Source organism: Argentina silus (genome assembly GCF_951799395.1).
Source record: "Argentina silus genome assembly, chromosome: 2".
Taxonomy (NCBI): Eukaryota; Metazoa; Chordata; class Actinopteri; order Argentiniformes; family Argentinidae; genus Argentina; species Argentina silus.
In genome coordinates, this window is record NC_139656.1 from 13044524 (window position 1) to 13163413 (window position 118890).

Genomic DNA, 118890 nt, shown 5'->3' on the forward strand with positions numbered 1-118890 from the left:
ATAAACTTCATCACAGTGACCCAGGCTTATAGCACACTATTTAAATAATAACATGCATGTAGAAGTTAAACCTGTAATTAGCATCAGTTATGAAATAGTTCCACAGAAACATACCGAAAACTGTGTTGGTGGGGTTCATGGCAACCTGATTCTTGGCTGCATCCCCAATGAGCCTCTCAGAATCTGTGAAGGCAACATAGCTTGGAGTGGTCCTGTTGCCCTGGTCGTTGGCAATGATCTCCACTTTGCCATGCTGGAACACACCCACACAGGAGTAGGTGGTCCCGAGATCGATGCCAACTGCTGGTCCCTTAGACATTTTTGCCTGAGCAAAAGAAAGCAGAAATCCAAACCGCTAAGTGTTTTAATTTTCAAATATTGAAATTCTCACTTAAAGTTTATTAGCAACGCTATGAAAGCACAATTGCATTTACACTACAATTGACCGATCTTGTCCTTAGATTCCGTCGCACCACGTGGGGTGCAGCGCGGCCTAGAACATTCTACAGCAAGGCCGAGTCCACAACGCGCGTCAACGCGCGCAAGAGCGTAGGTAATCGGCACTTGATGTTTCCGTTCCATTGTTTCAAACATAATGTACAAAGACAGTAGATGTGGTGAAAGTAACACTGTGCCACTAATATACAGCATGAAAAGTTTAACTACCATCTTACTAAATTTACAGTCGTGTATATTTAGGCCAAAATGGCAACCAAGCTGCCCTTCAAACCAAAGGGACAGTTTGGCGGCGATTGAAAATTATTTTAACTGACATTTAGTTTAATTACCTAGGTATTTAACGTGCTAGATGTTTTGGTACAGTGATATATAATTACAAGTTAATCAACTTCGCAGGCCATCATATACAGGGTAACGTTAGTTAGCCACCCCATTAGCTAACGTTTGCTAAATGAACGTGATTACAGTAATTGTTGATTTCCAACACATCAGATGTCGATAAATGTATGCGTTTTATTGTGTTTATCGATAGACTATACAGTTCAAATAGATTTTTCACTTACCGAATGATATGACCGAAGATGATGCTGGTTTGCAAGTTGGACAATGGCGAAGCTTCCCTTTCTTCGCCTTGTGAGAGAAAGAAAGAAAGAGAGTTCTAGAACATTTATATCCCTAGTAATACAACCAATCATACGTCGAGAATTTCACTGCCACCCCAAAACACCAATTAAAACTTGGAACTGCATTTACGTTACCTCCCACTTCCGTTCCCTCTATCTGTTTCTCTGCACGAGCAAAGATATTCGTATAGTTGAAGATGAGTGGCTCGAAATAGAATGGTAGTCGTTGTCCACCCCGGAAACTTGCAACGTAGCCACTTGCAGGCATGCGCAGCAAGAGGTTTGTGAGTGATCGTTTTTATAGTTCGTAATATAAATGTGTGAAAGTAGTTGGACAACGAAATGCAAGTGGGAAGATATTTAAATGGTGTCACAAATGTTTTTATATATGAGTATCGACAATTACTCACGAGGGCATAGTCAGACTGCGCATGTGCGTAGCGGTCACTCTCCCCCCCAACCTTTTTTTTTAAACATATATATATAACATGTTTCGTCCTGTACGGCGAAGAGATCGTAAGACCCTAGATATTACACACGTTAAGCTAAAACAACAAGGACAATGTGCAAACATGAGTAAAACATGGATGTTCACAGCCTTCCTATTGTTTTCCAGCATTGAAAAAACGTCCCAGTGCTTATTTTTCCACAGACTGCGGAGGGAAATGGATACTGAGTGAACCCACTGGCTCCTCCTATTTCTGTGGCATGAGTCTGGTTCCAAACAAGATAAACCGGTTCTGCCCACGTACTTCCTTGGTCTCCTTTAACATTTCTCATGCACTTCGATTGGCGATTTATACAATTTGAAAGCAAGAACCCACCCATTCAACAACTTCAGAGATTAATTTGAATAACTCGCATTCTTGAAGAGCAACGTACCGTTGTGACTTTTAAAATGGCCAATTTATGAAACATGTTCGAAATGGGTTCTATATTATGTTTTTCAGTTCGCACAGTTTGAAGAAAATTCCTGTAAGCAATCTTTGAACACTGAATTTATAATAATTTAAAAAAAAAATCCAGATGGAGAAAGTGAATGGACACATTGAAGTCTGATGTCACCCGATTCATTTAAATAGTTGTAGTTTGTGTCGCTAATCCACTGTCGGGATATATCCGATTTGGGGTGCACAGATGGCTCGGGTAGCGTTCGGGGTGCTCAAATGCTCGGCGCGTCTATTGTGCAAGAATCTGAATTATGAGTGCATGTGTATTTAATGGATTTTTTCGGTTGCAATTTAGCTAATATGCGGTTGTATTTATGGATCGTAAATTAGGTGTAATTTGAGAAAGGGAGGCAATAATTGTCACGGTAGATTGAGAGTTGACCACCAGTGGCTCTATACACCTTAGCCAAGGCTGATGGTCACCAGGCAAAACCCCAAAAATGCAGAGTCAGAGGCAGTAGGGAGGTCCAAGGCTTTTACTCGAAAACTTACGGATCTTAACAATAGGCAGCAAAACTGTCTCAGGCATAAACGTTCATAACTCGACAAGGAGGCACTGCTAACAGAGGTCTTAAAATACTACAACTAATAAGGGCTAACGAGTAAAACACAGGTGAGAAACAAACACAAAACACAATCACTCCTGTCATAGGTAGCAGGTGAGTCCCTAGGGCAGGAAGGACCAAATATGGGCATCTCCTAGTTACATCCTCTTGGTCCCCCTGGAAGTGCTCTCTGTCGCCATCTGCTGGTTGGACAGCCTCGTGACAATGATAAGGTGTATATGATGATATATTAGGTTTAATTTAGCCAATATGTTGATAGATAGTTTTATGGATCGTAAATCATCATACTTATTGGCAGAAAACTATAACACTCCACGAAAAAAATGATAACTAGCATAGTTATATGGATAATCCAGTCAGAGCTTGCTTTTTCCCTTGCTGCGTTTTGCTAAATAGTCATATTTGTCATACTCATGCCCATAACTACTGTAGGTTGGCTCAATAAGTTCAACAAAACAATCCAGATTCATTGAACCCTAATACATGCTAAGATATATTCCACTTTAACCACTACAGTATTTATCCAATTAAACATTAGGCAGCCATAAGTGTCGATTCAACTCAATTATTAAAATGAAATCACTTACCGTCGCTTCTGCACCAAACATTTCGAGTTCTGATGACTGTTGAAAAGCATCTAACCATGCCAAATTCGTGTCTGAACTCCAAATAGTGAGCGAGAAAGAGACAGTTACAGTCAGAGTAGGCCTATTACTGAACACTGATCTGGGGAAATCCGCTATCGCATTCCACTCGCAGCACCGCGGACACTCGCACCGCAGCTCAAATTAAGACTTTTTGTCTGACATAAAGCAAATCACATAGCTAGCTAGCTAACTGGCTGCGTTCACAGTTCAGCTAATGGTTTTGTCAGCTTAACTAGCTAAACTGTAATGCAAGACAGCCAGTTAACTAGCCAGTGAGTTTACAGTTGGTGCAGTTGTAAGGAGCTAGCAACTCATCTCGAACTGAAAGCTCTATCCACCTTATGATTTAAGGCATGAAAAGTATATAAACAGTATGATTTAGCCTTTAAAACGAATTGAAATGGATAGAAAACATATTGTTCAAGTGAAATCTGTTAAAATCCCAAAACAGCCCATTGACGGGTTTTTGAAGAAAATTGTCATTATATGGTAATTAGTGGCGGCGACATGCGACTGGAAATGATAGAACACAAATGTGTGGCAGCCTGGGAAAACCCATTGTGTTTACTTTGTATGATGTTTATGTGTCTGAAAACTAGTTGTTGATTGAAAAATGATGATCCATTTTATTAAACTAATACAATAATTTGTTTATACAACGAGCCACTTCGCAATCCTGTTTGGCTGGCATCATTATCACTGACCTGTCAACTTCGCGAGGATGTTTTGAAAACTGGACGCGGGAACGGGGCATGACAGAAGTCCAATTTCTATTCGCTCTACTCCAGAACCTGCTTTGCACCTGTTCAAACCTCTTCAAAGATTTAAAAAGCACCTAATTGGTGTAAGTATGGTTGGGGGCACTTCATCTATACCTATCAGATGTGTTTATGTCTTTGCTTTGGATAATGGCGAGTGGGTCAAGAGGAAGGAAGAAATCGAATAGAGGAGCAACGTGAGAATGCGTCAGTGAAGTAATTTTAATGGCATATAAACATTGTTTAGTACATTGTTGAGCACAGAACAATGCATAATATATCTCACAGTTTTCAAGTTTTAGACATAGTAAGGCAATATAACATTCAATATATACATTCATATGAGAGTAAAATAAATAGCCGCGTATGATCTGGTATTACAGACACGTTATGAAATAATAATAATAATAATAATAATGGATTGGAATTTGTTCTGCTAAAACAGTTGATCTATATCTATACACCCAACGTAAACCTTACAGTTCTGTCTCCTTGATCTGAGGGTTGTTGTTTGCTCCGTTTGTCTGTGAAATTACTTGAATTTCCGGAGCCTCCTCTGTTTTAACCCTCGTTGTTGTTTCTGTGGGCTCTTCAACAACGTACTTTGTAAATCCGATATTGAAAAGTCCTAGAAAAAGTCAATAATTAGATAATTTTACCCCAATTGTTCATGTATATGGTTATGCATATTCATTGTGTTTCTGTATGGTTGATTTTTCCATTTCATCTTTAAGATGGCATGTGACACAATCACTCATGATGTCAAAAAGATTACCTCTGCGCCTTCGGGATTGCTTCTCTTCATGGCTTGATTTTGATTTGCTGCTCTCCACAGATTGATCCGAGTCTTCATTTTCTGTAATAATCAATACTGTCTTAATTTGTGAACACACAATGTTTAGTGCCAGACATAGACCATAAACTATGGGTGCACAACTCCGGTCCTCAAGTGCCACAGCGTACAGTATGGTGATTTCCGTTCGTGCCTGTATCGACTGATTAAGACCTGGGAAGCCTTATGTGGTTGCACTCTCTAAGGAAATCAGTGATATTAATTGATGTATTACTGAGCTAAACAAAGAAGAGCAATAGTACACAGACACATAAGAAGATCCCAAACGGTCAGTGAATGGTTTAGTACGAGTCTATATTAACCTTTTCTCCAGTGGATGTGTGCTTTTCTCAGCTTCATCACAAAGAATATGACGACAACTAGTAAAGCGAGGATGAGGCAGGTCACAAGAAAAACTAGCATCGGCGCACGTTCCCCATTGCCTCTCTGCTCCTCTATCTCGTCCAAGCTCCCTGTGATAAACAATATCAGCTTTAGCCTAATACAAACTACATATTCATGACAATGTTGCTCTAAACAGTGCTCATAGCCATGATATAGAAACATAACCAGAACAATTTGCATCAATCGTATTTATAAGTCACCCTGGATAAGTGCATTTACTGAATTACAAAAATGTGAATGCAAACAATCTTACCACCAGTACTGTTTCCTGTACTATTGTGAGGTGTGTTCTCTGTTGTCTCTGACACTGATAGCCAATCTGTAGGAAATTAATGGACATTAATACATTTTACCACTTAATAATGTATTGTATAGGCTGCATCCACCTCTCTGAGTAGGATGTATATGGCGTACATAAAATGCAATCTGAAAATTCAAATTGAATTGCATCTATACTCAAATAACAACTCTCTATGAAGCAGTGGAAAGTCACCACTAGGTGGAGAAGCAGTTCACTGAATTTCAGGGAAATGGCAACATTTCAGTTAGTTCCATTCTATTTAGTTTTTAGTTGTTTTGTTTACTATGAATAGCTTGGTTGGTGTTGTACTGGATATTGAAGCTTTGTATGTGATGTTCGTGTTTAGATTTATAATCTAGTATAATATCATCATATGTTTGTTTATTGTTAATTAAATATTGGTCTACTTACCAATAGTGCTGGTTGAATTGCTGCTAGTATCATTATAATATGTATTCTCTGTTGATTGGGAGACTGAGTAGGGTTGCTGATCTAGAATGAAAGACATTCACAAGGTAAATCCTAAATATATAATGCATTTTTTGCATTTCTAGAAACATACTGTAGCTATATCATATTTCAATTATGTTCTAATGCATGCTATTATGTAGCTACAATGATTAATTAATAAATGAACTGAACTCAAGTACAGGCTGAGGTTCACAGCACATATCGAACATTTCACAATCCACTTCCATTTCAGGAAACAAAATAGAGGTATGAGAACGGAGTGCTGCGGTTTTGCACCTGAGCAGTGCTCTCAAAACATACTGAAAACCATAAAATACTACTTGTAGATTATCCTAGGTTATGGATGTTATTTTTCCTGGACTACAGTATAACTCATGGAAATGTTCAGTGTACCTGCAGTGTATACGTTGTTTTTTTTTAATGACAAAACTGAATACTTCTACTGTACTCACTGGGCCGATACAAGTTGGTTGGTGTTGGTGTTTCTGTTGACTCCTGTGTATGTGGCCAATGAGAGGCTGTTGAAGTTGTGTGTGGTTCCTCTGTGGCTATAAGATAAATGTGAATTTCAGTTACAATACAATGCAGTATATGTTCACACCTGACATTTGAGCCCCTATCATGTGCCTTGTGTAGCGTTGTGTGTTGTGCCGTGTTTTTTTAAAAATGTTTTTCTCCCTTGTAGAAGGGAATATTGATGTCAATGGGATCAAACAAATACAGTATAAATACATCAATGAAAAACGGAAATCCAATGATTTGCTCGTGTGTGTAAGAATTTGGGGAGCCTGTATTTGTCTCAATACATGGAAATCACATGATGATGTTTGTATGGTCAAGTCAAGAAATGATGCATGGCATGTTCAAGCCCCTACAATGGGGCATTTGAAACCAATGGGAAAAGTACCTACAACATAACTGTGCATAACTGTCCATGTGTACTGACGCCACAAAACTGTACACTTTCATTTTCATGTTCCTCAAAAGGCAGATATTTCCCTCTTCAGAATTTACTTAATGGGTAATTCACAATACAAACCCTTTTGAAATCAAGCTCAAGTAGTTCAGATAACACCCTCTAACCCTAACAACACAATAAAGTTAACAAGGCAGGAATAATAAAATTGGTACTCACAATCCTGTCCGATCTTGACAAATTCCATCAGCTTTGACTTGTAAAGGGCTGGATGACGAACAATGCATTTCACCGTGACTCTCCTCTTGCTGGACTGAACAAGTAGAGTATCCAGAGAGGTATATTTGTGTGTTTTGCTGTCAAACATGTAATGGGGCTGAGCTAAATAATAAGGGAGAGGTAAACATTTATGATGATAATGACTTTGTAAAACATTACCAACAACAACAACAACAATACTGGGTGAGATACTGTGGGATATGTGGGAAACACAAAGAGGAAGTCTTCATGGTTTTAAACCTCTCTATTGTCTATGCCTCGTCACATCCCCAATTTCCTTTCACTCAAAGTATTCATATGCTGTCTTGATGGTCTATGTTTTGTATGAACAGTATATACTCTATGATTGTTGGTAATGGTTATTGATCTTTTGACCCATGCCTAGTTAACACTTTATCTATCCTGATCCTACTTTCAGGTCATGAGGTCTGAAGAGGCAATCTGATAAAAGTTTGTTGAATGACTCTTACCATAAATTTCTAACCCATTATCCAACTGCCATAAAATTTTGGGAGGTCTGCCGTTTCCATCTGCAGAACATTTGATGGCAGTCTTTCTGTTGTGTTGTGTTACCCACAGTTTTGGGGCACCTTGAAATAGCAACAACAATAAAAGTGAATTTAGGAGTTAGCTAGAGATCAAAGTTCAACCCTGTAACCTTATGCTTATAGGGCAAGCACACTACCTCCATTGCCAATAGGATTGACCCACTGAACAGAGACTGTAGTATGCTTAGATCTGTTGCTACTGTAGCCTACATACTCTATAGACCATACAGATAGAACAGTGCCATGAGAATAAGTGCCATCCTTACCCAAAACTGTCACCTTAACTTGTTTCTTTGCCGTTCTGTGACTGTAATGAAAGCATGTATAGAGGCCTCCATCTTTAAAGGTGACATCAGACACACTGACTGAAAACTCTGTCTCCGACAAGTTGACAATCCTGTAGCGCTTGTCCTTTAAAACTGTAAATTAAAATGCAACAGCAAGAAGGAACTTAGTACAAGTATCTACTTGATTTCATGTTGAGCACACATCATACATAAAACAAAATAAATGTTATAGATGTGAGTGTACAATATTACCAATTGGGTATTGAACCCCAGCTTCGGCATTAGCTGTAAGAGCCAACTCAAGTCTTTCAGTTACTCATCACATCACACAAGCATATTCACCCACAATACCAATAACTTGACCTGTTGGTGTAATATTCTCACCTTTTTTGTGATTGAAGAACATCAGATATTCCTGAGGATTTTGCCACTCCACATGGCTCTTGTTGGCATTGCTGATTGGGCACGTCATGGTTACTGTCGCTCCCTCCATCACGGTCATTTGCAGCCACTGGGCCATGGATCCTGCATTGACCCACAACAATGATTCACAATTTATACAATGGGTTGAGAAAAACAAGTATTGTGATTGGCCAAGAGGCGTTGGAAGCCGTGATTTAATAACAATAATGTCACGATTAAATCACTTGTGTGTGTGTGTATATATATATAATAATAAAAAATTAGACTTTATTAATCCCCGAGGGGAAATTATCTTTTTGCACCGACCCCCCCAGAAACAGCACACACATCACAGCACACTTTTAGGGAGAACCGAGCTCTGGGCTCTATTGCACAGGGTCAGCCCCAGACAGGCGCCCCTGGAGCAGCTAGGGGTTAAGTGCCTTGCTCAAGGGCACAACGCCAGTGGTGGTAGGATACCTTAGATATGCTGCCAGCAACTCTCCAGTCACCAGTTCACATCCGGCCCCCTCCCAAGGTGGGGATCAAACCAGCAACCTTCTGGCCGGCCTCTCTAACCTCTAGGCTACCTGCCGCCCCCAATACACACACACACACACACACACACACACACACACACACACACACACACACACACACACACACACACACACACACACACACACACACACACACACACACACACACACACACACACACACACACACACACACACACCACTTTATTAGGAACACTATACTAATACTGGGTAGGGCCTCCCTTTGCTCTCAAAACAGCCTCAATTCTTCGTGGCATTGATTCCACAAGTTGTTGGAAACATTCCTTTGAGATTCTGGTCCATGATGACATGATTGCATTACGCAATTCCTGCAGATTTTTCAGGTGCACTTTCAAGCTGTAAATCTCTTGTTCTACCACATCCCAAAGGTGTTCTATTGGATTCAGATCCGGTGACTGGGAAGGCCACTGAAGAACACTGAACTCATTGTCATGTTCATGAAACCAGTTTGAGATGACTTTTGCTTTGTGACATGGTGCATTGTCATGCTGGAAGTAGCCATTAGAAGATGGGTAAATTGTAGCCATGAAGGGATGCACATGGTCAGCAACAATGCTCAAATAGGCTGTGGCATTCAAGCAATGATTGATTGGTATTAACGGGCCCAAAGTGTGCTAGGAAAACATTCCCCACACCATTACACCACCTCCACCATGAGAAGGTGTACAGGTGTTCCTAATAAAGTGTCAAGTGAGTGTATATATATTCCTACGCCACAGTAGATTTGTGTATCACATTCCCTAGTTTTGTGAACTATATTTCTCAGTGCAGGGCAGAAACCACCACAATATATCATGAAATAAATATATAAAGCATTGTTTTCTTGTCACAATTTTCTGATTTGTTATAAAAGCAAGAATGGCAGAATTGCCTTGGGTTATTGTCAATATTGTCACTTGGTAGCTTAGAGAAAGTCCAACATCGTGTACTGTATGAAAACCAACTTTACATCAAGGTCTACATTATATAGCCTACAGACAAAACATTCTCAGAGTTCCATGGAACATCATTTTAAGTTCCAAATATTAACTATGCTCTTCTCATTCATACAAAGCTCCAATACTTTACATAATTCATACTAATGGAGGAAATTTATTGAAAAGTGACGTTGCGGAAGAGAATAAGAATCATGTAGTAGAAGTGGGCGGTTTTATCCACCTGGGGAAAACCTGAATAAGACCCTCTCACACCCGTAGGCATCCAAACGACCCCTCATTTCCTATCGTGTTGACTCATTGCCTCTGCCTGCCATGTCTCTACCATTGTCTGGGGGCTACAGAGAAAACTGAAGGCAGGTTGGCCACCATTGTGGGGATTGAGGTGGAGGGCGGTGTAATAGAGAAATAACAAGCGGGGGATGTATGCAGTTACAGATTAGGCAGTCAGCTTTCACACATCCTACTGTGATGCGATGCTGACAGGAAATCAAACGGTGCAGTCACTCACTGATCACATGGCGGGGGTGAAAAAGAAAGTATGCTAGAGTAGAGTAATCACGACAGTAGATGTTTGTATCATACAGTATATGAGGTAGATGACACTGAAGAAAGGCAAAAATGCCTGAAAGCATCAATTATTTAAGTGTTAATTTGCCAAATCAAATAAAACCAAATATCTTTCTATTCAAAATGTATTTCTGTGTATCTTTGAATATCCATCTCTGTCTTCAGTAGATGATGTACTATTTATGATGCATATTCCAAAATATCACATCATTCTCTAATCTGAGTGATCCAGAACAACAGTAATATGATATTGAAAGTCATACGTCAATGTATGTCTCATTAGTCATACCCATATACAATAGAGCTTTCCCATTTGAGTTTTATGCAAACAATTAAAGGCACTACAATATACTAGAGCCAAGAGCAAAACAATCCCATACTAAAGGGTATGACCATAATGAATAAGGGTATGAGAGACTGACATAAATCCTTAATGATTAAGTGAAGAAATGTACAGTTTAATCAAAATCAGTAAACATGTCTCTGATTTCAATTATACTTGTTATGTCTTTCAAAGATCACATTAAATGTACTCTCAAGCTGTGATATTAAAACAGAGCATAAACCATCACTTCATCAATATCAAATGTACCTGCTTGGGTACTTTGCACTTAATTGCAATTTACACAATCCTTTTCACTGAAGTACTCACCATTTCCAAACAAGACTAGGAAGCAAAATTGCAGTTTCAGTGCCATCTTGACTCTTGTCAGATGTCAACTCAACAGCACTTCCTCTCTGTTTTGCCATTATGTACTACATTAAGGGGGCTTCCATGACATCACACTACATTCATGGGGTTTCCACACAACACTGAATATATATATATTTTTAGGGAATCCCACATGATACATTTAAAAATAGATCACATGGGATAAAAGACAACACAATGTTGAACTAGACTCCTTTAGCAAACTCCTTACAATTCCAAAAGGTTAGGAGTGTCCATTTTGTTGTCTCTCTGACACCTCTTGAAAAGTCACCAACACTTCATCAGAATCAGAATTATTTTATTTGGCCAAGTATATTTGCACATACAGGACACTGACTTGGTGAAAGAATAAAAAGTAGATTACATTACAACATACACTCACCGGCCACTTTATTAGGTACACCTTGCTAGTACCGGGTTAGACCCCCTGTTGCCTTCAGAACTGCCTTAATTCTTTGTGGCATAGATTCAACAAGGTGCTGGAAACATTCCTCCGAGATTTTGGTCCATATTGACATGATAGCGTCATTGCTGCAGATTTGTCGGCTGCACATCCATGATGCGAATCTCCCGCACAAAAATGAATACATAAATGTCTGTTTGCTTTTCTTTTTTTTTATAAACAGCACTTACTTTTACTTTTGATACTTAAGTACATTTAAAACAATATACTTTTGGACTTTTACTCAAGTACCATTTGAATGGATGACTTTCACTTTTACTTACTATTTTTTTTGCAATTCGGGTATATTTTACACCACTGCACATTCTGTTCTATGAACCAGCTCTTAGTACAGCCAATCAGTGCTTACTGTAATGGTGACATCTAGTGGAGTTATTGAACATTTAAAACGATTATCTTTTATTTTATCTTTTTTTAAATTTATATTATAGGTTGGACTGATGCTTGAATAGGAAATAGCCTACTGATGCAGTCTTAAAACTATTAAAGGTTTCACGCAATGACTTGGAAACCTTTTTCTTACACGTCTATTACATGTGTTCTGAGGACTTAACTTGTATAATGGCACCATGGATAGATACACAGTTAAAACTTGAAATGGTCATTTAAATGTACACTTCAGTGGGTCAGTTAAATTGATTAACTAAAGCCCTCCCTTAAAATATCATAATACCCTGGGACATTACACACGTTTAGCTGAAATGAATAAGCATAATGTTCAGTAAAGTAAAAAACGAATGTAAAAAACGAATGTTCACAGCCCTCCTATTGTTCCCAGCATTGAAAATACGGCCCATTCGTTATTTTTCCAGATTGCGGAATTTTCCAGATTTACAGTAGAGTGAACCCTCTGGTACCAGAGTGGTATACACTCTGGCTCTTCCTATTTCAGGTTTTACAGAGACTATTGCGCCTCGCTCAGTAGTGGCGTGAAGGCTGATTGCAAAACAGTTTGAGCCGGGGCGAATGTACTCGAAGTGCAGAATTTCCCTGCCAGGTGAGAGAGGCGTTTCTTGAAGCTGATTGGTTTACCATACAGCATAACCGGAACGGGCTACATGACTCGCCGGCATCTTTTTTTCTCATTCATCGGGCGGCGGAGACTGCGAACAGCTTTCATACCGAATAGTCTACCCCATCCTACCCAGGTAAAAAACATGAACATTTTGTTTCTATCATTCTTAGTTATTATATTCCATATTGTCTGCACCCAGACGACATAGTGGTCTCCTAATTCATTTTCACACAGAGGGCTATCTGTAAATGAGCAGAATGTATGCACTGTATGTAGGATATGTTGTCAAATAGTTTCGTTTACTTTCATCTCGAGCCTATACAAAAGCCTACCGGTGAAATGGCCGCAGTTCATGCGCGTGGATGCGGAACCAGCTGTATTGCAGCAGTGAACCCCCTCCCCTTCCCCTTCGAGACTGCAGTGGCCTCTTCTCTCAGCAGCCTCAGATGGCTGCATATCCGGCACTTACATGTCAAGTTTAAACCAGAGATTTTAGAATACATTTATATGCTCTGTTTAAACTGTGGATCATCTTCACATTCTTGCATGCCTAGCCTGTTGAGGGTTATCTGGCATGTAGTGTAGTCACTGTAGTCAACATAAAGAAAGTTGGTGATAATCTATGATATGAGTCACAACCTGTGTTCCAAAGAACTGTGCATCACTGGGTGATCATGACTGATATATTAGAATGACTAAATATTTCTAATTTCTCATAGAAACCATGTCCAAGGGAACAGCAGTTGGCATCGACCTCGGGACCACCTACTCCTGTGTGGGTGTGTTCCAGCATGGCAAAGTGGAGATCATTGCCAACGACCAGGGCAACAGGACCACTCCAAGCTATGTTGCCTTCACAGATTCTGAGAGGCTAATTGGGGATGCAGCCAAGAATCAGGTTGCCATGAACCCTACCAACACAGTATTTGGTACGTTTGTTCTGGAAGCAGAGGCAGCGCTATGGGTCCAAAAGTGGTGTAGTGAAATGTGTACGCCATTTCCTTAGGACTCAGAGTCCATTTTTCCATGAAATTACCATGTACAATTCTGGGCCATAGGGTGGATCAACACCAAAGTACAACTAACCTAGTATAGTTATTAGTGTGTAAAGCAGCAGGCCAAAGGACAGTTGGTAAAGTCAAATGTGGTTATTTGAATTATTTTCTTACAGATGCCAAGCGTTTGATTGGCAGAAGGTTTGAGGACACTGTTGTCCAGTCAGACATGAAACACTGGCCGTTCAATGTCATCAGCGATAGTGGGCGCCCCAAAGTGGAAGTTGAATATAAAGGAGAGACTAAGAGCTTCTATCCTGAAGAGATTTCTTCCATGGTGTTGGTCAAGATGAAGGAGATTGCAGAGGCCTACCTTGGAAAGGTGTGTGTGTAATGGATTGAGCTATTTTTCAAATGATTAATTTATTAGATTGCACCTCTAACCATTTTCTTAAATACATTTATGCAGTCTGTGTCAAACGCTGTTGTAACAGTGCCAGCGTACTTCAACGACTCTCAGCGTCAAGCAACCAAGGACGCTGGTACAATCTCCGGTCTGAATGTCCTGCGGATCATCAATGAACCAACTGCTGCAGCTATTGCTTATGGCTTGGATAAGAAGGTGAGACCCATGTAATTTGGAGGTCAGGAGAAGATGTAGTCAAATCACAACTTCCTTTAAGGGTAGTCTCATCAAGTCAGACTCCGTAGTCAGAAAATCTGTCCTCTCCTCGATTCCTCAATTCCTCTGTGACCCGGAAACCGAGGAGTGGTCGCCATATTTAAGTATCAATTGTCAAACTGGTGGATTCCGCCCTGACCTCGCCTCCACCTCGAGGATATGCCCCACTGAATGATACAAGCTTGTATCCTCATTCTGAAGAGTTTGTCGGATTTCTGCTTACGGGTAACATCCACACCCCCTTTTTACCAGGCGGGACTCTGGAAAGGTGCAACACACGTGTGTCTGTCCACAGAACAGTCCAACACTTTCAGATTAATCGAAAGAGTAGGCTACAACATAAGTCTACACAACATACTGACAATTCCTACAATGGAATACATTCTAGGAGTTATAACAATAATAACAAATGAGTAAATGTGTGTGAGAAATAAACATTTATGAAACTTTTATTGACAAAACAACAGTAGCCTCTTTGTAGCCTTTACTAGCAAAGCTAGTGCAAGTAAGTCAATGGGGTCCAAAACCATTACTCGTGAAATAACCCTTTTAATTTACAGATGGCATTTACACCAATTACATAAAAGCTGATAAAGACAGTCTACCCTATCACTATAAACTTAGTAGAAATCTCCAAGGCTTTCCCTTGACCATTCTCAGACAGCCGTTTAATCCTGTGACCTTGCCATGAGGCTTAGACCCTGTTAATCGCTGCTTGTAGCTTTAATTATTTATTATTATTATTATTATTTGTATTATTAATACTAAATGTCCTGTTTTCAGGTTGGGGCTGAAAGGAATGTCCTCATCTTCGATCTGGGTGGTGGCACTTTTGATGTCTCCATCCTGACCATCGAGGATGGCATCTTTGAGGTCAAGTCCACTGCTGGAGACACTCATCTGGGTGGAGAAGACTTTGACAACCGCATGGTCAACCATTTCATTGCAGAGTTCAAGCGAAAGTACAAGAAGGACATCAGTGACAATAAGAGAGCTGTTCGTCGTCTCCGCACTGCCTGTGAGCGGGCCAAGCGCACTCTATCTTCCAGCACCCAGGCCAGCATTGAGATCGACTCCCTCTACGAGGGTGTCGACTTCTACACCTCCATTACCAGGGCTCGCTTTGAGGAACTCAACGCAGACCTGTTCCGTGGCACCCTGGATCCAGTGGAGAAGTCACTCCGAGATGCCAAGATGGACAAGGGTCAGGTCCACGACATTGTCCTGGTTGGCGGCTCCACCCGTATCCCCAAGATCCAGAAACTCCTGCAAGATTTCTTCAACGGCAAAGAGCTCAACAAGAGCATCAACCCAGATGAGGCTGTGGCCTATGGAGCAGGTGAGTCTCTGACCAACTTAAGTTTATGCACTTTACCAGTCTCGCTGTGATGAAGTTTATTCCTGCCATTCGTAGTTTCCACCAGAGGTTGTAAGACCAAAGATGGCCCAAAATCTTCCTTGGATGTCTGAGCGAAAACAGTAGTACTGTACATTTTAGCTAAGGATTTTCCTTGAGTCTAATCTTCCCATTCATCTTCACAGCTGTCCAGGCTGCAATCCTCTCTGGTGACAAGTCTGAGAATGTCCAGGACCTGCTTCTGCTGGACGTCACGCCCTTGTCCCTCGGTATTGAGACTGCTGGAGGTGTCATGACTGTCTTGATCAAACGTAACACCACCATACCAACCAAGCAGACTCAGACCTTCACCACCTACTCTGACAACCAGCCTGGTGTGCTCATTCAGGTAAAAAAGGGCCTTTGTGGTGTTTCTGGGCAATGTTATGGACCAGTTCCACCGTGATGAAGTTTATTCCTGCCATTTGTAGTTTCCACCAGAGGTTGACAGACCAAAGATGGCCCAAAACCTTCCTTGGATGTATGAGCGAGATATAAAAAGTAATGTGGAACATAACCTCTCTAAATATGAAATGCCTTGCTAATCTTGAATATGAATCTTACAGGTGTATGAGGGTGAGAGGGCAATGACCAAGGATAACAACCTCCTGGGCAAATTTGAGCTGACAGGAATCCCCCCTGCTCCCCGTGGTGTTCCTCAGATTGAGGTAACTTTCGACATTGATGCTAATGGAATCCTCAATGTCTCCGCTGTTGATAAGAGCACTGGAAAGGAGAACAAGATCACCATCACCAACGATAAAGGTAAACAGTGGAACAGGACATCAACTATAATACTGCATTATGCCAAATTGGATATTATATAGAGCTCAGAAGCATGCAGTCAGAATGTAGTTTGTTGAACTTACTTCCAGTTCAAGCTGAAAATCCCCATTAATTTTTCCCATCAGGATTTTATCAAACAGCTAATATAAGCGTTGTGCGTAACATGTAGGCCTGTAGTTTCTTGTACGTTTTCTGGTCTGATTAACTAGCGTTTGATAAATCTTCAAGTTGGCGATCTCTTGTCTCTTAAGTTAATTCATCAATGTGAAATTAATTGGGATTTTTGGCTTGAACCGGAAGAACTACATTTTGATTAAACCACTTCGCCTCTCTATTGCAAACTTAACATTGTCTTTGTTTATCTGACTAGGTCGTCTCAGTAAGGAGGACATTGAACGCATGGTCCAGGAAGCTGAGAAGTACAAGGCTGAGGACGATGTCCAGCGTGACAAGGTCTCCTCGAAGAACTCCCTGGAGTCCTATGCCTTCAACATGAAGTCCACTGTGGAGGATGAGAAACTGCAGGGAAAGATAAGTGAGGAAGACAAGACAAAGATTATGGACAAGTGCAACGAGATCATAGGATGGCTGGATAAAAACCAGGTACACCAATGTCCCTCAAAATTCAGTTTGAGCAAGCAATCAGTCCTGTAAAAAATTAACATCTATATCTCTTTTTTATCAGACTGCTGAGAAGGAAGAGTATGAACACCAGCAGCAGGAGCTAGAGAAGGTGTGCAACCCCATCATCACCAAGCTGTACCAGAGTGCTGGTGGCATGCCAGGTGGGATGCCTGGTGGTATGCCAGGGGGCTTCCCAGGGGCTGGCAGTGCCCCCACAGGTGGCGGATCCTCTGGCCCAACCATTGAGGAAGTTGATTAAGCAACACAATGCTCTTTCTCCTCCCATAAATATAAAGCGTGTAACCCCAGAGGCCCAATCTGTAACTGATAATAGCTGCTATGTTTTAATACTTGAAGAAATGGGCTATACTGTCAGACTGTGTTGCTTTAAGGAAGAAGTGGTTGTCTGTACATTGAGTCCTGGTGAATAAATTATTATTGTCAAATAGGTCTCCTCCTGTTTTGGTTTTACCATTTAGAAACAACAATTTTTATACTTATACAATTTATACTATTTCAGGGCACCAAAAGTATTTGGACAATTGGCTTGACGGGTGTTTCTGATTAGTCAGGTGTGTTCTATCACATTATTTGTGCAGGCATAAGAGAGTTGTCAATGTTTAGTCTTGATTCTATGCTTTTCATTTGCCTTTGGAGTCTGCTATTGGTGTCTGTCAACATGATGACCAAAGAGGTGTCAATGAAAGTCAAGGAAGCCCTTATGAGGTTGAAAAATCTACAAAATCAACAGTTTGGTGCATCATTAAAAAGAAAGAAAGCACTGATGAGCTCAGTCATCACAGAGGCCTGGCATGCCAAGAAAGACCTCAACAGTGGATGACAAAAGAATGCTGATCATAATTAAGAAAGAGCCCCAAACAACTGTGTGATGGCAAGAGGAAAGTCTGAAGAAGTGGCCAAAATCCACAACATACAACCTCATCTGTGAAACATGATGGAGGGGTATTATGTAATGACCATGCATGACTGCCACTGGAACCGGCTAACTTGTCTTTATTGATGATGGAACTGCTGATGGCAGTGGCAGAATAAATAAAGTGCACAGAAACATCTGCTCAAGTAAAAGCAAATGCCTCCAAAATCTTTGGACGGCGCTTCATCATACAGCAAGGCAATGACCCCAAACATCCTGCCATGTGCCAGAGCAACTAGGGAGTTTTTCAGGGTCAAAAAGTGGAAAGTTATTGACTGGCCAAGTCAATCTCCAGAATTAGATGAATTGAACATGCATTTCAATTGCTGAGACGTGAGGCAAAAATACATCAAAACAAACCACAACTGAACATGGCTGCAGTACATGAATGAGAGAATTAATTGCAGCACTGTGTAATGCCACAATGAAGACAACCCACTAGGGGGCAGACTGTCGGAACATTTTCCATCGAAGAAGAATCACTGGAAGACGTTTACTTCCGGGAAAACGCAGAAACGCGTGGAAGTGACTGGACCTTCACGTTTAACGGAGAAAATTCTAGAAACGACGTTGGCACACGAGCAGTATCAACATTTTACCTTTTATTTGAATAATGTCCGTTATAGCAGAAGAACATGTGAGAGGTGGTAGTGTTTTCAAGGAGATCGATGCCGATGACGAAGATAACCAACCCACCGAAATCGAAAGCCTGTGCATGAATTGTTATGAGAATGTAAGTATCTTGCCTAATGTTAATGACACCTAAAAGGTATGGCATTTCAAACAATGGCGTTTCCTGCTTCTGGGATTTGAGGAGACAGATATTGAGAACGAAACCTGGCAGCTTTACTTGACAGAGGTAAAACGACGGAAGCCTTCTTGGGGATCTTCCTAAAAGGCGAACGAAAAAGGTCATTTTTGGTCTTTTCATACACAAGTGCACAGTATGCCTTGGCAGACACCATATCAGTTACCGACAGATTCTCAACACACACAACAGAATGTGCCCATCCATGCATGAGGATGATGGCATCCTCCTATGCAGTCCTAATCGTACTCGGAGGCCATGTATTGAAATACAAATTACCCCGCGAAGACACATTTTGTGGTTGACACCTTTAACAGGCATCAAGCTAGCCAAATGTGCCTTGCAAATAAATAAATAAAGACACGTTTCAACTACTCGAGGGTATACTACGAAGCGAGCTAACTTTAGCTCCAACTCGGGGTTTGATAAAAGTTAGCAAGCTAACTCCTTTTACTTACTATTAAATTACTTTGCAAGATAAATTTGGCGAGCTTGATGCCCGTCAAAGGGGACAACCACCCGACAAACCATCAACTTCAGAGAAAGAAGGACTTCATTACAAACTGTGTCTTGGCGGGGTAATTTTTATTTCGATACATGGCAAAGTCTCCTACTATCTGTCCATCATAGGACTGCATAGAGGAAGATGCTATCCGGTTACCCGTGACTGGGCCATGAAAACCAAGTAACAGAAATACTCGCAGCACACAGCACTTTGCTTTAGTTACTTAATGCACACGATAGCGCCACACAGATACATTCAGATTTTTTCCTTACAACCAGTAGCGTTTCGTCATTCAGGTCCCTGCCCCACCAGCAGATGGCGGTGTTGCGCGAATTAAGCATCACCCTGTCATATAATTGTATCTTCATATCCTACCGTTAGCAAATCGAATACTTTATTTATTTATTTATTTATCTTTGATTAATGAAACATTCACGGCTGTGCATTAGTATGGAAGCTCTGAAATGCGTGAAATTTGCTGTTTTTCGCAACTGGCTGGCTTAGTTCTACTGTTAAACTGGGCATTTTGTCTTTCTCTGGCTGCAGCACCTTTTTGAACCACAAGGGACCTGTGGAGTTTGGCCCCTTGAGCTTGCCTTTGACTCTACGGAGAGGCATACTTGAGATTGCGCACAACCATTTTCCCCACTCATAGCGTTTCATTGACAGAGAGAAGCCAAACAGGACTGGCCCCAATAGCATATATGGTGGTGGGGCCAGAGCAGGATTGACCCCATATTCATATATGGTAGTGGGGCCATGCTCAAAGTATGCCAAAGGCAAGCTCAAGGGACTGAGATCCACTGGCCCCACAGTCCCTAGTGGTTAAAAAAGGTGTGAAGGTTGGAGAAAAGAAAATAGATGAAGCGTCTAGGGGCACACAAGCCTATTTAATTATAACTCAGGCCAAAATCACAGTTTCAACCCAGAGTGGTTTCAGAGGAAAACATGGCAAACAGCTGGTGTATCCAAGCTAGTGTACCCTTTTTTGCTATCCGTGCCTTCTTTTTGTTGGAGAGAGCATTTAGTCCAAATCGGGATTCAAGGACTTAAAGCATTTGCCGGAAAGGCTTTCCAAACATGAGGGTTGTGCATCTCATGTGGACAGTGACATTAAACTGGGTTTAATGGGGAACACCAACATTGTTGCTCAGCTTGACAGCGCATACCGATTTATAGGTATGTGCTGGGTAGAATAATTGCTGGCATTAAATTGTGTGGTAAAACTAAATCGGCCCTAAGCTAACATATTTCTTAATCTTAAAATATATTCTGCTAATAGGCTATGTCTTGATGGAGGCTATATCCAACTGCATTCATGACGGGTGATGTGTTTTGTTTGACTGTGGATCCACTGGCATGCATTTGAGCGTTTTTGACAGTGGCCTCACCAACATTTTGGGGTTAAAAACGCCACTGCTTACAACTAATACACTTTCATTCCAAACAAGACGGTCCTTTAACAACCAAAATGTCTCTGCCACTCCCGAACTTCAGCATTTCGCTAAGAGAGCTGCCTACACATGCCTCATTCATGGAACTGAGCCGGCTCTGTGGCTAGCTCGCTAGATGTTCGGTGGAAACATGCCGCACTTCTGTTGCACAAGCCTAAGGGTATCGGGGCTCTGCCCTCCCATGCACTGGACTCCAACCGCTTCTCTGCCTGCTCCTTCCCCACAGCGACAAGCACCTCGCTCTCCTTTCTGTCTTCTTCCCCATTTCCATCATCGCTGTTGGCCTCTCCATCGCCCATGGTGATGGAGACTGTCATGTTCCTCAGAGAGCTCGAGCTGAGTGGTTTGCACTTCGTCAATCAAACAAACTAGCTGCAGTCAAAATAAGGTCTAAAACAGGGTTTGAATAGAGGCTAACATTGTTGAGAGACCAACCAGTGGTATTAGCAGTTAGCGTAGAATATCACAAAGTAACTTTTAAACCGGAGCATGCAAAACAGACTCGGGGCCCTGTGCACACCATAGCGGCAAAACGGACTGCGTTGTCCATTCATTCCAATGGGGCGATCTGCACCGCAGCATCAACGCTACCGGACTGTCTGTGTTGTGTCTGGCATGCTTTAGATTTTGTCATCTTTTGTGGCAAATTACTGTGCAGAAACAGAACAGAAAGTTGTCAAACCGTCTTTCAGCAGTGGCTTTTTGCGATAGCAACAAGCCAAAAACTTATAGCTTCAGTAACTGGCTACTTTTATTAGAAGCATTTATTTACACTGTTTTGTAATGGCATGGTGAGCATTCATTTCATATGAAATGTGACTGGCTGCCTATGCTAGTTTTCGTCGTCATTGTCAAACTTAATAAAAACTTCACCTTCAACTTCAAAACACCTTTGCTAGTCATACAGTCATGTAACTAAGAAATTCACTGTAGTGAAACATCAATATCAGTTATGGTTTTGTTGAATAGGCATGAGTGGTTCTAGGCTGAAAGTGAAACTCAAGTGTCTTTCAGTTTCACAGTGGTTTCACGTTGCATCCTCCATATTGCTATGTTGCGGCACCGCCAGCAGGGGGGTTGCCTCAAAACAACTTATGGCAACAAAACGCATCGGCTTGATGTGCACCTTGCGTTCATGTTGCATCTTTCACACAGACTCAGTTTCACTTTGGTTTCATTCTCCGGATTGCTCTGTTGCGGCACCACCAGCAGGGGGGTTGTCTTAAAACAATGTAAGGCAATGTAAGACAAAGGCCTGGTGTGCACATTGTGTAATGCTTTTACGGTACCTAGAAACATGTTCAAAAAGTAATGTGTTTTCTCCATCTTTTGTAGGGTACCACACGTCTGCTTCTCACAAAGATCCCTTTTTTCAAAGAAGTCATCATCAGTTCTTTCACCTGTGACAACTGCAGCTGGTCGAACACCGAAGTCCAATCAGCAGGTCGCATACAGGATCAAGGCATCTCCTACACACTCAAGGTCAAGTCAAAACAAGTAAGAAGTCATTTTTTAGGCAAACCCTAACTGTTATGTTTATCTTTTAATAACTGAACATAAAGATTAATTTCAACGATAAAGAGATGATTGCACAATATAGTACAATTGACAAATCAAAACATAACTTCTGGTGAGTATTTTAACATTATTTCAACTGTCTGCAAGCAGTAACAACACAATCAAGTAGGTAGTGTTTTTCAGTTTCAGTCTATGTATATATACAGTGGGGGAAATAATTATTTGATCCCCAGCTGATTTTGTAAGTTTGCCCGATTACAAAGAAATTAGCGGTCTATAATTTTTATGGTACTTTTATTTTAACAAATAGACACAGAATATCAACAAAAAAAGTCCAGAAAAACATATTATATAAAGTTAAAAATTAATTTGCATTTGATCGAACGAAATAAGTATTTGATCCCCAAGCAAAACATGACTTAGTACTTTTTTAGCTGACGCTTTTATCCATACATTTTATCCTTACATTGCAGTGAGTGCATACATTTTGGTATATATGGTCCCAGCCGGAAACAAACCCACAACCTAAGCGTTGTTAGTGCCATGCTCTACCAACTGTCCCTAACCCTCTTTGTGGAGTTGTCTCCACCTCAGTGGCTTTTCTGTGGAGGGGTCTCTCTGCGTGAGACACGGTAAAGGGGGAAACAACTCACTGGCAGGTGTGGAGGCAGAGGCCTTGCTCTGGTCATCTGTGACCGTGGGGAATAACTGGTCCATGTGTCTCCTCCATATCTCCCCATCCTCAATCTCTACCCTGTAGGACACAGGACCTGTCCTCTGTGTCACTGCTGCCATAGCCCACTTTCCTCCCCTTCTAAAATCTCTAGCTAGTACAGCTTGCTCCACCTCAAACTGTCGATCCTCGTATCTGGTCTCCCGGCAGCAAACCTGTGCCTTCTGGTTGTTGTTCTGCCACATCTGGTTTGAGCAGGTCATGGCATGTTCACAGCTGGCAGTTCAGAAGCAGCATAGCAGGGGACTCTGGTAGTTGCGTGTGGGGTTTACCTGTATGTGATGAGGAAGTTGTCTAGCTTCTGGTGGTTAGAATGTTTATATGCCTTCAATGCCTTCTTCATAGTTTGCACAAAGCACTCCTCCAGTCCATTAGTGGCCGGATGATGTGGGGCACTACAGATGTGCTCTATGTACTCCATTGGCTTTCAGAAAGTCAGACATTTCAGTGGCAATGAATTGGGGGCCATTATCACTCACAAGCTGATTGGAAAGGTCGAGCCTACTCAACAGTCCATGTAGCACCTTGATAGTTTTGCTGGTGGTGGTAGAATCCATGATTATCACTTCTGGCCATTTTGTGTGTGCATCCATCACAATGAGAAACATATGGCCCGGCATATGTTATCAGGGGCGGAGAGGCCTATCCCATGGATGAAGAGGCCCCTTACATGGTGACTTTTGCGCTCTCTGGCAGGACGTACAGGCTTTGGCTTGATGTTCTAGGTCAGCATCCAGGTCCGGCCACCAGACGTAACTGGGTGAGTGACTTCATCTGTATGACCCCAGGGTGCCCTCTGTGTAGTTCCTCCAGCACATGACTGCATAGTTTAGCTGGCACAATGACCCACACTCCCCACATTAGGCAGCCTTGTTGAACAGTCAGTTCATTCTGTCTACTTATGAGGCTACTTACTTTTGGGGTTAGTGCTGCCGAGCCGCTACTTGACTGGAGAGACGTTCCCCTCATCACCATCTCCCATACCTCTGTGTCTCCCTGTCCTTACAGCTGATGGGCAGATTCTCAATCTGATTGACATAGAAAATATCAACAGTCGGGTTTGTCTCTGGGTGACTTTCAGTGGCAGCCTCGATAAGCCGTCAGCATTACAGTGAAGCTCTGCCTTCCTGTACTCAATGCCGGTAGTCGTGGGCTGCGAGGATCAGGGCCCACCACTGCAGCCTGGCAGCTGCCAAGGATGGAACATCCTGGTGTGGCCCCAGTATCAGTGGTCTGTGAGGAGAGTGAATTTGCGGCCATAGAGATATTGGAGACATTTCTTAACACAAAGTATGATGCCCAAAGCCTCCCGTTCAACCTCCAGTTTTTTCTCAGCCTTGTTTAAGGTCCTTGAGGCAAATGCAATGGGCTTTTCATCTCCTTTGGGTAGCACATGGGATAGCACGACCCCTACACCTTAGGTTGATGCATCACATGTCAGTCTGATGTTGAGCTTTGGGTCACAGTGCATCAACACATCCTGTGACACTAGTCGCTCCTTTGCACTCCTGAAAGCGGCCTCACAGTCCTTTGACCAATGCCATCGCTTTCCCTTACATAGTAGCTCATTGATAGGAGCCAGGATAGTAGAATCAGAATTCTTTTATTTGGCCAAGTATATTTGCACATACAGGAAATTGACTTGGTGAGGTTGGCACATGGGACATAAAAAGCAATATATAAGCGAAATATTATAATATAATATATAAATTAATATAAATAAAATATTTTACAAAATAGCAAAAACAAATTTGTAAAATAGAACAATAACACAATAAATTATGTAGGCTGTGCGAGGCTAAGAGGCAATGAGGCTAGAGGCTGTGAAACGGGTATGGGGCATGTGCACTATAAATTAGAATAATTTTAAATAAATATAAATGACACTGTCAATGCATTGTGTGTGTGACAGGGTGGGAGGGAAGGATCAGCGCTGATGCTCTCTTACGAGTCCTGGAGTGGAACAGGTCCAGGAGAGATGGCAGGTTTCAGCCGATGACCTTCTCGGCTGACCGAATGGTCCGCTGCAGTCTGCCTTTGTCCTTGGCAGTGGAGGCAGCGAACCAGATGGTGATCGATGAGCTCAGTAGAACTCGACCATCACTTTCTGCGGCATGTTGAATTTCTTCAGCTGCTGCAGGAAGAACATCCTCTGCTGGGCCTTCTTGATGTTCTCCGCCGACCTGAGGTCCTATGAGATTATTGTCCCCAGGAATCTAAATGATTCCACAGTGTTAACTGGGGAGTCACACATGATGAGGGTGGCTGTTGGGGCTGGGGTTCTCCTGAAATCTACTACCATCTTTAAAAAAATGTTGGGCGTTCAGCTCCAAGTTGTTCTGGCTGCACCAGGAAGCCAGGCTGTCAACTTCCTTTCTGTAGGCGGATTCATCCCCATTGGAGATTAATCCAATGAGGGTTGTGTCATCCACAAACTTCAGGAGTTTGACAGAAGGGTGGCTAGAGGTGCAGCTGTTGGTGTAGAGCACAGGTGTCAAACTCATTCCATGGATGGCCGAGTTTCAGCAGGTTTTTGGTTTTTCTTTTCAATTAAGACCTTGTCAACCAGGTGAGGGGAGTTCTATACTAATTAGTGACCTTAATTCATCAATCAAGTAGATGGGAAGAGCAAAAACCTGTAGACACTAGGCCCTCCATGGAATGAGTTTGACACCTGTAGTGTAGAGGGAGAAGAGTAGAGAGGTTGTGAATGAATACTACCATAATACACTGCTCAAAAAAATTAAGGGAACACTTAAGGGACACATCAGATCTTGATGAACGAATTATTCAAGTTGAAAATCTTTACTGATGTACATTGTATAATTTGTTGAGAACAAAATGATGTAACAACGGTCAATGGAAACCAAAATCATCAACCCATTGAGGGCTGGATTCAAAATCACACCGAAAATCTAAGTAAAAAATTCTAATCACAGGCTGAATTTTATCACGGCAACTCATGATTCAGTAGTGTGTATGGCCCCCGCGTGCCTGTACGCACTCCCGACAACGTCTGGGCATGCCCCTGATAAGTCGGCGGATGGTGTCCTGGGGGATCTCCTCCCAGACCTGGATGAGGGCATGAGTGAGCTCCTGGACAGTCTGTGGCGGTACTTGGTGGCGTCGGATGCACCGATACATAATGTCCCATAGGTGCTCAATTGGATTTAGGTCAGGGGAACGATACGGCCATTCAATGGTATCAATGCCTTCTTCATCCAGGAACTGCCTACACACTCTGGCCACATGAGGCCGGGCATTGTCCTGCACTAGGAGGAACCCAGGGCCCACTGCACCAGCGTAAGGTCTGACAATGGGTCCGAGGATCTCATCCCGGTACCTAACAGCAGTCAGGGTACCGTTGGCTATGACATGGAGGTCTGTGCGACCCTCCAAGGATATGCCTCCCCAGACCATCACTGACCCACCGCCAAACTGGTCATGCTGGATGATGTTACAGGCAGCATTACGTTCACCACGGTGTCTCCAGACTCTTTCACGCCTGTCACATGTGCTCAGTGTGAACCTGCTCTCATCTGTGAAGAGAACAGGACACCAATGGCGGACCTGCCAAGTCTGGTGTTGTCTCGCATATGCCAATCGAGCTGCACAGTGCTTGGCAGTGAGCACAGGTCCCACTAGAGGACGTCGGGCCCTCATGCCACCCTCATGGAGTCTGTTTCTGACAGTTTGATCAGACACATGCACACCAGTAGCTTGGTGGAGATCATTTTGTAGGGCTCTGGCAGTGCTCCTCTTGTTCCTTCTCGCACAAAGGAGCAGATACCGCTCTCTTCGTGTAACGGCCGGTCTCCTGGTGTCTCCTCCATGCTCTTGAGACTGTGCTGGGAGACACAGCCAACCTTCTTGCGACCGCACGTATGGATGTGCCGTCCTGGAGGAGCTGGACTACCTGTGCAACCTGAGTGGGCTGCAGGTACCGCCTCATGCTGCCAGTAGTGACAAGGACACTAGCACAACACAAAACTAGAGAAGAATCAGTCAGGAAGGATAAGGAGAGAGCAATTGTCTGTGGCCACCACATGCAAAACCATTACCTTTTTGGGGGTTGTCTTGCTTTTGCCTCTCCAGTGCACCTGTTGTCACTTTCATTTGCACCAAAGCAGGTGAAATTGATTCACAATCACTTGTGCTTCCTAAATGGGCAGATTGATATCCCTGCAGTTTAACTGACTTGGTGTTACACTGTGATGATTAAGTGTTCCCTTAATTTTTTTGAGCAGTGTAGTTTAGTAGACCCAGAAAGGACCTCAGCTGACTGACATTCTCTGGCGCAGGTGCCTCTATGGCCTGCGTTTTACTGGCAGCTTTGTGGAGGCCTGCTGCGTCAATGTAATGTCCCAGATACTTCAGAGAGGCTCTGAAGAACTCACATTTGTCCTTTTGGACATGCAGACCAAAGGCCTCCAGGTGCTGCAGTATGGCATCCAGGTTTCGCAGGTGAGGATATTGTCCAAATAGGAATGCACATTAGGTAGTCCCTTGAGCACTTGATCCCTCGCTCTTTGGAAGATGGCTGGAGGGGACGCTAGTCCAAAGACCAATCGGTTGTAGCGAAATACGCCCTTGTGGGTCGTGATTGAGAGATTTCTTTGTCTCATCCACTTTCATTCATAGATATGCATGTGAGATCTAATTTACTGAAGTCATGCCCTCCTGTCAATGAAGCCTGCTCTGCTGACATCTTGTTGTTCTTTCATGAACGTGTTTACTTTGTTTTCCGTCCCCATGTAATCCTCATTGTCTACCTGTTCAACTCCCATTATGACAATGTTATGCTGCCTACTTCTGCATGTTAAATCCAGTGTTGTAGTTTTCATTTGCTTGTTTTCATTTGAGTTTTTGCGTTGTAGTTTGGAGGGTGGTCACTGTGGCTCGAAAGGGTCTTGTTCTCTTTTCTTATGTCTTCAATGAGTTTTTTGTTATATTCTACCGCGACTCTACACTCACCGGCCACTTTATTACGTACACCTTGCTAGTACTGGTTTGGACCCCCTTTTACCTTCAGAACTGCCTTCTTTGTGGCATATATTCAACAAGGTGCTGGAAACATTCCTCAGAGATTTGTCCATATTGACATGATGGCGTCAAGCAGTTGCTGCAGATTTGTTGGCTGCACATCCATGATGCGAATCTCCCATTCCACCAGATCCCAAAGGTGCTCTATTGGATTGAGATCTGGTGACTGTGGAGGCCATTGGAGTACAGTGAACTCATTGTCATGTTCAAGAAACCAGTTTGAGATGATTTGAGCTTCGTGACATGGTGCGTTATCCTGCTGGAAGTAGCCATCAGAAGATGGGCACACTGGTCATAAAGGGATGGACATGGTCAGCAACAATACTCAGGTAGGCTGTGGCGTTTAAACGATGCTCAATTGGTACTAAGGGGGCCAAAGTGTGCCAAGAAAATATCCCCCACACCATTACACAACCACCACCAGCCAGAACCGTTGATACAAGGCAGGATGGATCCATGCTTTCATGTTGTTTACGCCAAATTCTGACCCTACCATCTGAATGTCGCAGCAGTAATCGAGACTCATCAGACCAGGCAACGTTTTTCCAGTCTTCTGTTGTCCAATTTTGGTGAGCCTGTGCGAATTGTAGCCTCAGTTTCCTGTTCTTAGCTGACAGGAGTGGCACCCGGTGTGGTCTTCTGCTGCTGTAGTCCATCTGCTTCAAGGTTCAACATGTGCGTTCAGAGAGAGTCTTCTGCATACCTTGGTTGTAACAAGTGGTTATTTGAGTTACTGTTGCCTTTCTATCATCTCGAACCAGTCTGGCCATTCTCCTCTGACCTCTGGCATCAACAAGGCATTTTCGCCCAGAGAACTGCCGCTCACTAGATATTTTCTCTTTTTCAGATGATTCTCTGTTAACCCTAGAGATGGTTGTGCGTGAAAATCCCAGTAGATCAGCAGTTTCTGAAATACTCAGACCAGCCCGTCTGGCACCAACAACCATGCCACGTTCAAAGTCACTTCAATCACCTTTCTTCCCCATTCTGATGCTCGGTTTGAACTTCAGCAGGTCGTCTTGACCATGTCTACATGCCTAAATGCATTGAGTTGCTGCCATGTGATTGGCTGATTTAGATATTTGCGTTAACAAGCAGTTGAACAGGTGTTCCTAATAAAGTGGCCGGTGAGTGTATATCGGCCATCACCACGGGGAGTAGGTTGAGCTTTTTCAGTTGTTTGTTCATGCTCGCCAATAGTTTGCTGTCGAATTTTGAAAATGTGGTTGGGAAATCCTCTTCCATAATTCCTCTGTTGATGGTGTTTTTGGTAGGCCGCGCTTCTTCTTTTTCGCTGGAGGATAGTTTTTTGTCTTGTACATTTTGGTTTTTGACTCAGCATGTCATTACATTGATCAATAAAAAGTTCTAGCTCTGCTATCTCATCCAGTATGTTCTTTTCAATTTGAATGCCAGTTTTCCATGTATCAAACAATATCCACAGGATGTGTTGTGGAGATCAACACAACATAACTGCCATACCTGTCACCTATCAACAACAGAACTTTGGTTTGCCGTCAGCCCTTAAGGTCACTTTAGCCTCAATGTCTTTTAATGTAACCGATGTCTCTGACAATACTGGTGTCATACTGGTGTCTCTTTAAGACAATATCTAAAGAGTCTTATGTTAATCTCAGCTATAGTCTGGATCTCTTTCCAGTTTAATTTGATTTGTCTTAGCCTGTCCCAACCAAACAGCGAGGGGTAGTTACCTTTGACTGTCTTGCTATGCAACTTTGTTTGTAATGCTACAAACAAAGTTGCATTAAAGGGATAGTTTACTCTTTTACTCCTTATCAGCTAACTTTAGCCACTGCTAACAAAAAAACAATGGAAGTGATGGGGGGGCAAGTAGACAAAGAGTTGCCAAATCACCTCAAAGTTAATTTGAGTTGATTTGGCCATGCAATTTTTTAGTCTGCTTGCCCCCATTACCCATATTTTTTTGTTAACTGGCTAAAATTCGCATAAGTTAGTAGTGGCTAAACAAATCTTAACTATGGAGTTAGTTTTTATATTGGTCAATGACGATAATTACCACGATATACATTAAATAATGCTCTATGTAAAGTACTTAAGGACTGAAGCCTGAACAAACCAAGAGGGTACATTGTGGTTTAAAAATATAAAATTATTAATTTTCAGAACGTTAAACAGAACCAAAATGTCTCAAGGCAACAATAAATAGGCATGATGTGCAGTAGTGGTGTACCGAGAGGTTGCTATCTGTATCTGTTATTTTGTATGCATGAAATAAAAAAAGAGAGGCCCTCCTAGCACATTGTTCAATAGGCCTAAAACCTCTGAGCAAGATGAGTTTTGTAGTTGGCACAACCACATCTTTATAACTAATATATTAATTCTGTGTTTTTTATCAAACAATTGTCATTGTATGAAGCCATAAAACTGTTTATTTATGATACGAGAATAAGTCAACAGTAAATACATTTCTGAAACACTTTCAAAGGCATTGGCCTGGATTATATGAATAATAAAATCTGATTTTGTCAAACCAATCAATCAAAGCAAGCATTGCGGTTCAAATCAGGAGTAGGAACAAAACTGGCAACTTGTTTTGGTAAAACATTGGACAGTTCGGATGACAAACTGGATGGCTAAACCATGTTTCATTGGAGAAATAAGTGTTGATGTTCTCTAGAAAAAAAGTTAGCTGAAAAGCTAGCCATTTTCAACGCAGGTGACTGGTGCTTTTTAAGGTAGTCCTTGCTTCCTTCTAGCATTGTGATTGCCAATGGCCCTTGGTCCTAGCATAGATTTGTTTTTCTTATGATGACTGATGTATAGATGAATCACTTACTTTAGACAAATGTACTTGTTGTAAGTCGCTTTGGATAAAGACATCTGCTAAATGTCTAAAATTTAAAATAAATTTAAAAAAAAGATGTGTTCAGTTTACCAACTTTATTATCCATAACATAAAAGTGAATGAATAAACAGGCAAAAAGGGAAAAGATAACCTAAATTATCTTTCCACTGATAATAAAATAGACAATGTCCTACTAACAGACTTTCTTTTCAGAAACAAACTATACTTTTGATTGTAAAACTGGCTAGCACCATGCTAAGTGGGGCAGATGGCAGAGCCTGACACAGCCCGTTTACCAATTCCTGACTAAACAGGATACTGTAAAGAAATAAATATGGTCTATTTAGCTCATATTAACCACAGATATATACTGTCCTTGGAAATAAGTCAGATGACAATTTAATATCTGTAAATAATTTTTTTAAACGGGGAGGTCCTCCATTAGAGCTAATTTATTTTGTCCTTACACTCTTGAGCACCCCCTGCTGGTACAACATATTGTTTTACCAGAGTTCTCCTGTATATGTATTCTCTTGTATAAGCAAGTGGGCTGTAGCAAATTTACTAACGATAATTATCTAGATAAATATATCGCCCAGCCCTACATATAGTCAACTCCGATTGTCATACAAACATGCATGGCTTTTCTCATTTGCATAGTAACTGGAGTCAACTTTGGTAGTCACTACCTGCATTTTTCAGGATTTATAACTTCGGTTGTTGCTCTTGTTCATAATAGGACTGTGTGTGAACTTGTCAGGAGCACAAAAAAGAGGACTGACATTCGAATGTAGGTGTAGTGTGTACCTTCAATCAGAAATGCAGTCATCTACCATCTTTCTTTACAGGATATGAACAGAGAGATTGTTAAATCGGAATGCGCAACTACCAGAATTCCTGACCTGGATTTTGAAATACCTGCATACACACAGAAGGGCTGTAAGTATCCACAAACCCTAATTTGTTTCCATACACTGTTGATTATAGTATGAACATATGTAACCAAGTTGAGATGATACTCACTCAAGTTGAAATACCCTCACCCGTGCCATTTTAGAATTTTGCTTGTTTTTTTGTTTGCTTGTGGGTGTTTCGTTTTGCTTGAGGGCGGTCACGTGTGTTGCCAATCCAGAGGACGCAAGCTCAAGACTTGTGTGCTTGTGATGCTTGTTACACACAGCCTGAAAATGTACCTCTCTGCATTCCTGTTACATACAATTTTAGAGACATGGCATTATTCTAAATTTGTCATTTGTGGAAGTGCTATGTTAAAGAACGGAAAGAATAGAACAAATAACTGTAGCTGCTAGCAGATATGAGATTATGATTGAGTCATGTGTGCATGCAGTACCCACTTCTTGCTCCTTTTCCAGCACTTTCTACCATTGAAGGCCTATTAGACAGAGCAGTTTTTGGGTTGGAGCAAGACCAGCCACAAAGAAAGGTATGAACTTTGTCCTACCTGTGCTTGATTTAACTCAACTGGCATGTCGGGTGGGGAAGATTTGCATTTTTGGAAGCTTTCTATTGGTGGTACTAATGAGCTAAATCACATTTACTGATTTCATCACATCTTAACCCATTTGTGCCGGATGCTGCGCTACGCAGCATTGCATCTACCGCCGGTTGCTGCGTTACGCACATTTGAATTTGCCGCCAGTTGCTGCGCAGCGCAGCATTTTTGATTTGTCGTAATTTTCATGAGTGCAGCATATAATGCACTGTCATTGGTTCAAATACACATGAGGTGGGTCTTGTTGACCCAAATGTCGTGTGGTTCGCCGAACGCACTTGTATGTCTGATTGATTTTCCGCGACACGACACGACGTTCGGGTGCTCACGTGGTTTTAAAAAATCAACAAGACCCACCTCATGTGTATTTGAACCAATGACAGTGCATTATATGCTGCACTCATGAAAATTACGACAAATCAAAAATGGCGGTAAATTCAAATGTGCGCAACGCAGCAACCGGCGGTAGATGTCGCGCGGCAGTCGGCACAAATGGGTTAAGATGTACTCTACTCCACTGCTTGTTGTTGGCTAAATCACATGTTCTATGGATATCCATTAAGGCAACTGCCCCTGAAGTTGCAGAGAAGATAGACGAGTTCATGGAGAAATTGAAGAAGTTGAAAGATGTTGAAGATGAATTCACGCTGGTGAGTTCAATATGTGCAAAAACATTTGTTCTATCAGAAGATGTAATCTTGTAAATCCTCCAAGATGCATTACATTACATTTCTGTCAATAGGATGAAGATAGAGGGACAGTAGGTGACTGTTTAAATTATGCATGTTGTCATCACAGCGGTGGACTACCTCAAAGCCGCTACTGTGGCAGGTAATAGTTGTGAAGATGTGAAATGCTGCCGAAAGCCACCACTGGGTGGAGGCAAGAGCTGTGAAGGATGTTCACAGGACTGACAGTGGTGACATTTTGGTTCCTTCCTTGTAGAGAGAAAAGTTTATGATTGCAAAGCCTTGTTTTATCAGCTTGATACATTAACTCCTTGCACAAATGACAGAATATCTCCTATATTTAGCCAAACTAGAGTTGATTAGCAGAAACATTCCTAATACCTAACGTAATGCTTTCATCGACTAGAAACTGTGGCTACTTTTCTATCCAGTCTCAATCCCACTGAAACCCAACATTCTTACTCCTGTCTCGCATGAAAATTCTTAACTTAATTCTGTAATCAATATGTTACATTATTAAAGTCGACTCGCGCTTATTCATGTCATACTGCACTAAAACATTTCCCTGTTACTCTGCGCTGTGAGAGAATGCAGGTGATGGTATGTAGTGTTGTATGTAGTGTTGCACGATGTACCGGTTCTACAAAAGTATCACAATACCCTTTTAATTTGCCTATATGCTCACAGGAGGTGGGGGGCAATCCCGACCTCTTGAAGGAGTTCAACACAGCGAATAGGTCTGATAACTAAGTATATGCTTAGATACGTCATTCGATAACACAACACATTCAGGGATGGAAATTAAGTTCAACATGTCCTCAAATGTTTAGTCAATCAAGCGAGTGAGTTTAAAAAAAAACGAGTGTCTCCTCTCTCCTGGTGAACTGTGATCATGTGCCTTTGCCTAATGTTCCATCCCTCTACATGTTAATCTATTATTATTATTCTGAATTGAGTTAGATTTAAAAATGAAATCTCAAGATTAAGTTCAAATCTACATACCATAACTTATGATATTAAATATGAATGTCATTGAGATAAGACCTGGGCCTGTATTATGGCCAGATTGACAAATATAACCTTATATTTTGTATCATATTGAATGAATGTAAAAATTCATAGAATTAATTTGTGTTCAGTCATTTGTTGTTCAGCATGGCTGATATTTGAATCAGTATACTATCAAATCTCATTGTGGATCCCCCCCCCCACACACACACACACAGAAATCAGCAATTGAATCTGGATCCAAAACCACCATATTGAGGCAGACTTCCCTTCCAGATGTGTTTGAACTGCACAAAAAGTTTGAGAAAGACTGAAAACATGCCAAATGACTGAACAGAGCTGTAGCTGAATCTATCTGTATTGATCAGGTGCCAGTATACACAGTAGAAAAAAGTGGATTCAGGAACCATGTGCAGCAGTTGGACAGAAAGTATGCCAGGTAGAAATTATTTCATGGCTCAGGAAGAGAGCTGTCTTCTCAAGGTCAAACAAGCTGACGAGAACATTGAAGGAAAAACTGAAGACCTTGCAAGTACCCCAACACAAACTCATCCATGATGAGCCTACCCACTGGAACTCAACCTTTGAGATGGTGGATCGGTTTTGTGAGCAGCAACGAGCCATATGTGCAATTCTGGCTGAAAACAGAAAGAAATGGCACCTCATGCCTAAAGACACTGATATCACCATACTTGAGACTGTGAGAGAGGTCCTTGCCCCACTAAGTAACTTCACTGACGCATCAAGTGGAGAGAGAGATCCCACACTGTCTTCTGTCCTGCCCCTGACGTGGAAGATATTTTCATGTGACAGGATGAGGCAGACAGCATTCTTACCCTTGACATAAGAAAATAATGAACTGATGAAGCAATATGAAAGCATACTGTTGCAAACCTTTCTCAACACAGCAACCTTCATTGACCCTAGGTTTAAGGACAGTTTTGAGACAATGGAGAAAGAGGTAAAGGAAATGCTTCTGCAGAAAGCTGACACGGTTCAAGAGCCAGAGGAGCAGACCCAAGAGGCAGATGAGCAACATGAAGGAGAACCATCAGCAGCAACAAAGAAAATAAAAAAACTGACCTAAATAGCCTGCTGTCCAGCATCAAGGTTGAAAAGAGGGGCGGCAACAGCTGAGTCAGCAGTTGCTGGGGTTGGGAGAGTGGGCATGACTCCCAAAACCCCTGTTGACAAACTTACCAATGAGTTTTGGTGTATAAAGAAATGAAAGAGAATAAGTGCTTCTGAAGACCCACTCACCTGGTGGAAGAGCCATGAAGCCACCCTGCCCACCCTTGCACAGACAGTATTTGTGCATTCCAGCCTTAAGCTGTGCTTCAGAACGCGTGTTCAGCACATCAGGAATCATCTGTGGCCCTAGACGCATAAGGTTAACCGAGGACCACATAGTTCCTGGTTGTTGTAACTGTCTGAAAAAGATCAAAGCTTTGTAACTCAGTACTTTATTATTTATGATTTATTTATTTGTTATATTCTAGATGTTTTTTTGTTATTTTATTATAAAAAATAATGTTGTCTTTGAAAGAATTTCCATGTTCTGTTATTTTAATAGGATATGCTTTTACTTTGCCAGATTTTTTTGTTGCTGTGGTATCGTTTAAGAATTGATAATTAAGCTTGTATCTGTATCAAAGTCAAAATGCTGGTACTGTGACAACACTAACGGTATGAGATTAGATAGGAGTTGGTGCCATTGCTTGGTCCTCATTAAAATAACCTGATATTTAAACCATTTCCACTCTTCATCTCTGCAATTTAAGAGCTGCATCAATAAACATGACTTTGCCGTGATCTAGTTGATGAGGCGAGCTGATAAGGCAAACCATTCTCTTTTCAAGCTTCACAGCTCTTGTCACCACCTTCGGCAGCACTTCACACCGTGTGTCTGCTGCAGTAGCGGCATTGAGGTTTAGCCTGCTGCAATGTCGCTGTGCTCATATTAAACACCGGCCCACTGGATGTACGCCTATTCATTTGAATTGCTCAAAGATGACCCCTGGTGGTTGTTTTGCCAAGGTGAAGAAAAAGGCAAATAGACTCACTACTGCTGTTGTGGTAACCGTGTTCTGCCGTCATTGACAAATTAATATATTAAACACTTGACCTACTGTATCATCAGTAATACACAGTTATAGTGCCCTCCATAAGTATTGAAAAGAGGAAGCTTTTTGTTTTCTTCTAGCTCTATATTCCAACAGTTTGGATATGAAATCAAACAATTACTATGGGGTCATAGTAGAGATTCTCAGCTTTAATTCAATGGTTTATGTTTTCAGATTGGGTTCACCATTTAGAAAGTAAAACATTTTTTAAACATACTCCCCCTACTTCAGGGCTCCAAAAACATTTGAGAAAAAATCATGTAATGTCCAAATAAAGTACTCGTGTTTAGTATTTGGTCGACAGTCCTTTGCTTGCAATAATTCCCTGAAGTCCGGGGCCCCTTGACCCCACCAGATGCCGGGTAAATGCTTTGAAGCTCTGCCAGGCCTGTACTGCAGCCATCTTCACTTGTTTGTTTTAAGGTCTTTTGCCTAAAATCTAATCATCAGGAAATTAAATGCACGTTCAATTGGACTTAAATCTGAAGATAGACTTGGCCAGTCAAGAACGTTCTGTTTTTGGCCCTGAAAAACTCCTTAGTTGCTATGACAATATGTTTAGGGTCATTGTCTTGCTGTATGATGAAGTGCCATCCAATGAATTTGGAGGCATTTGCTTGTACTTGAGCAGACAAGATGTTTCTGCACACTTCAGAATACATTTTGCTACTGCTGTCAGCAGTAACATTATAAATTAAGAACAAGTTAGCCAGTTCTTGTGGCAGCTATACATGCCCAAACCATAACATCCCCTCCACCATGTTTCACAGATGAGGAGAGATGCTGTAAATCTTGGGCAGGTCTTTTTCTCCAAACTTTCCTCTTGCAATCACTCTGGTACTGGACAATATTATTCTCTGTCCACAAGGCTGGTTTCTAGACCTCTGCAAGCTTTTTAGGTACTTTTTTAGCAAACTGTAACCTGTCCATCCTTTTTTATCATAGCTAGTGGTTTGCACCTTGCAGTGAAGCCTCTGTTGTTCAGCTGGTGACGTATTCTGCGGATGGTAGTCTGACACATTCATGCCTACCTCCTGGTGAGTGTTCCTGATCTGTGGAAGTTTTTTTTTATTTATTTTTTTATTAATTGTGGTCATCCACTGTAGAAGTCTTCCTTGGCCTACCAGCCCATTTGCGATTGATGAGCTCACCAGTGCCTTTTTTCTTTTTAAATGATGTTACAAACTGTTGATTTTACTAAGTCTAAGGTTTCTGATTAATTTCTCATCCCTTTGGTCCTCACTTTGACAGACACCAATAGCAGACTGCAAATGCAAAGCCTAGAATCAATACTAGACATTGACAGCTCTCTAATGCCTGCACAAATTATGTGACGGAACACACCTGACTAACCAGAAACACCTGTCAAGCCAATTTTCCAATACTTCTAGTGCCCTGAAAATGGGACTTTGGAAAGTATTCAGACCCATTCACTTTTTCCACATTTTGTTGTGTTTATAGACTCAATTTAAAATGGATTAAATTAAAATAATTTGCCATCAATCCACACAATACCCCAGAATGACAAAGCGAAAACAATTTTTTTGAGATTTCAGTAAATTTATTAAAATTGAAATAACTCATGTACATAAGTATTCAGACCCTTTGCTATGACACTCTTAAATGCAAAAATGTCATCAACAAATCACTCTAAGTTGAATTGAGTCCATCTTAATGCAAGGATAATAGTTCATGTAATTTTGAAATGCTTCTTGTAAATGCTTATAAAAGGGGTTGTCATTTCTAAATGGTGAAACCCATCTAAAAAAAAAAAACATTTAATTAAAGCTGAGAATGTCTACTTTAACCTCTATAGTAATTGTATGATTTCAAATCTTGACTGTTGGAGTATAGAGCTAAAAGAAGACAAAATGCTTCCTCTTTCCAATACTTGGAGGGCACTGTATCTTTTTCAGGCAGAATTTCTGAAGTTGTCCTCTGAAGTTGTTGTGGGACAATGTGTTTTGTTTTTAATGGTAGGTCATAGACGATCCATCTGGGAACAGTTTTGTGGCAAACCCTGTTGCTCCACAGAAAGACGAGGCTCTCTCCGTCACTCGCTACAAGAGGACAGCCGAGCAGGATGCCCGCTTAGGAATAAAGGTGAGAGGTCTGGATTCACACAGGACAACTCTCCTGGACATCTATTATGACTGAAGAGCCTGTAACCTGGTAATACGTTGAGAAAAGGCAGTGCCTCAGACTATGAAGTCTCTTGGGTTAATGCATGTCTAATTATTACAGAACATTTGAAACAAAACACCCAACCCCATTGTACTGTGTTATCCATATCCACAAACTAAACTTTCCTAGCATGACGATATATATTTATTTTTCAATTATATTCTTGCACAGGTTGATGATGAGGAGGAAGAGAAGCCTGGCAATGATTTAGACAGTATGAGAAATGAGGTGAGATCTTTTATCTTGCGTAAAGATTCTGGCAGATTTTTCTCAAAATAATTTTCCTTTTGAGTGATTAACATCTCCCTTCTCTTACAGGTTTTGGTTTTTAACACTAACTGCCCAGAATGCAATGCACCTGCCTCGACAAACATGAAGCTTGTCCGTATCCTTTTGACTAGGTTTGGTTGTCCTCAGTACTATCCATATATAAAACTGATATAGAGTGTGTTTGATGTGCAGGTTGTCCTCTTCCTAACCTCTCCTCAGAAATCCCTCACTTCAAGGAAGTCATTATCATGGCAACAAATTGTGATGACTGTGGACACCGGACAAACGAAGTACATATTTACGGTCCTTTCTTTCATTGTGTGGTTGTTGATCTTATGCTAAGGGATGGTTCACTTTTTTTAAGCTTTCCTTTATTTTTGACTTATCTAAGGGTGTCGTCTGTTCATTCCAATAGTTTTTTGTGTTAGGTAGTTAGTTTCAAACTTTCCTAAAAAAAAAACGTATTCTGTAATTCATAGGTTACATTATGAAAACCGACTTGTGCTTATTCATGTCAAAATACCACTAAAACATTTCCCCTGCTTCTCCTCGCTGCCCATATGAGAGCTTAGAGAGAGGATGCGTGATGACTGCAACAAACAGTACGAGAGTAGAAAACACAAGTTGGTCCCTGTTAAGATAACTTCAAAATGTAACCACTTTTCAAATGTTCATCTTGTAAGAACCTTTTTGGCAGCTTTCAGCAGCACTTCACACGTCTTTACAACTCATGTCTGCCGCAGTGAGCCTACCGTTGTGATGGCAGTATGAACCTTTTAAACACTGACCTAAAGTATCTGAATGAACCAACAACACCCTAGGTAGTGCTTGTTGAAACAGTTTATATCAGCTAACAGCATAACTGCTGTACATTGCTAAATAACAACCTTATGGATTGAACAACTATCTGACTAAAAAAAAATTTTGTTTTAAAAGGTGAAATCAGGTGGAGCCACAGAAGACCTGGGCACCAAGATAACTCTGCACATCACTGATCCGTCAGACATGACAAGAGACCTGCTCAAGGTACCACCTTTGTTTTATCTGGATTGAATATTCCTTCCACTGCATAGTGCATAGCACTATGTGCATTAAGAATCATTTATAATCGGGCCAGTCCCAATCCCCTGTAAGTTAAATCTAGCAGTGTACCCCCCCCCCCCCCGTTTGAGTTCGTATAAAGAACAAGGTTCCGTATCCATAGGAGTGCGATTCATTTGATGAATTGACTGGAATTGAGATGTGATTGACTCCTCCGTGATTCAAACCTGCTGGTGTGCTTATATTGTTGTTGTCTTTGTATGTGTTATACAGTCTGAGACATGTAGTGTCCTCATACCTGAGCTGGAGTTTGAATTGGGGATGGCAGCTGTCGGCGGAAAGTTCACCACCTTGGAGGGACTCCTCAAAGACATTAAAGACCTGGTCAGTACTTTTGGTTCTATAAATACCTTCTACAATACCTCTGGCTGATATTTAGTTTATCTACAGTCTCTGGAATTAAGGTTTAATAATCATTTTGAAATTATGTTCATCCTGACTTTGTCCCCACCCACTAGATTGTTTCCAAAAACCCCTTCACATGTGGAGATAGCTCCACTACGGATCGGACAGAGAAACTGAAGCTTTTTGGCCAGAAGATTGATAAGGTTTGAGAATAATGAAACACTTGAAAATGGCGATTAAGATTGAAAACAACCAACAAGCTACATATTAATTTCCTTGTTTTATAAAGGTTTTTTTTAGATTTCACAGATCATGTGAACGTTTCACAAGTAATTTATCAGACTTTGGTAAATCACCGATCAGGGTAATTAATGAGCCTACTCTCTGCCGATGTGTATTGTCAATATTGGTTGGGTAGGCAGGTTTCCCAAAAATACTAAATTATCCTTTAACTCTGGGGATCTTTTCTATCCCAACACTATTTAGATCATTGCAGGAGAAGTGGATGCCCACATCGTTCTTGATGACCCCGCAGGGAACAGCTATCTCCAGGTATGAGGCTAGACATATAAGCCTGCTTTTTAATGCATGTGTAATGTCTATCTGACACATCGGGTTTTATACCACTGCACTGTCCTCTTAGTTGATTGGAGTTCAACATACCCTTTTAAGAAGACATAGCTAACTTCCTGCCTTGTTATTAATTACGTTCATTTCATTGAATCTTTGATCCTGTCATGTGTTTCTACAGAACGTCTATGCCCCAGACCCGGATCCAGAGATGACAGTTAAGAAATACACACGGACGTTCGAGCAGAATGAAGATCTTGGTTTGAATGACATGAAGACAGAGGGTTATCAGGAGTAAGGACATCAACAGCAATCAAAAGGTTGAACTTGAATTAGAGGTATCCCATGAAAGTTAATTTGATATATGCCCTCATTGAAGTTCACTAGATGATTTGCTAGGACACATGGTCAAGACATCTTGTTGTATTGATGCCTGATTTGAAATTAGGTGTGATCAATTTCATTTGAAAATGCTGTAATTTAAGAAAGTACAGATGTACACAATTCTACTATTTTTGACCTACTGGATTAATATGCAATAATTAAAATAATTTCTAAATGTTAATGTGTATTGGTATTTCCAGTTGAATGTGATTCTGAAGAATAGAATTTACAATTTAAGTTGTCTGGAGGTTATGTAGAATGGAAATAAACTAAGAATGCATACATTCCTGTATAATATCTGCTTTCCAATGTCCCTAAATCAGTTGTTCATAATTTAGTGACAATGTATTGTGAATCACTAAAGAACACGCACACATATTCATAGCCATATTTATTTATATGCGCCCAGTGTCCTTTGTTCATGCGCGCATTGTGGAAAAGATCCCGGATAGTGAAAGCAGAATAGACTGGAGATGAGGTTTGTGCGCGCGCCCTGTACCAGTACAGAACATTTATTGAAATAAACAATAATCAAATATGACTGACCTCAAGACATTACATTGTTTAGCACAACAAGTTTATACAGCACTACTAAATAAAACAAACCCAATATTGGTCCATATACAATGACATCTTCGTGGCGTTATCCACCCCACCCTCAAATGCGCCACCATTTTTAGTCAAGATCCAAGAATACAGTGGCGAATTCGGCATGTTCTACGAAAAGGTCACTTCAATTGCGACGACGTACATTTATATGAATTGTCCGAATAGTAAAATATGGTGTGTGTGTGTGTGTATACATTGTAGAAACCAATAACATGAAGCATTGTCCTTTGAAAGCAACCCAGTATCAGGTAGCGCTGGCATTGAAAAGGAGGCTCTTTATACATAGTGGTGGCTATTAAAAAGAGCCTTTGTTGTGATCTGTAGTGTCCGAACCAATTACTTGCTCTTTGCGGGTTTTTCAGTCTTCTTAGGCAGGAGTACGGCCTGAATGTTAGGCAACACACCACCCTGAGCGATGGTAACACCACCTAAAAGCTTGTTAAGTTCCTCGTCGTTACGGACGGCCAGTTGAAGGTGACGGGGGATGATCCTCGTCTTCTTATTATCCCTAGCAGCGTTGCCAGCCAACTCGAGGATCTCAGCTGTAAGATATTCCAGCACAGCAGCCAGATAGACGGGAGCTCCCGCTCCGACGCGCTCCGCATAGTTGCCTTTGCGCAGTAACCTATGGACACGTCCGACTGGGAACTGAAGACCAGCGCGAGATGAACGAGACTTCGCCTTTGCTCGGGCCTTTCCCCCGGTTTTGCCTCTTCCAGACATTGTTATTTAATAGATGACAACGAAAATGTCGAGTGCAACTATGGCAAGCCGTTACAGAGTGTCTGCCTTTATGTAATATTGTTGGAGATTGGTATTTGTACCTCGAGGGTCCGCCTGATTGGTCGAAGAGCATGAAAACGCTTGAACCAATGGTGGCAGTGCAAGTACCGAACTACGCCATTCGATTGTCCAATAGGAAAGGTACTCTATTCCACACTGATTTGCATTGCGACATTACAAATACGTGACGAAAGGCGTGCTTTACTCTCCCCCGACTGTCATGCATTTGTTTCTTTACACATCGGGTGTCCACCAGACCCGTCAACTCTTTGCTATGCGCCGGAAGTAAGTAATTGTCAATGGAGCAGTCCGCAGTTTCAGGCCCGTGGTGTAGCAGATCTGTTTACTTTCTACTTTTTCCGATTTGGATGAGAATTGCTATGCTGTTGCTATTTCTGTGAATGTCTAAACGTCTACATCAATACAATAAACTGCTCACATTGAGGAGGCACAGTTGTAAAGACTTATCATTTCAGCAAAACTGTTATGCGAAAAAAACAAACTGGTGGTCAGCCCAAACAAATACCATAGCAGCGTGCACAAACGATAACCACCATCGGATTACTTTAAAGTTTTGGAAAGTATTTTAGTCAATTATTTCGATCACTGATGAGCTCACCCGTAATGTTATACATTGTAAATTGTATACATTGTATTGTATTCGCTATTATATGCTAATTTCTAATATGGTTTCTGTCAACCGAGAGTTGGCTGAATTAATAAGATCGCTCTTCCCCCGCTCCCCCAAGAGCTAGGAATAACGTAGCCTTAGCCTCCAATACATTTCACGGTTTGGATGAGCTGTTATGCTGTTCCTACTTCTGAAAAAGTGTACAAAACAATAAACTGCTCACATTGAGGACATACAGTTGGAAAGACTTACAACTTGTGCAAAATGTGTCTGTGAAAAACAGTGTGGTCAGCCCAAATGCTGATTGTTTCATCACAGCATATTAAATTGGGTGACAAATGAAAGCTACGAGTCGATATTTTGGGAAATTAAGTCAGAAATAAATTGAAAAACTTTAATCAGAAAAATAGGGAAAAGCAAAGACTTTGACTTCAGGTCAATAATATGGAAAAGCATCAAGGAAAACATATACCAGAAAATGTCTTTAAAGATGTTGAGAAAAGCATTAAACCTCAAACCTCATCTAAAATCAACTCTTATATTTTGTTTTTAGGAATTGGTTTGGCTTTTATAAGATTAGGAATCACTGCCCAGTCTCCAGGTCATTCTGTTACCAAAAACCCACATAAGTGTAAAATATTTTCAATTTCTCTGCCTCATGAGGAGCGTGGATAGTGAAAGTTAACAAAAGTAAGAATTATAGGTAGACCTACCAAATACTTGTAGTGTTTTTACTGATATCGATTTAGTTGTGAATTAATAAGTGATTTAAAGTGGTCATTCTGTTACCAAATTGGGAATAGAATTACTGAAATTGAATTGGCTACATTCACTTAATGTACAGGTTGTAGAGAAACCTAAAACGGTTATTCCGCTGTCCTTGTGGGAGTGCCCTTTAAGGAACCATTTTGGGTTCCATGTAGAACCGTTTTCTACATGGAACCCAAAAGGACAGCAATTGAACAATACATGTTATACACAGCAGTGAACACATTTTAACAACAGATACACAAACAAAAAGGGGCAAAAAAACAGACTTAGGAACAAAGTCAAGAAAAAAATAAAATAATAAAAATAATAAATTAACACCATACAAAGTTACAAATACTGTGAATTGCGTTAGGCTTCAAAGCTATTCCAAATTGTTAGAGGTCAGACCATTAACGAAAGCTAGTATGGGATTCCATCTCTGACCAAACTTGAGTTCAGTTGAGCCTCTTAAAGTGTATTTCAAATTTGTATATCACCATCAACGGGTCCGCAGTAGAGTAGGGTCAACAGCTTCAAGTTCCTTGGCGTCCATATTTCCGACGACCTCACCTGGGACGAGCACACCAATCAGGTAGTGAAAAAGGCTCAGCAGCGCCTCTTCCACCTCAGGCGGCTGAAGAAGGTTGGCATGGGGCCCAAGATCCTGCGTGCCTTCTACGGGGGCACTACCGAGAGCATCCTGACGGGATGCATCACTGCCTGGCACGGCAACTGCACCGCCCTCAACCGCAAGGCGCTGCAGAAGGTGATGCGGACAGCTGAGCGCATCAGTGGATGTGAGTTTCCCTCCATTCAGGACATATACAGCAAACAATGTGTCAGCAAAGCCTGGAGGATCATCAGAGACCCCAGCCACCCCAATCACAGCTTGTTTGAACTGTTGTCGTCCAAAATACGGAGCCTCCTCCGGAGCCTCAGGGCCAAAACTCAGAGGCTCTCCAACAGCTACTTCCCCCAGGCCATCAGGCTCATGAACAAGCCTACCCCGAACCCATGACTTTACCCCCAGCACACCCACAAAATGGACTCTACCAGCACATAGTCACTTTAACATAACACCTCTTAAACCAACGGCACAGTGCAATAATAATGACATTCCACTGAATCACTTTACTTTTTTACTCTACAATTTATACTGCAATTCTGTCATGTCTATTGTCTTGTGTCCCCAACAATTGTCACTGTCCAACTGTCTCACTTATATTGTACAATGTCACTTATTGTCTTGTCTCACTTATCTTGCACTATGTCACTTATTGTCTCGTCCTACCTCATTTCTCACTGCGTATTTGTATTATTTGTATTGTATACTGCATTGTCAAGGAACCGAGCCCAAGAATTTTACTCCCTGCACTCGTGTATGAGACGTAACAAATAAACTTGAACTTGAACTGAAGTGTTTACAGTACAGATGGACAATGACCCAAAACATACTGCGAAAGCAACCCAGGAGTTTTTTAAGGCAAAGAAGTGGAATATTCTGCAATGGCCGAGTCAATCACCTGATCTCAACCCGATCAAGCATGCATTTCACTTGCTGAAGACAAAACTAAAGGCAGAAAGACCCATGAACAAACAACAACTGAAGACAGCTGCAGTAAAGGCCTGGCAAAGCATCACAAAGGAGGAGACCCAGCATTTGGTGATGTCCATGGGTTCCAGATTTCAGGCAGTCATTGCCTGCAAAGGATTCTCGACAATGTATTAAAAACGAACATTTTATTTATGATTGTTAATTTGTCCAATTACATTTGAGCCCCTGAAAATGGGGGAATAAAAATGGTTGCAATTCCTAAACGTTTCATACAACATTTATGTTCAACCCCTTGAATTGAAGCTGAAAGTCTGCCCTTCAATTGCATCTCGATTGTTTCATTTCATATCGATTGTGGTGGCGTACAGAGCCAAAATTATGAAAATTGTGTCACTGTCCAAATATTTCTGGACCTAACTGTAGTTAAGATCCCCCCCAAAGATAATGTGAGGGAAATCAAGGTTGGGAAGGCAGGAAAAAAGTGAAGTCATGAAGGTTGGATTATCCCAGTTAGGTGCATAAACATTAATCAGCACAACCAGAGTTTGAAAAAGAGTGTCTCTCTCTATAATATAGCGCCCTCCACGCGAGAACTAAATTAGTTTTTTAATCAATAAGGCTGTGCCTCTGGCTTTACTGTTAAAACTTGAATGACAAATCTAACCCACCCAAAGCTTTCGTAATCTAGTTGAAGAATGAGTTCTGCAGGTCTCCTGCTGTTTTTAAGAGTTCTGAAAGATCCATAGCAGTTGCAGCAACAATGGAGCTCACAGAACGTTGGCCTAAATCAACATTCCACCTTCTTAACGGATAGAAGTTTTTGAGTTACAAACAGTGTAATAGTTTAAAAAGTTGAATTGGGATCAATACCAAAAGTCAGATCAACTCAAGTGAGACATCTCTGCATGTTAAGTTGGATGGGTGTGAATAGCTTAAAAGCTGTAGGAGGAGGGCAAATCCACGGTAACAGAATGACCCTGGGATTACAATTTTGACTTTCAAACGTATGCCAAACAAAAACCCTTGATAGCAAAGTTTAACAAACAGAACAACTCAATGCACAAGGACTACTTCTAACAATTCCAACTGAAAAAAACAACAACAACAAAAAACATATTTACTTTACAGTTCGGTAACAGAATGACCCAAAAATGTCTGCTCCAAATTGAAATTCAAATATGTCTGCAGAAAGAGGGGAGTGTTAGGTGTCATATAATTGTGGGAAAGGCAATACATTTTTGCAATGATGGAACGAATCTGTCCCATGTTCTCCGCGCAAACATAGAGAGAAGAGGAGAACGACATGTGGCCATCCTTTATGCTGATATGCAGATATCTTCATCTGGTTATTTACACAGCCATCCTAAACATTAATTTTGCGGTCATTGTGGGTGTCGTTATCAGTTATTGATCGCAGTAATTGCTTATTTTTTAAGAAGAGAAGTCCAAACGTTTTCTCCCTCAAGTTCACTTGACTAAGGCACAAATAGAAGCACCAATAACGCTTGATAACAAGTGCAACAAGCACAAAATAATGTGAAGCAATAATAACAAGGAATAGAAGCGTAAATACATACCAGATGAATAAGTTATATTTGTTGATAATATTGGACACTGCTGTACCCTCAGGCTATGCGCCTTTACGCAATGACTACGTGTTTGTTCATCCACGCTTATCCTCTTCCTGGTCCTTCTCCTCCAACACTTCAACAACAATGTTCGGGTCGGCTTGAATTTCTGAGAATTGAAAGGCTACGGCCCGTAGCGGTTTTGGGTTAAGTATTGTGCGAGCGTTACAGTATGTTTATGACAAACATAATTTTGGTGTGGGACATGGCCGAAGTTAGGAGAAGGGTATCCGTGCCCTTACCTCCCTATGTCCTCCTAAATAGTAGATCCAATGTGAGTTTGATGGTGTTATCATTATTGAGAAGAGACAGATTTAGCGCATGGGGAAAATCAACGTTCTAGTTATGTGGCGTTAAAATGGCTTATTAAATCTGTATTTTCGAGAGAAAAAAACTAGCAGGCAGGATAACAGAGGGGGGAAATTGTATTAATTCAAGTCTACATCAATGTTGTTGGTGGTGGAAATGGTCTGTCGCTGTAGGCCATTGTTCTACTGACCATGGATGGTGGGTCGTTGCCGCACAGTGTCTTCTATATTCATAAGAGTGTTGATTTACCTGAAGTTCAGATTGCTTGGTATACCACGTGCCACACAACCATTTGCATCCATCTGGAGGTGGATTTGCTGGGTAGTTGAAAGAAGGTGAGATGGGTTGGTTAGGTTGGTTGTTTGATTGATTGATTGATTGGATGGATGAATGGATAGATGAAAGACAGGATGGATAGATGAGAGAGGGGATGTATAGAAAGTTCAAAACAATTAAGAGGTTAATCAGTATGGGTTATACTGAGTGAAGCAGTAGTGACTGGTGAAAGGAAGAAGGATGATAGATAGATAGATAGATAGATAGATAGATAGATAGGATGAGCCTGGAGTAGTTCAGTGGAATGGGTAGAGAGTTGGTTGGTTGAGAGTGGTAGAGTTGGTTGGTTAACCGGATGAGAATTTTTGGAGTTACAAAAAGCTTAATAGTTTAAAAAGTTGAATAGGTATCATAAAGCTTTTATCAGGGTTAATGAAGATGTTCTGGGTAATTGAAAGAAAGTGAAATAGTTGGCTGGTTGATTGGATGGATGAAGGGATAAATGAAAGAGGATGGATAGATGAGAGAGGGGAGGTATAGAAAGATCAAAACAATTAAGAGGTTAACCAGTGTGGGTTATACAGGGTGAAGCAGTAGTGATTGGTGAAAGGAAGAAAAGATGATGCTAGGAAATTGAAGATTTAGATAGATAGAAGGTTAGAAAGATAGAAGGTTAGAAAGATAGAAGGTTAGAAAGATAGTATGTTAGAAGGTCATAGATACTGTAGATAGATAGGATGAGACTGTGGTAATTCAGTGGAGTGTGTAGAGGGTTGGTTGGTAGAGTAGTAGAGTTGGTTGGTTATGTGGTTGAGAGTGGCTTCAGAGGGGTAGCAAAGAGAGTGCATTGTTGTGCAATCATTCTAAGAATGTGTTCTATTGTTTTTATTCAAGGGGCGGCATCTGCTGCCTGGGCCGATCTCGGGTCCTTTTTCCAGTTCAGTTGTGGGTGGGCTCCTGCAGTATGCGGGTGGAGTCTACTCCACCCTATATCCTGGTCCTCCTGCCTTACCCGGGTCCCACCAGAAACTGCCCTTCTCTATGGACCCCTGAAGTCTTGCACCACACCACATTCCACATTAGTTTACTGTTCAGCACCTGATCAGCCAGAGGAGGATGTGTCCCCCTGGAGTCTGGTTCCTCTCAAGGTTTCTTCCTCTGAGGGAGTTTTTCCTTGCCACTGTGCCCTATATTTTTCTCCCCTCTTACTCCTGGGGGTCTATGATTTGGTGTTAGATCATATTGTTTGTATTGTATTTATTGTTTAGCATTCTTTTTGTTGTGAAGCACATTGTGACATTTGTCTATGTAAAAAGCGCAATACAAATAAACTTGATTGATTGAAAGGTATAAGATCGGCAGTGGTTCAAAAATTGCATCTTTTGCTTCCCATAGACCTCCATGTTAAAAAAGTGCACTTTCAAGTTTGTAACGTTTAAAAAGTATCAAAACCAAAAGTCATAGCAACGACCAAAAGTCATCGACCTCTCTGCACGTTTTAAAGTTGGACTGGTGTGTTAAGCAAGCCCATCTAATAATAAGTATGTCGAAGAACAATAGTTGGACTTGCTGAAGCAAGCCCACCTAATAATAATAATAATAATAAGTATGCAGAAGAACGATAGTTGGACTTGCTGAAGCAAGCCTACCTAATAACAATAGTTATTGGTCTGAGTATTTCAGAAACTGCTGATCTACTGGGATTTTCATGCACAACCATCTCTAGGGTTTACAGAGAATGGTCAGAAAAAGAGAAAATATCCAGTGAACGACAGTTTTCTAGGTGAAAATGCCTTGTTGATGCCAGAGGTCAGAGGAGAATGGCCAGACTGGTTCGAGATGATAGAAAGGCAACAGTAACTCAAATAACCACTCGTTACAACCAAGGTATGCAGAAGACCATCTCTGAACGCACAACACGTCGAACCTTGAAGCAGATGGGCTACAAAAGGGGGTCCAACCCAGTACTAGCAAGGTGTACCTAATAAAGTGGCCGGTGAGTGTGTGTGTGTGTGTGTGTGTGTGTGTGTGTGTGTGTGTGTGTGTATATAGATATATAGATATATAGATATAGATATAGATATAGATATCCAACCTTCTCATCTATCTGCCTATATACTACAATCTGACCATATGTTATACTCGTATTAGCATAACTAATAAACCACAACCTCCCTCTCTCTCTCTCTTTCTCTCTATCCAAATTCTTTCTTTCATTCATGTTGATCTATCTATCATACTTATGCTCATACTTATTAGTGGGCTTGCTTCATCCAAATATCACAGATTAGGCCTTCAACAATATCTTGTCTTGTTCTATCAGCTGGCAGGCTGCCCTCCAGCTGATAGAAATGCATTGAAAACGCTGTGATTATATTAACAACCATTATCTGATATAATGTGGTCGAGGGCAGTCAGCACAGATTTTTGACATCCACAGAGGCTATTGGTCGATAATACATTGGCCTCTCTAGACATAAATTAAACCCAATCTAATCAACGACACGACGCTAAATCAGCTGGAAGCGTATATGCAGTGGATCTGTCGGCATACAGTCAGCATACGTTCGTAACAATGTTAGCCAAATCTACACTATGATACTTAGATATATCAAACCACTTGGCCAGCTAGCATGTTTCTGTCCATGTCATGTTGGTAGGTACGGTACATACTGTAGCTAGTTACAGTTACTGAGAAACTTGCCTCATGTTTATTGCAAATAAAACTGTCAATAGACGATTTGTCACTGAATGGTACACTTTAATTTCATATCACCCAAATATCATCATCATATCATGTCGCCAATTAGCAGCAGTTTGATTGAGCAAGGTTTTACATTCGTGTGGACGAGAAGGCTGTGACTCATAATACAACTCGTACGTAGACTATTAGCACTCACTTTGAATTAATTGTATTTAGAAATGTCGGTGACTAAGTGTGACAATGGGAGTTTCGATGTTCCATTATTAGATGTACTATTATCAGATGTGGGGAGAAGGGAGTGTGCACAAGTTAAATGTATTACTTAATGTTCACTAATATGCAATTAATGAACACAATACATGAATTTGATATTTTTGTTTGATACAGTTGACAACAACTAGGCCTATCACCAGTAAGGCTAGACTTTTCGTTAAAACATGGGACAAATGAAAACAGTGGACTATTAAAAACTGCCATTGGCGATCATACTATTCATGTAAAATGTTCCCCCGCTTCTCCGCGATGTCGCATGCTGAGCATGAGAGAATGCGTGATGACTACAACAAACAGTATGAGAGTAGATAAGGATATTTAAACAATTTCCACTCTTCATGTCCCTCTAATTCATGACCGGATCTGCTAATCAACTCTGTTTGGCCAAATATAGGAGATATTCTGTCATTCGAGTTAATCTATCTAGCAAGGCTCTGGAATCAAAAACTATACTCTCTCTCGTGTTTATTTTCGTGATTATTTTGTTACATGAAAGGAACACAACAGACTGAAAGTCTCAGCACTGTCAGTCATTTCTACCACATAATCTCTTCACAGCTCTTGCCTCCACCTGGTGGTGGCTTTCACACTTCACACGTCTTCACAACTACTATCTGCCGCAGGAGCGGCATTGAGGTTGTCTATCGCTGCCATGGCACACACATCGCTGATTAAACAGTGACCTACTGTGCACTTTAACATTCATCTCATCTTTCATCTTTTAAGCTTGACACCTTAATTAAATGTGTAGACTGACTCCACTTTGAAACTATAGTTACTTTTAAGTTACTTTGAGGCTATAGTTGCTATAAATTGTTAGCAACTGCACTAAGATAAGTTAGCGAACAGGTTGTTGTTTTAGTTTGCAAAATACAACACTGCTCGCTCAAAGTACAAGATACATCATTTTCTTGTATTTTGAACAGTCTTGCTGCATTTTACCACAACACTCTAGATGGCCAGTTTCATATATAGTCTTGGCTGTTCTAGCTGCCAAGAGCTTAGAACATGTGGACTGCTAGTGCAGGCTAAAATGGGAAGGATGTAAAATGTACACAAATGGTATAATTAGTTTACAGTATTTGATTGAGTATTCCTACCCAGACCACTCATCCTATTGGAGTATTAACATGGGCAGGTCGTGGTGACGAATGCATAACCTATTAAATCACACCCGTAGACATTAGCAGGGCTAGATTTGTACATAAAAAACACTGAAAGGGGGCGCTCAGTGGCGTAGCACACTAAGGCGCATACCATATTATCGCAAGGTCCCTGGTTCGATTCCGGCCATCGACATATCCTGCATGTCATCCCTCCTCTCTCTCTCACTCATCCTTCCTGTCAATCTCTACTATCTCTGTCCCAATAAAGCAGAAATGCCCTAAAATATATATATATTTTAAAAAGAATAGTGAAAACCAACATAAACCTCATTGTACATATTTGAGTGATGCTAATTTGATCAGATGGAGACAAAATTCAAATCAAAACACTGGAAATGATGATTTTTCACTTTGGTGGGCTTTTAAGCATTTCATTGGTTTCCTATGGTACACTTTAAAATGCATCTCCTCTTTCTTTCTTTTAAGCTTGACATCTCAATCCATCTTTAAAATGTGAAGACTGACCCCATCTAAATTCTATACATATTTTTGATACTATTTATATATATTTTTTTTAAAATCTAAAAGCATTTAAAGTCGCATGAATTTAAATATATTCCAATGAAGAGCATACAGTTGCTCTGTTCATACTCAAAACGCTCCTCTTTCATCTTTTAGGCTTGACAGTCCAATCCAACGTTTAACTTGATCAATTACCTAAATATCACTTTGCAAGCCCACAAAGGTTCTTCTCCTCCTCCTTTTATAGTTGTAATATGTTTTTACCGTTCAATGTTCATTGATGCCTTTATTGTAGTGCAATGACAGATGGCTCTTCACATGTTAACCATCAGAGTGATAGTGATTACTTTGAATAAAGTAAATAAATAAAGTAATATAAATTTGTTCAAATTATTCAAAAATTTCAAGGGGCCTTTTCGTATTCAGGGAATCCAAAGATGACCGGCTGAGGTTGGGCTGTTTAATATGCTTCTATTATATTAGATAAACATAACTATATGGCTGATCAGTAATGAACTATGTCTTAAACTTGAATGACATGTGAATGACATTAATGTACAGTAATCTGATCGATGTCAAGCTGATTAAACCATTTTGTTCACATTCATCACCATATGTCTCACACTTTATATGCAATGTGCTTTCATCGGGTTATTTTGTCTGTCCTCCAGTTGTTAAAGATATCTCCTTTTCCTCGTCCCCTTTCTCTAGTTCATGACCACTAATCTGGAGGAAGTAAAAAAAAAAAGAAAAAAAAGAAAAAAAGAAACCTATCCAGCCCTTTCAACTGGTGAGGGGAAAAAGTTTCAGGAAGGAATTAAGGAATTGAAATACAACATAGTCTATGTTGTCTAAAAAGGCAGTAACCCATGTTTATTTGGATACAAACGGATAATCTACATCAGGACATTTTATGATCTCAAATATCCATGGAATTAGGACAGTCACATTGAACAAGTGTTCTCTATAATTTCATCCAGATTCTGTTACTAAAGGATACAATGCAAGGACAAGATTAATCATGTATTAGCTGAGTATTAAGGATGTCTGCCCGCAGGTGGTGAAAATGAAACTCAGTGAGAATTTCTTAGCGGATGTGGACATGGAATATTATGAACTCATATTGTGCGGTCTTGACCTTACAATGTATTGTGTTCATTCTCAGTAAGTAAACAAAACACAACAATTGTGGAATACCCTCAAATATTGACCATACAAATACTTCTAATACAAATAATATTATTAACACATAACACATTTGAGGATGGGAAACAGAATACTATACAATGGGAATTTTGGTGGGTTTCTGTTTACAGCCTTCAAATATAGGGCCTAACATTTTTCATGGTAGGCATTGTGGTCAGGATCCAATTAATCCTAATAATGACCCATTTTTATTGACAGAAGGTAGTACACCATCCCACAAAAATACAATTCTGGAGGTGGAAACAAATCAGGACATGCTTAGGTGGAGCAATGGAAGAAATTCAATAGATGCTATCTCACGCTAATTGAAGAACCATGTATGGAGGCTTACCAAGTAAATTCACACCAGCATGGGACACGCGTGAGTGAATAAGATAGGGTAGACAGGAATTCAGCTGAGCTCCCTGTAAGATCATATGCAGGCCATTGTTAGGGCCAGTCTCCTGGGTTTACAGAAGAATCAGTCCAGCTCTATTGTTTAAATGACGCTGACAGGACCAGGGTTTTTTGTGTGGATGGGTGTGTCTCTCATTCTCAAAGACTAGGATCGTGTCAGAGAGACCTATTTCCAAACAAAGTGGTGAGTGGTAGCCTGCGGGTAAAAGAAAAGGGGGAATAAAGCGATCACATTTGTGTGGTCCATATCAAACTGCAACACCTTTTCAAATGGTCTTTCATAAATGTGCATTATATAAAGTGACTATTTAAAAAATGTTTATCAAGTTTGTGCTATCTACAATATGATATTATGCAACTCATTTAGAGGGGAATTCATGATTATCTCTCAGGTATATCTCCTGAGGATTCTATTTTCAGTAGTTGTGTAATTTTTTCCCCATGGAGTTGAAACACTGGCGAGAGCCCTATAGTTGCTGTCTGAATGATTTCATCACAAGCTGATCAGTTTGTACCTACTCATTTGGGGAATATGAGAAACAGACAGGCCTTTATGTAACAGTTTTATCCGATTACTTTGGTGCTAATATCAAATGTATGAGCTCAACTTTCAAAACTCTTAACACACACTTTAACAACACTTTATAGCCTATCAAAAGGGTGCAGCAGAGTAGTAATAGTAAATTCAATACCATTATTCATATTTGACTATTTTTCCAAGTTGACTTTAAACAAAATGATAACCTTTGTAGGCAATGTCAGGGTGTGGCAAAGCTTAGAAAGATGTCAGTCTTCCAGTTACAGTTTACTTACGTATGCCATTGAAGAAATCACAAGTTACGTAAATACTGTAGTATTGGTCTATAATTTTTGATCCCTGACAATATTTAGCAATGTTAACATTTATTGCAATATGTGACCAGAAATGTAATGACGTTATGACGTAATGACATAATCACCTACTTGACCATCTGTTTGAACAAAACACAGCAGATTACTACAGTGCCCTTCATAAGTATTAGAAAGGCTTTTTGTCTTCTTTTAGCTCTATACTCCAACAGTTTGGATTTGAAATCAAACAATTACTATGAGGTTAAAGTAGAGATGCTCAGCATTTAGAAATTACAGTCCTTTTTATACATAGTATCCCTATTTCAGGGCACTAGAAGTATTGGAAAATTGGCTTGACAGGTGTTTCTGGTTAGTCAGGTGTGTTCCGTCACATCATTTGTGCAGGCATTAGAAAGCTGTCAATGTCTAGTGTTGATTCTAGGCTTTGCATTTGCCTTTAGAGTCTGCTATTGGTGTCTGTCAACATGAGGACCAAAGAGACGTCAATGAAGGTCAAGGAAGTCATTATGAGGCTGAAATATCAGAAAAAACATAGCCAAAACCTCAGACTTACCAAAATCAACAGTTTGTAACATCATTAAAAAAGAAAGAAAGCACTGGTGAGCTAAGCAATCACAAATGGGTTGGTAGGCCAAGGATGACCAAAGAATGCTCACCATAATTAAGAAAACCCCCCAAACAACTGTCCCACAGATCAGGAACACTCTCCAGGAGGTAGGCATGAATGTTTCAGAGACTACCATCCACAGAATACATCACTCCAAACTACAGAGGCTACACTGCAAGGTGCAAACCACTAGTTATCCTCAAAAAGGATGGTTAGGTTTACAGTTTGCTAAAAAGTACCCAAAAACCTGCAGAGGTCTGGGAAATGGCAGATAATTGTAGACAGATAAGATTAATATTATTATGTACCAGACTGATTGCAAAGATTGAAAGTTTGGAGAAAAAAGCATCTGCCCAATATTTACAGCATACCACCTCATCTATGAAACATGGTGGAGGGTGGTGCTATGGTTTGGACATACAGTGCCCTCATCATACCCTTTGAAATCTTTACCTTTACCTGTCACATTACACTCTGGAAATTAAAATAAATCTAATCTAACTTTTTTGAGCTGTATGTACACATTATAACCCTCATCATCAAAGTGAAAATAAACATTTTTAAAATTCTGGACAATTATTAAAAATGTATTAGTGAAATACCTAATAGCCCCTTAGAGTATACCATTATAAACTTTCTCAGGTGCAACCAATCAACTTCCAGATCAAACACCAGGCTAATTGCCCCCCACCTGACATCAATTGTAGTGGTTTTGATTACTTCAGAATAAAACCAGTTGTTTCTTGAGGATTCCACTACTAGAAGTGCATGGTTCTGCAAAGAATTCACCATGGTTGGAAAACTACTTTCAAAAGGCCTCCAGGATAAAGTTGTGGGAAGGCACAAGTTAGGTGAAGGCTACAAAAAGATTTCGAAGGCTTTAGCTATCCCTCTGAGTACCGTTCAGAGCATCATTAAGAAGTGGAAGGCGTATGGCACCACCAACACCTTGCCTAGATCAGGCCGTCCGTCCAGACTGGATGACCGAGCCAGGAGGACATTGATCAGAGAAGCTACCAAGAGACCAAAGGCAACTTTGAAGGACTTACAAGTCTTTATGGCTGGGACTGGTCTGTCTGTGCATGTGACAACAATCTCACAAGCTTTACACAAAGCTGGCCTGCATGGCAGGGTAGCAAGAAAGAAGCCTTTTCCGAAAAAGTGCCACAGTCAGTCTCGTTTGTGCTATGCAAAAACACACCTGGAAGATTCTGTTGCCATGAGGAAAATGTTTTTATGGTCAGACGAGACTAAGATTGAACTTTTTGGACTGAACTCCAAGCGCTATGTTTGGCGAAAACCAAACACAGCACACCACCCAAAACACACCATACCTACTGTGAAGCATGGTGGTGGCAACATTATGTTGTGGGGATGTTTCTCTTCAGCGGGGACTGGGCAATTGGTCAGGATTGAAGAGAAAATGGATGCTGCCAAGTACACCCAAATTCTTGAGGACAACCTGCGTCCCTCTGCTAGACAGCTGAAGATGGTGAGGTCATTCACCTCATTCATGATGACTTTTCCAACCCTGTTATTCTTGTTTTTAATTTTTTATAAAAAAATAAATAAAAAAACATTAGTTTGATGTATGGCTAAATTTGTACATAAAGCTGGAAAAAGGTTTTTTTTTTAATGGGTTTTGATTTCAGGCTGTACGACAGATATAGTAACTATTTCAAAGGGGTATGATGACTTTCTATAGGCACTGTATATAGCTACCACAAGAACTGGCTAACATGTCTTAATTGATGTTACTGCTGACAGCAGCAGCAGAATGTATTCTGAAGTGTACAGAGACATCTTGTTTGCTTGAGTACAAGCAAATGCCTCCAAATTAATTGGATGGCGCTTCATCATACAGTAAGACAATGACCCCAAACATACTGCCATAGCAGTTAGGGAGTTTTTCAGGGCCAAAAAGTGAAAGTTCTTGTCTGGCCAAGTCAAACTTCAGATTTAAATTCAATTGCACATGCATTTCATTTCCTGATGATAAGATTTTAGGCAAAAACACCTGAAAACAAACAACAGCTGAAGATGGCTGCAGTCACCAAAGCATCACCAGAGAATATATCCAGCGTCTGGTCGGGTCAGTGGGTCACAGACTTCAGGGAGTTATTGCATGCAAAGGATTGTCGACCAATTACTAAACATGAGTGCTTAATTGGACATTTGATAAATGTGTCCCATCACTTTTGGGTACCCTGAAAAAAAAAGCTGAACATTTCTACTTTAACTTCATAGTAATTGTTTGATTACAAATTCAAACGTTTTGGACTGTAGAGCCAAAAGAAAAAAGAAATGCTTCACTTTCCCATTACTTACGCCGGGCACTGTAGTAGAATAGATTTAAAAAAAAAAATATATATTATCTGTCAGGATTTTATTCTGCAACATGAAGGTCAGAAATTAAAATACCACCATAGAGATCATAGCGGGTTAGTGAGGTCTCAAATTTGCTGTAAGCAATATATTATTTGGGGGGGGTTATTGGCCCTAATTCTTGACTTTGTAGATGCATGATTATGGCATGCATCTTTATCATATTTCATATTCGATTTTGGGAATGATAGACCTTTGTAACCATCTTATGTCAGATAGACCTAGATCGAAGACAAAAGATTCTAGCGTTCCAAGGTTGTCAGATGATACTGAACCTGCATCAGTGCAGTTTAAGCTGCTCGCGTTGCTCTCCTGGCTTGCTCTTTCTTCTCTCAACCACCTGTTTTTGTTTCCGGTGCCATTTTTCACACCCATTTGCTGAAAAGGAGGCCAGTATAAATAGCTGGGATTCATGAAGGGATGAAGAGAGTAAGAGAGAGAGAGAGACTGAAAGAGAGGAGAGGGAAGATACAACAACTCACACAAGGTAATTCATTTGTATTTCTTACCACAATTATTATTTTAAGCAAAGCTATTGTGATGGAGATACATTTATAATCAAAAGAAAAGTTACGTGGCAATTGTTGATATAGTTTACACTTATCACAACGTCATCAACTGTATACCTAAAAGTACCTTTGAGTGTGCCCTTGGTCTTGGTCTCACAATTATCATAAACTATCCTACTGCATTGCTTATTTGGTAACTTCAAATCAATGTGATTAAACATCTTAAAATGTATATTGCCCATATGGATTAACTCAATTTAACTAAAAGTTCTTTATATTGAAATGTTATTCATATCTAATCTTCATTATATAATTATTCATTATATAATCTTTGCAAGGCAATGTTTCACCTGTGAAAGTTACCTTGCAAAAGGAGATCATATATAGTGCTGATATCTGGTTTTTTTTCCTCTTCCAGTTTAAGGACAATGTGGCTGGCCCTGCTTGTGTATCAACTTGCTTTGATTACTCTTGGTAAGGCTCAGAATGCCTGCCTCACACACCCTACATTCAGGGAGCCAGGTTAGTGAGAGCAGCCGCCCTCGACTCGTCTTCCTCCCACCTGGCTTTCCGCCTTTCCTTGCTTTCCCCTCCACTTTCTCACCTTTCCATCTTTTGGAACCTAATAAGACTCTGGCGGGGACCACTCTGCAATTGGAGGAGTATTTTGTTTTGCCTATAGGCATGTGTGAGCTCTGGAAATGGTATCCAGGTCAGATTTGGTGTCACACTTGTTATAGTTACTGTGTGTGAAAGGGTTGAATACCACAGTATACAACAACTACATAGGAAACAAAACAAGGGCAGTACTAAAGTTGTGTGGTCATGCAGACACTTCTGACTAGATATATTGCAGAACATTTACATTTACATTTATGGCATTTAGCAGACGCCTTTATCCAAAGCGACTTACAACAAATACATTTGTTTAAGTAAGTGAATCATCTATCCAACAGTCATCATAAGACAAAGTAATCAATGCTCACACCAAGGGCAGTCGTAATGCCAGAAGCCAAGAAAAGAAAAGTACACTTTTGAGATTGCAAATGCATGTTAAACATTTTCACCCACATCAATTTTTCGTCAGTCTAGAGATCACGTGGATTGAATCTTTGTTTGCAAACTTTGTCATATTAGTATATATCTTTAGAAATGAAAACACACCCAAACAATGTTAGAGCTCCAAATTGTAAGATAGAAATGACATGTTCTCAACTGAGCAGGAATGGCAGTCAATGACATCCCTTAAGCTTATGAATGATGTCAAGTGTTGTACTTATGAATTTAAACTAGACATAACATTGCACATAGATGAGGCTTATCACACAACCCAGTTAAGGGAAATTAAGGACTCAAAGTTTGGGAACCGCTAACATCAGGCACGGGCATATCTTCAGCACTATCATTATCAAGTCTGGTAAGCTTGCTTCTCATTCTACAGTATATCATGTTTATTTTATGGTTTTAAGAATAAACAGGAAGTTATGACTGTAAAGGGTGGTCATTCAAGGAGCTGAGTCATTCAAGGTATGTGTGACCAATTGAAGCTGTTTTCATACAAACTGTAACTGTGATGGCCCATAGTTCCAAATGAACACATTCTGGTCACCAAAAGCAACAGCTCTCAATCATACCTTTCTGAATAAACAGAAAGGTATGATTGTAAAGGGTGGTCATTCAAGAAGCTCAGTCATTCAAGGTATGTGTGACCAATTGAAGCTGTTGTCATACAAATTGTAACTGTGATGGCCCATAGTTCTAAACACATTCTGGTCACCAAAAACAACAGCTCTCTGGCAATAACTGTTTCTGTGACTTCTGCAATGTATGGTCTTCAAACACTTCCTTCAACTTCAACATGCTTTAACCTCATCACATCCACACCTCTGTTCTCTTTCATTATTTTTACCTGGTATGGGAGTTGGAGTCTATTTTTAATCATCTTGGACAACAACTGTGAGGAAGAAGCCAGCTGATGCTGAATATTCAGTTGAGCCCCCCTGGCCACTACCATTGATCTAAAAAGATTGGATAGGTATAAGCAAAATTATGATAGTTCCACCTCACCCTCTGATTGGTTTGATGGAATGTATGCTCTATTACTTATAACAATCCAATTCTTTCAGGATTGTCTAGGTAGTAGGGTCGATTTGGAATACAGCAAAACAGAAACAAAAACACTCACAACACTTATATGCCCAATTTCAATGGACCCCTTTAGCCCCTAACCCAGAGCATCTCATGTCGATCTGAAAAGATTGCACTGATAATATGGCAAACCTTCTACATAGCAAGGCAGGAGTAAAAAGCTAACCATATTGCCGATACCTATCCTACTGTATCTTTTCTGATCAACAAGAGGTACCTCAGGTTAGGATGGTGAATGTGGTCGAACATAATGTTAATAGCTCTGTCATAGACTAATCTGACCTAGTGTTCCCTCAGCCAACACTGACATTGAAGTCTACTGTGGCACGGAGAGGATGGAGCTCCAGATCCTGCTGTGTCCTGTCTACTTTGGGGGTTATAACGAATCACTGATGGCCCTCAATGGTCAGTATTTCAGAAGAGAGTGCCGGGGGATCCCTGATTGGATGGTCAACCCGCCCATCCTGAAATTCAATTTCTCCATCACAGAAGATGCGTTGTCTGCTTGCTTCAACAAGCTCAAGGTATCAGACTCTGACTGTAAAGAAGACATTTGATGATGAATAATAAATGTCTAGATATGTGCTTGAGGTCTGGAGGATGACAGTCAAAAATTAAACCCCCTCTCTACTTTTCGCTCAGTAGGCACTGACAAAAGTTAAAACAGTCAAATTACTCAATCAAGGAACCGAAATTAAATTAAATGTCATCTTCTCAACTGAAACTGAAGTGGATCTGAAATGGATCTCTCTCTCTCTCTCTCTTTCTTTCTCTAATTTCTCTCATATTACCACAGATAGTTCAGGAGGTGGGTTCTGGATTCTTCTCAGACTTCTCCAGTGTTCAGTTTGTCAACATCTCCGGCATGATCAACTCCCTGGACCCTAGCGCAGGAACCATCACCTACCTCCAGGAGATGATGTACAAGTTCTCCTGTCGCTATCCACTCCAATACCTGGTCAACAATACAGAGATGAGCGTGTGAGTAACCTTGCCTCCTGCCTTTTACTCATAATGAGAGGGAACAAAGCTTTCAATGTACAATAATCAGAGTTTAGGGTGAATTCAAGGAACTGGAAAACCATTACCTAATGAAATGGAAAACTAAATAAAATGGAAATAAAATTGCAACACAACAATTCCAACACAGTGAATTAAATAAATTCTTCAACTGAAATGACTTGAGTTTGAATCGACCCTAGTCCTGACAATGACACTGATGTTTTCAAAACTATGGAGTGTTGGTGGGCCTGGGCCACTGCTCTTAAGTTTTGTATTAGCACTGCTTCAAGTTTCACCCTAGATTGAATCATCTCTAGGTGTGCTTGTGTTCCCTCATGTATCAAATGATGACCTGGTTGGTGTTAAAATGACAAATGGTAGTAACTGACAGGCAGCCATTTTGATTCCCACACAGATCTGGGGTGAGCCTGGCAGTCAAAGACAACAATGGAAGTTTCATCAGCACACTGAGTATGCAGCTCTACTCGGTAGGGACAGATTTCTTAGACTCAGTTTTAACAGCAAGAGGAAAGAAAGAGATGTGTAATGGTGCTTTTAGCTCATGGCAATTGTGTAACACATTGTGTTCAGCAATATTTTGGGGGAAATGACATAAGATGCCATTACAGAAACATTCAGGCTCACGTTTTAATCAAAGTGTTTTGAATGGGGCAATGAGCTCATGGTTTTTTCATTTACCCCAAATGACAGTCTACCCTCTCATCCTTTGATTGGCTCAAAGGACAGGTTCTACACATCCCAGCTCCAGGTCCCTGATGGAGGGCTGAAATTGAAGACACGGATTTTCGTGGAGGTCAAGGCTACCAACCTTACAGGAAGGTACAGTACAGGACAGTACTGCAAAATCAATACAGTTCCAATTCTCTGACTGCCTCCCTGAGAAAAAAGTAAAATAGTGTGAAATAAATGAGACAACTTGCTGCTATGGATGGGAGTTAGGTGTGGGCAATTCCACGGTAACAGAATGACCCAGGGACTAGATTTTTCACTTTCACGCGTATGCCAAACAATAACCCTTGGTAGCAAAGTTTAAGAAATTATGCAAATCTATGCACAAGGACTACTTCTAACAATTCCAACTGAAAATAAAACAAATTGAAAACAACATTGTGAAAAAAACTAAAATCTCCCTGGGTTTTTTATGTAAACAGGTTTCCCCAAAATTCTGTTAAATACCTGCTGTAAATTAAGTTTCAAATATGTCTGCAGAAAATGTGGGGTGTTAGTTATCATGATACCTTGAGTTTGAAAATATATTTTTTGGTTGTTGAGCTACAGTAAGTGAGACGGATTTGGTAACACAGTGACTAAATGGGTCCCCCACAGAAATGCATAATTTATAGATTTGAATGTCATTCTGTACACGATGACTCACTGAACACTTTACTAATACTGGGTAGAGCCTCCCTTTGCTCTCAAAACAGCTTAAATTCTTCGTGGCATTGATTCCACAAGATGTTGGAAACATTCCTTTGAGATTCTGGAGATGGTGCAATGAAATTCTTAGGGCAAGCTAGCTCCTCAACAGTGCAATGAAGTAATAATAATAATAAAAACAACAATATAAGGTTGCAAAAGTATTAAGCAGCAGAAACACAACAACAATAGTGGGGTGAGTAGTAGTAATAGTAGTATGTAATAGTATGCTTGTATGTGTGTGTGTTAGAGTGTGAGTGCAAATGTGCAATGTGCAATGTCATTGGAGAATGTCACTGAGGCATGTGCACACAGGTAGTGCAGATGGGGATCCTCATGAGTCAGGGAATTATAGAAATATCTTTTTGTGTAGCAGAATGTATGTGTAGCAGTTTTTGGTACCAGAATGACTGGCAATGATTCTTAAAGTTATGGCCAAACCATTTCCTAAAAACTAAATATAAGTGTTGATATTAGTTTACTTGAACATTAATGAGGTTTGATGTTTTTTTCTAAACACCTTTAAAGACTTTTTTGGTAGCTTTTTCATATGTTTAACCAGAAGTCAAAGCCTTTGCTTACTGCTATTATTATTTGATATACTCTGATGAATTTCACATGTTGGCCCTCATGGATCCTTTTACACTGGCTGGTACTAATCACACCATTCTGATCTGGAACGTGCTTTCGCTAAATGTCTTTAGAGTAACTTAAAGTTGCTCTGTCAAATTTGCAGTATTGAAAGAACCTAACAAGACATGGAGAAGTCAACAACAGGAAGCATTTTTGCATTTTTGTTAACTACAATCTTCACTACAGGTTCAATGTGCTGCTGGATCGATGCTATGCTACAACCACTCCCTTCCCCATCAACAGTACTTATTACGACCTCTTTGTTGGGTAAGTGAACCAGCCCACCTAAAGCAATGCAAACCCTCTGTCACACAATGACACAATGTCCTTTTCCTGCATTCAGAGAGTAGGCCTACAGTTACACTGACGTTTAGCTTGCAATAAACCTCAAAGATTGTTTTACCAACTGTAGCTTTCATACTATGTATTCAGAGATAAACATATTCAGATGTAAGTGACAAGAACTCATAAAGTAATTACCACAACACTCTCCTCCTTCAAATGATCCCTCAAAACCCATCTTTTTAAACTTGCTTTTAATCTACTATTTTTGTTTTTGTTTTTACTGACTATGCTTTTGTTTTACTTTTTATTTATCTATCTATTCTTGCTCTCTCCATGGACTGTAGTGTCTTTGAGTACTGAGAAAAGTGCTATACAAAATAAAGGCATTATTATTATTATTATTATTATTATTACTATTACTTAAGTGCAAATAGTTACAATTAGATCCCATTGTGACGTCATGAAAAAGAGAGTGTTCCAGACAGTACTTTGCATCTCTCCCCTATCAGCTGCAACCGGGATGGTCAAACGGTTATGGGGATTAACGGGCTACAGCAGGTGGCCCGCTTCTCGTTTGAAGCCTTTCGCTTTGTTCAGCACAAAAACAGGACACTGTCGACTTTCTATCTGCACTGTGCCACCAGACTCTGCGAGAGGTCTTTCTGCAGCTCCCTAATCCAGGTCAGTTAGTTGATACTATATGGCTCATATTGAGCATGTTCCACCCTCATCTATCGCTACACTGCCCTAGCCGCCCGAGCGGATCTCACAACTGTACGTACGTAATTACTGTACGTAACGTCTCCTGTTGCTGCTGAGGAGATTCACTCCAATGGGATAAAGTCGTCTTAACATTATCCGATTCCTTGCGATACCTCCTCTACTTCCATACTACCGAGAAATAATTTTCCGATTGCAACATATACAACTATAATCGCCATTTAAGACAAATACCTAACGATATATTCCCACACACCCCTTACAGCACAGTTCCCAAACATCCTGTACCCGATTCCACCCACAAAGGGAGGAGGCAATTCTTGATGAGGCACGCTGCACACCTGCAAAACGAATTGCTTCTACCCTGGACATTAGGTTCACAATGAAGTATTGACTAGGACAACTTTATCCGTTGGACGACTTTATCCCATAGACCCCACATACAGTGTCCTGAGTAAGTAATGGGACAGTGAAGCACTTTTTCTTCTTTCGGCTCTACACTCCAAGAGTTTGGATTTTAAATCAAACAATTACTATGAGATTTGCAGCTTTTATTTGATGGTATTTGTGTACATATTGGTTTCACCATTCAGACAACACTTTTCATGCATAGTCCCCCTATTTCAAGGTACCCAAAAGTGATGGGACAGATTTATCAAATGTCCAAATTAAGCACTCATGTTTAGTATTTGGTAGAAAATACTTTGCATGCAATAACTGAATGCCTGAAGTCTGCGACCCATTGACCCCATCAAATGCCTGGTATCTCTGGTGATGCTCTGCCAGGCCTGTACTGCAGCCATGTTCAGTTGTTTGTTTTGAAGACATTTGCCTTAAGTCTCCTCTTCAGCAAATAAAATGCAACTTTTTGGCCCTGAAAAACTCCCTAGTTGCTATGGCAACATGAGTTGGGTCATTTTCCTGCTGTATGATGAAGTGCAGTCCAATGAATTTGGAGGCATCTGCTTGTACTTGGGCTGACAAGATGTTTCTGGACACTTCAGAATTCATTCTGCTGCTCCTGTCAGCAGTTTGCTATGGATATTGGGCAGCTCCTTATTTTCTCCACACTTCACTCTTGCCATCACTCTGGTACATGTTAATCCTTGTTTCATCTGTCCACAAGCTGTTTTTCCAGAACTCTGCAGACTTTTAGGTACTTTTTAGCAAACAGTAACCTGACCATCCTTTTTTATAATAACTAGTGGTTTGCACCTTGCAGTGAAGCCTCTGTAGATCGGCTGGTGATGTATTCTGCGGATGGTAGTCTGACACATTCACGCCTACCTCCTGGAGAGTTTTCCTGATCTGTGGGACAGTTGTTTTCAGGGTTTTCTTAATCATTGTGAGCATTCTTCGGTCATCCACTGTAGAAGTCTTCCTTGGCCTACCAGGACATTTGCGATTTCGTTCCTTGATGATGTTCCAAACTGTTGATTTTGGTAGGTTTAGGGTTTTGGCTCTGTTTCTGATTTGACTTCCTGACTTTCATTGACATCTCTTTGGTCCTCATGTTGACAGACACCAATAGCACCAATAGCAATGGAAAACGCAAAGCCTAGAATCAATACTAGACATTGAGAGCTCTCTTATGATTGCACAAATGATGTGACGGAACACACCTAATGAACCAGAAACACCTGTCCCATCACTTTTGGGTACCGTGAAATAGGGGAACTATGCATAAAATGTTTCACATAATGTACACAAATGTACACAAATACCATCAATTAAAAGCTGAGAATCTCTACTTTAACCTTCTAGTAATTGTTTTATTTAAAATCCAAACTTTTTGAGTGTAGAGCCAAAAAAATGCTTCACTGTGCCATTACTTATGCAGGGCACTGTACATAGGCCTGTACACAGTTGTGAGGTCCGTTTGGGCTAACACTGCCCCTGAACCACAGCATCCAAGCCAAGTTACACAGTGCTATTAGCATGGAGGGTTATGAATGTGTTTGACTGAGATGTTTCAAACTTAGTTGAATAAGGGAAGACACCGATTTGAGCCTCAAAATGTATTAACTTCCATATCCTCCCCAGAACTGTACAACCAACACATTGAGGAGGAAGCGCGAGCTTGAGTCGGCCCAGGGTACAACTGTAAGTGATGTAGCCACAGTCACCTCCGGCGCCATCGTCACCAGAGTGGATAACGGTGAGACGCTGACCATTCACCATTCAATGATGCAGCAACATTCAATGGCGTTCAGCATTCAATGGCTCTTCAGCAAGATATTGAACGCACAGTAACAATCACTTTTACATCAGTAATGTTGTTTTCAGCTAGGTGTTTTTTATGGTATGAGCTAAGAGTTTCCTCTTTCTCTTTTGTAGGCGACCCTGTAGAATCTGAAGGTATGTGTTATGATCTTACTTATATCTATTGTATGGAGACAGCAGGAGATGTGTATCAAGTTAACCCATGCTTTACTCGACTGCCCTCATTGCATCTCATTAACAGTATGCATCTAATTTTCACCATGACAAGTGATATAAACTGCATGTTCACACACTCCATATAGAAAAACAGAAAGAAATGCCAATTAATTAAAATAAAAGGCATTATTACACAATTAGGAGCAAGTTACAATGTCAAAGGATTGATATTGGAACAACCCCTATATCAGGCCTGTTAGCATCTCCGCCAAGGGAGTTGACTCTTTTGTAGCAGTAGCAGCCAGTTAGCAAGCGGAAGGTCCTGAGTTCAAACCTTGCTTAGGGCAAGCTACTCTACCCCACCTTTCACTACACTTGTGTCAAAAGTGGAATGGCGACCGAGGCCATCGGAGAGGCATGTCCCTGTGAGGGACTTGGTATAGTGAAGCAAAAGGCACGCTCTCCCAAACACAGGGGATAGTGTAACGACCCTATAAAGCATCTCCGCCAAAGGAGTTAATTCTATTAGTGCAGTAGCTAGCGCGGCCGATTGGCAAGTGGAAGGCCGTGAGTTTGATCTTTGCTTGGGGCAAGCTACCTGGCCTTTCGCTACAGTATCAACTGTACAGTACTTTGCCTAATCATGTGATTTCACATCAATATTAAAATATTTCATCAGTTTTAAAAATAAACTGAAGAGGTATCTCTGTCTGTCTTCTCTTTGCAGTTGGTGAAAAAAAAAAAATCGGAGCCTTGCTGGGGGTTGCCATCGCAGCAAGTGTCCTAGGTGCGCTCTGTGTCGCCTTGGTAGCCTTCATTGCTTACCGGATTTACTTCAAAGCACGACTTCACTGAAAAGAAAACGTTCTACCCACAAGAGTGACTGAGGGGTAGCTTGGTCCAAACATTCAAAAGTGGCTTCCTTCTCTATATCTTGTTTCTCATGCTTGCTGTCCTAAAAGGATTTGGTGCGTGCAATATTGCCTGATGAAGACCTGACTTGGACGATCAGTGACCATAGCTTTCATCCACCCAGTTAGCACATGAAAATAATAGGAAATAGGATGTAGGAAAGGAATTCACTTTGTGTTGGGACTTATGGGACCTTAGCGAAAGCTGGGCAGTGTGGATTGTTCCAGATATACATTTTCTCAACATAATATAGGGTAATTATGTCATGTTGATGCATTTCCTGAGATGCTAAACACCTATTCAGGCAAAGACCAGGCCTATCCAAGTAAAGACCTGATCATAGGTAAACAGAACATTTGTATCTGGAACACACCCATGTACTCTAGCTAAGAAAGTGGCAGGGAAGGTTTGTGAATGTCCAAAGATGACTGGCATAAGTCAGGCAGGAACATAAGCACTTATCATATGCATGAATAGCTCTGTAACCTGTGCCATAGAGCACTGCTTTAATTCTTTACTCTCCATTGGAAGGCATTGATGTTCTGGTATTGGTAATTGAAATTAGGGGCTATTGTTTCTTTTCCATTATTTGAGACCTGGAAATAGGGCATTTTCATTAAAATACTAGTGTAAAAAATCACATGGATACCTACTCAATATATACACATTTGAAATATTTTTTAATAAAAGTGAAATATAATGAATGGCCGTTTCATTATGGTTTAATTTCCCTCAATCAGTTCTGTTCTTCTACTAGGACCAGGGGTTTGGGTCAATTAGACTAACAAGAATGATTTGAAACTTAACTCATGAATTGGAGAAATTGTTGATAAATTTCACAATTCTAGAATTACATTTCAAATAATTCCATATACTGATCAAGTAAAATGAGCTCACTGAATAACATTTAAATTTACAAAACATATTTGAAAACAACCAAGACCAACCTCTGAAGACAAAGATTGCGACAACAAAGATTGTGATATCCGTTAGGTCTTGAATGCCAAATTAAACAGAGTAAGACTTAAGAAAAAAAAAAAAAAAAAAACTTTATTAACATTTATTAAACAAAACATAATTGGCATCTCCTGTTCCCATCAATTTTAGTAGTTCATTTCCCCTACAGATCATCTGTGGTGGCATAAAGGATGAAGTTGCCCCTAGATACTAATCTATGGTCAGTTTTGTACTTCCCTCCTTATGGTTAAGGTACATATTCCAGGATTCCAGCTGTGTGCCTACGGGCAACTTCTACCTACAGTGGCAAAGAACAGGAACCACACGCACACTCCTCTTCTAGGGCTTAGCAGCGTAAGAGACAAGGAAAATATCAGGTTATTCTTTAGCCAGTGCAACAGAATCAAGCAGTCCTCAACAACATACTAGCATCCATACACCATAGTAAACTCAATAATTGTGTGTTGGTGATTGAAGTTGTTTTGCAGAACTAACTGTGTATTAAGTAAAAATCATAGAGGGGAAACTGAAGTATTGAAAACCAGTCAGGGGTGGGGGAGTCATTCTAATTCAAAGGACTTTGGACAATGTGATATCCCATTTGCTCTGTATGCATTATGTCAGCGATATAAAAAGGCATCAAACAAAGGAGTTCAAGATTCAAAGACAAACTGAAACACAGCATTCCATCCCGCTAGTCCCGCTAGCAAGCTGCTAGATTGGCTAACACCTGACCCAACATGTGTTGCCTGGAAGGAACACCTACATGTGCCATTCTCTGCAATTACATTGTAGTACTCAGTTTGAGCACAGAGTAAGACATAACCTTATAACCTGACATTGAATCCATGAAGACCCACCAAGTGCATGACAGCTATGTTTGAGGACAAAGCATAGAACTCTTTTTTTTTTCTTTTTTTTTTATCACAGAACATGATGAAAGCTGCTTTGACAATGTTGCCATGGAGAAAATACTTGGGTGCTGTTATTATTGGTCCTTTCTTACCAAACAATCCTTACCCATACTGTACATGTGCATATGCACAGGTACTGTACAGTTCTATGCAGGGCAATGAGGAAATAGTAAATAAAACTGCTTGCATGTCGGAGAGAATGCCATAAACCTTTAGGACAGGATAGTACAACAAAAACCTGAGGTCTTAGGTTCAGTTCATTCCCTGGTTTTCTTTTCTGGGTTCATAAATGCACCTTGTTCACAATGTCAGTGAGAGGGAAGGGCCATGGTTGGGGAGATGAGCAAAACACAAGAAAGGAAGAGGGGAGGGGTAAGATAGTTCCAGGTAATCCAATGACTTTCTGGTCGTCAACATAAAGGGTGGGCAAAAAAAAGAGAAGGAAACTTGAGCAATTAAACATTGTCAATAAATACAATGAAATATCTTCAGAGTTCCAGCTGTTATAATTCATCTCCAACGTGGTTTTCTGACTGGTTTTTCTCTGTTGGTTCTGCAAATGGAAATAATGAATACATGACATTGCTAAACACAATGCATTTGATAAAATTGCAAGGTATGTGGTCTATGCCGAATGATTTACAGCAGAAAAGGCAGTTGTTATGGCAGTGCCTGTTGCTATGGGAGGCGTACCTGTATTTGCAGACTCATCTGAAGGCTGTGATTGGCCGGCCGAGTGTTTGTTCTGTCCAGTCATCTCTTCGGTGGGCGGTTCCACCTCTGGCAGCACCTCCTCAGTGCCTTCTGTCAGACAAGGTTTTTGCATAAAAACAATGTTAAAGAAGTTAGTGAGAATTATTTTTTAAAAATGTCATCTTGCCAAACGAACAAACATGCAAAAGCTACTCAAACTGGGCTGAAGCAAAAACAAAGCAAAAAAATAAAATGAAAAACATTTGCATTACTTATGAACCTGCATAGCTGGGCATCATTTATTCTAAACCAGTGCACGCATTGCAATAACTGAGAGTCCTCTATTTTCTCTCACCTTTATCTTCATCTGTGGTCTCCTCCTTGGGAAGGATGACTTTCTCCTCAGTGGTGCCGTTGGCCTTATTGGCCTTGCCACCCTCGCTGGTACTGTTCTTGGCTTTGGCCTTGGCCTTGGGCTTAGCAAACTTGGCCTTGTTGAGCAGGTAGTTAACCTCACGGTCCAGAAGGGCCAGCTTGGACTCAATGTCTTTGGACAGTAGGATGGGACGCTCTGTGGGAGAGCGCTTATCCTGCTCTACTACCGTGTCATTCTTCCAAGTCTTTGGAAAGGACGGGATTAAAAAAATAAAAGGTATAGTAAGAACTTTAGTTAGAGGGTACAGAGTATGCTAAAGATACATACGTATTTGGACAGTGAAGCATGTCTTGTTTTGGCTCTATACTCCAAAAGTTTGCATTTGAAATCAAACAATTAATATCAGATTAAATACAGATTGTCAGCTTTCATTTGAGGGTATTTGTATAAATATTGGTTTCACCATTTAGAAGCAACACTTTTTATACATAGTCTGCCTATATCAGGGCACCAAAAGTATTTGGATAATTGGCTTGATGGGTGTTTCTGATTAGTCAGGTGTGTTCTGCCGCATCATTTGTGCAGGCATAAGAGATAAAAGAGCCGTCAATGACAAGTCTTGATTCTTGTCTGTGCATTTGCCTTTGGAGTCTGCTAATGGTGCCTGTCAACATGAGGACCAAACAGGTACCACTGAAAGTCAAGGAAGCCATTATGAGCTTATAGCCCAAACCTTAGGCCTACCAAAATCAACAGTTCAGTACATTATTAAAAAGGCTGGTAGGCCAATGAAGATCTCTACAGTGGATGACCAAAGAATGCTCAGCAAACTCAAACAACTGTCTGACACATCAAGAATACTCTCCAGGAGGTATGCGTGGATGTCACAGACTACCATTCACACGGTGCAAACCACAGAATTCTGAAGTGTACAGAAATGTCTTATTTGCTCAAGTACAAGAAAATGCCTCCAAACTCATTGGATGGCGCTTCATCATACAGCAAGACAATGACCCCAAACATACTGCCATAGCAACTAGGGAGTTTTTCAGGGCCAAAAAGTGTAAAGTTGACTGGCCAGGTCAATCTCCAGATTTAAATCCAATTTGCTGAAGGGACTTAAGGCAAAAGACCTCAAACAAACAACTGAAGATGGCTACAGTACAGGCCTGGCAGAGCATCACCAGAGAAGATACCCAGTGCCTGGTGTGGTCAATGAGTCGCAGACTTCAGGCAGTTATTACATGCAGAAAATATGCGACCAAATACTAAACATGAGTGCTTAACTTAGACATTAAATCTGTCAAAATACTTTTGGTGCCCTGAAAAAGGGGAACTATGTATAAAAAGTGTTGTTTTTAAATGGTGAAACCAATATTTATACAAATAACCTCAAATAAAATCTGACACTGTACTATAACCTTATATAGAAAATAAAAAAATCCTGTCCAAATTCTTAGAAGGCACTGTAAATATAAATATGGAATATTTGCACCACTTTGTTTTTAGCATCATTGTTTGTTATATACTGAATTTGATTAGTCTCATAGACAAAGGGAAAAGGTGTATTGAATTGAAAGAATTACATGATGTATGTTACTCCCAATTACATGATGTGTGGTTGACCAACCAATACACATACACTACACACCGTGGTCTCATTGATAACTTTTTCCAAAGTCTTCAGCTCAACATCAGTGAAGAGTTGGTCATCTTCTGGAATTAGTTTAGCACTCCTAGAGGAAAAAAACCAACAAAAGGTTGCTTATTCACACTATACTGAAATACTGAGAAGGCCTTGTTCAAACACGTCTAGTAATCCCAGATCTACGAGGGGTTTCGATTGGGGAAAGCAATGGGTAGAAACCATGTTTTCACTTATTTACTTTACTTATTTCACTTATCTTTACAAATCAGTCATTACTGGCAATAGCTCCAGCTTGAAGTCTGATTTCACCATGTTGCTTACACCTATCCAAAACCTCTCTGAACTCCAGAAGAGCATAGAATATAGGGGCCTACTGATTAAGGATTAGGGGCAAATGTTTCTTTAGCGCCCCTCACCTAAGGAAGAAGCTTGAGTGGTTGAGCATGCTTTCAAGGGCGGCCAGCCGGTCGGGCCACTTCCTGCGCTCCTCCACCCTGAAGAACATGGCCCTGCACAGCTTCTTCAGCTCTACCAGCTTGTCCCGCAGCTCTTTGGTGCCCGCCGAGTAGCCGTCCTCGTCCATCCAGCTGGAGGCCTCACTCAGCTTGGTTGTGATCTGCTCCTTCTCCTCCTCAGACACCACCACCTGGTACTCCTCCTGGTACATCTTGTCCTAGAGGAGGAAGGAAGGAGGGAGAGTTAAGCTGTTTTCAGACTATCAGGCTGCACAGTCCGGGTTGTTAAAAGCGTGCTCAGCAAGCCCCTCAACATATCTGGTGCCAGCACACTTGTATCCATGTTGAGGGGCGGGCAACCATGATTATGTCTAATCCCGCCTGTGTTGAGAATGGGCATTTGAGAGGTTGTCTAACCGCACCTGTCCACTTGGTGATGGTAATGCATCATTTATTAAGTAAGATCCATAGTGCTGTAATGGGCAAAGTGAAATGAAAGCCGGCTGTTCTACACCGTGCTGTACTGAGTGAGGTCAAGACTGCTGGGCATTTATGGTTTAGTGTTACTGACTGTTAACATGGGAGTGATAGCGTAAGCATGGTGGAATATATCTGCAGGAAAGGTACACTTGAAGTCGGAAGTTTACATACATCTTAGCCAAATACATTTAAACTCAGTTTTTCACAATTCCTGACATTTAATCCAAGTAAACATTCCCTATATTAGGTCAGTTAGGATCACATCTTTATTTTAAGATTGTGAAATGTCAGAATAATAGAATTATTTATTTCAGATTTTATTTCTTTCATCACATTCCCAGTGGATCAGAAGTTTACATACACTTAGTTAGTGTTTGGTAGCATTGCCTTTAAATTGTTTAACTTGGGTCAAACGTTTTGGGTAGCAAAAAGCTTCCCACAACGAGGTGGTGGAATTTTGGCCCATTCCTCCTGACAGAACTTCTGTAGCAGAGTCAGGTTTGTAGGCCTCCTTGCTCGCACACACTTTTTCAGTTCTGCCCACATCCAATACCTTGACTTTGTTGTCCTTAAGCCATTTTGCCACAATTTTGGAAGTATGCTTGGGGACATTGTCTGTTTGAAAGACCCATTTGTGACCAAGCTTTAACTTCCTGGCTGATGTCTTGAGATGTTGCTTCAATATATCCATTTAATTTTCCTTCCTCATGATGATCTATTTTGTGAAGTGCATCAGTCCCTCCTGCAACAAAGCACCCCTACAACAAGATGCTGCCACCCCTGTGCTTCATGGTTGGGATGGTGTTCTTCGGCTTGCAAGCCTCCCACTTTTTCCTCCAAACATAACGATGGTCATTATGGCCAAACAGTTAAATGTTTGTTTCATCAGACCAGAGGACATTTCTCCAAAAAGTAAGATCTTTGTCCCCATGTGCTTCCTTCCTGAGCGGTATGAAGGCTGCGTGGTCCCATGGTGTATATACTTGTGTACTATTGTTTGTACAGATGAACATGGTACCTTCAGGCATTTGGAAATTGCTCCCAAGGATGAACCAGACTTGTGGAGGTCTACAATTTTTTTTCTGAGGTTTTGGCTGATTTCTTTTGACTTTCCCATGATGTCAAGCAAAGAGGCACTGAGTTTGAAGGTTCATCCACAGGTACACCTCCAATTGACTCAAATTTATGTCAATTAGCCTATCAGAAGCTTCTTAAGCCATGACATAATTTTCCAAGCTGTTTAAAGGCACAGTCAACTTTGTGTATGTAGACTTCTGACCCACTGGAATTGTGATATAGTGAATTATAAGTGAAATAATCTGTCTGTAAACAATTATTGGAAAAATTACTTGTGTCATGCACAAAGTAGATGTTCTAACCGACTTGCCAAAACTATAGTTTGTTAACATGAAATCTGTGGAGTGGTTAAAAATGAGTTTTAATGACTTCAACCTAAGTGTATGTAAACTTCTGACTTCAACTGTACATGCTACCCATGCAAAGATAGAGTGATAACAATCATAGAGCTCTTGAAAACATCACGAAAACATCTGCACCGAAGTGTCCTTGTTTGTTCAGCTTGGATGAGGCAGCCCGACAGTGCTACAGGAGTGATGAGTGAGACTGATTCTGTCTCTTTACTCATGGAAAGTAATGATGACATTGTGAGTGAAAGTTTGCGGATAGATAGCCTAAGCCTCAGGGTTATTATCTAGCGGGACCTGTCTCTTCATCACACCTGAAGAGGGATCGCTGTTTTGGGGGGCAGAGATCACCAAGCACCGTAGTGGTCATATGAAAGCAATTTCTCACCATATAGTTGACGAGGAAGTTACCTCAACTTGTCTTTGTGACTGTGAGATTTGAAATATTTTGGGAAGGACGACTTTCAACTTCGCTATCAATAGTAAGACCTGTCTCTTCATCATAGCCGAAAAGGGAGCACTGTTTTTGGGGGCGGAGAGCACTGCAATCAAGCACGCATATGAGAGCCATAATCTCAAGTGGAGTGATTCTTTCCATATAGTTTGACTGAAAAGTTCACTCAAATTATATTTATATCTGTGTGATTTGAAATATATTTTGTTTAGAAGGCTCACTTTTGATTAGGAACACTATACAAATACTGGGTAGGGCCTCCCTCCTTTGCTCTCAAAACAGCCTCAATTCTTTGTGGCATTAATGTCGGAAACATTCCTTTGAGATTCTGGTCCATGATGGCATCACGCAATTCCTACAGTTTTTTCAGGTGCACTTTCAAGCTGAGAATCTCCCGTTGTACCACATCCCAAATGTGTTCTATTGGATTCAGATCCGGTGACTGGGATGGCCACTAAAGAACACTGAACTCATTATCACGTTCATGAAACCAGTTTGAGACAACTTTTGCTTTGTGACATGGTGCATTATCATGCTGGAAGTAGCCATTAGAAGATGGGTAAATTGTGCCCATGAAGGGATGCACATGGTCAGCAACAATACTCAAATAGGCTGTGGCATTCAAGCAATGATTGATTGGTATTAAGAGGCCCAAAGTATGCCAAGAAAACCATGAGATGGTGTACAGGTGTTTGTAATAAAGTGCTCGGTGAGTGTGTGTGTGATATATATATATAAATATTCATTCATGTTGACTCTCACTTTTTCCTGAATAGTAATCGAAAGTGAGGCTTCAAAGCAAAATATATTTCAAATCACACAGATATATAAATTAATATAAATCATTCTGCCATGGCCTTGGTGTCATTAAAGAGGAGATTGTGGTCTGTAAAACTAAACAAACTTGTAATGGTCAATTTTCCTTTGTTTTATAGGTATACCTGTTTGTTTAATATGTGATAAAATGTTAAGCATTTAACTGGGAATTCCCAGTAATCTACAGTAGCATTCTAGAATTCTATTGAGGGCTAGATGGTTAAGAGCCTGGATTAGGCATGTTCAATGTATAAGAATAAATGAATAATCAGAATTGATCCCCAGAGGGGACAGTGCACACAATTATATACACTGTATATATATAGGAACAGAGCACCGATAACAGATGGGACCACAGTCTATGTGGCTGTTAGAGAGTATAAAAGACAAGTGGAGCAAGATGTTGAAAAACTTTACCTGTGTCTCAAAGATGAATGCCTCTAGGCTGTTCAGGGTCTTTTCTCTCTCCTGTTTTGCCAGGTCTCTATCAGTAAGGTCTTGCAACCTGAATATAAAAAATAAAGAATTAATTTTTTCCAACTCTCCAAACCTGCATACTTATCAAAATACTAATCTAAGAGGGACAGAGCAACATACTTCTTTTTGGAAGAGTCGATTTCTTCAGAGCTAGGGTTGAGAATGTCGCTGACAAGGAGCTCCACGCCGATGTCCTCGGAAATCTTGCTTTTCTTCTGGGGTTTGGCTATCTTCCCTGCCTCTTTTTCTTCAGTCTTCCCTGCATCTTCTGTTGTTTTTTCATCATCAGCTTTGTCAGATTTTGCTCCCTCCTTTTCATCCTGCTAAGAAAAAGTCATTTGTACTAATTTAGATAATATTCATTCAGCCTAGTCTAAAAAAAAGAGACACCTGGTGGAGAGAATTTCAAATTCTCACCTGAGGGTCAGACTTGGTGTCAACTCCCTCTCCCCTAATTTTCTCCTCTGCCTGGGCATCGTTCTGCTCCTTCTCCCCAGCCTCCTGCTTCTCCTCCTGGGGAGCCTCGTCCTTCTGGCCCTGCTCATCCTGCTCCTTCCCAGCCTCTGGAGGAACCTCCTCCTCATCCTAGGGACAGGGACAGAGACTGTTAGACCAGTATTAGTTGTGGAGTGGTTTGGAAATACGAAATGAATTATATAATAATAGACTCCCTTGGAGAGAGTGAACAGGAAAAGTAGGAAACATGTGAATGGACACTGAGGAAGAGGTTACCTGAACTGGTTCAGTCACGTTTGCACTTGGCTCTGAGGATCCACCTCCAAACAGGCTGGAAATGGTATTTCCCAGTTCTGACAGAAAACCAGTCAAAAGAGCAATAATTAAGACATTTGAGAGACTGAGGCATATGGAAGGCATGCAAGGAAATAGGCATACACCAAATACATGTGGGAAAATACCTATGAAATCAAGTGAGGTAAATGATCAGGTGAACCAATGACAATTTATAAGATGGGTACGATGTCTATGGAGTGAACTCACTTGTCAGTGTTGATTCCTCTTCTTTCTCGTCCACAATAGTCTCAAAGACTGACTCTACCTGAAGAGGAGAACCATTACTTTGATTTCATGGGTGTTTATTGCTTTCCATATTCCAGCCATGGGGAGGTAGTGTATGGATAAAGACTGCAACCCCTATGACAATACTTGCATAGCTACAGCCACCACAGGCTAATGTGGGCATTAACCCAAATACAAATGTGGCTAAATAGCACCCATTTAGAATTGCATGCCTAAATCAACTCAGATTACCTTCAAACCATGTCCATTTCAATTGGATTAAAGTGGGTTGATTTAGGCATTAGCCTACTATCAGAGAGGATCTCCATAACCTTAGTCACTAACCCTGTCCAGTAGCAGCACTCCGCTCTCATCCATGTTGAAGTGGGCCTTGATGCCTTTTGACTCAGCACCTGTGTGCTTCAGGAAGCTGCTGCCCACTCCAGACAGCTTGACTGTGGTCAGGTTAAGAGAGCCAAACACACTGCCAGGGTAAGGAAATAGAAGTGTGTCAGACATCATCCTTTCATTTAACACTCACATTCACAAGCATAGCCTCTTTTACATAAGATGACAGCACCCCCATTTTCCCCATGTAAAATGTCAATATGGTCATTTCTGGACCTGTGTTCACATCCTCTATCTGTGGATCTTTCAGAGTGTATGTAGGGTTTACCGGAGGTCATCTTGGCTTAGGAAGCTGAGGTCTCCGTAGTTGATGTAGAAGGCAAAGTCGTTGCTGTAGCGATTGAAGGTGATGACCTTGCGCTGGGGGTAGGGGGCCATCCTCTGGAACAGGATTCGCTTGTTGTGCTTCAGGCTCTTGGTCCCGTCCTCTTCCTCAGCCTCACGAGTGAACTCCACCTGAAGGGAGACTAACGCCATTAGCCACGCTGTTTGGATCCAAATTGTGCTCCAAAGTCTTGGTCTTGTGATCTGTAAATGCTGCCAGGGAAAGGGCTGCGCTACCTGAATGGGGAAAACGGCAGCATCTCTGACCAAGAAGGGTTTGACCTTGAAAGCCTTGCTGAGGGCTGCAGCCTGGTACACAGCACCCATGGCTGCTGCCTCGTCTGCGTTGATATTCTTTCCCAGCTCCTCTCTGTAAACACGCAGACACACAAAATGTGGTCAATCTTTGTGGCAAAGATCTCAGTTAGGGACAACTGCTGAAGGGGGAAATTCTGGGTGACAGTGCCTTCGGAAAGTATTCAGACCCTTTCACTTTTTCCACATTTTGTTGTGTTATAGACTCAATTTAAAATGGATTACATTAAAAGAATTTGCCATCAATCCACACACAATACCCCAGAATGACAAAGCGAAAACAGGTTTTTAGAAATTTCAGTCAATTTATTAAAATACAGAAATACCTCATGTACATAAGTATTCAGACCACTCTTAAAATTAGCTAAAATGTCAAAATGTCATCAACAAATCACTCTAAGTTGAATTGAGTCCATCTTAATGCAAGGATAATAGTTCATGTAATTTTGGAATTAATATCTTTGTTTTTATAGGGTCTCTGGATTTACATTGGAATCAATTACACACTGTGTAATGACAGGTTGTCATTACAAACTGAGCCAATGGAGAGAAACAATACTGCTCAGGAATACGACTCTGAGGCCTGGGGAGACTTACAAAAATCTATGGTGGGGAGGAAAAAGCTTTCAACTGGACAACATCATCTCAGTCACTCTACAAAATGTGTGTATAACCAAGTGGCCAAAAAGAATCCCTTAATGGAAAATAATCTCTCTCATATCCATAATTGTGTTTGCAACAATGAATTCAAGTGATACAGCAAAGGAAGTGGCTGGAAATGTGTTTGGTTTTACTACAAAGCATTACGTTTGGTGCAAATCCAGCACATGCAATGCAGTTTTCGCACCATCTCTCATATGAAGAATAGTGGTCGCTGCATCAAGTTCTGGGTATGTTTGTCACCGGCAGGGACTGGGGAGTTTGTCAGAATCAAGAGAAAATTATTAAATTTGCTCAGTTTGTAATGACAACCTAGTCCACACAGTTTGTAATTGATTCCTCTGCAAATCAGAGACCCTTTAAAAACAAAGATATTAATTCCAAAATTACACTGAACTATTATCCTTGCATTAAGACAGACTCAATATAACTTAGAGTGATTTGTTGATGACATCTTCGCATTTTAGCTAATTTTAAGAGCGTCATAGCAAAGGGTCTGAATACTTATGTACATGAGGTATTATTTCAATTTAAATAAATTTACTGAAAAAGCTGTTTTCGCTTTGTCATTCTGGGGTATTGTGTGTGGATTGATGGCAAATTCTTTTAATTTAATCCATTTTAAATTGAGTCTATAACACAACAAAATGTGGATAAAGTGAAGGGGTCTGAATACTTTCCGAAGGCACTGTAGCCCCAGGTATTTACAACTTTGCTCCGTTTTATTTGACAAACTTACTTCCCCACGGCTTTGAGCAGCACCTCCTGCACTTTGGGCACTCGAGTGGAACCGCCCACCAGGATCACCTGCTCTATCTCATCCTGTTCAGAGAGAAGGGGTGAATATATACAGTGCTAACACAATGGTAAAGGCTTTAGTGGTGCACCATGAACGGTGGATGGTATGACTCACCAGGGACATCTCCGCTGAGATGAGGGCTTCCTGCACAGGCCCGGGGACTCTCTCAAAGAGGTCGGCGCACAGGGCCTCAAACTCAGCGCGGGTCACCTTGGCCTTGAAATCAATGTCATCCATGAGCCCCTCCACCTGGAAGAAATACATATGGTGGTTGAGTACATGAATGTATTCAATTAGTTCTGGAGAGCATTTAAACTTTTGGGATATGCTACATCGTTTTTCCCCTCACCACAAAGTGACAAATCCAAACAACTCCATGCAAAACACAACACCATTTTAGTGAGTGGGAGGATTCTAATTCAGAACATTTGTGCAGTAGCGCAAGCAATTATGACTTCAGACAGAGGATAAAAACCTGGGTGGAGTGAGAGTGACACCAGGATAGAAGGATAAAAGATATGAGGATAAAGAAAAAGGGGTTAAAGAAGTCGGCCTGACATGCAGCTTTCACCTGGGCCATGAATTCCGCGTTGGCACTCAGCACGGTCTTGAGCCGCTGAGCCTCTTTGAGCAGCTTGGCCATGGCACGGTGGTTCTCCCTCACGTCCTTCTTGGACTTCTTCTGCTCATTGAACAGCTTGGCCAGGTGGTCCCGCAGTCTTAGCTCCATCTCAAAGCCCCCCAGAAAACGGTCAAACCTGAGTGGAGCAGCGAGACACCTTTAGTTGCGAACATTCACAGAAGTCAGTATATGTATAGTCTGAATGCAAAGTCTTTTGCACACCTAAGGTTCAGAGCTCCAATTTGCATGTTCCAAAATGCATACCGTCTCGAACTATAATCATTTTGTGTGCAGCTGCATCATAGCATTTGAAATGTGAGGTCTGTGTTTACTTCCTATAAACCTCTCATACCACATTAAAATACGTCAGACGAGAGTTTCTGCACTGACCCTGCTCGACTATGGCAGAGAGCAGGACACGCTAGCTCTTGCGCTGTTCAACAGCAGGACATCGCGTGGGAGGGAGAGGGGAATCTTGGGAGTTTGATTGAATCAAATGGGCAATTTGAAACATCAGGACTGATGAGGGCATTAAAGTGAGATATCTTGACTCAGAGGTTGTTATAACTTGTGTGAATTGGTGACAATTATTCAGATGTATGACTGAAAAGTTACTGGAACGTGTTGTCCCAGTGGTGTCAGAGATAAAGTGTGTGACATAGGAACGGACAGAATTTTATGACATATGAAGGGGCAGAGACCGATCCATAGTGCCCTCCCTGATGTCATCGTGGGGGACAATAATCCAATGGGAGTTTTGAATACTGTGTCTAGCATTTCCATGCAAATGCCTTTTCAGACTATTTAGTAAAACTAGTTGAATTATCAGCGTTTTCTCAGAAACATTGTTAAAGACAAGGTACAATAAAAATTGTCAGCACTATTTGCTCCAGCAAATTGGGGCCCAAAGTCTCTTGGAACAGGTGTGCAGGAGGTAATAAATTTGAAGTTGAAAAGTATTGGGACACACCATCTCTGCTTGCAAATAGATTTTGTTGTAATAATATTGAACGAATGACCTTTCAATTTGCAAGTAGTATTAGTGTTAGTGTGTGTGTGTCCTTTCATTTGGCATACAGGTGCTTGGACTCACCCTACTCCCCGGATCTGCAGCTGTGGTTGGGTGCCTGCCTCTTTGGTCTTCATTGTCTGATAGGTGACAATGGTCGCTACTGTGCTGCCTGAGCCCATGTCGAAAAACATCACATTCTATAGAAGGAAATGACACAGGTCAATAAGACTATCAGGGCATGATTCCAGAGTACATGCCCAAGTTCAAAATGTTCCCTTTTATCACCTTGCAATCATACATTATACTTTGTTCTCAATTGACAAACCATGCCAAATAAAGCTATGAGAAGAACAATAGAAATACATGTTTTGGCAGCCTAAGTTTAGTGGTTATACTACAAGAGCACCTGAGCTGTGCTGTTGATGTCTTTCCTCCTAAAGACCCCATAGTTTAGGGCCACAGCCGTGTTGTCGTTGATGAGCTGAAGGACCTTCAGACCTGCCATCTGGGCAGCCTGCAGGATTGCCCTGCGCTCTGCCTGATTAAAAAAGGCTGGAACAGTGATTACTGCATCTTTGATGGGCTGCTCTGTGGGTGGGAGAAAATAGAGAAAATAAAAAGCTTTAAAATATCCTCAATATGTTTCTGCACTAATATATATATATATATATATATATATATATATAGTTAGTTAAATATGAGAGTTTTAAATTGTATATATTAGTTGACTGACCGGCAAAGTCTTGAGCGAGTGTACGAGAGTAGTTCAAAACCATCCCCAGGAGCTCCTCTGGAGTGTATTGTATTTCTCTTCAGGAAACAGAGAGATGTTTAGAGTATATAACATTGATAATTATTGGATGTATCCATTGGAGTATTAATGATTAGAGTGTAGAATATTGGTTATGATTGAATGAATAACAGTCATCAAGCAGTTTAACATGTTCCATTTAGGCAAAGGAACACAGTCCATTAATAACCATTTAACTGCAGAGTTTGTATGAGGAAACTGAAGCAATAGAATAGATCCGTTTTGGTATTGCCCCCATGTGTCTGACTTTTGGTCTGAGGTTCAGGAATGGCTGGCAAAAATCAATATTCATTACAAAAAAACAACCTATTGCACTATTACATAAGCACTTATTGGTGACTTAGTATCTGACAGACAATCAATATAATCATACTCTTCGCAAAAAGATTCATTTTTATCTTCAAATCTGTGCAGGCTCTAAGAGTTAAAAGTTTCAGGAACTGTGTGAGACATCACAGCACAATTGAAAAATATATGGCACAAGGAAACAAGAGAGGGTGGTATATCGAGAGAGATCGAGGAGCAGCTGAGGGGTGGAATTAAAAAAAGAAAATATCAAGATTTATGCCAGTTAAATTGAAAAATATCTTAGCATATACAACAGGAATAATACTAAATATACCATAATGGACACAAATTACCATGTTAAGAATAAATATGTAAATAAAAGTACCTAGTAGATCAAATATATTTGTAATAACTGTTAAAATGAATAAAACAAAATAACGTTTTTTTTTTTGGCCCAGCCACGTTTTTTTTGGCCGAGCCACTCTCATCAGAGGACCGAAGTACTTTTTGTTTGATTCATTTTAACAGTTATTACAAATATATTTGATTTTATATATTTGATTTACCAAGTTTGAGACAACTTTTAATTGAGACATGGTGCATTATCATGCTGGAAGTGGCCATTAGAAGATGGGTAAATTGTGGCCATGAAGGGATGCACATGGTCAGCAACAATGCTCAAATAGGCTGTGGCATTCAAGCAATGATTGATTGGTATTAACAGGCCCAAAGTGTGCCAAGAAAACATTCCCCACACCATTACACCACCTCCACCATGAGAAGGTATACAGTTGTTCCTAATAAAGTGTTTGGTGAGTACCTAGGAGATCAAATATATTTGTAATAACTATTCAAATGAATAAAACAAATAAAGTTCTTAGGTCCTCCGATGAGGGTTACTGTGGAAAAGAAATTATGAAATAAAAAATAAGAATTGCTTGTGTCAGCGTATTCAACTTCAAACCATATCGAACACAGTAGCACTAGTCATGACCAAGACCACAAGGAGAGCACACATTACATCAGTTTTAAAGTCTTTGCATTAGTTGATTGTTAGTTTTAGAATTGATTTTAAGATTATTTTATTGTTATCATTAAATTAAATGGTTGCACACCCAATACCTGACATATCAGGTCCTCTGGCACTGTCCTTTTAACTATTCTGAGTCAGCCCTCAGTGATTAAAGACGTGGATCAAATAAGAGTTATATTTCTTTTTAAAAGAGAGTAGAATTCCAACATCCTTTCATATCTTTATTATTGGAGGGGGAGACAGACAAGTTGGGAAGACCACACAGAAAGGCTGACATAGGGTATCAAACTCTGATCCCTCTGAGTGAAGTACATCACGTGTGTGTATGTCACAGTGGGAAGACCCTAACACTGAGCCAAACTCTGACACTTACTCTGAGTTCTTAAAGAAAACTGTGCTCCGACTCTCATCTTTTAGCAGCTGGTGCTCTGGAAAGCGTTTCTGGTATAGCGCCACCTGTGGGTTGTCATGCTTCTTGCCCAGGAGGCTCTGGAGATGCCTGTAAACTAATTTGGGGTTCTTAACAGACTGAGGGGGGAGAGAGATGACAATCAATAACAGTGTAGATACAGGGAAAGATTTTGAATTTAATAAAAATGTACAGTTGTATTGAATGTGAGCACTAAATTAGTATACTATGCAGTCTAACAATAAAAACTACAACATTATACACTATATCTATGGCAAAGTGTCTTACCACTCCTAATGCACTATCTCCAAGATGTCGCTCGTTTTCTTTCAAGCACACAGCCACTGGTGTTTTCCTCCTGGACTCCCTGTGCAATACAAAGACAGGTATAGAGACCATTTAAAATGCAACTGTATCATGGACGGTCTAGTTCTCTCCCCTCTTAAATCACCAAAACATGTTCACTGCAGCATGCATGTGAAACACCTCAGACCTAATGACTCACATTTGCATGTGAGAACAGCATGAAACTGCACACATGGATTAGACAATAAAGCAAACAAGCTACTGAAGAATTGATTGGGGTCTCTAAGCGCAAATCTCTCACACATCATTATAAAATGATTAATGTCAATGGCATTGCGCAATACTCACTTGTTTAGAGCGATCTCCATTGGCACACCAGGTTTAACTATTGCTATTTTCATCCACTCACTGCCCAAGTCAACTGACATGACTGCTACGGAGGCTGCGTGGACAAAATAATGGGTAAGAAATGGGTGTGAGACTTTTAGTATATCAAGCAAGTAGGCCTAGATTACATGTCACATATTATGTCACATTTGAGAGTCTACTAAGGTATGGTGACAATGGGAGAAAATGTGCTCCATCAAAACATTTGGCATCAAAATTATTTCCATTAAATTACATTGTATTCAAACAACCTCATGGGGTAAAAAGAAAACATGCAAACACCACCACACACCACACACTAAACCTGACAAGTACCATATCTTCAAATGTATCCATTGTGTCTACTCTCAAAATGAGAGAATATAGTTTTATTTGCATCATGAGGAGATGGGCCTTTGATGTAAATAAATAACCACATTGCATGCATTGCAGCCCAGCAGAACATTAATAAAGGACAGTGTCGTACCTGTGTGAGAAGGCAGCAGTGCCAGAACAAGGCAGAGGAAAGCACATAATGTTGGTTTCCTCCTCATGGTGACCTGCCAAAATGAAGTGACATTAATTTCAAATAGCCTACAAGCTTCCAGTCTGTGTACTACACATGCTCAATAACGTCAGCTTTACAAATGTGTAAGTAAATAGGAAATGAGAATGATGTTTCAGGAAGGAAGCAGAGAGCGAGTGTATTCACAACAACTTTATAACAACGACCACACTAAGAGTCACTCAATAATCTAGATGCTCCCTGTCCTGATCTCCATTCCTTCACCACCAGCAATGAAATGGGAAGGACAGATGAAAGCAAATACCTGGTAGACATAAAGACCATTGATTTCACCACCACCTGTTTTTAGACCAGTGCAGATAAGGGAGGAGAGGAAGTCCCCTTAGAATATTGAAATGCCATCACTCTTCATATAGAACCTCATAGCTCATACGGGTTCTTTGGGTTTCAATTGTAGGAACAGCGTGCCACCCAGCTCAGGTAGTCATGTCTTTTGTCTTTGATAGGGAACGTGAAATACGATCTAATTGGCTGATCCCGCCCGTGAGCCTGTACAGTAGCTTCCACACGTGGCAATAATGAAATTTAGCTACTTTTATTAACTGAAATAGATTAGTTCTGTCAATTCAAGCACTGGATGATGTTTGAGCTCTGCTTTCTCTAGCAGCGACTAGGACAAAACGTGTCAACAAATGTAAGATGTAAGATATGGCTCGTGTCTCTCTCAGGGGGAAACAATTGGCAATCATACTATCGTTCAGGTAATAACTAGCAGACAGTGGTTCGCTATTCAAATGCATGAGCGTAGAGTCTTCTGGCCGCCTGGAGAACTGACGTATGTGAATGCTATATGGGGTGGATGCACAGGTAGTGGCTTAGCCATTCATAAACAATGAATGCTTCTAGAAACGAGTTGAGTTGGCTAGTAATAGGTAATGGTTTACAATAATATGTAACAAGCTACAACCTACAAATTGTCATCTCAACAAGCCCTTAATTTCAAGGCTGTGTTAGCTATAGCTAAATAACCGGTTAACTGCACCAGCTGCTCAATGAAACTTAAAGCAGCATGAACAGTTTATTAAACATAACTAGCTAGTTGCTTGTCAAATTACTTGTTAATAAAATTCAGGATTTGCACATCTGTGCAATGGCATGACAGAACTTACCTTGGCTTTAGCCAGCAAGCAGTTCAATGAATTTGTTGGAAGCTAGTTTTCACTTGGCTTACTAAAACGAGAATAAATAAAATGTAACAACGCAAGTCTACGTAGATATATTTGCGTCTGGCACTTGCTGTTTGCTAGAACCAATATCTAACCACACTAATAAACGTTTCTTGATTTTCCCTTGCTATTACCGGCTTGTTCTCGGCAAAGGGCCCTGAACGCGGCGTGATCTCATTGGATCCACTCGGGCAGTTGTTCCGTGAGTACAGCGACGACCCTCTACCCTACAGAACCCGCCTTCTGCGTTCCAAATACTGGACTACGATAGGTCCACGTTCAGAGAGTAGTGGCGAGAACGATCTTTTGTCTTTATGCGATTGGTCCACGTTCAATTAATGGGCGTACTTGTATTACGACATTCTGATAAAGTGACCTTTATTATCTGCGACTACGAGTCAGTTGTAGTTCCTTTTATTTACAGATTTTTCTTTCCTTGTGTATCTCAGAACAGCCAAACATACAAGCCACGATCCAATATAATTGTATCCGATCATAATGCCATCACCTTGCAGAATAGGGGGTGGAACTTATGGGAGGTGAAAGTAAGATATTCGACTGAAACAAGCAAGCCTTAAATTAAACTATAAACTGAAGTCTATTCTCTTGAATGAACCACGATCAAATTTATAAGCATCCCTGAGTGGAATGGAATGCACTTCTCATGTTACTGTAAACTGTTAAATCAAAGATGCAACTGTGTCTGCATATTTAGTTATTGCGCCTTTCATTCAAGCATTCAAGGAGCTTGTTTGAGTTGCCTTACTGATCGCCTTGAATGAAGGCGAGGCATGCTGGTTGCAGGTGGGGGAGTCGGACAATTTGCAGTAGCAACTAGAGTGTTCTTCAGGGCCAAAAAGTGGCAAGGTTCTTGACTGACCAAGTCAATCTTCAGATTTAAATTCAAATTGACCTCAAAACAAACAACAACTTAAGATGGCTGCAGTACAGGCCTGGCCTAGCATCACCAGAGAAGATACCCAGCGTCTGGTTGGGTCAGTGAGTCGCAAACTTTAGGTTATTGCATGCAGGATTGTCAACCAAATACTAAACATGAATGCTTAATTTGTCCTATTACTTTTGGTGGCCTGAAATAGATGGACTATGTATAAAAGTAAGATGAGAATCTCTACTTTAACCTCATAGTAATTGTTTGATTTCAAATCTAAACTGGAGTAGAGCCAAAAGGAGAAAAGTGCTTCACTGTCCCATTACTGCCATTACTGCCCATTACTACCAGTAGCCCCTGGTCCTAGCATAGATTACTTTTTCTTATGATGACTGATGGATAGATGATTCACTCACTTAGACAAATGTACTTGTTGTAAGTCGCTTTGGATAAAGGCGTCTACTAAATGCCATAAATGTAAATGTAATGTACATGCAGTACATACACTCACCGGCCACTTTATTAGATACACCTGTTCAACTGCACATTAACGCAAATATCTAATCAGCCAATCACATGGCAGCAACTCAATGCATTTAGGCACGTAGACATGGTCAAGACGACCTGCTGAAGTTCAAACCGAGCATCAGAATGGGGAAGAAAGGTGATTTAAGTGACTTTGAACGTGGCATGGTTGTTGGTGCCAGACGGGCTGGTCTGAGTATTTCAGAAACTGCTGATCTACTGGGATTTTCACGCACAACCATCTCTAGGGTTTACAGAGAATGGTCCGAAAAAGAGAAAATATCTAGTGAGCGGCAGTTCTCTGGGCGAAAATGCCTTGTTGATGCCAGAGGTCAGAGGAGAATGGCCAGACTGGTTCGAGATGATAGAAAGGCAACAGTAACTCAAATAACCACTCGTTACAAGCAAGGCATGCAGAAGACCATCTCTGAACGCACAACACGTCGAACATTGAAGCAGATGAGCTACAGCAGCAGAAGACCACACCGGGAGCCACTCCTGTCAGCTAAGTTGCCTTGTCTGATGAGTCTCGATTTCTGCTGCGACATTTAGATGGTAGGGTCAGAATTTGGCATAAACGACATGAAAGCATGGATCCATCCTGCCTTGTATCGACCGTTCAGGCTGGTGGTGGTGGTGTAATGGCGTGGGGGATATTTTCTTGGCACACTTTGGGCCCCTTAGTACCAATTGGCATGTCACAAAGCTCACATAATCTCAAACTGGTTTCTTGAACATGACACTGCCTCCACACTCACCAGATCTCAATCCAATATAGCACCTTTGGGATGTGGTGGAATGGGAGATTCGCATCATGAATGTTCAGCCGACAAATCTGCAGCAACTATGTGATGCTATCATGTCAATATGGACCAAAATCTCTGAGGAATGTTTCCAGCACCTTGTTGAATCTATGCCACAAAGAATTAAGGCAGTTCTGAAGGCAAAAGGGGTCCAACCCCGGACAAGCAAGGTGTACCTAATAAAGTGGCCGGTAAGTGTATGTTCAGTTGATGGTTGTGTTATGTGGTGATTATTCATAGAGAATTCATAGGACGTTTTATTGAGGATTTCAATGGCGTAGCCGTCATGTCACCGCCAAACTTTCAAGCCGTACCGCCAGAATTGCCCACTAATTTACATTGCCAAAACAAACATTTAAGAACTCTCTCTCTCTCTCTCACACACACACTCACTCACTCTCTCACATGACTTCTGAGGGGTATCACATGATCTCTTCAGCGAGCTAGTGCAAAGAAAATGGCTGCATTTTTACAGTGGAGGCGATTTGTATTTTTTGACAAAGAGATAGTGAAGGACCCTGGAGATAATGGGAAAAACTTCGTACTCCCCGTCGGCATATCAGCTTGTGATTCAGGCCGGGGGCACATCGTTCTTGGAGATATCCTTTCAGTATTTTGTAGATGTAAACATAGCCTCTGTTACTCTGTCTTAACCCTCCCTGTCTGTGTCACAGCAAATGGCGAGTTAGCTGGTTAGATAACTTCACTAGCAAATGATAGCAAACTCACAAGATGCTCGAGTTTACAATAGCGATAGAATAACCCAATGATTGTAGGGAATTACCTAGCCATACGCGTATCTAATTACCTAGCCGGACTATCCGTCTCCATGGCGCTTGCCACACGCCTGTCAACTCACCCATCACAGTGACATATCAACCTTACAGGGAAGCAACCAAGGATATCATTTAAAAAAATAAATAAGGGTAAAAAATAGAACTATATTACATTTACATTTAAGTTATTTAGCACCTTTTTCCCCACTTTTTGTACAATAAGTACATTTGTCTAAGTAAGTGAATCAACTATACAACAGTCATCGTAAGTAAAACCTTCGATAAGAACTAGTGCTAGAGAAAGGAAGAAACGTTTGTTTTTTTCCCGGTTTTTTTTATCACGGTAATGTAGGGTGTTAGGGGGTGGAGAGGTCTGAGGAGTAAGATCCCAGGTGTACCCTAAAGAGATGGGTCTGTAGTCTACTGCGGAAGATAGGTAGTGACTGGTGTCCTGACAGTGGTGGGAAGCTCATTCCACTACTGGGGCGCCAAGACAGAAGAGCCATGGCTGAGCAGAGCAACCACATCCTCGTAGAGATGGCAATGCCAAGCAGCCAGCAGAGGTGGAAGAATGGAGTGATTGGGCCAGGTTTTGGTGACTGACCATCGATTGCAGATAGGGAGGGGCTGTTCCCTTTACCGCTCTGTAGGTGAGCACCAAGGTCTTGACTCTGATGCGAGCTGCTACTGGGAGCCAGTGAAGAGTGCGGAGGAGGGGGGGTGACATGAGAGAATTTGGGGGGATTGAACACCAGACGGGCTGCAGCGTTCTGGATCAGCTGCAGAGGTCTGATAGCGCAGGCAGGGAGCCTGGCCAGAATTGAGTTGCAGTAGTCTAGGCGAGAGATGAATCAGGAGTTGCGCGCTGCTTCTCTTGTGAGGAATGGGCGTATCCTTCGAATGTTGTAGAGGAAGAATCTACAGGAGCGGTGATGTTAGCCTCACAGGACAGTTCGTTGTCCAGGATCACCCCAAGATTCTTTGCTGTCTGGGAGGTGGACACAGTGGAGTTCTCCACCGTGATGGAGAAGTCTTAGAGAGGGCACTATATGAACTGCATATTCCAAGACCAAACCAATGTCATCACTGAATCTGATGTGATACTTTTTATAGCGTAAAATAATATGATTCAGATCTAAAATAACAATAAAATGTTATTATAAATATTACAAATTAATTTTGTGATCAGAACCAGCCAGTGTTGAACATGTTACCTTCAGCCGCTAGTCGTCGCTGTTTCACACCTGAAATATCCATGGTTATCAGCTTATCCAGAATGAATAGAAGAAAGAGAGAAGTCTGTGTCCTGGGCCTTCACTCATAGATGTATGCAGCTGATCACAACTTAATATTACATCTGCACTCCAAAAGTTTGGATTTGAAATCAAACAATTACTATGAGGTTAAAGTAGAGATACTCAGCCTTTATTTAATAGTATTTGTGTACATATTGGTTTCACTATTCAGAAATTACACTTTATAGACAGTCCCCCTATTTTAGACCACCAAAAGTGTCCCATTACTTACGCTGAGCACTCTGTTTGGATACCATGTTTTCTGTGGGATAACGCTTTCTATAAGTGTAATGCAACTTTTACTGTCCTTTCAATGTGATTTGGATCAAACAGTGTTAATTAATTTCTCAAATCATCACAATTTGAGTCAACTTCGATATGATTAGGCTACATCAAGAATAAAATCAGGTATAGTAGATGGGATTGACAATAAAGTTGATGAAATATCGTGACCATATTGAAACTAATCGCTTGGTATATTTTCAACAGCTAGGCTATTGTCTTGCACAGAATCGGAATAAATTACATTAAGGGTTTCCATCAGGGCAATAAGTAAATGTCAGAAAAATAATACAATCAAAATAACAATGTATGCTATCCATTAAGGTTACTGCAGATTATCTACATGTGGGTATTGTTTTATCAGCTGAATAATGTGCTGTGTCTGTTTCTGTTGCTGGCATTGATGGTTGCTGACTGAGGGCTGAGGCGTGTTCTCCTGTGTTTCTCATCTTGGAAACTCAGTGCGCATGTGCTCGTTTGGCAGAGACCTGCCTTGGGCTTCCTAGGAGCTGCCTTTGGCTCACACGTTGTTCTAGACGTGAGCGAATGCTGAACACGTTCTGTGGGCGTTTGTTGAATGAATCAGGTGACGTCAGATTTCAGTGTGTCCATTCTTTTACAGTCATTGAGCTAAATTATTGGAAATGTTGCCAGGTACAGTTATTATCTGTCTGAGTCTGGGACCTGGGGCCAAATAATTGACCATAGAAATAGTGTTGACAGTGCACTGAGAAACACAAATCTTTCATAAAGCTGCACAGCAATCAATCAGCTGGATCTTTTCTGTTTTTCCCTCTGTCCCTATTCCCTTCAACATCCCACCTCATCCCCATTGATGTTTAGCCTTGACTAAGGAAAAATTACATATGGACGGTCAGATCTGGTTTTTGACACGCTCCCTGCAGTTGACATCCTTTCAGGCTTACAAGCTGCGGGTGACACACCTATACCAACTCAAACAGCACAGTATTCTAGTCTCAGTCGGACAGGATGAGCAAGGAATTAACCCCTTGGTAAGTGTTATACCATTTGCACATGCTGTAAACTAAAGGAGTTAGGATTTGTAACTACAAATATGAGAAAATAAATCTGCATTTTATAGGTCAAGGTATGGAATCCAGACAAGAGAGACAGTGGGAATCCTCTATGTACCAGAATATTCCCAGCAATTCCTGGGAATAAACCCACAGAAGTGTCCTGCATAAGTGTGCATGAGAACCTCAACTTCATGGCCATTGGTAAGTGACATTTTGACATCATGAAATACAAAACAATACAGTAGTGTTTGACATTTGTTTGCTTCCTTGTCAGAATAACCACAGATCCTGTGTGCTTGCAGGCTTCACAGATGGCAGTGTGGTGTTGACAAAGGGGGACATCACCAGGGACAGACACAGTAAAACTCTGACTCTGCACGAGGGCACCTGTCCAATCACAGGCCTTGCTTTCCGTCAAGCGGGCAAGATCACTCACCTATTTGTTGCCACTCTGGAAAAAGTCCATGTAAGTACTGTACATTTTATGATGTCATGATAAGTGAAGTCCTCCTTACCATCAGGATTGGGGTCAATTCCTCTTTAATCCAGTAATTTCAGGAGACTAATAGAAACTCTAAATAGTGCATTTCATTTTCAATAAGGATCTTTCAATACATCTCCTGAATTCAAATGGAATTGTCACTAGCCCAGCTACTCATGTTACTTTCCCATAGCGCAATGCATTGACTTGATTTTGTTTTCCCCCATCGTCAGTGCTACACACTGTCAGTGAAGGAGTACCCTAAACTGGAGCTGGACACACATGGCTGTGCACTGCGCTGCTCCTCTCTCACTGACCCCTTGCAGGACTCCCAGTTCATCGTGGCAGGGGATGAGTGTGTGTACCTGTACCAGCCCGATGAGCGAGGGCCCTGCTTTGCTTTCGACGGGCACAAGCTGTTGGCCCACTGGCACAGAGGCTACCTCCTGCTTCTCACTAAGGACACCAAGTCGCCGAACAAGTAAGGAAAACCCTTGCATGCACTAATCAGACCGTGGTCAGTTACATATGTAAAATAGTTTAAAGTATTTCAGGTATGCTTGATTTAGCTTGGAGTTTGCACTTAAGGATTATTCGATTGGTTCCATTGTACCAGGCTCAAATAAATCAAGCCCAACGCAGCAGTATTTCACATTATTTTACTCTTAAAGTTCGCGTTGCCAAGTGGCATTCCATGGTCTTCAGTGTAGAACAAAAGTCTGCACACTTGCAGCTCTTCTGGAACTGAGTTACCCCTTTTTGCCCAACCCTTTAAAAAACAACAAACATGAATATCTGCCCTCTTGACCAGAATGATCAATGTTGAACCAGATGAAGTCATGGTGGTCATGTTTTGGAATGCCTAAAATCAAAAATGTACTTGAATGCTGATGATTTTAAAATGAGCCCTATCAGAGTTCAAAGCGAATCTCCTCAGGTCCTGTTGTGAGTGAACATCAGAATTATCTATGTTTTATACTGTTTCAATACTACTTGACTCTGATATGGTGAGAGAGTGCCCTGCGTAAGTAATGGGACAGTGAAGTATTTTGTCTTCTTTTGTCTCTGGAAATCAAACAATTACTGTGAGATTAAAGTAGAGATTCTCAGCTTTTATTTGATGGTATTTGTGCACACATTGGTTTCACCATTCAGCAATTACAACACTTTTTATGCATAGTCCTCCTATTTCAGGGTACCCAAAAGTAATGGGTCAATTGGCTTGACAGGTGTTTCTGTTAAGTCAGGTGTGTTCCGTCACATCATTTGTGCAGGCATAGGAGAGCTGTCAATGTCTAGTATTGATTCTAGGCTTTGTGTTTGCCTTTGGAGTCTACTATTGGTGTCTGACCAAAGCGGTGTCAATGAAAGTCAAGGAAGCCTTTATTATGCTGAAAAAAACGATCAGAAACATAACACACCAAAATCAACAGTTTGGAACATCGTTAAAAAGAAGAAAAAGCACTGGTGACCTCAGCAATCGCAAACGGGCTGGTCGGCCAAGGCAGACTTCTACAATGGATGACCGAAGATTGCTCACCATAGTTAAGAAAAAAACACAAAACAACTGTTCCACTGATCTCTCCAGGAGATAGGTGTGAATGTATCAGAGACTACCATCCTCTGAATCTGTCGCCAGTCAGCGGAATACGTACAGGCGCTTCACTGCAAGGTGCAAACCACTATTTATCCTCAAAAAGGATGGCCACTTACATTACAGGATGGCCACGCAAAAAAGTACCTAAAAGCCTGCAGAGGTCTGGAAAAGTGATTGATTGCAAGTAGAATGTTTGGAGAAAAAAGGATCTGCCCAAGATTTACAGCATACCACCTCATCTGTGAAACATGATGGAGGAGGTGTTAATGTTTGGGCATGTATAGTTGCCACTAGAACTGACTAACTTGTTGTAACAGGGTCCGGACACAGAGGTAATGTTCTGGGAATCAATCCCGTTTATTGGTTAGTAATTCTTTGGTCTTGGTGTCTTTCCAGTCTCCGTGTATCTGGCGTCTCTTTCGTTCCGTGACTTTTCAGCCTGTGTGTCTCCAGCCCTCCGTCTTCTCCGCCACTCTCCTCCTGAAAAGCAGAGGCACACACATCTTACGCCCTCCGGTAACAAGGTTTAATTCGCAACAGGTGTGCGACAAAACCTCGCTCCCGTACCCTGGCCACGGTCCTGTAGCACCCTCTACAGGCCGAACGCTGCATGTCCCCCCACACTTGTCTTAATGGATTATGTAACTGCTGACAGCAGCAGCAGAATGTATTATTAAATGTACAGAAACATTGTTCGCTCAAGTACAAGCAAATGCCTCCAAATTAATTGCATAGCGCTTCATCATACCCAAAAAAATACTGCCATAGCAACAGGGGAGTTTTTCAGGGCCAAAAAGTGGAAAGGTCTTGACTGGCAAGTCAATCTTCAGATTTAAATCCAATTTAACATGCAAAAATACCTCAATACAACTGAAGATGGCTGCAGGCCTGGCAGAGCATCACCAGAGAAGACAACCAGTGCTTGATTTGTACATTGATAAATCTGTCCCATAACTTTTGGGTACCCTGAACCAGGGGGACCATGCATAAAGTGTTATAATTTCTGAATGATGAAACCAATATGTACACAAATACCATCAAATTAAATGAATATTTTCATCTGACCATGTCTACTGGGGTTCTGTATTCAGGCCTGGATTTGGGAGCAGAGAGACGTCTCCGTCCGAGAAGCAGATCCTGACTATCTATGACCTGGACAACAAATTCATTGCATATAGTGCCTCTTTTGACGACATCATAGACGTGCTGGCGGAATGGGGCTCCTTCTACATTCTGACGCGAGATGGCAAGATGTTTGTGTTGCAGGAGAAAGACACACAGACCAAGCTGGAGGTGAGACTAAAAGCCACTGACATTTCTCCCCTTCCCCCAGACGCACTGTAGGAAGGAAATATGTACACTTTTTAAAAGGCTTAATCAGCAGGTGGACTGAGAAAGCTGTGTAGAAAGGGACAACTACATATTTTGCCATTACCATTAAGATGTTTTAGCTGTCTTGCTTTATTCTTGTCTTACTTTTTAGAAATCTTTCTTGTGTGGAAAAATATCATCCAATGTACTGTGTACATCGCATTCCCCGGGCTTGACAAACTCACTCAGAATCAATAAACTGAAGAACTATGCTTTTTTCTGTCCTTAGATGCTCTTCAAGAAGAACCTGTTTGTGATGGCAATCAACCTGGCTAAGAGCCAGCACCTGGACAGCGACGGACTGTCAGAGATCTTCAGGCAGTATGGCGACCATCTATACATGAAGGGAGACCATGATGGAGCCATTCAACAGTACATCCGGTAAGGTCTCACTTGAGGGTCAAATAGAGTACAGTACTTTTTAACCACGTTTATATCTTGAAAGGAAAGCATTGCCAGTCTAAACCATTGTGATCTTGAAGTAAAGTATTAGTATTATGGAAATTACTGTTTTAACATCAACAATAATAAAAAAATGTTTTACTGTGTACTGTATATTTGTTGATACATAATGAAAATGGTCTTTAATAATTATTTGAATGTCTCTTTGTATGTTTTGTTCCATGTTGATGTAAACTAGTTTGGAAAGTAATGACAGTCAGCTTGATTTAGTCCAATCAATTCTAGCTGACATTATGTTGGATACAAGCAGCCTTTGGCTAGTCCCTTGGGTGAGCACTTAGTATTAAAACACAACCACCTCTTTCAGCACTATTGGGAAGTTGGAGCCTTCGTATGTGATCCGGAAGTTCCTGGATGCTCAGCGGATTCACAACCTGACAGCCTACCTGCAGGCTTTGCACAGACAGTCTCTGGCCAATCCAGACCACACCACACTGCTGCTCAACTGCTACACCAAGCTGAAGGACAGCTCCAAGCTGGAAGAGTTCATCAAGGTCAGCATAACTGGGAAACATGCACAAAGACACAAGGGTCTGAAGCATCAGCAATTGATTATACACCCCTTGTTCAAGTACTACCTAAATGTATCCAATTGGAACACATCATACTTTATTTCCTGTCAAACAACCACTTTACTGTGTATGATTATGATATAATGCACATTTCTCAGTGTTTGAACATCTCTCCTTCCTGCCATTTCTTCCCTTCAGAGCAGTGAGAGTGAGGTCCACTTTGAAGTGGAAATCGCCATCAAGGTGCTGCGTCAAGCCGGCTACCACAGCCATGCTGTCTTTCTTGCAGAGAGACACATGCACCATGAGTGGTACCTAAAGATACAGCTGGAAGACCTCAAGGTTAAAGAGATTGCATCTAGCCATCGGGGGTAGATAGAGACTGGGTTCCACACATTCTGTACTCAATATTGAAATGAGGATTGGAGCAAGCCTTTTTTTCAGCAATGGCATCATTAGTTTCAAGTAATATTGGGTCACAAATTTATGAAGGAACAAGTGATTTATTTAGGAGATATTGTTGCCTTAGTCAATATTAACAACATTGATAAATTGTTATTCAATTGTTCAAATCAAATTCTGAGTGAACAAATGTGCATTTACAACCAATCGTTGTCAAAGCCAAATTTGAGATCAAGATAAAAAGCAAATTAACAAATGTCTTGCCTTATGTCAACAGAACTACCAGGAAGCCCTCCGTTACATTGGGCGCCTGCCCTTCAATCAGGCCGAGAGCAACATGAAGCGCTATGGCAAGACTCTGATGCACCACGTCCCCGAGGGCACCACTCTGTTGCTGAAGGGCCTGTGTACGGACTACCAGCCCAGCAGAGACGCCACAGACAGGGACAGCCTGGACAGGGGCACATCCAACAAGGTGAGCCATCCAGACCAGCTCCAGCCGTGTGACTTAAATCTGTTTTTAATAATTAAACTGTTTACATTTTGTTCTGCAAAAAGCATAGACAGTGGTGATAATACCACTGATGATATTGATATTACTTACTGTACAATAATGATATGAATGATAAATGCCACAAATAAGGATGAACATTTTAAGTATGTTTCGTGGTGAAATTGAATTGTGTTATTATAGTGCCACATTTCACTTTTATCTGCAACATATTATTGAATAAGCCCCAGCTTAGAGGTGAGAAGATGTGGTATTGAATGGCTGTACATCCTCCTCTTCTCTCTTTTCATCTCACAGGCCAACTCCGAGGAGTTTATCCCTATCTTCGCTAATAACCCTCGGGAGCTAAGGGCCTTCCTTGAACACATGATCGAGGTTGAACCCTTCTCTTCTCAGGGGGTGTACGATACATTGCTGGAGCTACGGCTGCAAGACTGGGCACATGGACAGGACCCAGAGGTGAGTGAAATACACGCTGACCAAGAATTGCTCAGGGCTCTATATAAGACATACATCTACATCCTATATGTATTTTTTTAGATGGGGTTCTCAGTATGGATACCTCTATTTACCTTGTAATTTCATTGATACAGGAAACCACGTGTCCAGTTGTTTTGTCTGGTCACAGTGTAAGGAAATGTTTTAGTTGGTTGTCTCACCTTTCTGTTTATGTTTTGTCTGGCAGAGGAAAAAGGTCCTCCAGGGGGCAGCACTGTCCTTGCTGAGAAGTGATAACACCATTTTTGACAAGGCCCTGGTCCTGTGCCAGATGCACAACTTCAAAGAAGGGGTCCTGTACCTTTACGAGAAGGGCAAGCTGTAAGTCAGTCTGCTCGTCTGTCTAAAGCTATGGGTCCTAGGCTGTATACTATAACTATATAACTTACAGATTGTAGTTTGTGTCATTCATGAGAAAAAAGCAAGAAGGAAACAATGAGTTGTGTGTTATTGTACATTGATATTTCATTTGGATGGTACTGGTGATGATCCTCTATAGGTACCAGCAGATTATGCACTACCACATGCAAAATGAGGAGTATGGCAAAGTGGTGGAGGCCTGCAAGCGCTACGGTGACCAGGAAGTATGTTTGTGGGAGCAGGCGCTGGGTTACTTTGCCCGGAAAGAGGAAGACTGCAAAGCCTACATCAGCGAAGTCCTGCAGCATATCGACCAAAACAACCTCATGCCTCCCCTCTTAGGTGAACCAGTGGCCATATTCAGTTCTACAGAAACTTAATTGGATCACACAATGTTACATTACTACATGCACTACAGCATCGACCATCAGACATAATGTGACCTCACCCACAGATTCACCCACAGATTCATTATGACCTCACCCACAGATTCTTGTTAGTCGCTCTCAGAGTTCTAAACTCCTAGCACTTTGTTACCTCCATGTCCTTCCTCAGTTACATGCTGTTGTAACTCATGTTGCTAAGCGTGTGTTTGTGTTTGATTGTGTGCATGCATGTGTTACCACAGTCGTGCAGACGCTTGCGCACAACTCTACAGCCACACTGTCCGTCATCAAGGATTACCTGATCAACAAGCTGCAGAGGGAGAGCCAGCAAATCGAGGAGGACGAACGCAAAATCAGCCAGTACCGCGAGGAGACAGCCCACCTCCGCACCGAGATCCAAGAGCTTAGGAGCAGGTTAAACACATCACCAGCACCCAGTCACAAATAAACTACCCCTAGCGCCCAGTCATTATACAAACTCAAGCCCCTACCTCAAGATGCTCCTTTTTGAGGGGGGCAAGCAGGGGGCACTTTTCCCTCTGGTCTAAGGGGACCCAAATTCCCCAAGATAGTCATTCTGCACTACATGGGGGAGGATATAGGCGCTGTTAGGATGATGTTGCTTCTAACTGTCTTGGATTAAGGTTTTGATGGATGTGTAGAGAACCACTTTTTAAAAGGGTTAAATCTTTTGAAATTGAACCCTGCTTCTACCACCACAAACAAAGACCTTCTGCATTGACACTATTTAGTCAGTTTTCTCATCCTCTCTTCTCTCTCAGTGCAAAGATTTTCCAGAAGACGAAATGCAGTATGTGCAACAGCCCTCTCGAGTTGCCTTCAGTTCACTTCCTGTGCAGTCACTCCTTCCACCAGCACTGTTTTGAGAGCTACGCTGAGAGCGAGGCCGAGTGTCCCACCTGCACACCAGAAAACCGCAAAGTTATGGACATGTTGCGTGCCCAGGACCAAAAACGTGACCTGCACGACCACTTCACCAGACAGGTGAATAGATATGCACTCCATATCCTGCCTTAGTGTCTCATCTTTCTTCTCGTGTGTTGTCTTATCTCCTATGGTAACTACTGAGGAGTTGACTAAAACAGAAACACCCTCATTACTTTCCTAATTTCTCTCTCTCTCTAATATGCCTTATTGGCATTATGTATAACTATAGCAATAGGTATACAGTAGCAATGTCTAAAGATTGCTTTCTAATTAACTATGAGAGAAAAGGTGATTGAATATAAAATAATATTCTTTCTGTTATAATATTCTTATAGCTAGTGTGTACTTTCATATCAGGGCTAACTGCCTCTCTACATGTTGCAGCTACGCTGCTCTAATGACGGTTTCTCTGTGGTGGCTGACTATTTTGGCCGCGGAGTCTTCAACAAGCTGACCCTGGTCACCGACCCCCCCGGCAACAAGGCAGGGGCGGGGAGTCTGGAGGCAGACCTGCAGAGAGACCTCCTCATCCAAACCAAGAGAAACACTTGAGAGCTACGGGTACCTGGTTCGCCCACATTGTATCACAGGAATTGAACTTGAACTGAGATGTTTGTTGTTTGCTCTGGCTAGTTATGATGAACTATGCCAAGCTGCAGAACGAGAGCACTGATTATAACCTTTTTAGTTCAGGATGGCACTCAATATATAGTCAAGAAAATGCTGTATTGGTAGTTCCTGTTGGCACAGTAAGGAGTCATTAAGAATTTATTGTGTGTTATCATCAAGCTCTCATGCATGTCTTGCAACATGTCTGTATACTTGTCACAACACAAAAGATGTTTCAACGAATTAAGGGTTGTGGGACAGATTGTTTGTTTAATTGCAGACTGTCTTTCAGCACTGCCTTGTGACGAGATTAAGTCATATTTCTATTTATTGTTTTTACTACACTGACGTTTATTAGGAATAAAGAACAGTTGCATCCCCCATGTTGTGCCTTCTGAAACATGCAATGCCATCTCATATTTCAATGAGGACACCTTAACAGGACTAACTTGAAATGTGAATTTGGTTTCTCCCTTGACATCAATTACATGCTTTTGCAACACATCTCTTCAGACATAAAACCGGGATTGTATGTTGCTCTAACATTTGGCTGGCTGAGACATTTCATGTTGTATGCAACCATTTTCTGCAGTCTTAGTAAGTTAATGTATATATTGATCTATGTACTTAACCTCATTAATGCGTCAGACAGACTTAAGATGTCCCACATGAGAGATGATCTCCTTATCTAATTAAATGCGCATAATGTTAAAGTCACTGGTCTGTGTGTAATCAATTTATGACTGATGCTTACCATTGTTATACTGCATGCATTATCTAAAATTACATTGCACATCATCCACTCACTTGCAACATGCAAGGTAATTGTAAAGTTGCTGATACGTAGTTTACTACACCATGTAAAGTAAGGTTAAGTGAATTAAAGTATACGCAAATACAGACAGGGCACACACACATTATACAAAGGTAGTTTACATGATGCCAATGAAGGTCTCAGTACTGCAGGGAAAACGTAGTGTTTTCATAGAGTGAAGAGAAGCTATACAGTGGCCCCAAAATATGTGCATTGCGATATGTCTGACATTTTTAGATGCTAGTTTTATGGAATAATGTATTTCATATAGCTGCAGTTATTTTATCACTGGATATATAGCATGCAGTGCCTTTTGATAAATCTGATAGAGTAACAATTTCTGGAAATATGCTCGTGAATCTGAAACACCTAGTGTGCGTTTGTTTATTCGAGTGTCACTGCGCAATCTGAGTGCTCTTTGGCCGTTCGAAAATTCAGAGCTTTGTTAGAATTCTCGTTTGTTTATTCAGAGCACAACCCTCTCACAGTCGTGAAATTCACGTCCGTGGACCAGCGTGAGATTCATCAACTTTTTACGTTGCAAGCATAGACGTTGAGTAGCTGCACTAGCAGCAACCTAAAATTAGGAATCTGTGGTATGTTCCAAAACGCGTTCTTGCGCTCTATCTAGTGTATACCAAGTATGGATAGTCGCAGTCATGTGATCATGTGCCGTTCCAAGCTCAAGTCCGTTAAATACTAGTTCTGCTGGTGTACTTGGGAGGTCTGAATAACGAAGCATGGTGGCCAGCATACTTTCCGTTCCCAGTGATCAGGCATTGCGATTTGCGATTTTGTTTTATTCTTCACATAAACTATGGCGTGTGTACATATTTAAGTGATAAACTTTTTAAATTAGATATGTGAAGGTAATTGTTTGAAATAATTTGTATGCACAATTTCAGATTATTATTATTTTTTAATAAAATAAAAAATATATATCGCCTAACTTAAACTATCTATCTGTCTATCTGTCTATCTATCTATAAAAGGGTTAAAGTAGGTTAACGAGCCTACGGTATCAATACTTGGAGTTAACGGATCGTTAACGTTGGATGTAGCTAGCTAAGTAGGTAGTTGTTTTAACTACCAATGGAGCTACAGAAGCTACATTAGCTAGCTAGTTGTTCCACGAAGACAGGACATCGAGGCAATCATCACTGCTATCTCCACCACTACGAAGCAGTTGTAGCTGGCAAAATACGTGGATGACTGGATCAGACTAGTTGGCTGTATTCACTGTGGTGAAATCAATAAGGCAAAGATGTTGATTCGTCAGTTGATTCGTCCAACTGTAATGCATAGAATTCACTGGCTTGTATGTGAAGTAGTAGCTGTTTCAAAACGTCTGCTGACATGCCACTGATGCGTCGTGTTCCAGTGTTGTCTGATGACGGCATTTTCCGAAAAGTCCGTTTGGCCTTTCCCCCCAACATTTTCTCAGCCATGTCCATAGCAGCGGGGACAATGAGGTCCTCCACAATAGTGTGAGGCTTGCCTGACTTAGCCACTCTATAACTGACCATGTAAGACGCTTCTAGACCTGCCTTATTAATAGTATCTGTCGCTGTTAGACATTTCTTGGTGTTAGAAAGTTGTCTCAATTGGCGCTCAAAAAACTCCCGTGGCTTGTTTTTCAAATGGTCATGTTTCGTTTCTAAATGTCTGCGCAAGAGGGAAGGTTTCAAACCGTTATTAGACAGAACCTGGGCACACATGACACACTGAGGCTGAGGGAAGTCCTTACTCCCAGTGTAAGTGATCCCCATAGTAATATAGTCTTTGTTATATTTGCGTCTCTTTGAGACTCCAATCTCCCTGTCAATTTGGTGTTTTCCTGGGGCAGGGGTCTGTGCCTCTTGGGCTGCTTCGTCATCACTGTCCATACTGATGGCAGCTTGGCTGGCAGCACCAGTAGAGCTACAGCTAGCATCAGAACTGCTGGTCATACCTGTATGACCTGAGCAGCTGGTCCCAACAGCAGGGGCTTCATTTGTAGTACCAGTACAATGTTCTGTTGCCACTCTGGGTGTGGGCTGAACTTTCTTTTATCCATTTATCCATTTTTATTTTTTTTATTTCACAAATTAGTGGTCTGCAACAAGCTTACATGTCAGTGATGAAGAGCATGTCTTTACAGAATTTCAGCTAGAGCAACCTATTAGAACCTTGATGTATGCTAACTTTTTCCATTCTCCTAACTTTTCCATTCTCCAAGAATAAGCTTTCTTACTTCGCTCAGGGGAGCTCGTCTCCCCCAGGGAGAAGAAGGGATTGTCGAGATTGTCGTCACTTTAATTGCAGGTTTCAGGAATTTATTAGACATTTCAGCAGGAAAGGGTAAACAGCGATACAGCTTGTCTTGATCAAATTAATAAATCAAATCAACAGTTCTTCTTTAAAATGAAAAAATCATAATAAAAATTATTTTATTAGCTGGCCTGGCTTGCCTAGCCTCCCTATCGGCTCGAAGTCTGTGTCTTCCGTCCAGGGTCCTTGTTCTTGTCTTTGGTCTTTGTGGAAGTTGAAGATCTTTCTGCAAGCTGACCTCTCCTCTGGAATCTGTAACACAGCCTAGGCTGGGGGACCTCGTCAAATTTCGTAGATAGAATGATTGGCAAATACAGTGCATTTGGAAAGTATTCAGACCCCTTCACTTTTTTCACATTTTGTTATGTTACAGCCTTATTCCAAAATGGATTAAATATTTTTTCCCCCTCATTAATCTACACACAATACCCCATAATGACAAAGCCAAAAGGTTTTTAGAAATGTTTGATAATTTATTAAAAATAAAAAACAGAAATATCACATTTACAAAAGTATTCAGACCCTTTCCTCAGTACTTCGTTGAAGCACCTTCAATACTGCAGACATTTTTTTTGTACCCTTCCCCAGATCTGTGCCTCGACACAATCCTGTCTCGGCGGTCTACAGACAATTCCTTCGACCTCGTTGCCTGGTTTTGCTCTGACATGCACTGTCAACTGTGGGACCTTATATAGACAGGTGTGTGCCGTTACAAATCATGTCCAACCAATTGAATTTTCCACAGGTGGACTCCATCCAAGTCGTAGAAACATCTCAAGGATGATCAATGGAAACAGGATGCACCTGAGCTCAATTTCGAGTGTCATAGCAAAGGGTCTGAATACTTATGTAATTGTGATATTTCAGTTTTTTATTTTTAATAAATTAGCAAACATTTCTAAAAAACAGTTGACACAGCATGCTTGTCATTCAGTCGAAAGGTTCCCTCTACTTCTCTAAATCATCACTTCTTATCACCCTCTCTCCTATTTATCAACATCACACAATATTTGACCATTCAGAGTTTTACAACACTCGTTGTACACTGAAAAACCTTCTCATTGGTGCTCTAGACCATCTATCATAATGTCTCTCTTATTTGGTCATTACATCCTATTACAAATCAATCATAAGGTCTAAGACGTCAACATGTTTGTGCTAGTCTTTTTGGATACTTTCCACTCGTACTGCCGACTTCGCAAGGTGTTTCTTGCTGGCTCCGCAGAGGTTCCTGTTTCTCAAGACACAGACTTCCCTACTTCTGAGTTGTAGTTTCTACATAGACTCATAACAACCTTTAACTACTGTTCAACACACAACTATAGGTTGTATATATTGATTATAAGATTCTTAAATTCACTGATTATCATACAATTATATGTTGTATATACACTCACTGAGCACTTTATTAGAAACACTATACTAATACTGGGTAGGCCATCCCTTTGCTCTCAAAACAGCCTCAATTCTTCGTGGCATTGATTCCACAAGATTCTGTCCTTTGAGATTCTGGTCCATGATGACATGATTGCATCACACAATTCCTGCAGATTTTTCAGGTGCACTTTCAAGCTGTGAATCTCCCGTTCTACCACATTCCAAAGGTCACTAAGGTGTTCTATTGGATTCAGATCCGGTGACTGGGAAGGCCACTGGAGAACACTGAACTCATTGTCATGTTCATGAAATCAGTTTGAGATTACTTTTGCTTTGTGACATGGTGCATCTGATACCTATTCAACTTTTTAAACTATTAAGCTTTTTGTAACTCCAAAAACTCTCATCCGGTTAACCAACCAACTTTGCCACTCCCAACCACTCAACTAACCAACTCTCTAACCACTCCATTGAACTACCCCTAGCTCATCCTAACTATCTAACATTCTATCCATCAAACCAGCCAACCAAATCATCTCTAACTTTATCCGCTACCATGACAAGACAATCTCACTTTCTTTCAACTACCCAGCAAATCTATCTATCGAAACATCTTTAAACCTTTTACAGTACCAAAATAAGACTTTGCAAGCCCACAAAGTTTCTTCTGGAACTTATTTTTCTAGTTATGATTGATTTAATAATAACAGCCATGCCCATTGGCCTTATGGAGATAACCCCAAAATCTCCACAATACTCCTCAATTGGTGACAATGTTATGATAAGGAGAGGCATGCATGTTCCAACAGATTTGCACTTTCAGCTCGCAGCAGTAATATTGTTAAGAGTTGAACGCAAATGGTAGCCCATTAAATGCATTCAATTCCAAACAAGGCGGTAAGAAGATGAAGCGAAACTTTGGCTGACAACCGGAGAAACAATGAAATGCCTGATGATGCTAGTGCAGCCCCTCTCTATTCTCATGGCACATAAGGCCTGGGCTTGGTCAACTGTTTTCTGATGGATAGGCTAATCATTTAACGTTTTGAAATAAATATCTCAAGAAAAAAGTAATGTTAAGTGGGACTACAAAGAGGATGAGGCTATAGGCCTGAACTCTATATTTAATCTCTTTGGAATCCGATAACGCTTCTCTCCTCTATCTTTCAAGATGAATGTGTTAATGTAAATTATTGTATAATTATATTGTGTAATTTTTCCAATTTTAGCCAAATGTTAACCAAAAGCTTAACTTTGCAACCATGTTTATATCCCTCTGATGTGAGAGAATGAGGGAAACTTTAGGGCAGGAGATGCTGTCTTTGCTTTTGGCCAATGACAAGTGTCGTGGGTAGGCTATACAGCTTTAACACCGCCAACGCCAGTTTTCACCGAACTGTTATTTGACTCCCCAACAAAAATAGAAATCAGAAAATGAGCCAATTCTGGTTTTCCAAAAACTAAATAACTATTCCGATTTCTGCTTTGAACACGAAAATCGAATGGCCGCGAGGTACACGCACCCGATATCAGCCATTGCAACTGTAAAAACTTTTTGGTCGTACGTAAATTATGCGGTTTCTTATGACGCTTAAACCAGAGCACTCTGAATTCGGAGCAGACTTTTAAATTGAATAATTGAACGCACCCCTGGAAATATCCGGAATCGAAATACTAATTGTGGCCCACAAATCGCGAGATTTGGTTTCCCTTGGTGACGAGTAAACTGTTTAGCTTTCATGGAGAGAGCAGAGAAACAAAAGGTGAGCGAATTTGCAAAATTAGCAATCTAGTTAGAGTAGTAATAGTTACCACTTCCGTTCTTATAGAAAATGCAATCGCCTGTGTGTCATATCTTTTTCGTTAGCTGGCTAGCTCGCTTTTTTTTTTTACCCGTTTCAGGAGCTGGCTATGTCTACTCGATTAGTACTGTCTGACTGTGACTAACTGTTATGCATTTACTTATCCCTCTCTGACAGTTAGCTTGCTATCGAGCCCAATTATTTGCTGTTACGACTAAAGTTGACAACTTCTATCTCATCAACAGACCAAGTTCATTACTAACCAGCCCTACGATGAAAGTTTAGAGGTGAACGATTCAGAGGAAATCGCCAGTGTTTATACCCCAACACCGCGACAAACAGGTCTCTATTATATTAGCTAATTAGCCCCCATCACTTCAATGCCATTCACACAATGTTGCTGAGATCAAGGTTTCGAATGATTTGATGACATCTCACTTTTCTCCCCCTTAATACTAGTATCAAGGAAGAAAAGCAGACAGATTCATGATATGGCGAACAACAGCAGTGATGAATTTGAAGACGATGGAAAGGTGATTTTTAAACATTCTGTTGGACCAATGTCACTTAATTTAGGTTATGCAGATACCCACGCAATGACATTTGTATTAACTGACATGCCATAAATTGAACAATACAAGGTAAAGACCAAGGGTTATCCAAATGCATTTGAGAGTATTATAAGAAAATAAAGGACAGTAACAACTTCTGGGTTAAACTTTAAGGAGTCCTTTACTTGTGTATCAGGCAGCAGAGGAAGTCCATGCTCTGGGCCCAGTCGTGTGGTCTGAAACAAGAAGCTGATCAAGTTTTCCATCAGCTCTTTTAGTGTTTTACCCCTTTGAGCTATCAAGTCTGAAGCAGTATACAAAGCATTTACATCTCCATGTCACACCAATCTGTATGTTAATTACTGGGTGTGGTGAAAACTAGTTGCAAATGGTTGGCCTGATTACCTTGCAGTATAAATCTTACAGTCTGATATGTAAGAAAGGGGCTATCTATTGTGTTCCAGCCCAAAAAGAAGGAGCAACTAAACGGCCAACCTGGCTTGAGTGGAAATGATGATGAAGAAGAAGAAGAAGAGGAGGAGGAGGAGGATGAAGATGATTCTGATGAGACTGAGTCTGATGAAGAGGAAGGGGAGCCAGGATTGGCCCCTGAAGGGTGAGCATAGTCAAAGCACAGTGTTCATTGCACATACTAAGCTTACAGTGCTCAGTGCACAATAAGCACTGACTAATAATAGGGTACACTGCTTCAATACAATTGAATAGAAATAATACATTATGAGTGTTCTCAGTCATTTGAAGGGCCTCAGGCTGCAGTATTCAAAAGTATCTTTGTTGAGGTCTTTAAGAAGGCCATATACTCATATACATATACAGTGTCAACTGTACATTCTGTAAGCAGGCAGCAAGTGACAGTTGACAACATTTCAATAGGGAGAAGACAATGGAAGAACCTGACTGTATTTGCAGGTCAGTTTAAGAATTGAGGCAGTTGGAGGGAAGAGCGGTTGTCAGGAGCACTGATCATCTGAATTAAGATTCACATCAGTTTCGTTTAGCAGCCAGACATGCTTCACTAAGGTCCATTCTCCCCAACAGCATCACTGAATTCATCATTCATCTTTGAAAGAAGATAATTCCATAATGATAGATTCAGCAATATTACATCATCAGATACAAAAGGATGACTTCCTGCTTACAGACGACAACAACAGCATTAAAATATGCCAAGACTACTTTATGTCCACCCTTTAGGCACATCCATTTTGGAAGAGCCAATAGTGGCAATTTTAAAGATATTTAGATTCTGTTGTTGTTGATATCTGTAAGCAGGATGTCGCTGTTAGACCTTGGTTAAATGCATTTGTCATATACTTTAAATAACAAATAAAATTGCATTGCAAATACTCTTCTTAAGATATGTATTTGTCTCTGTTGTGTAGGATGATGTCATATTGCTAATTATATTGAGTTTACCTTTAAATGTAACACATACAGTGCCCTGCATAAGTAATGGCACAGTGAAGCATTTTTTCTTCTTTTGGCTCTACACTCCAAAAGTTGGATTTTAAATCAAACAATTACTATGAGGTTAAAGTAGTGTAGTTTATAGTAGTTTGTGTGATCGTATTTGTGTACATATTGGTTGCACCATTCAGAAATTACAACACTTTTTATGCACAGTCCCCCTATTTTAGGGTACCCAAAAGTAATGGGACAATTGGCTTGACAGGTGTTTCTGGTAAGCCAGGTGTGTTCCGTTTGTTCCGTGTATAACATTTGTGCAGGCATAAAAGAGCTGTCAATGTCTAGTATTGATTCTAGGCTTTGCATTTGCCTTTGGAGTTTGCTAGGTGGTGTCAATGAAAGTCAAGGAAGCAGTTATTTGGCTGAACTATCAGAAACATAGCTAAAACTGTAAGCTTGCCAAACTGTTTAAAAAAAAAAAAAAAAAGAATCATCAGCAATTGCAAACGGCCTGGTAGGTCGAGGAAGACTCCCAGAGTGGATGACCGAAGAATGCTCACCATAATTAAGAAAAACCCCAAAACAACTGTACCACAGATCAGGAACACTCTCCAGGAGGTAGGCATGTGTCGGAGACTACCATCCGCACAATACGTCACCAGCCAAACTGCAGACGTTTCACTGCAAGGTGCAAACCACTAGTTATGCTCAAAAAGGATGGTCAAGTTACAGTTTGCTAAAAAGTAGCTAAAAGCCTGCAGAGGTCTGGAAGGTGAATATTATCATGCAAGTGATTGCAAGAGGAAAGTTTGGAGAAAAAAGGATCTACCCAAGATTTACAGCATACCATCTCATCTGTGAAACATGGTGCAGGTGGTGTTAGGTTTGGGCATGTATAGCTGCCACTAGAACTTGCTAACTTGTCTTAATTGATGATTGTAACTGCTGACGGCAGCAGCAGAATGTATTCTGAAGTACAGAAGCATCTTGTCTGCTCGAGTGCAAGCAAATGCCTCCAAATTCATTGGATGGCGCTTCATCATACAGGAAGACAATGACCCAAAACATACAACTTGGGAGTTTTTCGGGGCCAAAAAGCGGAAAGGTCTTGACTGGCCAAGGCAATCTTCAGATGTAAATCCAATTGAACATGCATTTCATTTCCTGATGATAAGATTTTAGCAAAAAATAATTAAAAACAACTGAAGATGGTTGCAGTACAGGCCTGGCAGAGCATCACCAGAGAAGATACCCAGTGTCTGGTGGGGTCAATGGGTTGCAGACTTCAGGCAGTTATTGCATGCAAAGGATTGTCGACCAAATACTAAACATGAGTGCTTAATTTGGACATTTGATAAATCTGTCCTATTACTTTTGGGTACCCCTGTGATTATACATAAAAACTGTTGTAATTTCTGAATGGTGAAACCAATGTGTACACAAATACTATCAAATAAAAGATGAGAATCTCTACTTCACCTCATAGTATGTGTTTGATTTAAAATACAAACCAGAGCCAAAAGAAGAAAAATGTTCACTTCACTGTCCCATTACTTACACAGGGCACTGTATATGCATATGTCAAATGCTTGCTGAAGTTGCGGTCAGATTTTCACCCCCTCACTGTGCGTCTCCTGCAGTGCATACGACCCAGCAGACTACGACCACCTTCCTGTCACAGCAGAGATCAAAGAGCTTTTTCAGTATATCACTCGGTAAGTGGGGCCTGCTCTGCAGCCACAAGAGTCAAAAAAGTCTACAGAGCTGTGCTTTTCATACAACCGTCTATGCTTAATGTCGCATCGTGAACTCCTTTTACAGCAGCTATTGTTTATTGTTTATTGTCCTCAGCTATTGTTTAAAGTTCCTCAGTTTATTGTGTCTTCATGCAGTGTTGTTAATGTATCTTAATATGAAGTGTTGAATGTTTTAAAGGTATATTAATCTTACCTGGTCAAATTTTTTCAATATTGTTCAAAACATTTATGTTTAATATCCATACGAGTCCATATCCCATTATTTGGGGCTTGGACTCATATTTACATTAGACGAACATTGAGGCCTGAAAGCATCTGACAAACCATGGTTTTGGAATGTTATGTCCATTTAATGTTTCCCACCTGTAGGTATACTCCTCAGGCCATTGAACTAGACCACAAGCTGAAACCCTTTATACCAGATTTCATCCCAGCAGTGGGAGATATTGATGCCTTCCTTAAAGTGAGTATAACAAACCAACTTAATTAATTAATTAATTAATTAATTAATTTAAGGGTTGTTTCAGAATTTTTTTAACCATATCTATGTATTCTACTTACCAGCAGTGCTGTCGATCAATGGGTACTATTTTGGAACCTGTCTGTGCTGTCATTGACATGGAGCGCCTTCACCGGATAGCATTTTCCTCATGAACCACAATGCTACTGCAAATACACTACAAGGGGCAACAAGTTCAATCTGTCAAAAAAGCACCCAAATGAACTCCACATGACACTTACAACTAATAATAAAACAGTGGCAGTCCATCAAAGCTTATTCGGTTCTTAATATTGTCACTTCGAAGTCAAATTCACCACAAAGTCATAGATTGAATGTTAATTTGTGCTTTTTGGACAGACTTAACTTGTAGCCCTGTGTACAGGTTATGGGAGCCAGTCACAATGTCTTGAAAAACAGAGCAGCTGACCTGTGTAGAGAGAACACCCAAACCTTGAATCGCTGATCTGATTGTTGAAAGCAAAAGAGTTGGTTGCTGAAAGCAAAAGAGTAGCAACCTCAAGGGAGGAAGGAAGGAGGGAAGTATGCATTTGAATGGTATTTGGAATGGGGCCAATGACTAGCTTATGTTCTGTTGTAAATCTAGGTCCCACGGCCTGATGGCAAACCAGACAACCTGGGGCTCTTGGTTCTAGATGAGCCCTGCACCAAGCAGTCAGATCCCACCGTGCTATCACTGTGGCTTTCAGAGAACAGCAAACAGCACAACATCACTGTAAGTTCAATGCAATGCAATACAATACTATTTATTATATAAGGCATCTTCAGGAACAACAATAACAAATATCACTAACACATTAAATGTCCATGCAACGTCAAACTGCACATTACTGAGGACACTGCTTTGTCACACACACATACACTTACAAACTAAACTATAAACCTTGTCTGTGCACTGTTTAGGAGGTGAAAGTGAAAAGCATTGAAAACCCTGAGAAGAATCCCAAAGCGATAGAGAACTGGATTGAGAGCATCAGCGAGCTGCACCGCTCCAAACCGCCTGCCACTGTCCACTACACCAGGCAAGTGTTACAGTTAACTGACATTAAGATAAGGTCATGATCGGGAATACGTGTGTCAGCCCAAATGTAGCTTCACCACTTATTTAAAACAACTATGGTTACAACCATCTTATTTCACAGATGATGGTTTTAAATTACATTTAGTAAATTACAGTAACTGCCCTGAAGAGCCTCATTCCATCAATACAATCCTAGGCAAATTAGGATTACCTTAATCATTTCAATAAATTATATGAATTTGTTTCTGTATTACAATATGTTTCTGTCCAGGCCCATGCCAGACATTGACACTCTGATGCAGGAGTGGCCATTTGAGTTTGAAGAGCTTCTTGGAAAGGTGGGTCCCAAAAATGTATGAACCGAAAAGTGGAAGGTTAGGTTTGCTGTTATCAAAGTTAATGGTTCTAAGTTTCCTTAACTTTTATCTTTATTTACTGTGGGAGTTAGAGTTAAAATTATTATTGTTTATTATTAACAGTGGCAATTTGACCTGTTTACCACTTCCTGCAAGCTGTTTCCTGTTCAGTGTTAAATTATCTGATCTCAGCCTGCACATATACCTAACCTGGGTTTGCTTCCCGGGTCTGACTATTCTGTCCTATGATCACTCTTCATTTGTCTTCATTTGTCATTTGTCAAAAATAATGCTAGACTCCTCTCCCTCAACCTCTTCACCTCTCTCTAGATTAACCTACCAACTGCTGACATCAACTGTGATTTGGCAGAGTACATTGACATAATATGTGGTGAGTTTTACCATGTAATATGTGTTGAGTTTTTTCTTACTACATCTCTAGCCTGTTACCAGATCTAGTGTGTGCTTTAAGCCAAATTCTCTATCTATTGTCATCATACTGCACATACAAATCTGGGACCAGGCTACTCTGTCTACTAGGGTTGAGCAGATGTAAGGTATTACTGGATGAATATGGTATTTAAGCGTATACTAGTATTTCTGTCAATACCGTCTCCACCTGTATTTATTATTTATTTATTATACCCACCAATATTTGTTTAATAAACATTGTCAAAATTAAACTTGCACACAAAGATCAGAAGGTATAATCCATAACTCTTGTCTGAGGTCAAGGGGTGGAGGAGGTCATAAATGTGACTTTTGGGCTAATAATAATGATGGCCAGAGAGAGAGAAATTACTTGCCGTAGATTTGCTACAAGTTCGAGTCATGTTGAAAGTGTGCTAAAAGGTATTACTGTATACAGTGGTATTTTGTAGGGAAGGTATACCAATTTGAGAATACTAATACCCGCCCAAGCCAAGTGTCTACACAATGAAACATCCGTCTAATTATTTTCCCTCTCTCAAGGTATCCTGGATATCCCTGTCTACAAGAGCCGGATTCACTCACTCCATGTGCTCTTCACACTTTACTCTGAGTTCAAAAACTCACAGGTACATCATGCCACTAACTAACCACAGACAACAAGCCAAACAACTTTCTGTTTAATTTCTGAATAAGCAGGGACCATCTGGATTAATCAGCTTGTAAGGTCTGCTGTGATTATGTTGCATGACATAATCTTTCTATCATTTCTCTCTGACAAATGCTTAAAAGCGTTTGGAGTTGAGTCGTCCATAAACAGTTTTTGCAACATTTCCAGAACAATGGCCATAGTAATCTGCCGTTTCTTCTGCTAAAATGTAGTCTCAACATTCTCCTCTCCTCATCACAGCACTTCAAAGCGTTAGCGGAGGGCCAGAAGTCTGACACTCCGTCAGCTCCTCGCTCTGCTACTGGAGAACCGGAGACGCTGACATTCGACTAAAGACAGCTTTTTTATGACCTGAAGTCATCAAGGCCCCAGCATCTAAGAGACTGTTTGACCTTAGGGGCCACCGTCACTCTCTTGACAAAGTCAGACTCTGCCATGCTTGAGTGTTGGAAGATGCTACCTTGATAGAATCACTGATCTGACATGACTGGATCTGTGAAAATATGTGTCATGGAAGATTGTGTTTACATTTTCCAGTGATGTGAGATCAGTGATTACTTCAAAGGAAGGAAAGGTGTCAAAGTGTTCTGTTTAGCAGACACCTGTGACATCTTGAGGTTGGTGAATCTTCACAAGACAATATGTTGAATGGACAATAACAATACTTCTTACACTGATTTTCTGCTCTACCCTGTTTATTTTAGGGAGTATATTCTTATGCTGGTGATGATGTGCAAGGAAATTGTTCATGAACGTTTTATTTTGATGTGCCTTTAATTTTAGGCATAACTTACTTTGACAGTATGTAAATATTAAGTTATACACACATTTTATATTGTGCTTTTCAAAGATACCAATACTGGTATTGACAGCAACTTAATGGTTATGCTATGTTGGAGGTGGAACCTTGTTAATACTGACAAATCCACAAACTGCTCCAATTAAGAATATTGTTGTTGGTTGATAAAACAAAACCACTCCCTAACTGTAACCCTCAAAATAATGCACTACAGTGGCTTTGGAAAGTATTTAGACCCTTTCACTTTTTCCACATTTTGTTGTGTTATAGACTCAATTTAAAATTGACTAAATTAAGATTTTTTGGCGTCAATCCACACACAATATCCTGTGTGTATTTAAGCGAAATATGAGCAAAAACACATTTTTTTTAAAATGTCTGTATATTTATTAAAATTGAAATACAGAAATACCTAATTTACATAAGTATTCAGGCCCTTTGCTATGACACTTAAAATTAGCTCAAATGCAAACATGTTGTCAACAAGTCACTCAATAAATTGAATTGAGTCCATCTTAATGCAAGGATAATAGTTAATGTGATTTTGGAATTAATTTGTTTTTATAGGGTCTCTGATTTGCATAGGAATCAATTACACACTGTGGATTAGGTTGTCAATACAACCTGAGCAAATGGAGAGGAACAAAACTGCTCAGGAATGCGACCCTGAGGCCTGGGGAGACTATAATGTTGAATGGCATAGAGGAGGAAAAAGCATGGTCGATGGGACAACATCATCTCAGCCACTCTCCAAAATTGGTCTATAACCAAGTGGCCAGAAGTAATCCCTTAATGGAAAATAATATATCTCACATCAATAATTGTGTTTGCAACAATGAATTCAAGTGATACAGCAAAGAAAGTGGCTGGAAATGTGTTTATTTGGTTTTACTGCAGAGCATTAGGTTTATGTACCATCCCTTGTGTGAAGAATAGTGGTAGCTGCATTGTGTTGTGGGTATGTTTGTTACTGGCAGGGACTGAGGAGTTTGTCAGGATCAAGACAAAATTATGAAATTTGCTGACTTGGTAGTGACATCCTAATCCACACAGTATGTTATTGATTCCTATGCAAACCATTGACTATAATAACAAAAGATATTAATTCCGAAATCACATTAACTATTATCCTTGCACTCAGATGGACTGAATTCAACTTGTTGAGTGACTTGTTGAAGACATTTTTGCATTTGAGCACACATTTGCATTTTCTAGTGTCATAGCAAAAGGTCTGAATACTTATGTAAATTAGGTATTTCTGCATTTACATTTTAATACATTTGCAAACATTTCTAAAACTTTGCTTTTGCTTTGTCATTGTGGGGTATTGTGTGTTGATTGATGGCAAAAAAACCCAACATTTAATCCATTTTAAATTGAGTCTATAACACAACAAAAAGTGAAGGGGTCTAAATACTTTCCAAAGCCAGTGTATGCCATGTTCAACCATCCCAAATGCATTAGAAATGTTGTACACCTTTAAATATGCCTCAAGTTAAACACATATCTTGGCATAACACAGGGATCAAACAAGTATTTGATTTTGTCTTACTTTGGCTTTAATTCAAAGTAGTCTTTTGTGAAATTAGTTTGACAATGTATACATTGTACCTCCTATTGCTAAATCAATACACATTTTTACACAATAGAATGTCTGTGTGTGAATTATGTAAGAACAAAAATGAGAGTGTAGAGTACTATGATGATTCACTTCAATATTACTGTGTTATTGAGAACATAATTAAACAAAAATTAAATTATGTTAAGGTTGCTTTTAGATAATAGTAGCTCAAACAAACTGGAAAATGTAGCATAATTATTTCAGTATTCAAAATGGACAAGACTGCAACATTCTGAATACCTGTTTTTTCTCACCCCGAGAATAAAGGTAAACAGGTCTTCGTGGTAAGCATATCTTGATTAATTTTCCATACAAAGCAGAGTGTTATAATTCAAATGCATAGCGAGATGTGATGTGTTTCACAGCCCTCAAAAGACGCTGTGAATTATAAGCAATTATTTTCTAATTCTGCTGTTCATAACAGTTAACCCATGACTCTGTCATTACATTAGCCTTAAAAGTAAGTCTGATCTCTTCCTGTTTACTTTAAAACCAAAGAACATTCAACTCTTCACACATTCAATCTCTGGTTGGGGCCTCCGTTGGGGCTGGGGCACAGGATGTTGATGAGTACAGTCAGTGATGGCATGATGTTGAACCGGCTGATTTTGAAATGCTGCATCGCTAGATGCCACCTTCAACTGACGCTTCTCCTTTTACCCCTGTGCACCTCAACAATTTCAGGTAAGTCAATTGCATGAGGAGTGCAGCATCTGTAGCCTATTGGGCAGCTTGGCATGCATACTGTGCTTCCAATAGTAGCCCTTTAGATTTGCTTGCCTGTGGGCCTCTGCTCAGCTGAGAAACTAAAGTGGGCTTTGACTAGATTAACAAAAATAAATAATAAACTGGACAAGCCTCTGATTTTGTTTATCAATTATCAACCACTTATGTTTTATGTCTTGGAAAAACTGCTAGTAGAATAACTCCAATGTCCCTAGAGCTACATTAGTGTCTGTTGCTCCTACCTAGGTTGCAGCAACCACACATCTTTTTGGATTATAGGAGCCAATGTTTAAAAATGCATAGATCTATACAAAGGTTCTAAATATCCAGAAGAATTATAAATGATTTCCATACTGGATATTATGTTCTGTATTCAAATCAGAAGGAATCTATTTACCACAATCATATGTACTAAGATAAGTACTATGAGATAATCATTTTTGTTTGAACTTTTATGCATTTCTGTGGGCATGTAAGTTATGATGGCCTCTTACATGTGTACACGTATCTCCTCCAGACACGGCAACAGGAATCTCAGGAAGGGTTTTGGCCGCATTACACAAACCCATTGAGCTATCAGGACCCAGTATACCTTTGGATCAAATCAGATCAGTGGAATGGAAACACAACTTCGGAAATTCAACAAAATTATGTCTTGAACATAAAATGCCTTCCAATACAACATACCTCCCAGCATGCAAGGGCACTGCACACTTCCAGTCTCACAATCAAACCCTTGTTCTGGATTCAGTCAAGCCAGAGCATGAAGGTGTCTTTGAAGAAACAGTTATATTTTGGAATACATCAAGGACATCATTTAGTATATTACTGTCAGTAATTTGTAAGTACAACATTTTACCTTGCTTATTAACTTATTTCCCTACCTCTAGATTATAGGGTGACCACCCACTCTCTGCCCAGAGTCCCTTCCTATGTTATAAAATACATTTGACCAAAACAATACAGTAGGCCTATGATCCTTCATGTTATGAATAGTTCAGTGGGGTATTTCTCTAACAAAGTTAGATACGAAAGTCAGATTTTGTATCTGATTATAAGCACCAAGAACTGTTGACAGAGCGGTGCTTCTTTTTTCACAGCAATTTTTGAGGATTTTACATGTGATGGTCGTGGAACAAAGTTGTTTCCGCGGGTCAGAAAAAGCTAAATAAGGATGACACTAGCTGAATTAAATGTAACATACTTTGAAAATAAATGGCTTGGGCCGGGTACGTTAATTTCTTTTATTTTTTACTTTATTTTTGACAGGGAGTCTCAGTCTCTTTTACACGGGAGCCCTGCAAACAAAATGTAATGGGACAATTTGCTTGACAGGTGACCAAAGAGGTGTCAATGAAAGTCTAGGAAGTCTAGGAATTTTTAGGATGAAAAAAATATAACCCTAACCCGAAACATAGCCAAAACCTTAGGCATGCCAAAATCAACAGTTTGGAACATAATTAAAAAGAGAAAAAAATCACTGCCATCAGGCTCCTAAACAACGCATAGGAGATTATAATCATGGACTACCTCATATAACTGAACTAAATTTTCAGTTTGCACATGCATAATTGCACTGCTTACATTTCACTGTTTTATTATTATTATTGTTGCTTTTTTATTATCACATGCTGCCTTAAATTTTGTTATCTTGTACATTTTGTTTAGTATATATTGTATATTTTTTAGTATTGTACATTTTACATTGGTTGGCATTCTGCGGACAGCAAAGCAAGAATTTCATTGTACAGGGAAACATGTTTTCTACTGTGCATATGATAATAAACACTTTGAATCTTGAATCTTGAATCGTGAGCTCAGCAATCGGAAACGGGCTGGTAGGCCATGGAAGACATAGAGTGGATGAGGAAAAAAACTAAAACAACTGCCCCACAGATTTCATTTCCAAATGCTGTTTTGGTCTGGAAAAAGCGTTTTCTAAAATGGAGTGTCCTGCCCGACACTCAGTTTGCATATTGTTACTGTCAGGGGAGTTCTAGGGGAGTGACTCACCGAGTTTTGCCTTTCTGTCACTGGTGGCTGCCTCTTCCCAGAGTGGTATATTATTATTCCCATAGTCTTATGGTGAGAACCCATGAAGACAAAAATGTATAACAGTCACTGTCATTTTTGCTTACATTAACTATCTTATGAGTTAGTTGGTTGGCTATTGTTGGAACCAATGATTGTAACCTGGGAGGGAACTAGATGGCACCCACCTCTGAGTTGTGCAGGCTAGCTATGGTGGCATTTGTTGTCAAAGAAACATAATTAGCTTCCAGTAGATTTTACACTTACAGTCCATTCGGTTCCATGTATAA

At 40.7% G+C, this 118890-nt stretch overlaps 9 protein-coding genes across 11 annotated transcripts in view; 5 read left to right on the forward strand and 4 right to left on the reverse strand.

Moving 5' to 3' along the window:
• Positions 1 to 1089, reverse strand: part of LOC310801087 (heat shock cognate 70 kDa protein) — a 4548-nt gene extending 3459 nt beyond the window's left edge. The window contains exons 1-2 of the mRNA XM_083665057.1: positions 1023 to 1089; positions 115 to 325 (exon numbers count right to left, since the gene is read on the reverse strand). Of these exons, the coding sequence (XP_083521183.1) occupies positions 115 to 319 (205 nt within the window). The 5' untranslated portion in view covers positions 320 to 325; positions 1023 to 1089. The remainder of the gene's footprint in view (positions 1 to 114; positions 326 to 1022) is intronic.
• A 3141-nt stretch (positions 1090 to 4230) lies between these two features.
• Positions 4231 to 11235, reverse strand: crtam (cytotoxic and regulatory T cell molecule). The gene is made up of 11 exons (XM_083665560.1): positions 11182 to 11235; positions 8427 to 8567; positions 8022 to 8174; positions 7678 to 7797; positions 7148 to 7309; positions 6465 to 6560; positions 5953 to 6033; positions 5494 to 5559; positions 5159 to 5308; positions 4779 to 4859; positions 4231 to 4631 (listed from the first exon to the last, which is right to left on the reverse strand). The coding sequence occupies exons 1-11, from the start codon at positions 11225 to 11227 to the stop codon at positions 4480 to 4482; spliced, it is 1248 nt and encodes a 415-aa protein (XP_083521686.1). The 5' UTR covers positions 11228 to 11235; the 3' UTR covers positions 4231 to 4479.
• Positions 11236 to 13438: 2203 nt separating this feature from the next.
• Positions 13439 to 17648, forward strand: LOC310801381 (heat shock cognate 70 kDa protein-like). The gene is made up of 8 exons (XM_083665381.1): positions 13439 to 13648; positions 13891 to 14096; positions 14184 to 14336; positions 15180 to 15735; positions 15939 to 16141; positions 16359 to 16557; positions 16949 to 17181; positions 17264 to 17648. The coding sequence occupies exons 1-8, from the start codon at positions 13444 to 13446 to the stop codon at positions 17459 to 17461; spliced, it is 1953 nt and encodes a 650-aa protein (XP_083521507.1). The 5' UTR covers positions 13439 to 13443; the 3' UTR covers positions 17462 to 17648.
• Positions 17649 to 18642: 994 nt separating this feature from the next.
• On the forward strand, positions 18643 to 41489 carry zpr1 (ZPR1 zinc finger). The gene is made up of 14 exons (XM_083665392.1): positions 18643 to 18869; positions 22239 to 22400; positions 31873 to 31963; positions 32398 to 32468; positions 33101 to 33187; positions 38338 to 38460; positions 38713 to 38769; positions 38860 to 38926; positions 39031 to 39101; positions 39748 to 39837; positions 40126 to 40236; positions 40371 to 40460; positions 40744 to 40809; positions 41009 to 41489. The coding sequence occupies exons 1-14, from the start codon at positions 18750 to 18752 to the stop codon at positions 41123 to 41125; spliced, it is 1323 nt and encodes a 440-aa protein (XP_083521518.1). The 5' UTR covers positions 18643 to 18749; the 3' UTR covers positions 41126 to 41489.
• Positions 41490 to 41585: 96 nt separating this feature from the next.
• Positions 41586 to 42599, reverse strand: h2ax1 (H2A.X variant histone family member 1). Its single transcript, XM_083665393.1, has one exon. The coding sequence runs from the start codon at positions 42541 to 42543 to the stop codon at positions 42157 to 42159; it is 387 nt and encodes a 128-aa protein (XP_083521519.1). The 5' UTR covers positions 42544 to 42599; the 3' UTR covers positions 41586 to 42156.
• Positions 42600 to 58740: 16141 nt separating this feature from the next.
• Positions 58741 to 67771, forward strand: LOC310801169 (zona pellucida-like domain-containing protein 1; the record flags this gene model as incomplete). Its single annotated transcript, XM_083665164.1, has 10 exons — positions 58741 to 58834; positions 60758 to 60984; positions 61257 to 61441; positions 61878 to 61950; positions 62205 to 62302; positions 63719 to 63799; positions 64327 to 64498; positions 66581 to 66695; positions 66875 to 66895; positions 67644 to 67771. 10 exons carry the CDS (start codon positions 58741 to 58743, stop codon positions 67769 to 67771), a joined length of 1194 nt encoding a protein of 397 aa, XP_083521290.1.
• A 718-nt stretch (positions 67772 to 68489) lies between these two features.
• On the reverse strand, positions 68490 to 86805 carry hyou1 (hypoxia up-regulated 1). Of its 3 annotated transcripts, none has more exons than XM_083696046.1 (24): positions 86588 to 86805; positions 85380 to 85452; positions 84875 to 84968; positions 84509 to 84587; positions 84185 to 84339; positions 82413 to 82489; positions 82086 to 82267; positions 81761 to 81876; positions 80617 to 80803; positions 80160 to 80294; positions 79986 to 80068; positions 78509 to 78641; positions 78216 to 78403; positions 77885 to 78023; positions 77522 to 77579; positions 77255 to 77331; positions 76940 to 77107; positions 76643 to 76842; positions 76463 to 76550; positions 72833 to 73089; positions 72420 to 72504; positions 70748 to 71012; positions 70393 to 70503; positions 68490 to 70252 (listed from the first exon to the last, which is right to left on the reverse strand). In XM_083696046.1, the coding sequence occupies exons 2-24, from the start codon at positions 85444 to 85446 to the stop codon at positions 70203 to 70205; spliced, it is 2994 nt and encodes a 997-aa protein (XP_083552172.1). In that variant the 5' UTR covers positions 85447 to 85452; positions 86588 to 86805; the 3' UTR covers positions 68490 to 70202. The 3 variants fall into 3 exon arrangements, with proteins under 3 accessions (XP_083552172.1, XP_083552173.1, XP_083552171.1); XM_083696047.1 differs by having other exon boundaries at positions 70393 to 70500; positions 76643 to 76845; XM_083696045.1 differs by having other exon boundaries at positions 76643 to 76845.
• Positions 86806 to 89318: 2513 nt separating this feature from the next.
• Positions 89319 to 101095, forward strand: vps11 (VPS11 core subunit of CORVET and HOPS complexes; the record flags this gene model as incomplete). Its single annotated transcript, XM_083697481.1, has 16 exons — positions 89319 to 89460; positions 92079 to 92227; positions 92317 to 92452; positions 92554 to 92717; positions 92966 to 93213; positions 95421 to 95622; positions 95930 to 96081; positions 96470 to 96656; positions 96873 to 97016; positions 97354 to 97551; positions 97885 to 98046; positions 98273 to 98406; positions 98585 to 98787; positions 99074 to 99245; positions 99614 to 99836; positions 100164 to 101095. 16 exons carry the CDS (start codon positions 89319 to 89321, stop codon positions 100329 to 100331), a joined length of 2784 nt encoding a protein of 927 aa, XP_083553607.1. The 3' UTR covers positions 100332 to 101095.
• A 5504-nt stretch (positions 101096 to 106599) lies between these two features.
• On the forward strand, positions 106600 to 116036 carry ift46 (intraflagellar transport 46 homolog (Chlamydomonas)). The gene is made up of 12 exons (XM_083697517.1): positions 106600 to 106652; positions 106937 to 107033; positions 107151 to 107224; positions 107707 to 107858; positions 110311 to 110385; positions 110797 to 110890; positions 111534 to 111662; positions 111851 to 111969; positions 112240 to 112306; positions 112655 to 112715; positions 113297 to 113382; positions 113664 to 116036. Exons 1-12 carry the CDS (start codon positions 106629 to 106631, stop codon positions 113754 to 113756), a joined length of 1071 nt encoding a protein of 356 aa, XP_083553643.1. The 5' UTR covers positions 106600 to 106628; the 3' UTR covers positions 113757 to 116036.
• The last annotated feature ends 2854 nt before the right edge of the window (positions 116037 to 118890 follow it).

What these genes read in the sequence shown, in the direction of transcription:
- crtam (XM_083665560.1), bottom strand. Translation starts at nt 11,227, where the DNA reads ATGGCACTGAAACTGCAATTTTGCTTCCTAGTCTTGTTTGGAAATG. An exon ending in CCTAGTCTTGTTTGGAAATG is followed by an intron (nt 8,568 to 11,181) that starts GTGAGTACTTCA and finishes GGGTCAATGCAG; the next exon opens with GATCCATGGCCCAGTGGCTG. An exon ending in GCAATCCCGAAGGCGCAGAG is followed by an intron (nt 4,632 to 4,778) that starts GTAATCTTTTTG and finishes GACTTTTTCTAG; the next exon opens with GACTTTTCAATATCGGATTT.
- LOC310801381 (XM_083665381.1), top strand. Translation starts at nt 13,444, where the DNA reads ATGTCCAAGGGAACAGCAGTTGGCATCGACCTCGGGACCACCTACTCC. An exon ending in CCCTACCAACACAGTATTTG is followed by an intron (nt 13,649 to 13,890) that starts GTACGTTTGTTC and finishes ATTTTCTTACAG; the next exon opens with ATGCCAAGCGTTTGATTGGC. An exon ending in GGCTGTGGCCTATGGAGCAG is followed by an intron (nt 15,736 to 15,938) that starts GTGAGTCTCTGA and finishes TCATCTTCACAG; the next exon opens with CTGTCCAGGCTGCAATCCTC.
- zpr1 (XM_083665392.1), top strand. Translation starts at nt 18,750, where the DNA reads ATGTCCGTTATAGCAGAAGAACATGTGAGAGGTGGTAGTGTTTTCAAG. An exon ending in TTGAAGATGAATTCACGCTG is followed by an intron (nt 33,188 to 38,337) that starts GTGAGTTCAATA and finishes TTTTAATGGTAG; the next exon opens with GTCATAGACGATCCATCTGG. An exon ending in ATGCCCGCTTAGGAATAAAG is followed by an intron (nt 38,461 to 38,712) that starts GTGAGAGGTCTG and finishes ATTCTTGCACAG; the next exon opens with GTTGATGATGAGGAGGAAGA.
- h2ax1 (XM_083665393.1), bottom strand. Translation starts at nt 42,543, where the DNA reads ATGTCTGGAAGAGGCAAAACCGGGGGAAAGGCCCGAGCAAAGGCGAAG.
- hyou1 (XM_083696045.1), bottom strand. Translation starts at nt 85,446, where the DNA reads ATGAGGAGGAAACCAACATTATGTGCTTTCCTCTGCCTTGTTCTGGCA. An exon ending in ACTGCTGCCTTCTCACACAG is followed by an intron (nt 84,969 to 85,379) that starts GTACGACACTGT and finishes TTGTCCACGCAG; the next exon opens with CCTCCGTAGCAGTCATGTCA. An exon ending in GAGATAGTGCATTAGGAGTG is followed by an intron (nt 84,340 to 84,508) that starts GTAAGACACTTT and finishes CTCCCCCCTCAG; the next exon opens with TCTGTTAAGAACCCCAAATT.
- ift46 (XM_083697517.1), top strand. Translation starts at nt 106,629, where the DNA reads ATGGAGAGAGCAGAGAAACAAAAG. An exon ending in CCAGGATTGGCCCCTGAAGG is followed by an intron (nt 107,859 to 110,310) that starts GTGAGCATAGTC and finishes CGTCTCCTGCAG; the next exon opens with TGCATACGACCCAGCAGACT. An exon ending in ATATTGATGCCTTCCTTAAA is followed by an intron (nt 110,891 to 111,533) that starts GTGAGTATAACA and finishes TTGTAAATCTAG; the next exon opens with GTCCCACGGCCTGATGGCAA.